The 144,179-nt window shown below is 47.3% G+C and overlaps 3 protein-coding genes across 8 annotated transcripts in view; 2 read left to right on the top strand and 1 right to left on the bottom strand.

Annotated features, from left to right (window-relative positions):
* Positions 1–54,690: 54,690 nt before the first annotated feature.
* On the top strand, positions 54,691–55,413 carry LOC140385083 (ubiquitin-like FUBI-ribosomal protein eS30 fusion protein). Its single transcript, XM_072466893.1, has one exon. It carries the CDS (start codon positions 54,764–54,766, stop codon positions 55,163–55,165), a length of 402 nt encoding a protein of 133 aa, XP_072322994.1. The 5' UTR covers positions 54,691–54,763; the 3' UTR covers positions 55,166–55,413.
* Positions 55,414–57,970: 2,557 nt separating this feature from the next.
* Positions 57,971–136,101, top strand: LOC140385081 (protein TOPAZ1-like). Of its 5 annotated transcripts, none has more exons than XM_072466887.1 (21): positions 57,985–58,146; positions 65,889–66,055; positions 68,840–70,908; positions 75,672–75,739; positions 76,691–76,788; positions 77,383–77,450; positions 88,786–88,889; positions 89,936–90,024; positions 93,212–93,325; positions 94,171–94,234; positions 95,768–95,919; positions 98,716–98,808; positions 98,928–99,043; positions 101,888–101,954; positions 120,106–120,277; positions 121,584–121,684; positions 124,479–124,641; positions 127,001–127,165; positions 128,807–129,010; positions 135,514–135,697; positions 135,786–136,101. In XM_072466887.1, exons 1-21 carry the CDS (start codon positions 58,029–58,031, stop codon positions 136,000–136,002), a joined length of 4,593 nt encoding a protein of 1,530 aa, XP_072322988.1. In that variant the 5' UTR covers positions 57,985–58,028; the 3' UTR covers positions 136,003–136,101. The 5 variants fall into 5 exon arrangements, with proteins under 5 accessions (XP_072322991.1, XP_072322990.1, XP_072322988.1 ...); XM_072466886.1 differs by having other exon boundaries at positions 88,783–88,889; XM_072466888.1 differs by lacking the exon at positions 57,985–58,146 and adding an exon at positions 58,705–59,185 and having other exon boundaries at positions 88,783–88,889.
* Positions 136,102–141,101: 5,000 nt separating this feature from the next.
* The window catches only part of tcaim (T cell activation inhibitor, mitochondrial), a 54,766-nt gene continuing 51,688 nt past the window's right edge, over positions 141,102–144,179 (bottom strand). For both annotated transcript variants that reach the window (XM_072466892.1, XM_072466891.1), the window contains one exon: positions 141,102–143,110. In XM_072466892.1, the coding sequence (XP_072322993.1) occupies positions 142,885–143,110 (226 nt within the window). In that variant the 3' untranslated portion in view covers positions 141,102–142,884. The remainder of the gene's footprint in view (positions 143,111–144,179) is intronic.

Here is a 144,179-nt window from a genome sequence, read left to right as displayed (position 1 = left end):
TAGCCCACCCGTAACAAACCTGTGTTATTATAAATCGGGGTCCAAATCGATGCTCCCTCCACTCTCTTATATCTCCTCCACTGCCCCCAGATCCTCAGAGCCGCCACTGCCACCGGACTTGTGGAGTATCGGGCCGGCGACAACGGCAGAGGTGCCGTTACCAATGCTCCCAGACTGGTGCCTTTACATGACGCCGCCTCCATCCGCTCCCATGCCGACCCCTCCCCCACTACCCACTTCCTGATCATGGCTATATTAGCCGCCCAGCAGTAATTGCAGATGTTCGGCAGCGCCAGCCCACCCTCCCTCCGACTGCGCTCCAGCAACACTTTCTTCACTCGCGGGGTTTTACTCGCCCACACAAAGCCCAAAATAATCTTATCCACCCGCTTGAAACAGGCCTTAGGAATGAAGATGGGGAGGCACCGAAAGACAAACAGAAATCTGGGGAGGACCGACATTTTCACGGTCTGTACCCTCCCCGCCAGTGATAGCGGGAGCATGTCCCATCTCTTAAAGTCCCCTCCCATTTGTTCCACCAACTGGGATAGGTGTAACTTGTATAGTACCTCCCATTTCCGGGCCACCTGGATTCCCAGATATCGAAAGCTCTTCCTTACCATTCTAAGCGGCAGCTCTCCCAATCTCTTCTCCTGTCCTCTTGCCTGGATCGCAAACATCTCGCATTTCCCCATGTTCAATTTATACCCCGAAAAATTGCCAAATTCCCCCAAGATTCGCATTACTTCCCCCATCTCCTTCAACGGGTCCAAAATGTACAAGAGCAGGTCATCTGCACAGAGTGAGGCCCGGTGCGCCCCCCCCCCCCCCCCCCCCCCCGAACCAGCCCTTTCAAGTTCCTAGAGGCTCTTAAAGCTATGGCCAATGGCTCCATGGCCAGAGCAAACAGTAACGTCCCTCGGTGTAATTCAAAATACCCCGACCTCAGCCGGTTCGTACGCACACTCGCTAATGGTGCCTGATAGAGCAACCGCACCAAGTCAATAAAGCCCTCACCAAACCCAAACCTTCCCAGCGCCTCCCACAGGTAATTCCACTCCACCCAATCAAAAGCCTTCTCCGCCTCCCCTCTTTCTGAGGGCATCATAATAACATTTAGAAGCCATCGAACATTAGCCTTGAGTTGCCTGCCCTTAACAAATCTCGTCTGGTCTTCCCCTATCACCCCCGGGACACAGTCCTCTATCCTTGTGGCCAGTATCTTAGCCAGCAGTTTGGCATCCACATTCAGTAGAGAAATCGGCCTGTATGACCCGCATTGCTCCGAATCCTTCTCCCGTTTCAGGGTCAATGAAATCGAGGCCTGCGACATTGTTGGGGGGAGGACCCCCTTCTCTCTTGCTTCGTTAAATGTCCTCACCAACAGTGGGCTCAATATCTCTGAAAACTTCTTAAAGAATTCCACCGGGTAGCTGTCAGGCCCCGGGGCCTTGCCCGACTGCATGCCCTCCAGCCCCTTGATTATTTCCTCAACCTCAATTGGGGCTCCCAGCCCCTCCACCAGGTCCTCCTCCACCCTCGGGAACCTCAACTGATCCAGAAATTGCCTCATCCCCTCCACCCCAGCCGGGGGTTCCGACTCTCATAATTTACTATAAAAGTCCTGAAACACCTCGTTCACCCCCGCTGGGTCCAGGACAGTATTACCGTCTCTACTCTTTACTTTACCTATCTCCCTGGCCGCCTCTCTTTTCCTGAGCTGGTGCGCCAACATTCTGCTTGCCTTTTCCCTGTACTCATAGACCGCCCCCCTTGCCTTCCTCAACTGTTCCACTGCTTTCCCTGTGGTCTTCAGCCCAAACCCCGCATGTAACCTCCGTCGCTCCCTCAGTAGCCCCGCGTCCGGGGCCTCCGGGTATCTCCTGTCCACCTGGAGTATCTCCTCCACTAATCTATCCCTCTCAGCCTGTTCCGCCTTTTCCCTGTGGGCCCCTATTGAGATTAATTCCCCTCTGACTACTGCCTTCAAAGCTTCCCAGACTGTCGCTGCAGAGACCTCCCCCGTATCATTTGTTTCCAGGTAGTTCTGGATGGACTTGTTAACCCGCCCACAGACCGCCTCGTCCGCTAGCAATCCCACATCCAGTCTTCACAGCAGGCGTTGCCCTCTCTCCACACTAACCCGTAGATCCACCCAGTGCGGGGCATGATCCGACACTGCGATTGCCGAGTACTCCGTATCCACCACCTCCGGTATTAGCGCCCTGCTCAGAACAAAAAAGTCGATGCGAGAGTATACCTTGTGGACATGTGAGAAAAAGGAAAACTTCTTCACCCTCGGCCGAGCAAGCCTCCATGGGTCTACTCCCCCCATCTGTTCCATAAAACCCTTCAATTCCTTTGCCGCAGCCGGCCTCCTCCCTGTCCTGGATTTTGACCGGTCCAATTCCGGATCAATGACTGTATTGAAGTCCCCTCCTATGATCAGGTTATGTGACTCTAAGTCTGGGATCTTACCTAACACCCGCCTCATAAATTCCACGTCGTCCCAATTCGGAGCATATATGTTCACAAGTACCACTCGCACCCCCTCCTGCTTCCCACTCACCATTATGTACCTACCCCCCTTGTCTGACACGATTCTCCCTGCCTCGAATGCCACTCGTTTCCTGATCAAGATCGCTACCCCCCTGGTCTTTGAGTCCAGTCCTGAGTGGAACACTTGGCGAACCCACCCCTTCCCCAATCTCGTCTGGTCTGTAACCTTTAGGTGTGTCTCTTGTAGCATTGCCACGTCCGCCTCCAGTTCCCTCAAATACGCGAACACACGAGCCCTCTTGACCGGCCTTTTCAGTCCTCTCACATTCCATGTGATAAGCCTGGATGGGGGGGTTCCAACCCCCCACACCCCCTGCCGACTAGCCATCACCCTTTTTAGGCCAGCCCCGAGCTCGCGCCCTCCGTTTCCTCGAGTCCCCACTCAGGCTGTCACCGTTCCCGACCTCCCATTTATCCCCTAGTAACAGTTCCTCCCCTGTCAGCAAAGCAGCTCCCACCCCCCCCACCCCCCCCACTCCCTCCCCCCTAGCAACAACACTAGAAACCCAACCCCCAAGCTCCAGCTTAACGCCTGCTCACCCCCTACTGCGCTTCTGAGAGTCAGCTGACCCATGCTGACTCGATAGCTCCCGCCCCGGCACCAAGCAGTCCGTTTCCCTATTGTACTCTCCTCCCCCCCCCACATGAATAACCATTTTAAAAGCATCACATTCCCCAGTAAACAAACAACAGAAAAAAACAGTGAAGAAACAATCACTTTAGAAAAATAGTCACCCAAAAAGCAGAACTAAATTCAAAGCCCATCCCCCCCAACAAGGTCCCTGCAAGACAGATCAACCTTTAACCACCCACACAGCCCATTATTCCACATAGAGCTACTTAAATTTATACAATCCAGCACCACAAATCGCTGCCACAGTACTTCTCCAAGGCTTAAGTGTCTTTTAATTCGCCTCCAGCTTCATTTCTTTAATAAAGGTCCATACTTCGTCTGTAGGAGTCCCGTTCCTCATGTGTGACCCACAGATGGGCTGGGTACAACACCCCGAACTTCACCCCCTTCTTAAAGAGGGTCGTTTTTGCCTGATTGAACCCAGCTCGCCTCTTGGCCAAATCCGCTCCCAGGTCCTGATAGTTGTGCAACTCCCAGTTCTCCCACTTGCTGCTCCGTTCTTTCTTGGCCCACTGCAAAAATGCTCCTTTCCATGAAACGGTGAAAACATACCACCATGGCCCTCGGCGGCTCGTTCGCTCGGGCTTCCTCGCGAGGGCTCTGTGCGCTCTGTCCAATTCCAGGGGCCGAGGGAACGCCCCAGCCCCCATCAACTTCTCCAACATGTCCGCCACATAGGCCCTCGCATCCGATCCCTCGCTGCCTTCAGGGAGGCCAACAATCCTGAGATTCTGCCTCCTGGACCTATTCTCCAGGTCCTCCAGCTTCTCCTGCATTCTTTTCTGGCCGTCGTTCATCGTCCCCACCTTGCTTTCCAGCACGGTTATATACTCCTCGTGCTCGGACAACTTTTGTTCGACCTCCTGGATCGCTCTCCCGTGGGTTTCCTGATTCTGAACCACCTGATCAATCGAAGCCTTAATCAGGTCCAGCGTGTCCTTCTCAGCTTGGCGAAGCAATCCTCGAAAAACTTCACCAGCTGCTCCGTCGGCCACTGTGCCGTCTCCCCGGGGCCCTTGCCCTCCGCCATGCTGTCCCGTGTCCCGTGTCTCCCTTATAGGACTTTGTCTTCTCACCCGGCCACTTCTGGTCCAAATCTCCATACACTAGAGGGGGCTTTCTCCTTACTGTCTCACTCTTGATATCGTCTTTAACCTGCATGACTGTGTTGCTGATTGGAAGTCCCTGCTCATAAGTTGGCCCATTTCGATTACCACATATTGAGACCCTGTGTAAAAAAAATGTTTTAAAGGGGCCACGCACTTAATCAAATTGCCCTGCGTGTTCCCAAAAAATTGCGAGGGCAAATTGCTGTCAACTTTACACCAACCCTCGATATATTGGGGTCGTTTTTTCCACCCCTTGAACTGGCCTTAACATGGTGATGTATAGACTCAAACCGGCAATCAGGGAGCGTCATCATCCCCTTAATGCGCGCATTCCCGTCAGTGCCATTTTCTTAAAGGGCTCCGGGACATTATAAGGCTGTGGAAGGTGCTATAGAAATGCAATTTCATTATTTTGCGGCCCACGTACCTTACACCTAGTGGCTCTGGGTAATGGTTGCAAATTGCCTGCTGCCCATTTAGCACTCCTCAAAATGCAACGCGGAGCACTTTTTCAGTTCCAAGATAATCCTTCACGTAAGTGACAGGCCAAGAGGCTGTCTAGGGAGATCTGGCTCTTTGTTTAAAATCAATCAGACATCTGCATCTAATGCAGCTGGGAGTCTCTTCAGGAAGTATTAGGTTATTAGCCTGTTCTGGCAGGGAGACTAAAATATACTTTATGGGATGGAACACACGAAGATTATTGCTCGACAGAGCAAAACTGAAACCAGACTACCTGTGCTTCAGTTGTAGCAAGTGACTATTTACTAAGGAACGAAGACATCGGAGCAGGGGTGGGCCATTCGGCCCCTCTGACCTTCTCCACCGTTCAATCAGAGAGCTACCTCCACTCCACTTATCTCACATTCCCCTTGATCCCCTTAATGTCCGACAATCCATCTATCTTTGTCTTGCATTTACTCATTGATGGAGCACCCCACAGTTCCCTGGGGTAGACAATTCCGAGGTTCACAAACCGTCTTGAGCACCAATGTTCCAGTAAAAACAAAATACTGCAGATGCTGGAAATCTGAAATAAAAACCGAAAGTGCTGGAAAGACACAGCAGGTCTGGCAGCATCGGTGGAGAGAGAAACAGGGCGGAGTTTACCGCTGTTCCAGTCCCACCGACAGCGCACGGATTTCCCGTCGGCAGTGGCGGGACCAAGAAATCCCGCTGGGGGGCCGCATCATCCGCCAAAAAACACACGGCAGGTTGGTCGCTAAATCCTGCCCACAGAGTTAACGTTTCTTCCGAACACCTACATTGCAATTTTGTTTTCTTTATTCTTTGATGGTCTGTGGGTGTTGGGGGCAGAACGAACATTTCTTACCCATCCCTAATTGCCCTTTAACTGTGTAACTTGCTGGACCATTTCGGAGAGCAGTTAAGAGTCAACCACATTATATAGAAACATATATACATAGAAAATAGAAGCAGGAGGAGGCCATTCGGCCCTTCGAGCCTGCTCCGCCATTCATTATGATCATGGCTGATCATCAAGTTCAATACCCTGATCCCGCCCTCCCCCCATATCCCTTGATCCCTTTAGCCCCAAGAGCTATATTTAATTCCTTCTTGAAATTACACAACGTTTTGGCCTCAACTACTTTCTGTGGGAGTGAATTCCACAGATTCACCACTCTCTGGGTGAAGAAATGTCTCCTCACCTCAGTCCTTATCCTCAAACTATGACCCCTAGTTCTGGACTCCCCCACCATTGGGAACATTCTTTCTGAATCTACCCTGTCTAATCCTGTTAGAATTTTGTAAGTTTCTATGAGATCCCCTCTCACTCTTCTATAAGCCAATAAATATAATCCAAACAGACTTCGTCTCTCCTCATGACAGCCCCACCATCCCAGGAATCAGCCGGGTAAACCTTCGGTGCACTCCCCCCATAGCAAGAACATCCTTCCTCAGATACGGACACCAAAACTGCCCACAATACTCCAGGTGTGGCCTCACCAACGCCCTGTACAATTGCAGTAAAACATCTCTATTCCTATACTCAAATCCTCTCGCTATGGAGGCCAACATACCATTTGCCTTCTTTACTGCCTGCTGTACCCGCGCACTTACTTTCAGCGACTGATGCACGGGGACACCAAGGTCTCGCTGAGTATCCGCCTCTCTCAATTTACACCCATTCAAATAATAATCTGCCTTCCTATTTGCTACCGAAGTGGATAACCTCACATTTATCCACATTGTACTGCATCTGCCTTGCATGTGCCCACTCACTCAGCCTGTCCAAATCCCGCTGAAGCATCTCTGCATCCCCCTCACCCTCCCATCTAACTTTGTATCATCTGCAAATTCGGGGATAATGGGCTGGATTGTTCCGCACCGCCCACCACAAGATTGGCAAGGGCGGGACGTGGACGAATGTAAAGGTCCATTGACCTCAGGCAGGAATTTCTGGGGTCTCCCGGTGGGCACGGCCGGAGAATCCGCCCAATACATTTAATTCTGCGGCAGGGTCAGCAGGAGGGCGAGGCGACAGTGGAGGATCACGTGGTGAGCGTGGAACGAGACGAAGGGCACGTTGTTTGCGGCGCAGAATAAAGCCACCCGGTAGACGAACCAGGAACGAGCGGGGGGCCACCTGCCAAAGAACAACAGCGGTTGCAGACCCGCCACCATCCGGAAGATGGACGCGGACGTTGTCATCTGGAGCCAGAGCAGGGAGATCAGCTGCACGGGAGTCATGAGCCGCCTTGTGCTGTGCACGAGACAGCTGCATCCGGCGAAGGACCGGAACGTGGTCGAGGTCTGGGACATGGATGGACGTCGTCCTCAGGGTACGACCCATGAGTAACTGGCAACAGGCCAGTGGATAGCGGGGCGGAGCGATAGGCCAGCAATGCAAGGTGGAAATCGGACCCAGCATCGGCAGCCTTGCATAGGAGCCGTTTGACTATCTGTACTCCCTTCTCCGCTTTGCCGTTGGATTGGGGGTACAGGGGACTGGATGTCACATGGGCAAAATTGTACCGCCTGGCAAAGTTGGACCATTCCTGGCTGGCGAAGCAGAGGCCATTGTCCGACAGAACCGTGAGCGGGTTGCCGTGTCGAGCAAAGGTTTCTTTAAATGCACGAACGACGACAGACGAGGTGATGTCGTGCAACCGTATCACCTCCGGGTAATTCAAAAAGTAGTCCACGATCAGGACATAGTCTCTACCCAGCACGTTGAACAGGTCGTGCCCAGCTTGGCCCATAGTGACGTGACCAACTCATGGGGCTGCAGGGTCTCACGTGGTTGGGCCGGCTGGAACCGCTGACAAGTGGGGCAGTTGAGCACTGTGTTGGCTTTGTCCTCATTAATGCCGGGCCAGTACACTGCCTCTCGGGCCCGTCGGCGGCACTTTTCCACGCCAAGGAAAATAAATGATATATGGTGAGAATGTTCCTAACTACGTGTGGGTGCGAAGACATATTTACAGGACTGCGTACATGAGAACTAAGCTATTTACATGGGAAGGTGCCTGGTGCAGAGAAGCAGTATGCAACAAGAATAGCGAGATCAACACTATATACAAACCAGGGAAACGATCAAACAAAGCAACAAAACAATTCAGAGAGTCCCTGTTTTCTCCCTCCCTCCATTTTTGAATAGCGGGGTTACATTCGCTACCCTCCAATCTGTAGGAACCATTCCAGAGCCCTTGGCCTGAGCCTTTCAGGTCCGAGGTCAGCCACGACCGTATCGAATGGCAGAGCAGGCTCGATGGGCTGAGTGGTCTGCTCCTGTGGCTGTTTCTGATGTTCTGAGCAGATGTTGGTGGGATGGGCCCCTCTCTCCACACTGGACCTCAGCGTTCACGAAGCAGGTTGATTGTCATCTTGTCAAAGGGCAGCTTGCTGGCGAACAACAAATATTGGCAGCAAGGTGGCACACTGGTCAGCACTGCTGCCTCACAGCTCCAGGGACCCGTGTTCAATTCCGGCCTTGGGTCACTGTCTGTGCGGAGTGTGGTAGTCTGTATTAAGGGGATTACGGTACCTATGTTGGAGGTACCTCGTATTAGAGGTTCCTTAGTAGAGCTCTGCCTGCTGGTCCCGCCCAGCAGGCCTGAGTATAAAGGTCTGTGCTTTCCCTGGCTGCAGCCATTCTGATACTGCGCTGTGTAGCCACCTGGGTTGGCTAATTCCCGACGTAAAATGGAGAACAGCAAAGGCTGAAGGGAATTTCAGCCAACACAGGCAAAAACTAGCAGGTGCAATTTACTGTGTATTAGACTCTGCAAAAGCCCAAACAGCATCGATACAAGCAACCATCAGCATAATAATGTGGGAGCCACCTGCATAATAATGTAGCAGCCATCTACATACTAATGAGCGATCCCCGGGAACAATCGAAACATTTGAGATAAACAAGGCCAAGCCAGACTTCTCGGCGCCAGCAGGAGCCAACACAAAAGAGGTTAACGGACACCTAAAGACCGCCCATCGATCAGGAAACAGCTCCAGTATTGGGGAAATCGAACCAAGCGATTGGAACGAAGTCCAATCACTCAAAACCAGGTACGGGGTCCGCCCCGAAAGGCAGGAAGCCCCTGGGGACTATAAAGTAAAGCCCCCAAGTTCAAATCGTCCTTCTTGACAGGGTCACTCAGCAACGCGAAGCAACCCTTGACAGTGACCTGTCCAGCTGCCTCCAAAGAACGTAAGTCTCAAGTCAACGCTCGCTACGAGATAGGCGCTCCTCGCTACCAGTCCAGACCAGCTTTTGAATCCCGCAGACTCAGAACCCGAACAAAAGGCCATTTGTTCCCCTGACCTGGTGGGCCAGTCCGAAACTAAGTATAGGCCTGTTAGTGATAGAAATAGTTTAGAAAGTAGAGTTTACGCATGAGTAGCGATTACTGTGTATAATAAATGTGCTTTGATTTGAATCTTACTAATTGGTGTATTGAGTTCTTGATCATTACTTGAACTTGAACCTCATGGCGGTATCATAAAGATATCTGGTGACTCGAGAGCAAAGGTTATAAAACAGAGCCAATTGAACCAACCAAACGTTAGCAACAGCTGCTGGGGAAGCATCTGGTGTAATAAAGCCTTCAATTGCTCGACAATCTCGCTTCATTGATCGTGCATCACGGAGTTTACACATACTCCCCGTGTGTGCGTGGGTTTCCTCTGGGTGCTCCGGTTTCCTCCCACAGTCCAAAGACGTGCAGGTTAGGTGGATTGGCCGTGATAAATTGCCCCTTAGTGTCCATTAGGTTAGGTGGGGTTACTGGGTTGCGGGGATAGGGTGGGGGTGTGGGCTTAAGTAGGGTGCTCTTTCCAAGGGCCGGTGCAGACTCGATGGGCCGAATGGCCTCCTTCTGCACTGTAAGTTCTATGAAAATGTCAGCGCCACCAACATCCAAGGAATGCACTTTAAGAAACTGTATCCATATGAGACATCCACCTGACAAATTGTGTCCGACCATCCCTCCCCCAACATCCAGCTTGATCGGAACTTTAATTCCTTGAGTTCCGCTTCAGCAAAGCCAAACATACAGTTATGCAGCACCTTTCACCACCCCAGGAAACAAGACAGGTTATTTCAGCATCGCAAACTTCCACAAACAGCAATGGGATCATTTCAATTTAATAGGCCCTATAAATCTGTTTTTGTGATATTAATTGAGGGATGAATGTTGTCCAGGACACTGAGGAGAACTCCCCTGCTCTCCCGTGAACTGGTGCCACAGGATCTTTTACAGATGGTTCATTGTCTCATCGAAAAGACAGCACCTCTGACAGTGCAGCACTCCCTCAGCGTGACTCCCAGCTACAGCTGACACCTCATGCTTGAGGCATCTCACTTGCCTTTGGGAATAGGCAGGCAAGGAGATGCGATTCCTGATTTCTACTGCAGGAAAATGCAGAATGTTCCTCTCCCTCTGCTTCCAGAGATGATACTGCAGAACTCGAGCCAAAAAGTGAGTAACAGCAGCCAACCACACAGTTGGATAAGCAATGCTCAGCTGATGAAACCACGGTAATAATCATGGTCATTGCGAACTGCAATGATACCAAGTGCTCAATATTTTCCAGTCACTGTCGATTATTTATTTTGTCTTTCTGTCCATGAAGCTGTGTCTGTTTGGCTGGGTGTTGCTTGGGGCCCCTTAATGGCTTTATCCCACACAGCCTCAATTTTTAAACTGGTGGGATAAAGTGACATTTAACCTTTTCGCATCTCGGACTAGGAAGGTGGTGCCTCACCCTGAAGGTCCCCACAGAATTGGGGTGCACTCCCCGGGATGTTGGTGCTCTGGGACCCCCCCCTCCCCCTCTGGCCTACCCACCAACCCCATGATCGTCCTCCTCCCAACCCCTCCAGGTGACCCCTACCCTTCTGCCCCCAGGACCCCAGGGCAGCTCGGTAGCATAGTGGTTAGCACAGTTGCTTCACAGCTCCAGGGTGCCAGGTTCGATTCCCGGTTTGGGTCACTGTCTGTGCGGAGTCTGCACCTTCTCCCCGTGTCTGCATGGGTTTCCTCCGGGTGGTCCGGTTTCCTCCCACAATTTAAAGATGTGCGGGTTAGGTGGATTGGCCGCTCTAAATTGCCCTTAACATCCTTGTCAATCAAAAATCCATCTAACTCAGTCTTTGATAGATTCAATGACCCCCCCCCCCAACACTGCTCTTTGAGAAAGAGAAATCTGGACTTGAAACGTTAGCTCTTTTCCCTCCCTATAGATGCTGCCAGACCTGCTGAGATTTTCCAGCATCTTCTCTTTCGTCATAGAAGGATATGTTGATGGGGTGAGATGAATAAGGGTGGGAGGAGGCTCGTGTGGCGCATAAACACCAGCATGGACCAGTTGGGCCGAATGGCGTATTTGTGTGATGTGAAGTATGTCATTCTACATAGCATGCACCAAGGTATCAATTATGTGACAAGCCCAGCGATTGGAACATGCAGCACATCCACCACATTCCCTATGGAAAGGATTTGATTCGGGCACAGAGCAGTCATGGGTTCGCAGGTTCCCGCAAGTCAGAAATGAGAGCCAGTCTGGTCAAGGGTGATGTCGGAAAGGACTTCTTCACACAGAGGGGAGCAGAAATCTGGAACTCGCACCCGTAAAAACTGTTGAGGCTGGAGGGTAAACTGAAAATATCGAAGCTGAGATTGATGGAATTTTGTTGGGCAAGAGGGAAGATTACAGTGGCTAAATGAAGTTGATACAGATCGGTCATGAACAGGTATGAGGGGCTGAATGGCCTTCCCCTCTTTCTGTAAAAGAAAGAGTTGCATATAGCACCATTCACAACCTCAGGACATCCGGTAGCACTTTACAGCCAGTGACGCACTTTTGAAGCATTGGCACTGTTGTAATGTAGGAAGTGCAGTAGTCAAGATTACACAATGGAATCGAATGCTTTTTAGTGAGGTTGGTTGAAGGATAATATTTGACTCCAATGTGAATTCCTCCGCTCCCCTTCAAAGAGTGCCGCAGGATGTTTTACATCCACCCGAGTGGGCTTCAGTTTAATATCTCATCCAAAAGACAGCGCCCCCGGTAGTGCAGCACTCCTTCGGTACTGCACTGCGAGTGTCAGCCGGGATTTCGTGCTCACGACTTCGGAGCAAGGCCATGGGATTCTGACGTTGAGGTCAGAGCGATACCCACCACGTCACAGCAGATATTGTAGATGTGGTGGTGGTGGTGGGGAGGGGTTTCTGGTTGGGGGTGGGCTTGTGAGTGCTTCAGGCTGGTGACTTGGCTCTTTGTAAGATTAGCCGCCACTTCCAACTGCAAAAACAGCGTGCCTTCCAGCTTTGGCATCATTAAATTGCACATTCAAAGGTGCAGGTGCATTTAGTGTTTGAAACAGTGTCTCCCAGAGAGTGAGAAAGGCCTCACAAGAAATTATGCATTATTGACAAGTGCACGTGCTCCTGTTACTCTCCTGACACCAGTTAACCTCTTGCTGATTTGCTGAAGAACAAGCTGATTGGAATGATTCAGTCAGCAAACTCCCTCTATGTCACTGGGGCCTGCTCCAGATAGGCCTAAATTCACCCTACTGGCTGCAGGACAGGTAGATCTCCAGCATCAAAGGGAGAGGTGTGTCTACATATTTGCACAGCACCACAGATTAATCACCACTCCAGTCTGGACTTCCTGAGCACACATCCACCATTGCCGACGACAGATCGCAGGCTGGGGAACAAATCACCAGCAAAAATAAATAAAAACAGAAAATGCCGGGAATACTCAGCAGCTCTGACAGCACCTGTAGAGAGAGAGAGAGCGACACAGAGGGCATGTTTGGACATCAATGCTGTGCCCGAGTAGCAGCGCGCCGCAGCGCAATGTGGCCGATAGAAGCCGGGATCTACCCAACTCGCAACTGGAAACACGGGGTTAAACGCGCTCGCTATGGGACTTTGTTTCCATTTCGTTAAATCCCGCCCAGCGTTAATGTTTCGAGTCCAATGTGATTTCTTCAGATCTACCACCAAAAGGGAATTGGATATATACTTGATTTTTCGTTGCAGGTCGCCAATTGTCTGAATCTGTTGAATATTTGACGGCGGCTATAGTTGTCCCTATTGGGCTTCAGGAGATTGAGTGGTCAGAAAGGCACCTGATAGAAATGTGGTAAACAGCATGCTGATTCACACCAAAATAATAATAATAATCTTTATTAGTGTCACAAGTAGGCTTACATTAACACTGCAATGAAGTTACTGTGAAAATCCCCTAGTCGCCACACTCTGGCGCCTGTTCGGGTTCACAGAGGGAGAATTCAGGACGTCCAATTCACCTAACAGCACGTCTTTCGGGACTTGTGGGAGGAAACCGGAGCACCCGGAGGAAACCCACGCAGACACGGGGAGAACGTGCAGACTCCACACAGACAGTGACCCAAGCCGGGAATCGAACACAGGTCCCTGACGCTGTGAAGCAACAGTGCTAACCACTGTGCTACCGTGCTGCCGAAAATACCACCCAGGTCCCCACTGAAGCCCTGGAATGATCTCGAGGTGTAAAGGTTCAGAGCAGCGGTGACGTTAATGGCCACCGGGAGTGGGTGTCCGCCTCCTCCACGTGGTGCCAAGTCCGCAAGAACATGACACAGATGCCGCACCATCTCCTTGTTGAGACGGAGCGTCCTGCGGCACGCACTGTCCATCATCCGTTCAAACAACCAACGGCCCCTGTACACCCTGGGCCGTCGCGGGCCTCCCCCTCTGGGTCCCTCCCTGGCCTGATGGGCAGCGGGACCTCTGGATGTGGGGTGGAGCCTGGCACATTGGCCGCCGCTTCGTGCATCTGCAGACATTGCTGCTGCCGCAGTCTCCGGCGTTTGGCTGCCCAGCCTAGCAGCAGTGCCACTAGGGCAAGTCCTGAGTCCAAAATCCCTGTCATAGTGTCAATATCTGCAAGGCATTGGGAGAGGATGTTAGACTGATAAACAGCGGTGGCTCCCACCCCGGGAGCTCCATTCCCCCATTGATCCCCCTCTCTCCCCTCCCCCCCCCAAGCTGGAAAACCGTGCCCGTGCACTCCTGACTGCAGCGGGCTCCCTTCACCGGACCCCAGACCCTGTACCCCGGACACCCGCTCACAACGTCACCTGGACCTGGCGCTGGTCCCCTCACTGTGGCACTCACCCACCCTCCGGCCATGGACATGTCCCCGGAGCTGTGTCCCATCCCCTGTGTGCTCGGATGTTGGCTGCTGCATGTGTGGTGTTGCCTCCCTCAGTGTCCAGTGTAGCCATCTAAAATGGCCACCTGCAAAGGACCATGGGAATTGTAGGTCAAATTGGACACAGGCAAGTACACAGCCTCTGTGTATTGTGTTAGGAAGCCAGACCTGACCGAAACTTGCTCCCATTAAAAGTCAATCACCATTTCCCCCAGGCCAATAGAATTTGAATCAAGGAACCACAACAGTTGCAGACTAACCGGCGCGACACACCCTTATTTGGAAAGGCCTACATGCCTGGGACAATGACAGCTGGGACCCGCCTAGCTATCGAGGTATCCACCCCTTAATTGGCCAGGATCAATGAGGTTGATCGAAACCCTGTCGATCCATTGGAGCTGGAGTTAGGGCCGCCCAAAAGGGAAGAGAAGAAGGATAAGAAGCGCTGCACACTAGGCATCGGCCTCTTTTGGACCGGCCTGTGTGCGACCAATTGCAGCGTATCAACCAGCCAAGGTCAAGGACCCGCGATCGCTACCTGAAGGACGAGCCCAGCCGAGACGAACCTGACGACTTCCAACCGACCCACGTGGACACAGATAAAGGCCTTATCCACCCGCACAGAGCCGGTCACCCCGAAGTTCAGCAAAGGTCATCTTAGTTAGTAGGTTTAGTTTAGTGCATATCCGCGTGAATCACTGCATATAGAAACAAGTGTGTTTGTTAATAAACTGTCTTTTGGACTAATATACTGGTTGTGTGGTCATTCGGTCAATATAAGAAACAGCTTGTGGTTCACATAGAAATACAGAAGTCAACACCAGGCATTGCGGTCTGATCGGGTTGATAGGCAATGACTCCCACGTGCTACATGACCCGCCCACCCACGGAAATCCACTTGGGTTTTGTGAAGTGCTCACTTAATCATGATTGCCATTTCCCTATTAGCAAAACATCCTTCAGCCGCGCAGTCAGAGGCCTTGACAGTCGGTGGGGGTTACGGGTGGTCGGTGGGGCAGACGGGCAGGGACAAGGATTGCCCCCAGACTTGGTACACAGGATCCAGGGGTTGGCATGGTGGAGTCGCGAGCAGTTGCCCCCCCCCCCCCCCAAACCTAGCCTCTCCCGCTATTCACCAGCCTCATTTCGCTCGAGCGAGAGCCAGAGAATCGCGCCCTAAAGGAGGACAACTGCAGAGATTCCAGGTTGGGCACGTACCTTTGGTGGCCTTGAAACCCACCCTTGTTCTCCAAACCTTCTCTCATAGTCGATTCAGGTCGGGCAGCAGTATTTACCGAAGCACTGACTGCTTCAGCCAAACCTGCAGGAATAACTGATGAATGTCGATAGCCATACGAATCCAGCAATCAGAGTCACTCTCTGATGCACGATCAATCACTACTGAAGCGAGATTGTAGTCCAATTGAAGGCTTTAATGAACAGGTAGTTACCCCAGCAGCTCCGGGACAGAATGACTGCTGTGGGTGAAACACAGACTCTTATGCTCCGCCTGCTGGGCGGAACCAGCAGGCAGGTTCCACCACTCATACTACAGTATAAGGTACATCCCACCTAGGTACCGCAATACCCCTAATATAGCCTACCGCACTCTCGCAGCCACAACTCGGTGCCTGCTGGTGCCAACTCTCTGCCACTTGCTGCCAAGGTGCCTGTTTGCAGCTCATTCTGTTGGTCGTTTGTGCAGACACCTCACTTTTGATCATTGCCAACAAGCGGGCAACCTATCATTTTAAAATAAATTTAAAGTACCCAATAATTTTTTTCCCAATTAAGGGGCAATTTAGCGTGGCCAATCCACCTAGCCTGCACATCTTTGTGTTGTGGGGGGTGAAACCCACGCAGACACGGGGAGAATGTGCAAACTCCACATGGACAGTGACCCGGGGCCGGGATCGAACCTGGGACCTCGGCGCCGTGAGGCAGCAGTGCTAACCACTGTGCCAACATGCCGCTCCACAGATTGATGTTTTCATCTCAGGAATTGCAAAAAGAATTTTTAAAAATCAATGGGGGAAAAAAGGCTTGAAGGATCCAGAATATCAAAACACGAGAAATATAAAGGTCCAGGTGAAAGAGAACTTCCATTGACAATAGGATAAAGATATAATGCCTCACAGTGCCGGGGGTTCCTCTGGGTGCTCCGGTTTCCTCCCACAGTCCAAAGACGTGCAGGTTAGGTTATGGGATTATGGAGATAGGATGGGGTGTGCGGGGCAGTGTGCTTAGTGGGGTACTATTTCTGAGGGTCAGTGCAGATACGATGGGCTGAATGGCTTCTTTCTGCACTTGTAGGGATTGTATGGGATGGCTGACCAATGAATTGCTGCAGGAATAGGGCGGCATGGTGGCACAGTGGTTAGCACCGTTGCCTCACGCTACCGAGGTCCCAGGTGCGATCCCGGCCCTGGGTCACTGTCCGTGTGGAGTTTGCACATTCTCCCCGTGTCTGCGTGGGTTTCACCCCCACAACCCAAAAATGGGCAGGGTAGGTGGATTGGCCACGCTAAATTGCCCCTTAATTGGAAAAAAAATTGAGTACTCTAAATTTATTTTCAAAAATGAATTGAATGAATTAAAAAAGGAGGTTTGCCAGATCTCTTCAGGAGGGTTTAAACTAGTTTGGCTGGGGGGTGGGAACCAGAGCTTTGGATCAGAGGATAGGGTAGCTGTTGAACAGGCAGAAATAGTCTGCAGCGAGTCTGTGAGGAAGGATAGACAGTTGATAGGCAAAGTTGCACTCAGTGGAATGGGTTAAAGTGTGTCTGTTTCAATGCAAGGAGTGTCAGGGATAAGGGAGATGAACTTAGAGCATGGATCAGTACTTGGAATTATGATGTTAGGGTATTACGGAGACATGGATTTCACAGGGGCAGGAATGGTTGTTAGATGTTCCGGGGTTTAAATGTTTTCAGAAGAATTAGGAGGGTGGTAAAAGAGGAGGGGGACTGGCACCGTTAATTAGGGAGCGCACCACAGCTGCAGAAAAGGAGGTAGTTGAGGAGGGTTTGTCTACTGAGTCAGTATGGGTGGAAGTCAGAAACAAGAAAGGAGCAGTCACTTTATTGGGAGTTTTCTACAGACCCCCCAATAGCAGCAGAGAGATAGAGGAACAGATTGGGCGGCAGATCTTGGAAAAGTGCAGAAGTAACAGAGTTGTTGTCATGGGTGACTTCAACTTCCCTAATATTGACAGGAACCTCCTCAGTGCAAATGGTTTGGATGGAGCAGATTTTGTCAGGTGTGTACAGGAAGGATTCCTGATTCAATATGCAGATAGGCCGACTAGGGGGGAGGCCATATTGGACTTGGTGCTCGGCAACGAACCAGGCCAGGTGTCAGATGTCTCTGTGGGAGAGCATTTCGGTGACAGTGACCACAACTCCTTGACCTTTACCATAGTCATGGAGAGGGATAGGAACAGACAGTATGGGAAGGTATTTAATTGGGGGAGGGGAAATTATACTGCTATTAGACAGGAGCTGAGGAACATAAAGTGGGAACAGTTGTTCTTGGGCAAATACACAACAGTAATGTGGGGATTGTTTAAGGAGCACTTGCTGCGAGTGCTGAATAGTTTTGTCCCACTGAGTCAAGGAAGGAATGGTAAGGTGAAGGAGCCTTGGATGACAAGAGAAGTGGTGCTTCTAGTGAAGAGGAAGAAGGAAGCTTACGTAAGGCTGAGGAAGCAAGGATCTGACTCGGCTCTAGAGGGTCACAAGGTAGCCAGGATGGAACTCAAAAATGGACTGAGGAGAGCTGGAAGGGGGTATGGAAAAGCCCTGGCGCGAAGGATTAGGGAAAACCCCAAGGCGTTCTACACTTATGTGAGAAATAAGAGGATGATCAGAGTGAGAGTCGGGCCGATCAGGGATAGTGGATGGAACTTGTGCCCAGAGTCTGAGGAGATGGGAGAGGCCCGAAATGAATATTTTGCTTCAGTATTCACTAGAGAGAGGGACGTTGTTGCCCATGAGAACCGTGTGAACCAGGTTAATAGACTCGAACAGGTTGCTATTAAGAAGGAGGATGTGCTGGAAATTTTGAAAAGCATCAGGATAGATAAGTCCTCTGGGCCTGATGGGATATACCCAAGGTTACTACGGGAAGCGAGGGAGGAGATTGCTGCGCCGTTGGCAATGATCTTTGTGTCCTCACTCTCCTCTGGAGTAGTACCGGATGATTGGAGGGAGGCGAATGTTGTTCCCCTGTTTAAGAAAGGGAATAGGGAAATTCCTGGGAATTACAGACCCATCAGTCTTACGTCTGTGGTGAGCAAAATATTGGAAAGGATTCTGAGAGATAGGATTTATGATTATTTAGAAAAACATAGTTTGATTAAAGATAGTCAGCGTGGCTTTGTGAGGGGCAGGTCATGCCTCACAAGCCTCATTGAATTCTTTGAGAATTTGCCGAGACAAATTGATGAAGGTCGGGCAGTGGATGTGGTGTATATGGATTTCAGTAAGGCATTTGATAAGGTTCCCCATGGTAGGCTCATTCAGAAAGTTAGGGGGCATGGGATACAGGGAAATTTGGCTGTCTGGATACAGAATTGGCTGGCCAAAAGAAGACAGTGAGTGGTAGTGGATTGAAAATATTCCGCAATTTCTAAATGACTTAGATGAGGAAGTGGAAGGGTGGGTTAGTAAGTTTGCCGATGACACGAAGGTTGGGGGAGTTGTAGATAGTGTTGAGGGTTGTTGCAGTTTACAACAGGATATTGACAGGATGCAGAGCTGAGCTGAGAAGTGGCAGATGGAGTTCAACCTTGATAAATGTGAAGTGATTCATTTTGGAAGGTCGAATTTGAATGCTGAATACACGGTTAAAGGCAGGATTCTTAGAAGTGTGGAGGAACAGAGGGATCTTGGGTCCACGTACATAGATCCCTCAAAGTTGCCACCCAGGTTGATAGGATTGTTAAGAAGGCGTATGGTGTGTGGCTTTCATTAACAGGGTGATTGAGTTTAAGAACCGCAAGGTTTTGTTGCAGCTTTATAAAATCCTAGTTAGATCGCACTTGGAATATTGTGTCCAGTTCTGGTCGCCTCATTATAGGAAGGATGTGGATGCTTTGGAGAGGGTACAGAGGAGATTTACCAGGATGCTGCCTGGAATGGAGGGCATGTCTTCTGAAGAAAGGTTGAGGGAGCTAGGGCTTTTCTCACTGGAGCGAAGAAGGCAGAGAGGTGACCTGATCGAGGCGTACAAGGTGATGAGAGGCATGGATAGAGTGGACAGCCAGAGACTTTTCCCCAGGGTAGAAATGGCTGTCACGAGGGGACATAATTTTAAGGTGATTGGAGGAAGGTATAGGGGAGATGTCAGAGGTCGGTTCTTTACACAGAGAGTGGTGGGTGTGTGGAATGTACTGCCAGCAGAGGTGGTGGAGTCAGAGTCATTAGGGACATTTAAGCGACTCTTAGGCACATGGACAGCAGTAAATTGAAGGGGTGTAGGTTAGGTTGATCTTAGATTTGGATAAATGGTCAGCACAACATCGTGGGCTGAAGGGCCTGTACTGTGCTGTACTGTTCTATGTTCTATGATGCAGGAGCCTTGGAATGTTGAGACGGTTCCTGATTTGCTGTTGGTCATGTTCCCCTTTCAGATTAAATGAGTACAATTGAAGGAATTCCACTTATATGAAATTAACCCAGGAACCCTTAATACAGTTGGCAATTATCAGTTGCCTTTTCCACTGTTTTTTTACGTCTTTAACTGTGAGGAAGGGAAGAGTTACAGAGTGTGGTAGTCTGTGTAGAGGTATTACGGTACCTGGTAATGCTGGAAGCTCATTGGTAGATATTGTATGTTCCTATTGGTCAAGCTGTATGGTAGCTCCGCCTTGCTAGGCGGGGTATAAGAGCCCGTGCCACCCCAGCAGCCTTCATTCTGTACCTGAGCTGCTGGGGGAACATCTAGCTTATTAAAGCCTTCAGTTGGACTACAACCTCGCTTTAGTGGTCATTGATTGTGCATCAATTTAATAAGCTAGATTTAAAAGGATGGAGCTCCGAATCAAGCCGGAGTGTCTGCAACTCAGCCCCCACGCGGCGAACTCAGCGGCAATCTTCAAGCACTGGCTGGCGTGTTTTAAAGGGTATCTCGGAACGGCCGAAAACACACCCACGGGAGAACAGAAAATGCAAATCCTGCACTCGAGGGTGAGCACGGAAATTTACACTCTCGTCGAGGACGCGGAAGACTTCGATGCAGCAATAGAGCTACTAAAAGGACATTATATTCGCCAGGTGAACCAGGTCTACGCCCGACATCTGCTAGCAACGAGGCGACAAATCCCTGGGGAATCACTGGAAGAATTCTACCGTGCGCTCCTGGTGTTGGGGAGAAACTGCAGCTACCCGCAAGTTTTGGCGAGCAATGACACAGAACTCTTGATCCGGGACGCTTTTGTGGCAGGTATGCTGTCCTCCCAAATCTGCCAGCAATTGCTGGAAAAAGACACCCTAGGCCTCAAGGAGGCATGGGCCCTTGCAGGCCCCTGGATGTGGCCTCCAGAAACGCCCACGCTTACGTTCCCGACCGCGCAGCAGCCCCCTGGGCAGCGTGGAACCCCTCCGCAGATGACCCCGAGACATCCCCCATCACCCCACAAGCTTGCGCTGCATGGCGGCCTGGCAACCCCGGGGGGCCCCGCTGCTACTTTTGCGGGCAGGCCAAGCACCCCCGGCAGCGCTGCCCGGCCCGCGCATCCACCTGCAAGGGATACGGTAAAAAGGGCCACTTCGTGGTGGTATGCCAGTCCCGTGTGGTCGCCGCGGTCTCCGGCGGCGAATACGGACCGCCACCACAAACCTCGCCACGGTCCCCGTGCAGCCAGCGGGCACCACCATCTTCCTACTCCAGGGTCATGTGCGGCCCCCGGGCGCCGCCATCTTGTCCCGCAGACGCCACGTTCGACGGATGGGCGCCGCCATTTTGTGCACCCCCAGCCATGTGCGACCAATGAGAGCCGCCATCTTGGATGGACTCCCATGACCCCAGCTCGGCTGACCACACACCACCTGAAGAGAACATTCAACTGCTGAGATTAGCCTCGGTGACCCTGGATCAGTCCCGGCCTTGAACACTCTCAACTGCTACAACAACTGTACTAATCAACGGGCACGAGACGTCCTGCTTCATCGACTCTGGGAGCACGGAGAACTTCATACACCCCGACACAGTAAGGTGCTGTTCTCTCCCCGTCCACCCCGTTAATCAAAAAATCTCTCTGGCCTCCGGTTCCCACTCAGTAGAGATAAAGGGGTTTTGTGTAGCAAACCTCACAGTCCAGGGAAGGGAGTTTAAAAATTACCGGCTCTACGTCCTTCCCCATCTCTGCGCGGCCACACTCCTAGGTTTAGACTTCCAGTGTAATCTTCAAAGTCTAACTTTCAAATTCGGCGGCCCTATACCCCCCCTCACTGTCTGCGGCCTCGTGACCCTCAAGGTCGATCCGCCTTCCCTGTTTGCGAACCTCATCCCGGATTGCAAACCTGTTGCCACCAGGAGCAGACGGTACAGTGCCCAGGATCGGATCTTTATTAGGTCAGAGGTCCAAAGGCTACTGAGGGAAGGGGTCATTGAAGCTAGCAACAGTCCCTGGAGAGCTCAAGTAGTGGTGGTAAAGACCGGGGAGAAGCATAGGATGGTCATCGACTACAGTCAGACCATCAACAGGTTCACGCAGCTGGACGCGTACCCTCACCCCCGCATATCCGACCTGGTAAACAGGATCGCGCATTACAAGGTCTTCCCCACGGTGGATCTTAAGTCCGCCTACCACCAGCTCCCCATCGCACTAGTGACCGCAAATACACTGCCTTCGAGGCGGCTCTACCACTTCTTAAGGGTTCCTTTCGGTGTCACCAACAGGGTCTCGGTCTTCCAACGCGAGATGGACCGAATGGTTGACCGGTACGGTTTACGGGCAACATTTCCGTATCTCGATAATGTCACCATCTGCGGCCACGATCAGCAGGAACACGCCACCAACCTCCGAAAATTCCTCCAGACCGCAAAGATCCTTAACCTTACATACAACAAGGATAAATGCGTGTTTAGCACCGACCGCCTAGCCATCTTCGGCTACGTAGTGCGAAGTGGAGTTATAGGCCCCGACCCTGAACGCATGTGCCCCCTTATGGAGATCTCCCTCCCTCACTGCTCCAAGGCCCTGAAGCGCTGCCTAGGGTTTTTCTCTTACTATGCCCAGTGGGTCCCCAACTATGCGGACAAGGCCCGTCCCCTGATCCAATCCACAGCTTTTTCCCAGTCGATAGAGGCCCGCCAGGCCTTCAGCTGCATCAAAGCAGACATTGCAAAGGCCACGATGCACGCCATTGACGAGTCCCTCCCCTTCCAGGTCGAGAGCGACTCGTCTGACGTAGCTCTGGCGGCCACCCTCAACCAAGCGGGCAGACCCGAGGCCTTCTTCTCACGTACCCTCCATGCTTCCGAAATCTGCCACTCCTCAGTCGAAAAGAAGGCCCAGGCCATAGTAGAAGCTGTACGACATTACCTGGCTGACAGGAGATTCACTCTCCTCACTGACCAATGGTCGGTTGCTTTCATGTTCGATAATGCACAGCGAGGCAAGATAAAAAACGATAAGATCTTGCGGTGGAGGATCGAACTCTCCACCTACAACTACGAGATCTTGTATCGTCCCGGGAAGTTAAATGAGCCCCCTGATGCCCTGTCCCACGGCACATGTGCCACCGCACAAGTGGACCGCCTCCGAGCCCTCCACGAGGACCTCTGCCACCCGGGGGTCACTCGCTTTTTCCACTTTATCAAGAGCCGCAACCTGCCCTACTCCATCGAGGAGGTCAGGACAGCCACCAGGGACTGCCAAATCTGCGCGGAGTGCAAACCGCACTTCTACCGGCCAGAGAAAGCACACTTGATAAAGGCTTCCTGTCCCTTTGAACGCCTCAGCATGGACTTCAAAGGCCCCCTCCCCTCCACTGACCGCAACACGTATTTCCTGAACGTGATTGACGAGTACTCCCGGTTCCCATTCGCCATCCCCTGCCCCGACATGACTGCAACCACCGTCATCAAGGCCCTCCATAGCATCTTTGCACTGTTCGGGTTTCCCGCTTACATACACAGTGATAGGGGGTCCTCCTTTATGAGCGATGAACTGCGTCAATTCATGCTCAGCAAGGGCATCGCCTCGAGCAGGACGACCAGTTACGACTCCCGGGGTCACAGGACAGGTAGAGAGGGAGAACGGAACGGTCTGGAAGACCGTCCTACCGGCCCTACGGTCCAGGAATCTCCCAGTCTCCCGCTGGCAGGAAGCTCTCCCGGATGCCCTCCACTCCATCCAGTCACTGCTTTGTACCACAACCAACCAAACACCTCACGAACGTCTCCTTGTCTTCCCCAGGAAGTCCTCCTCTGGGACCTCGCTCCCGACCTGGCTGGCAGTACCCGGACCCATCCTGCTCCGAAAACACGTGCGGGCGCACAAGTCGGACCCGTTGGTCAAGAGGGTCCATCTTCTCCACGCTAGCCCCCAGTACGCCTACGTGGCGTACCCCGACAGCCGACAAGATACGGTCTCCCTACGACACCTGCTGCCCGCCGGAGCCCCGCGCACACCTCAGCCACCAGTCCCCCCCTCCCTCCCACCAGTGCACCTTACAGGAGGATCGGTCCTTCCGCCGGCCCCGTCTAGGCCCCCCCACCCACCGACACACCCCGCAGACGCTCCCTTCCCAGGTCAACTGTTTTCCCCACCAGCGTCGTCTAGGGGTGCCAAAGCTGCCATGGAGATCGAAGCCATGCTCCCGGAGTCACAGACGCCTGAGCCTCCACCGGAGTCACCACCGAAGCTTCGACGATCACAGAGGACGACCAGGGCCCCCGATCGACTGATTGCTTCATTTTAAAGTGTATAGTTAATTCTGAATCATAAATTGTAAATAGTTAATAGAATTGTAAATAGTTACAAAACGCTGTACGGAGGTATTACGGTACCTCCATAACTATAATTTCTACCACGTTACCATGTTGTAGTATCAGGCCACCACCCCCGCCGGACTTTTTGTAACAGTGGGTGAATGTGGTAGCCTGTGTAGAGGTATTACGGTACCTGGTAAAGCTGGAACACCATTGGTAGATATTGTATGTTCCTATTGGTCAAGCTGTATGGTAGCTCCGCCCTGCTAGGCGGGGTATAAGAGCCCGTGCCGCCCCAGCAGCCTTCATTCTGTACCTGAGCTACTGGGGGAAACATCTAGCTTATTAAAGCCTTCAGTTGGACTACAACCTCGCTTTAGTGGTCATTGATCGTGCATCACAGATTAAGTAATGGGAGTGTGCAGAGTGTCGTGGAGACCTCCTGCATTTAGGTGGCAAGTTATAGATGGTGTTTGGCACAGCAAGGACAAGGTGGCAGTAACCAGGAAGCTTGCTTATTGCAATGAACTGCTGCGAGGTGTGGCTGCCTCCTGTTACCCTGGCAGCTCTAGAGGCTTCAGTGAACTTCTTCCAACATTGATTAGGCCAAGTGGAGGTTGCTGGAATCCATGATCATTGGCGATGTCACCTCCTGCCATGGACCTCAGTTTACAGAAATCATAGAATTATACAGCACAGGGGCAGGCCATTCGGTCCATTGTGACTTTTCTAGCTCTTTGCTAGTTATCCAATTAGTCTCACAGCACAGCCCTGCAAATTGTTTGCTTTGAGGTATTGATCCAATTCCTTATTGAAAGCTCTTATTGAATCTGCTTCCAACGGCGTTGCAGGCAGCACCTTCCAGATCGCAGCAACTCGCTACATCTTATTTTTTCCTCGTGTCACAACTGGTTCATTTGCCAATCGTCCTAAATCAGTGTCCCCCTGGCTACTGACTCTTCTGCCAATGAAAACAGTTTCTCCTTATTTACTCTCGCAAGACTCTTCATTATTTTGGACACCGCTATTAAATCTTGTTGTTCTTATTAGCCTTAGTTTTATTAGCTCTAATTCTGTCACCTTTGCTCACGAGTCGCCAGGTATCTTTCTGATACCACCACGTGGTTCAAGCTCAAGTAATGATTAATAATGCAGCACACCGCTTAGTAAATGTTAAATCAACGATCATTTATTATATACAGTAATAAATACTTACACAATAATACTACCTCTAGACTATTACCTACCACTAAAGGCCAATACTTAACTTTGGTGATGGCCCACCAGGTCAGGGAAACGAATGGCTTATCGAATTGGGTCTGGCCTGCGAGATTCAAAAAGGCTGGTACGGGTCGATAGTCTGGAACACCTCTCTGGTAGCGATCGCTGGAGTAAGACGTACTTGTTCTTTCGTCGAAGGGTCTCGAAGGGTGCGAGTAGGAGAAGAAGGGTTGATCTGAACTTGGCCCCTATCTTTATAGTTCCCGGGGGCTTCCCGCCTCTCGGGGCGGACCTTGACCCTGGTCCCAAGTGATTGGACTTGGTCCCAATCACTGGGTTCGATATGCTCCAATAATGGGGCGATTCCTTGATCGGGGGGTGGTCGTTCACCTTTCTTTGTCTCGGCCACTGCTGGCGCCGAGAGGTCTGGCCCGGCATTCAATTGCTAATTTGTTGCAATTGTTCCCGGGGATTGCCGATTAAACTGCAGATGTCTGGGTTGATGTGCTGCTAATGGTCGCAGGTATCGGTCTGGGCCGACTTCCCCAGAGCCGAATACACCGTTCTGTCTACAGCTGTCCGTTTGTGCCCTGTTGGCTGATTTTCCCATCAGCCTTTTCAGTTCGCCATTCTACATCGGGGTTTGGCCAAATTAATCGGGAATCAGCCATTTTAGGTGGCTACAATCTCCCCTTCACTTTCTCTGCCCTTCGGAGCACAATCAGTGATTAGTGGGAGCCAGGAGAGATTGTACAAAGATGTTTCGGGCACAAGGGAAAGGAAGTGTTAATAATAGTGTTAAAATTATAGAGTGGCCTAAAGGTGAGGTAGGAGAATGTGTTAACAGGAGAACAAAGGCCAGTGCTCAGTGAAAACAAAACTAAAGAACAAGTACAAATGGCCCAGTGGGGGAAGGCTAGGGGAGCAGGGTTTGGGACACAAAACATTTTTTGGGGGGTTAAGGAAAGGGGTCAATATGGATGAGAAAGTTCACAGTCTCAAGTTGTTGAACATAATGTTGAGTCCAGAAGGCTCTCATGAGCCTAGTCGGATGATGAGGCGCTGCTCCTCCAGTTTTTGTTTTGGCTTCTCCCGAACATTGCAGCAGGCCAAGGACGGAAATGTGGGCATGAAAGCAAGAAAGGTCAAGCGACAGGGGGGTTGGGGGTCTTGCTTTCAGACAGAGCAAAGGTGTTCCGCAAAATGGTCACCAGTCTGCGTTTTGTCTCTCCAATGTAGAGGGGACGCATTGGGAGCAGCGAATACAGCAGACCAAATTGAAAGAGGTGCAAGTGGGATGTTGCTTCACTTGATAGGAGTATTTGGGGCCTAGGACAGTGAGGATTGAGGAGGTAAAAGGGCAGGTGTTGCAACCTCTACGATTGCAAGGGCAGGTGCCGTGGGAAGGGGAAGATGGGTTGGAGGTGATGGAGGAGTGGACCAGGGTGTCAGGGGGGAGTGGTCCCTGTGGAATGCTGATAGGGGATAGTTGAGGGGACGATGTGTTTGGTGACAGTCCCAGTGAAGAGGAGGCGATTAGGGTCAGGATTAGGATAGATTTAATCTCACGTGACAATAAATTTATGGCTATTTACTGCAACTGGAGATCATGAAATGATTGAATTGTAGGTTTTCAGAGTGCTCTGCGGTTCAATGAGTTAGTATACAATGGAACTGTTTGGCTTCTGGTTAAAGTGTGATTTGTGTCATTTGACATCTTTTGTTACCACATTCTAAAATGAGGCGGCCAAAATCGTCTTGACATAAGAAAATGGGCAGTGGGAGTGAAGATGAACAGTTACATGCTTAATGACAAAGTGGCCATCTGGAACCTTTGCAGCAAATACCACATTTCTGGGTGTGTCAGTCACAAATGTTATTGGGACGTGCTGAATCAGCTCAGACGCTATGTGTGACTAGAGATCTATCTAGAAACCTTTGTGGTGAGGTGATAAAGGCTGCATATCTACCCAAAAGAGATACTTAGTGATTGCATTTATTTCTCTGGATGTTTACTGCTCAGAAACATTGAACGGGTCAAGATGTGATTGAACACAATAATATTAAGTTGCAAACATTATTTGGCATCAGATCTTGATTCGCTTGCACTTCCTAAAGTGTGGCGCCCAGAATTGGATGCAAAAGTTCTGTCTGCGTCCGGCCCCAGTGGTTTATAAGCCATCTCCATTGTGGCCCCGCTCTCCTCGGGGAAAGTTGTACCCTGCTTTGCTGAATTACAGAGATAATGCCTTAACTCAAATGTCTTTAAATGTGTGGGCTCGTGCTCTGAAGAAAAAACAATCTGGGGTGATGCTGTGCACCACTCCATTATTCCAGCTCCAAAATAGCTGCCGCGATCCTTTCATCTTCCAGTACAGCGCTCTGCATAACAGGAGGAGGCCATTCAGCCCATCAAGCCTGTCCAGTCATTCGAGCCGATGGTGGCTGATCTGTATCTTAATTCCATTTTACCGGCCTGTCAACCCTAATATCCTTGCCTAACAAACATCTATCCATCTCAGTTCTGTCGTTTTCTATTGACCCTCAGAATCCACAGCTTTTCAGGAGTCGGGATTCCAGATTTCCACTCCCCTTTGTATGAAGGGGCCATGATCTAATTTGATGGTTCTGCCCCCTTGTTCTGGACTCCCACCCCCACCAGAGAAAATACTTTCTACCCTACTGAATCCTTTAATCATCTTAAACGCACCATTTAGATCAGCCTTTAACCTTGTACACTAAAGGGAACAAGCCCAGACTATACGACCTGTGCTCATAATTTACCTTCTGATTGTTGCACAGTAATAATAGATTCAATACTTCAAACGTGGTCCTTTTGTGTTATCAATGAGTTTTGTCCAGATCGCCAACTCACCTAAAGTGAGTGGATAGTCATGTAGGGTGCTCATAGCACCAGATGTCTGCAATTAATATGCAATGAATCTATACTGAGGAAAATTGAGTTGGTTTTTGGGTAATGAAACTGTGAAAGAAAACCTACCAATCAGAAAAATCTCTCTGTCTTACAATGCTCACACCTTAACTCAATATAATGTACATTGGACAATATGCATAAATCAAAACACAAAACTAGTATGTGCTCCTAAGGCACGTTGAGATGAATTCTAGAAGCCATTTGCCATGGTGATGGCTTTAGGATAAGTATGGCAGTATCAAGGCTTTATTACTGATCCAGTAATCCGGAGGTCTGGATTAATGATCGAGAGACAAATGTTTTAATCTAACCACGGCATCTGGGCAATTTAAATTCAGTCCTTTAAGCAAAGAAGTAATAAGCCAGTATCAGTAATGGTGACCATGGGGAGGCACGGTGGTGCAGTGGTTAGCACTGCTGCCTCACGGCACCGAGGTCCCAGGTTCGATTAGGCCCCGGGTCACTGTCCGTGTGGAGTTTGCACATTCTCCCCGTGTCTGCGTGGGTCTCACCCCCACAACCCAAAGATGTGCAGGGTAGGTGGACTGGCCACCCTAAATTGCCCCTTAATTGGAAAAAAAGAAATTGGGCACTCTAAATTTATTTAAAAAAAAATAATGATGACCAAGTTGTTGTAAAACCCCAGCTACTTCCCTAATGTCCTTTGGGGAAAGAAATCTGTCATTCTTACCTGGTCTGACACACATGTGGTTCCAGACCCACAGCAATGTGGTTGACTCTTAATTGCCCTGCAAAATGGCCCAGCAAGCCACTCAAGACTATTCAAGACTGCAAAGCTCACTACCACCTGGGCAATAAATACTGGCCGTTCCAGCAATGCCCACATCCCACAAAACAATTTTTAAAAATGTTCGGCAAATGACATTATTGGCAAAGACAAAGGCGTACCTTGGACGTAACCTTGCGACATGGGTTGGTAGTTGTTTGGGAGGTCGGAGACAGGAGAATTAGGTACAGTACTCTTGATTGACAAGATGTGAGAAGTGGGGCAACTCAGGGATGTGTACTGGGACCTCAGCCTTCGTCACGTGTATCAAAACGTTGTCCGAAGGAGTTGAAAGTTGTAGATTGAGGTTTGCAGGTGACACTAAGTTAGGAGGCACAAAAAATTGTATAGATGGGAACAGTATATTGAAAAATCTTTTGAAAAGAATCCACACACCACTTAAGCATTTTTGCAAAGCCTCCAGCAGTTCCTTTAAGATCATACTGGTCCTCTCAACACTTAAAGATTTGGGACTGGTATCTGACCTTCACACCCCACCCATTTCTTCATAAGAACTAGGAGCAGGAGTAGGCCATCTGGCCCCTCGAGCCTGCTCCACCATTCAATGAGATCATGGCTGATCTTTTGTGGACTCAGCTCCACTTTCCGGCCCGAACACCATAACCCTTAATCCCTTTATTCTTCAAAAAACTATCTATCTTTATCTTAAAAACATTTAATGAAGGAGCCTCATCTGCTTCACTGGGCAAGGAATTCCATAGATTCACAACCCTTTGGGTGAAGAGGTTCCTCCTAAACTCAGTCCTAAATCTACTTCCCCTTACTTTGAGGCTATGTCCCTTAGTTCTGCTTTCACCCGCCAGTGGAAACAACCTGCCCGCATCTATCCAATCTATTCCCTTCATAATTTTATATGTTTTAAAAAAAAAATTTATGAAAGGTTTTCATAAAATATAAATAACAAAATGCAAAAAAAGAACCCAACAGGGTTAAGTACAAAACACAATCTAGAAAAGCAACCCCCCATACCCCGTCCCCGTACATAAATAATAAATTAACATTAACACCCCGACTTAACACAACAGGTATATACACCCCCTCAGACCCTTCAGTGTAAATAACAAAAACAAAAATAAAGTAACCCCCCGCCGAGCTGCTGCTGCCATTGACCAATGTCTATCGTTCTGCCAGGAAGTCTAAGAACGGTTGCCACCGCCTAAAGAACCCTTGTACAGACCCTCTCAAGGCGAATTTCACCCTCTCCAATTTAATGAACCCTGCCATATCGTTGATCCAGGATTCCACGCTTGGGGGCCTCGCATCCTACCACTGAAGAAGAATCCTTCGCTGGGCTACCAGGGACGCAAAGGCCAGAATACCGGACTCTTTCGCCTCCTGCACTCCCAGCTCCTCTGCCACCCCAAATATTGCGAGCCCCCAGCCCGGTTTGACCCTGGATCCTACCACCCTCAACACCATCCTCGCTACGCCCTTCCAAAATTCCTCCAGCGCTGGGCATGCCCAGAACATATGGGTGTGATTTGCTGGGCTCCCTGAGCACCTAACACACCTGTCCTCACCCCCAAAAAAACGGCTCATCCTTGTCCCGGTCATGTGTGCCCTGTGCAGCACCTTACATAATTTTATGTTTCTATAAGATCCCCCCTCATCCTTCTAAATCCAACGAGTACAGTCCCAGTCTACTCAACCTCTCCTCACAATCCAACCCCTTCAGCTCTGGGATTAACCTAGTGAATCTCCTCTGCACACCCTCCAGCGCCAGTACATCCTTTCTCAGGTAAGGAGACCAAAACTGAACACAATACTCCAGGTGTGGCCTCACTAACACCTTATACAATTGCAGCATAACCTCTCTAGTCTTAAACTCCATCCCTCTAGCAATGAAGAACAAACTTCCATTTGCCTTCTTAATCACCTGTTGCACCTGTAAACCAGCTTTTTGCGACTCATGCACGAGCACACCCAGGTCTCTCTGCACAGCAGCATGTTTTAATATTTTATCATTTAAATAATAATCCCTTTTGCTGTTATTCCTCCCAAAATGGAAAAGCTCACATTTGTCAACATTGTATTCCATCTGCCAGACCTTAGCCCATTCACTTAACCTATCCAAATCCATCTGCAGACTTCCAGTATCCTCTGCACTTTTTGCTTAACCACTTATCTTAGTGTCGTCTGCAAACTTGGACACATTACCCTTGGTCCCCAACTCCAAATCATCTATGTAAATTGTGAACAATTGTGGGGCCAACACTGATCCCTGAGGGACACCACTAGCTACTGATTGCCAACCAGAGAAACACCCATTAATCCCCATTCTTTGCTTTCTACTAATTAACCAATCCTCTATCCATGCTACTACTTTACCCTTAATGCCATGCATCTTAATTTTATGCAGCAACCTTTTGTGTGGCACCTTGTCAAAGGCTTTCTGGAAATCCAGATATACCACATCCATTGGCTCCCCATTATCTACCGCACTGGTAATGTCCTCAAAAAATTCCACTAAATTAGTTAGGCACGACCTGCTCTTTATGAACCCATGCTGCGTCTGCCCATGGGACAATTTCCATCCAGATGCCTCGCTATTTCTACCTTGATGATAGATTCCAGCATCTTCCCTACGACTGAAGTTAAGCTCACTGGCCTATAAATACCCGCTTTCTGCCTACCTCCTTTTTTAAACAGTGGTGTCACGTTTGTTAATTTCCAATCCGCTGGGACCACCCCAGAGTCTAGTGAATTTTGGTAAATTATCACTAGTGCATTTGCAATTTCCCTAGCCATCTCTTTTAGCACTCTGGGATGCATTCCATCAGGGCCAGGAGACTTGTCTATCTTTAGCCCCATTAGCTTGCCCATCACTACCTCCTTAGTGATAACATAGGGTAAGTGTGTGTGGACAAAGTATGGATGAAAATGTTCATGGTGGGACCACGGGGAACGCCTTTCATGTAGAAATGGGTGGAGTGTGAAGGTCAGATACCAGTTCCAATTCTTCAAGTGTTGAGAGGACCAGTATGAACTTAAAGGAACTGCTGGAGGCTTTGCAAAAATGCTTAAGTGGTGTATGGATTCTTTGAAAAAGACTTTTGTGGTGACAGGGGGAACAGGAACACTCATCACACCAACCCTTACACCCCTGTGGTGATATGCCTCTGGGCTATATCATTGATGGATGGTGTGCAACCTCCAACCAGCAGGCCGATCCAGCCACCCCATGCGGTCCCTAGACCAAGGTCATGTGACCTGTGACTCCCATGTAAGGGGAGACACATCCGGCCATCTTCAGAAGAAGGTTGAGAGGCTAATAAGACATACATGTCAATGGTCAGAGTTAGGTGCAGATTTCAGAGGAATAATAAGCAGTCTCCATGACAACGTGATCTGTATCAGATTGCTATCTTGCCACACGAGACTCAATAAAAGTTTCTCGTTTGGACAAGCCAAAGTGTTTGGCGGATTCCTTCGTAAGGTACAAAGGACCAAACACAACAACCCCCATTACCACCACCACAGACATAACAGCTGGCTGTGTTCATGCTTTCACCAGCTGACTTCCCACCGCTGGTGACCTTTTTGGCAATGATGGGCCACCTTGTCTAGTGACTGGGCCGCATGTGTGGTCCTCCTTCATCTCAGTGGGCCACAGGATTGAAATTCACTTGTTCACTCACCATGACCCCATGAATAAGATTAAAGACATTCAATACGCACTGAATATTTCACGACGAGCTATAGAAAATGTTTAATCATTTATATATTAATAGAACTGTCACCAACTTCAAATGGCAAAAACAAAATAAATGTTTACACTTTGGAGGCAGAGAGAGTGCACGGTTCAGTCGATGTTGTGAGCAATCAGCATGCACCTCACTTCACTTGCCCTTGCTTTATATCATTACAGTGGGGAAAAAATCTACACAGATGGAAATCAGCGGAATGTGGCACTCTACGCCTGGTCAATGGTCAAGAAAATGTCTCACTGGCGCACAGGACCCAGATGGGTCACATGTGCCCCCCCCCCCCCCCCCACCATGGCCGCAGGTTACCCACCACTTCTTTTTGGCACCTTCAGCTAGTAGTAGAAGAGTATCTGGCATAGTAAAGGTTAACATGGGACAGGGAAACAGTCCTGCCCACAGTGTGATGTAAAGAGATACATTACCTGAGACTCTGGTCATTTGTGGACTGGACAGAGACCTGTGTAGAAGCAAGCATAGCTCATAGCTTTGACTATACCCTGTATATGTACACAGTTATGTGTTATTAGTAAACACTTAATGTTCAACCATACAATACTCAGAATCTCTTTGTGAGACCTACTGATCAGTCAACATACAACACAGCTTAGACACATAATGAAGTCTAAGTCTGAAAGTTGGCCATGGGCTGCTACCAATATCGCACATGTTTGATGCCCAGACTGAAAGTCTTGTCTATGATCAGGTGCTACATGTATGTTGATGACACCTCACTCTATCCCCCTTGAGCTTTCCACTGCCTCTATGTTATCAGATTACATATCCAATATCCAGCCTATCTGCACTCCTTAATGTTGGAAAATAACGTTCAAGGTGGCATGGTTCCTCAACATAATGTCACCAAGAAGCTTCCTACACTGATTTTCATCCACCATGGTGCAGTGTAAATCAGCGGAAAAGATGTCCATCAAATTTCCTGCTTTGCCACGCTTCACAATCCAAGTTAACCAGAGCAGAACAGAGATATTGGGCTGGATTGTTCTGCCCAGCCTGCCGGCCGCAAGATCTCCACGGGTGGGACGTGGACCATGTAAAGGTCCATCAACCTCGGGTGGGAATTTCCAGTCACCGGGCGTGGCCGGAGCATCCCGCCCATAAAATTCCCTCAGTATTTTAGATGGAATTTACAACTCAGATGATGCACCTCTCTTTGTATCTTTCTTTGAAGTAGAGCTTCCAAGATAAAAATTGTTTTATTCTATTCCGGGATGCGGGTGTCGCTGGTTAGGCCAGCATTTATTGCCCATTCCTGGTTGACAATCAGAAGGTGATGGCGAGCTGCCTTCTTGAACCGCTGCAGTCCCTGAGGTGTAGGTACACCCACCGTGCTGTTAGGGTTGGATTTCCAGGATTTTGCCCCAGCGACAGTGAAGCAATGGTGATATATTTCCAAGTCAGGGTGGTGAGTGACTTGGAGGGGAATCTCCAAGTGGTGGGGTTCCCAGCTAACTGCTGCTCTGGTCCTTCTAGATGGTAGCGGTCGTGGGTTTGGAAGTTGCTGTCTAAGGGACCTTGGTGAGTTACTGCAGTGTATCTTGCAGAGGGTACACACGGCTGCCACTGTGCATCAGTGGTGGAGGGAGTGAACGTTTGTGGAAGGGAGAGCAATCAAGCGGGCTGCTTTGTCTTGGATGGTGTTGAGCTTTTTGAGTGTTGTTGGAGCTGTGCTCATCCAGGCAAGTGGAGTGTATTCCATTACAAAGAGCAAAGAACAGTAAAACACAGTAACAGGCCCTTCGGCCCTCCAAAACTGTGCCGATCATGATGCCCTAGCTAAAAACAAAACCTTCTGCCCTTACTCGGTCTGTATCCCTCTATTTCCTCCCAATTCATGGACCCATCCAGATGCCTCTTAAATGTTGTCAATGTGCCTGCTTCCACATCTTCTGGCAGCACGCTCCAGGCACCCACCACTCTCTGCACAGAAAACCTACCCCGCACATCTCCCTTAAACTTTCCTGCTCTCTCTTTGAACCTGGGCCCCCTTGTAATTGACACTTCCACCATTGTAAATAGCCTCTGACTATCCATCCTGTCTATGCCTCTCATAATTTTTCAGACCACTATCAGGACTCCCCTGAGCCTCTGTCTTTCCAGTGAAAAGTATCCTAGTTTATTCAACCTTTCCTCATAGTCAACACCCTCGAGACCAGGCAACATCCTGGTGAACCTTCTTTGCACTCTCTCTAAAGTTTCCACGTCCTTCTGATAATGTGGTGACCAGAACTGCACGCTATACTCCAAATGCGTCCTAACCAAGAGAATGTGAAGATACCTGTTAAGGTACCAGCTATTTCTCCCCGTGCCTCCCGCAGTGACCTGCGATAGATCCCATCTGGCCCCGGGGACTTGTCTACCTTAATGCAATTTAGGATACTTAGCACTTCCTTCTTTGATATATTGATGTTTTCAAGATTGTTCAGACACCTATTCCTGACCTCAACATCCGTCTTATCCTTCTCCCTGGTGACTACTGATACAAAGTTATTAAGGATTTCACCCACTTCTTGTGGTTCCACGCATTACTTCACTGACTTGTGCCTTGAAGATGATGGACAGGCTTTGGGGGGGGGGGTCAGGAGGCGAGTTACTCTCCTTAGGATTCCTAGCCTTTGACCTGCCCTGGTAGCCACAGTATTAATATGGCTGGTCCAGTTCAGTTTTTGATCAGTGGCAACCCTAGGATGTTTATTGTGATGGATTCAGCGATGGTAATGCCATTGAATGCCAAGGGGCGATGGTTAGATCATCTCTTGTAGGAGATCGCCATTGCCCAGCACTTGTGTGGCGCAAATGTAACTTGCCACTTGTCAGCACAAACCTGGATATTGTCCAGGTCTTGCTGCATTTGGACATGGACTGCTTCATTATCTGAGGAGTCGCGAATGGTGCTGAATATTGTGTAGTCATCAGCGAACATCTCTACTTCTGACCTTACGATGGAAGGGAGGTCATTGATGACGCAGCTGAAGGTGGTTGGGCCTAGATGACCACCATCAAAAGAGAGTTACAGATTACGCAATGTAGAAACAAGCCGTTCGGTCCATCTATTCCATGCCAGCCTCTTCCCACCCCCCTCTTCATCTCACCCCATCAGCAAATCTATATTATTCGCCTCAACCACTCCCAAGTAGGAGTGAGTTCCACATTCTCACCACTCCCGGGTAAAGAGGTTTCTCCAGAATTCCCCATTGGATTTATCAGCGAGTCTTATATTTATGACTCCTAGTTCTGGTCACCCCCTCAAGTGGGGACACTGTCCCAGTGGCTACCCTATCAAACCAATGGTAAGATTCTTGGCAGTGTGGATGAGCAGAGAGATCTCGGTGTCCATGTACATAGATCCCTGAAAGTTGCCACCCAGGTTGAGAGGGTTGTTAAGAAGGCGTATGGTGTGTTAGCTTTTATTGGTAGAGGGATTGCGTTTCGGAGCCATGAGGTCCTGTTGCAGCTGTACAAAACTCTGGTGCGGCCGCATTTGGAGTATTGCATGCAATTCTGGTCGCCGCATTATAGGAAGGGTGTGGAAGCATTGGAAAGGGTGCAGCGGAGATTTACCAGAATGTTGCCTGGTATAGAGGGAAGATCTTATGAGGAAAGGCTGAGAGACTTGAGGCTGTTTTCGTTAGAGAGAAGAAGGTTAAGAGGTGACTTAATTGAGGCATACAAGATGATCAGAGGATTGGATAGGGTGGACAGTGAGAGCCTTTTTCCTCGGATGGTGATGTCTAGCATGAGGGGACATAGCTTTAAATTGAGAGGAGATAGATATAGGACAGATGTCAGAGGTAGGTTCTTTACTCAGAGTAGTAAGGGCGTGGAATGCCCTGCCTGCAACAGTAGTGGACTCGCCAACACTAAGGGCATTTAAATGGTCATTGGATAGACATATGGACGATAAGGGAATAGTGTAGATGGGCTTTAGAGTGGTTTCACAGGTCGGCGCAACAACGAGGGCCGAAGGGCCTGTACTGCGCTGTGATGTTCTATGTTCCTGAAGACATCCATCAGGTCACTACTCAACCTTCCCAAAAAAGAGCCTCAGCTTGTTCAATCTTTCCTGTTAGCTATAACCTCTCAATTCTGGTAGTGCCCTGGTAAATCTTTCTTGCACCTTCTCAAACGTCTCTACCTCCTGTTTTTAATACGGCGACCAGAACTGCGCACACAGTATGTTCAATCTTCCCTTCTGGTTTAAACAGACATTATAGTTGCTAATGGTTTAAATCCTGAGATGACACACACACAACGCCCTCTGACAATGTTATTATTCCCCACATATTAGTCTTCCAAACGTTTTATTAGTGATGGGAAGTGGCATGACTAAAAGGAAAACTAACACTGCATTTCCTGGGAAAGGGAGGGGTTATTTTCTGGAACGTTTTTAAAATCAATTTGCAAAGCCCTCTCTTTTTGCTGTATCATGTTGGGTTTTTTTTAAATGGGGGAGGCGAGCGATTCTAATCAGGTTGCTCATGGAGTGACTTCAGATCAAAACCACTTAGCAGAGAGGGTGATGTACAGCCAGTTAACGTGCATTGACTGTACTCTCAGTCTGCTGACTCCCCCCTGCCACCATTACACATGGTGCAGGCCAGTAGATTATAAAATGCTCCATGTGTCACTCTGATCGCAGTACCAGGGTGTAGCAAACTCACCCAATTCAGCAGACAGAGCTACATATACCACCCTGATATCAGAAGATTCTGGCAAGAAAATGCAGAAGGACACGCAGGTGAGCTTTCATAAAATAAAACTTGCTGTAAGACCGCAAAGAAATTCTGTTCAGTAATTATTTTAAAGAGTTTGGATTAAACTGCAATTTTTCTCTCGTTGATTTTTTGAACAAATAATGTTTTTTTTTTTACTTTTTTCACACACTGCTACCCTCAGTTAATCATCACATTGTGAATCCGTTCTTATTCATATACTGTTGGTATTATTCACACTGTCCAAAGATTTATTAAATTTGATTTATCAAGGACTCTGCTTTCAAAACCAGCCACGTTATGTTTTAATTGATGCTCTGGCAAAATTAAACCTCGCCTCCTTAATTAGTAAGTTGTAGTCGGATGCTAGAAAGGTTGGCCTCAAAAAAAAAATGGATCTGAAATTGTTATACACGCGGATGACAAATGAACGAATTCAGGAATGTTTCCTATGCATCATCAGTTCAAAGTGAGACTGCAGATATTTGTCCTCGTCTGCATGAGAGCAGAAAATGCTGGGAATACACAGTGGGTCAGTCAGCATCTGAAAAGAGAAAAGACAGGTTAATGATTTTGGGTGTGTTCCCTTTCATTAGAGCTCCTTTTCCTATCCTCCCACCCCCCCCCCCCCCCCCCACCTCCGCCCCCTTCCCACCCCCTCCCCCACAATTCAACAAAGCTCCCATCATCTGACGAGGGCAGACGAGAGGTAACAAAAATAATTACGCATTGCAAGTGAAATGGCTGCACCACTTTGATTTCATTTATTGAGACGGGCTGATGATTCTTGCCTGTATCATACATCTTCTGAGTTTCAATCGAGGGATGGGCGTAGCAGGAGGAAGTTGGATCACAGACAGCTGTAGATACCTGTAGGTTTCCCATTCTGCTGTTCTTTATTTTTCTCGAAACTGAAGTGAGCATCAGCTGACAATTTGCGTCAGATAGAACAGCTACTCGTTATTTGCGAATATTTAAAGGCTAGACACTGACAAAGTCTACATGTTATCCCTGACCTTCTATCGGATGACAGCATTTCTGAATGGCACTGCAATTATTTTCATTACTTCCATTCCTGGCGACTGGCTAGTATAGCGGAGTTCCTCCTGGTGTCCAGGCCAATGATTACCCCCGCCCCTCCCCAGCATCGAATACACAGCGTCAATATCTCCTGCTGCTTGTGGGAGCTTGCTGTGCGCTCATAGGCTGCCGCATTTCCTGCATTACAACAGAGACTGCATCGGATGTAAAGCGCTTTGCGACGCTCCGAGGTCAAGAAAGACACAATAGAGATACAGCAACCTTCTTTTCTTCCTACTTTTCCCACATCTGGAACAAGGTAATGCACATCTGCAATATCCTAAAAAGAATATTGAGTCCAAAAGGCAGACTTCAGTTCCAAACCGTTCGGGCTCCGGTTTTCCAATCTGGTTTGGAATTGCTTGCTCACTGACAATCAATTTATTCATTTAGCCAAGGGAACAGGAAACAATGAATGATCATTGATCAATATAAAGGGGACACAAAATAAAAATAATGCAGGTGAACCTCTCAGTTGGCATTGTACCGGCACAGTCAGGCATACATAATGACAATAAATATAGCTACTTCCTGCATTATTGGCAATTAAGTTAAGGTTATTATTAATAATAGTAAGAACAGGATGAATATTAATAGTAGTTAATATTGAACTGCCATTGATAGTGATGGTGTTGGGCTAGTGTTAATGATAGTGAAAATTGGACTTGCATTATTCATGATTAATATAGGATTGGTCCAATGCTAACTAATATAAGATCATTGGTAATGATTTTAAGGCTAGCATTAATTCTAATGACTAAAGGAGTTGTACTATTAATAATTAAAGACGTTGCATAAATTCAAATAACTATAAGGCACACATCAATGGTAATAAACTTAGGGTTAGCATGAATGATAGGAATCTAGGGATTATATTATTGGAACAAATATAGACAACGTTATTAATGATTCATCTTGATCCTGTGTTGTGTTATTGTATATATGGTAAATGTCCATAGTAATGTAATATAGGGTGTGAGTTAATGACAAATGAATATGTCTGCTAGTAATAGGAATGAATATAAAGCCAGTATTAGTGGTAATAAATATTTGACTATAATCATTGCTGGTGAATATGGGGCTGGTGCTTTTGGTAACAATTATAGCATTTGCACTTCTACTAATGGGTACAGGGTAAGTATTAATAGTTTTTATCTAGGACTAACATTAGTGCTAATTAGTGATACTGAATATGGGATTCGATTTAGTTATAGTGAATATGGGGCTAGCATTAATGTTCATGATATAGGGATGGTATTATTCACTGTGAAGATGAGTCCAGCATAATAATAGCAAATATGAGGCTAGTATTATTGGTTTTACACATAGGACTAATGGAGGTCTTGTGTGGCGCAGTGGGTAGCGCCCCTGCCTCTGAGACAGAGGCTCCAGGTTTGAGTCCCAGGAGGTGCCGTACATAACAGGGCTAACAGGTTTGAGTACCAACCTGCAAAACCCTTCCAACATGGCAACGACAGGTGGTAAGACCAGGAGAGACTCTCGGTTTGCCATGCTTGGTGTGGAGCAGCACCCCTCAAACTGGAAGCCTCTGGTGACAGGCTAGAAACCTGTTCAAGGAATCAGATGAAAGTATGCCTTGTGCACCGTGAGGTGCGGGAAGAACAATAACATTGGATTAACATTATTGGTATTAAATATAGATTGGTTAATGGTATAAATTGTGTATATATGGCTAGCATTACATGAGTTGATATAGGGCTAGTGTGAACAGTAATAAAGGGCAACTGTTAATGGTAATACATGTGAACATTAACAATAATAAATAGAGTGCTAGCATTATTGGCTTTGTCTACAGTGCTAGCATTAATAGTATTAATTATAGGACAGTCATCAATGGTAATTAATATATGATTAGTATTAATGGTAACGATATAGGATTAGGATGATTGGTAACAAATATTGAACAAACATTATTGGTCATAAATATAGATTCAGCATTAATACTAGTAAGTATAAAGCAAGTATTATTAGCAATATGTGTAGGTATGAATGGTAGTGAATATTGAGCTAATAATTTTGCTAATTGATATACCACTGCCATTATTGATAATAGTTGTTAGGTTTTAATGATAATAGATATAATGCTAATATTGGTAAAGATAATAATATTGATAATTGGTTAAATAGGGTAGCTTCATGAGCAGTGAATTAAAGGATTAATGGTAATGGAAATAGATGTGCTATTAAACTCCATGAATTCTGCGTCACTAAGAAGCCCATCTCCATGACAATACTTGCCATAGCCATACTTCAGCCCACCAGCTGCTGAAACCCTCGCACAAGCCTTTGTTACCTTGGTTAGCCTCATGCACCCCTGACCAGCCTCGCAGTCTTCTCCGTCATTCTATACAACAGCAACTCATCCGAAACCCTGCTGGCTGCATCCTCTCACAGCAAGTACACCACCAGGTCATCACCTGCATTAAACTCCCAATGCCCCAGAACTGAATTTCTGAATTGGTTTCTAATTCCCTCAGTGGCCTCACCGCTTCCTATCTCTGTAACCTCTCCAGCCCCATAATAGGATACCCAAAGTGTACACAGTACTCTAGCCCCACCACACCCCCTCTCTCCTTTGTTCTTATGGCTCCAGCCTCATCTCTCCCTTTAGTTCATGGCTGTTGGCCATTTGTTCAAATGTCAAGACACCAAGCTCTGGAGTTTGTACGGCAAACTTACATACGAACATACAAATTAGGAGCAGGGATAGATCGTATGGCCCCTCAAGCTTGCTCCTGCCTTTCAATAAGATCATGCCTGATCTGATTGTGGCTCTTCATCACTATCCTACTATCCCCCAAAACCCTTTGATTCCCTTGTTAAGCAAGAATCTATCTACCTCTTCCTTAAAAATATTCACTAACCTGCCTCTACCACTATCTGGGGAAGCGAGTTCCACAGACCTACTTCCCTCTGAGAGAAAGAAATTCTCCTCATCTCTGTCTGAAATGGGAGACCTCGGGGGCAGGATTCTCCGACCCCCTGCCGGGTCGGAGAATCGCCGGGGGGGGGGCGGCGTGAATCCCGCCCCCGCCGGCTGCCGAATTCTCCGGCGCCGGGGTTTTGGCGGGGGCGGGAATCGTGGTCGGCGGCCCCCCCCCCGGCGATTCTCCGGCCCGCGATGGGCCGAGTGGCCGTCCGTTTTTTTTGCCAGTCCTGCTGGCGTAAATTAGAGTAGGTCCTTACCGGCGGGACCTGGTGGCACGGGCGGCCTCCGGGGTTCTCGGGGGGATCTGGCCCCGGGAGGTGCCCCCATGGTGGCCTGGCCCGTGATTGGGGCCCACCGATCCTGTGCCGTGGGGGTACTCTATTCTTACGCACCGGCGGCTGTAGCGGTCCACCATGGCCGATGCGGAGATGAAGCCCTTTGCGCATGCGCTGGGATGACGCCAGCACACGCTGGCGCTCCCGCCCATGCGCCAACTCGCGCCGGCTGCGGAGGTCCTTCGGCGCAAACCACTCCGGGGCCGGTCTAACCCCTGAAGGTGTGGAGGATTCCGCACCATTGGGGCGGCCCGACGCTGGAGTGGTTCACCCCACTCCTTCCCCCCGGAGTTTCCCGCCCTGCCGATTACGGCAGAATCCCGCCCCTGATTTTTAAACAGTAACCCCTAGGTGTGGTCTCTCCTACACAGGGGAAACATCCTTTCAGCGTCCACCCTGTCAAGCCCCCTTAGGATCTTATATCATATGGTTCAATAAGATCATCTCTCAATCCTATAAACTGATACGGATACAAACCCAACCTGTCCAGCCTTTCCGTATGAGATAACCCCCCTCCTCACTCCAGGAATTCGTCAAGTAAAACTTCGTCAAGTAAAACTTCGCTGAACTGCTTCGAATGCAATTATGTACTTTCTTGAATAAGGAGACCCAAACTGTACACAGTTCTCCAGTGTCCACTTTTAAGACATGTTTACAAGCCACTTCTGACTAAATTGTTTTAACCCTTCCAGATGTTCATCAGCCTGGTGCCCATAACCCGTTACTCGTTGATGGAGTGCTTTGAGATGATGCAGTCTGCGAAAGGTATACGGAAATGCAAGCTGTTGTCCTGTATGTCAGTCTTGGCTTTAGTGGGTAGCACACATGCCTCTGAGTCAGGAGATTGTGGGTTCTCTTGAGAGAGGCATGAAAAGAAATATCTAGGCGGATACACCAGTGCAGCCTTTTGGATGTGACCCTAAAGCAAGGCCTCTGTGGGCAGCACAGTAGCATTGTGGTTAGCACAATTGCTTCACAGCTCCAGGGTCCCAGGTTCGGTTCCGGCTTGGGTCACTGTCTGTGCCGGAGTCTGCACATCCTCCCCGTGTGTGCGTGGGTTTCCTCCGGGTGCTCCGGTTTCCTCCCACAGTCCAAAGATGTGCATGTTAGGTGGATTGGCCATGTTAAATTGCCCTTAGTGTCCAAAATTGCCCTTAGTGTTGGGTGGGGTTACTGGGTTATGGGGATAGGGTGGAAGTGTGGACCTTGGGTAGGGTGCTCTTTCCAAGGGCTGGTGCAGACTCGATGGGCCGAATGGCCTCCTTCTGCACTGTAAATTCTATGATCTATGATTTGTGTGCCCTCTGAGGTGGATGTAAAAGATCCCATGGCACTAATTCAAAGGACAGTAGAGGAATTAATCCCCAGTCAATATTTGTTCAAACAATATAGCTATCGGCCCATGTGATCATGATCAGGGAGTCTGGCACTTGCGACGTAAATCTAGGCATCGACGACTGACAAATATTTGCTGATCCACTTGCGCCAGCATGGAATGAGCCCAGAAATAAAGAACGCAATGCAAGAAAACCTTGCACTGCTCCAGGGTGGGCCATTCTTGCTGTGGATTGGTGGCGTCGGTTCACTCTTCGGTCTGGTATAAAGCTTCCTTAAGCCTGTCACTGGTAAAAGTGACGTCCCGAGGACCCATTAGATCCTTGGATACAGGTGACGTCGGGTAGGTGCCCTACTTCTCATGCGTTGCCCATCTTCTGGGAAGTCAAACATTTCCATTCCTTTCTCCTCCTTTGAATGGGCTCGATCCGCGGAGAGATTCGAAAAAGGTGAACTAGCCGGAAAGCCACATTCCACGGGTGCTCCTAGCGTTTAAAGGTGCTCACCTCTAAGTAGGGAATCAAGAGGCAACGACAAAGCTCCATGGGAATGGTCTCTGGGCCAATACCTCAGAAAGACACTGCAGCAACCCTGCCTGCAGAAAGCCAGCTCCCTGTTTCCACAGGGAGCCCTTGTGGCTGCAGCCAGAAGTGACACCTTATCTGAAATGGGAAAATTTCAAGGATGGCGGGGAAAGAGCGGGGTTGGTGGGGGGGAGAGGGGTGGACAGTGGGACTAATTGAATATCTCTTCCGAAGAGCTGACAGGAGTCTGGTGGTTTAAACGGCCTCCATCAGTGTTGTATGATTCCTTTATCATAGAATCCTTAAAGTGCAGGAGGAGGCCATTCAGCCCATCGAGGCCCACACCCCGCCCTATCCCCGTAACCCTACCTAACCTGCGCATTCCTGGACACTGAGGGGCAATTTTTTTATCATGGCCAATCCACCTAACCTGCACATCTTTGGACTGTGGGAGGAAACCGGAGCACCCGGAGGAAACCCACGCAGACACTGGGAGAACGTGTAGACTCCGCGCAGACAGTCAGTCTTCCAAGGCCGGAATTGAACCTGGGTCTCTGATGTTGTGAGGTAGCGGTGCTAACCACTGTGCCGCCCTTGATTGCTACGCAAACAATCCAGGAGAAAATCAATGGGCAATTAAAAAAATATTTATTTTTCAATTTTCTTTAAACACTTTTATTGCTATTGTTAGACAGCCCATTCAATCGAGCATGAAAGCTCTGCCTTTCCAATTGATGTGATCAGGTGACCAGAATTGGTGTGTGTGTGTGTGTGTGTGGGTGGGTGGGGGCAGGAGGTCATGTGGTGAAATCCCCAGAAAAATGTCCAATTAAAGTCACCAACCCCCATGATTATAAATCAGTCTGCCCCCTCCACGGATTCTAAGTGCGTCAGTCGCTGGGTAGCTACTGCCTTCTTGTTTCAATTATACCTTCTTGTAACCCTCGTACCACCTCCATCCCTTGACACTCCCACTGACCACTGCCAAACTCTCAACACCCCTATTCCTCCTATCGACCGAAGAGATTAGCCTCATCTTTACTATGAAACCCCCGTTTTCAAACCCTACCTGTCCCCGCTCCCCCCCCCCCCCATCTCTGTAAGCCTCCTCTAGCCGTATAATCCTCCAAAATCTCTGCACTCCTTCAATTCCAAGCTTTTGCGCATCTCCGATCATCAACACTCCAATGTTGGCAAACATGCCAGCAGCTGCCAATTGTAAGAGCTTGATAATCTACCAATCTTCCCTGGTCAGTTGACCAGACTGGTTAGACAAGGTCTTAAGCCCCAGAATTCCCTCCCTAAATCTCTCCCACCTCTCTCACCTCCTTTAAGAGGCTCCATAAAAACCTACCTCTTTGTCCGAGCCTTTGGTCACCTGTACCAATGGCTCCGTACATATCACATTTGTTTTGATAGTGCCCCAGGGGCAGCACCATGGCGCAGTGGTTAGCCCTGCTGCCTCACGGCGCCAAGGACCCAGGTTCGATCCCGGCTCTGGATCACAGTCCGTGAGCAATTTGCACATTCTCCCCGTGTCTGCGTGGGTTTCGCCCCCACAACCCAAAGATGTGCAGGGTAGGTGGATTGGCCACGCTAAATTGCCCCTTAATTGGAAAAAATGAATTGGGTACTCTAAATTTATTTTAAAATGATAGCGTTCCTTTCATCTGCCTTTGGAGATGTTTTATGACATTAAAGGTGCTATATGAATGCAAATTGTTGTTGTCGAAGCACCACTTATCAGGTTATTGAGGAAGCAGACAGTGCATCAATTCAGCAGCAAGACCAGCAGTGAGGGCACTTTGTGTGATATTTACTGTGTTATTTTTAGTTCCATATTCCATTAATTTAGCTGCACACTGTGGGATCTGCTCCAGATACATTCACTGCATCAGTGGAAATTAAGCAGCACAGTATCCCTTTGGTATTCTGCAAAGCAACTTCGCAGCTATTTCCATGATCATTTCTAAGATATAAGTAGAATGGGATATTCGCTCGGGAGAATTTTGCTTAACCATGTGCGTCACTGCTGAAACTTACAGTAAGGATGAAGAAAGTGGGAGGTATTAATTTGGTCACACTGCCTCGCTCTTTCAGCAGCCGGGTACAGTGCAACGTCGCAGCCTTCTAGCGATTATTCTGGAACAATCTGTCGGTTGATATGCATTTACCCAGGCAATGTGGGGGCTGCGCTGTTGCAGACTAATTGCACTCAGCCACGTTTAAGCTCAATAAAAGCTGATGAATAAATACGGGGTGATTTTGTCCAGTAATTTTTCATAAGCAGTCTCGATAAATACTGAGCAACGGTATTCAGCGATGAATTAGGGATACCTGCCAATAATTTGCTGGCTGGTATTTCATCGCATTTTAACAATTATTTCCCAATGCCGGTGACCAGAGAGCTGTGAATACCAGTTAAATCTTCGACATGAGATTACCAGACGCATGCCCTTGTTGTTTAGCTTTGCAGCAAAAATAGAAACAGACATCTCACTGTGCTTGCCCATCAGGTTAAAGAGACAATCAGTCCGCGTTCAGATTTGAAACGGCCCTGGTACAATTGATGTCGCAACTTTGAGTCATAATGTTAATTACCGTCAGAACAATTGAGTCACAAGTGCAGGTCACTATGGGGAGAGCTTAGCACACGTAACCTTGTCTGTAGTATGACAGCATTTAATACCAGATTAATCAGTCATGCCACTTATGCACTGGTCCTTTGAAACATGTTGCAAATTGCTTGGCCAGCCATTTAAGAAAACGTTCTCTGAATTATTTTCCGTATTGTTTTAACATCTCAAAATTCAGCGTTATGTTGTAGCCACACATTGAACCCACTCAACTCCACGCCCACATGTCATCCCTCCCCAACTCTACCCCAGCCACCACTGGCTCTACCCCAACACCCGCTACCCCATCCACTCACTCTAGGGCAGCGCGGTAGCTCAAGTGGATAGCTCTGCGGCTTCACAGCGCCAGGGTCCCAGGTTCGATTCCCCGCTGGGTCACTGTCTGTGCGGAGTCTGCACGTTCTCCCCGTGTCTGCGTGGGTTTCCTCCGGGTGCTCTGGTTTCCTCCCAGTCCAAAGACGTGCAGGTTAGTCCATGATAAATTGCCCCTAGTATTCAAAAAGGTTAGGAGGGGTTATTGGGTTACGGGGATAGGGTGGAAGTGAGGGCTTAAGTGGGTCGGTGCAGACTCGATGAGCCGGATGGCCTCCTTCTGCACTGTATGGTCTATGTTCACTCACTACCCGCCCACCGACCCACCCAACCACATCCACTCTAGCCACCCACCAACTCTAACTGACTCCACCCACCAACTTCACCCACGACTCTACCCCACACAACACCAATTCTATGAGTGTAAGTATGTCAGGCTGTTGCTTCACGAGTGCGTGGAACAGATCTCTCAGCTGGGGCACTAGATGCAAACCATTACTCAGGTCAGCTGGGCCAAGATCAACTCTTTACTGCCTCCTTGTAATTCCTGCTCCCGAGTTTCATCCCCTCGCCAGTGTCACAAAATCGCATGGTACATCCATCTAGTAGGTATCTCGCTGTGCCAAACACGTTCCTACTCGAGAGCTGCTCCAATCTTCTTGGCTTTTTAAAGGCTGCACTAAAGTTTCCAATCTTTACCCTCCCACCATCACCCTCGGTGCAGCACTCCTGGTCTAAAGAGGTCTCCTGCCGCCGAAATAAAAAGAGAAAATACAGGAAATACTCAGCAAAACAGGCAGCATCTGTGGGGAAATACAGAGTTAATGTTTCGGGCTTCTATCAGAACTGGAAAAAGTCGGAGGCGCAGTGGGTTTTGTGCAAACACAGAGGCAGGGAGAGGCGGGAAGGAAAGAGCAAGGGGAATGTCTGTGATTGGGCTAGGTAAGCGAGAGGGACTGGGAATGGGACAAGTAAAAGAATAAAAGATTGTCCAGGGAGGGGTAAATGTGAAATGCAGAACCGCGCACCTCTCCTTTCCATAGAATTTACAGTGCAGAAGGAGGCCATTCGGCCCATCGAGTCTGCACCGGCCCTTGGAAAGAGCACCCTACCCAAGCCCACACCTCCACCCTATCCCAGTAACCCAGTCTAACCTTTTTGGAAACTAAGGGCAATTTAGCATGGCCAATCCACCTAACCTGCACATCTTTTGACTGTGGGAGGAAACCGGAGCACCCGGAGGAAACCCACGCAGACACGGGGAGAACATCCAGACTCCGCACAGACAGTGACCCAAGCCGGGAATCGAACCTGGGTCCCTGGAGCTGTGAAGCAACTGTGCTAACCACTGTGCTACCATGCTGCCCTGCTCCATCATTCCTTTGACTCTTAATCTGTTCCCTCTTCCCCTGCCTTCGTGCTTGCGGAAAACCGATCGCATCGCTAACTTTTCCCAGGTCTGAGAAAAGATCATCAAACCTGAAGTGTTAACTCTGTTTTTCTCTCTCCACAGACGCTGCCTGACCTGCTGGGTAATTACAACACTTTCTGTTTTCATATCAGATTTCCAACATCTGCAGTATTTTGCTTTTTAGCTTGTGCTACTGGGTGACTAAAGGGTCTTCAAAAGAGTCAATCATGCATTATATAAGGGTTCGTAGGTGATGGGAATCACAGGACTGCTGGTGGGTGTGGGGGGTGCAAGTTTCCAGGACGCCACACCCACATAAATGGTCCCTTGGGATTGTGGAGCTCTTGTTTTCCAGTTGCCTTCAACTGTCTAGGAGCTAAATTCCGGATTTCCATCTCCAATTCTTTCCACTTCATCGGAGTTTAGAAGATTGAGGGGTTATCTGATTGGAACGTGTAAGATTATGAGGGGGCTTGACAGGGTAGATGCTGAGAGCATGTTTCCTCATGTTGGGGAATCTAGAGCCAGGCGACGCAGTTTCAAAGCAAGCGGTCTCCCATTTAAGATGGAGGCGAGGAGGAATTTATTCTCCCAGATGGTTGTCCCTGTTTGGAAGTCCCTTCAGAGAGAGCCGTGGAGGTTGAGTCACTGAGCATAATCAAGGCGGCGTTGGACAGATTTTTGATCGACAAGGGAGTCAAGGGTTACAGGGGACAGGCAGGAAAGTAGAGTTCAGGCCACATCAAATCAGCCATGATCTTATTGATAGGTGGAGGAGGCTCGAGGGGCCAAATGGCCTACAACTGCTCCTTTATGTTACCTCTCTCGCTCCTTAAAACCTACCACATTTTTTTAAAAAACCTACCACATTTGATCAGACTTTCCCACCAATCCTAATATGTTCTTACCCACCTGCCTCGGCGTTTGACAATCCTTCCACGGGACGTTGGACTACGTCAAAGTCACTGAATAAATGCAGGTTGTTGGACACAATCTAGGTCACAGAGAGAACACATAAACTAGGAAGAGAAATTGTCCTGGCTTGTCCCAACGCCACCAGCTCAGAGAATTAATGGAAGATCCAGCATGAGCTGGCTGCATGCCCGCTACTGCTGGTACAGCAGGGCCTGGGGAAAGAGTAAAACATTTATTCAGGATCGCTTTTCAAGAGTTACCAAAGACATTGGGAAAACATGGATTGAGATTGTAAAGTGGGATTGTTGACCCAATTTAAAAGGTCAACGCAGTGGAGTAGCGAGATTTTGCTGTTCGTGTACTGAAATTATCACAAGCCAATACCGTAATAATCACAAGGGCTAATGCAATGCTGGCCTTTACCTCAAACAGGACAAAGAATAAAGGGTTGGCAGTCACTTTACTTATATAAACCACTGGCTACACGCCTATTTCGAGTAATGGTCTTCAGTTCTGGGCACCACATCTCAAGAGAAATGTAAAGAGTCGCCAAACTGATGTCAGGGCTAAAAGGGCGAGATGATGAGGCCAGGTTGCATAGACTTTTTAAACATTCTTTCCTGGGCTGTGGGCATTGCTGGCTAGGCCTGCATTTATTGCCCATCCCTAACTGCCCTTCAGAAGATGGTGGTGAGCCTCCGCAGTCCATGTGCTGTAGGTACACCCACTGTGCTGTTAGGGAGGGAGTTCCAGGATGTTGCCCCAGCGACAGTGAAGGAACGGCCGATATATTTCCAAGTCGGGGTGGTGAGTGGCTTGGCAGGGTACTTACAGGTGGTGGGGTTCCCATGCATCTACTGCCCGTGTCCTTCTACGTGGTGGAGTTCGCTGGTTTGGAAGGTGCTGTTGAAGGGCTGGGAGCGAGGGGGCGGGTTGGGGACCAATTGAAAATTTTCAATAAACATTAGGCAAATGCTGTTCAGGTGTTAAGGGCTCAGGAGCCAAGGTGGGTCAATGAGGTTAAGATACAGATCACCGTGATCCAATTGAATGGTGCAACAGGCTTGAGGGGCTGGATGGTCGGCTCTTGTTGCTATGTTAACATACTAACAGGGCTGTAGATAGTGCTTTAAATAGTGGGGGTGGGGGGTTCAGTTGCATGGAAAACTAAAGTTAATGGAGAAGGAAGGAGTGCAGGTTAATGATGAGGTGGATTGTTACCAGAAAATAAAAGGAAGGGACAGATGTCATATTGCACCAAGGAATCAGACAAGTATAGGGAAATGTGATAACAGAATAAACTTAAAGGCTTTGTATCTGAATGCACGAAGCATTTGGAACAGGAATAATGAGTTAACAACACAAATGGAGACAAAGGGCTATGATCTGGTTGTGATTATTGAGACTTGGTTACAAGGAGACCAATTCTGGGTTTTGAATATCCAAGGGTACTCGGTATTTCAGAAGGACAGATAGAAAGTTATAGGTGATGGTGTAGCTTTGCTGGTAAAGGAAAGGATCAGTACTATAGTGAGAAGTGTTTTTTTTTAATTTAGAGTACCCAATTCTTTTGTTTTCCAATAAGAAATTGACAGAAATCTTTGGATCCTCACTGTCCTCAGGTGATGTCCCGGAGGACTGGAGAATAGCCAATGTTGTTCCTTTATTTAAGAAAGGTAGCAAGGATAATCCATGGAACTACAGACCGATGAGCCTTACGTCAGTGGTAGGGAAATTACTGGAGAGAATTCTTCGAGACAGGATCTACTCCCATTTGGAAGCAAATGGACGTATTAGTGAGAGGCAGCATGGTTTTGTGAAGGGGAGGTCGTGTCTCACTAACTTGATAGAGTTTTTCGAAGAGGTCACAAAGATGATTGATGCAGGTAGGGCAGTGGATGTTGTCTATATGGACTTCAGTAACGCCTTTGACAAGGTCCCTCATGGCTAGTACAAAAGGTGAAGTCACACAGGATCAGGGGTGAGCTGGCAAGGTGGATACAGAACTGGCTAGGTCATAGAAGGCAGAGAGTAGCAATGGAAGGATGCTTTTCTAATTGGAGGGCTGTGACTAGTGGTGTTCCACAGGGATCAGTGCTGGGACCTTTGCTGTTTGTAGTATATATAAATGATTTGGAGGAAAATGTAACTGGTCTGATTAGTAAGGTTGCAGACGATACAGAGGTTGGTGGAATTGCGGATAGCGATGAGGACTGTCAGAGGATACAGAAGGATGTAGATTGTTTGGAGACTTGGGCGGAGAGATGGCAGATGGAGTTTAATCCGGACAAATGTAAGGTAATGCATTTTGGAAGGTCTAATGCAGGTAGGGAATATACAGTAAATGGTAGAACCCTCAAGAGTATTGGAAATCAGAGAGATCTAGGTGTACAAGTCCACAGGTCACTGAAAGGGGCAGCACAGGTGGAGAAGGTAGTCAAGAAGGCATACGGCATGCTTGCCTTCATTGGCCGGGGCATTGAGTATAAGAATTGGCAAGTCATGTTGCAGCTGTATAGAACCTTAGTTAGGCCACACTTGGAGTATAGTGTTCAATTCTGGTCGCCACACTACCAGAAGGATATGGAGGCTTTAGAGAGGGTGCAGAAGAGATTTACCAGAATGTTGCCTGGTATGGAGGACATTAGCTATGAGGAGCGGTTGAATAAACTCGGTTTGTTCTCACTGGAACGACGGAGGTTGAGGGGCGACCTGATAGAGGTCTACAAAATTATGAGGGGCATAGACAGAGTGGATAGTCAGAGGCTTTTCCCCAGGGTAGAGGGGTCAATTACTAGGGGGCATAGGTTTAAGGTGCGAGGGGCAAGGTTTAGAGTAGATGTACGAGGCAAGTTTTTTACGCAGAGGGTAGTGGGTGCCTGGAACTCGCTACCGGAGGAGGTGGTGGAAGCAGGGACGATAGTGACATTTAAGGGGCATCTTGACAAATACATGAATAGGATGGGAATAGAGAGATACGGACCCAGGAAGTGTAGAAGATTGTAGTTTAGTCGGGCAGCATGGTCGGCGCGGGCTTGGAGGGCCGAAGGGCCTGTTCCTGTGCTGTACTTTTCTTTGTTCTTTGTTTGTTCTTAAGGGGCAATTTAGCGTGGCCAATTCATCTAACCTGCACATCTTTGGGTTGTGGGGATGAGACCCACGCAGACACGGGGAGGATGTGCAAACTCCACAAGGACGGTGACCTGGGGCCAGGATCGACCCCAAGTCCTTGACGCCATGAGGCAGCAGTGCTAACCACTGTGCCACGCAGCCCCTATAGTGAGAAATGATATAAGCACTGGAGATCAAGATGTGCAATCAGTCTGGGTAGAAATAAGAAATATCAAAGGAAAAAATTCCCTGGTGGGAGTAATTTATAGATCCCTGAACAGTAGTTGCACAGTGGGGCACAGTATAAGCCAGGAAAGATTGGAGGCTTGCAAGAAAGGTATGACAAGAATGATGGGTGATTTTAATATGCATATAGACTGGATTAATCAAATTGGCAAGGGTAGCTTTGAGGGAGAGTTCATTGAATATGTTAGAGGTTGTTTCAATGTGTTGAAACCACCCAGGAAGCAGGCTATTCTGGATTTGGTAATGTGCAATGAGGAGGGATTAATTCATCACCTCATAGTTAAGTGTCCTCTGGGAAAGAGTGATCATAGTATGATAGAATTTCAAATTCAGTTTGAGGGCGAGAAACTGGAGACCCACACTTACGTTCTGAAGTTAGACAAAGGTAATTATGTTAGCATGAGGACAAATTTGGCCCGCGTGGCCAAAGGCGAAAAGGTAGGAAAGTTGGTGAGCAGTGGCAGTTGTTCAAGGAGATATTCAATTCCTCCCAACTAAAATAGAGGAAGAAAGATTGTAAGAGGGGGGAAAAAAACACCCATGGCTGAGCAAGGAAGTTTAAAGATAACCATAAAGACAAAAACAAAGGCATAGTATTGCACAGGCCCGTGGCAGGCTGGAAGATTGGGAAACTTTTAAAGATCAACAAAGGGTTAAGAAAAAATTAATAAAATGAGCAAAGGTAAATTGTGAAAGAAAACTAGCGCAAAATATAAAAAAGGATAGAAAAAGCTTCTATCAGCAGATAAAAGGAAAGAGAGTCGCTAAAGTGAATGTTGGTTCCTCGGCAGATGAGACTGAGGAGTTAATAGTGGGGAACACAGGAATGGCGGAGATGTTGAATCAATATTTCGCATCAGTTTTCATGGCGGAGGACACTAGTACCATCCCAATAGTGACAGGTATTGCAGAGATAATGGAAAGGGAGGAACTTAGAAAAATCATCATCGATAGGGAAAAAGTACTAAACAAAATATTGGGATTGAAGGCAGACGTGCCTACGGTCTGATGGCAACACCCTTAATGAAAAATGGAGGGAGGCAAATGGTAGGAGGTTAACATCTATCGTTGGGAAATTAGAATCTCTATAGTGCAGAAGGAGGCCAATTGGCCCATCGAGTCTGCACCGTCCCTCTGAAAGAAAGAGGTCCACTCCCGCGCCCTATTTCATAATCCCACTTAACCTGTACGTCCCTGGACACTAAGGGGACAATCCACCTAACCTGCACATCTTTGGACTGAGGGAGGAAACCGGATCACCCGGAGGAAACACACGCAGACACGGGGAGACCAGGCTAGCTGTGATCCACATGTAGAAGGTGCTGTCTGATATGTACACCCTGACTGTCACTACAGTTGTCACCAGTGGAAAGAGGCGGAGTGCTGATACCTCGTGTGTTTTATAGTTGGAAGCCCCCCTCTGGTGTTCTGTCTGGTGATTGGTCGTGTTCTGTATGTTGATTGGCTCACCTGGGTGTCTGTCACTGTCTGTCTTTACCTCATGATGTGCATGGGTGCATATTATGACACTTCTCTCAAAGCGTTGTGAGTCTGTGGAATTCACTAATTCAGAATGCAGTGGATGCCGGGACATTGAGTAAATTTAAAGAGACAGATTTTTAATTAGTGATGGGCTGAAGGGTTATGGAGAACGGGCGGGAAAGTAGAGTTGAGGCCAGGATGGGGTCAGCCGTAATGGTATTGAATGGCGGAGTGGGCTCGAGGGGCTGAATTGCCGATTCCTGCTCCCAGTTCTTATGCCAAATAGCACTAAATAGATAAAGTCTTTATCAAGCCCAAACAGAGAAATGCAACATAGAGGTTTCAATAGCTGATACCAACATTATTTTTTGAAGGAGAAAAGAGATTTCCTGAATTTCTGATTGCTGAGAATTAGGTGGATTTCTTCTTTAAAAGTCAATGGGGTGAATTTCTTAGGACCCTTGCCACCTGAACACTATGCTGCCTGCCATTTTGCGTCCATCATTATCAATATCCATGACTTTTCAAGGTTGTCTATGTGTGGTGAGAGAGAGGGACTTGACCATATATACTTGCCCATTACAACAACCCACCACCTCTTGGAAACACAGCACAGAAATAAACATATTTCAGAATAAATCAAATAATTGGCCAAGCCTTTTATTGCACCAATAACCAATCTTCTTGTATACATTTACTGCGCCCTCCACTTAATGTAGAATATAGGGGACCAGGCGTAATGGTCCTAATATGAACAAATGTATTCTGTTCAATGCATGAAAAATGAGTGTACAAGAGGTGGGTTCTGCCGGATAGGTAGGATACTGGAAGGATGAATTTTGATGGGGGAGAGTGTATAAGGTGGGTGGGCCTCAATGGGTGAGTTAAGGACTGGAGCAATGGGTTTTGATGGGAAGGTTAGAGGATTAGAGGGATGTTCGCGATGCGAGGGTTAAGATTAGAGGGATGGGTTTCAATGGGAGGGTTAAGGATTAGAGGAATTGGAGTTCGATGGGATGGTTAAGAATTAGAGGGATGCTTTTCTCCCTGTTGCGAGGTGGCGGTAGCTCGTTGCCATCTTCACCGGAGCCTGGGCCGCCTTTCCCCGAACCACCATGCAGCTGTTTCTACATGCTCAAAACACCCACACACTTGATGTGACTGGGGAAGAGACTGTTGGAGAAATTAAGGCCCATGTTGAATCCCTGGAAGGAGTCTCTGCTATTGACCAAGTGATCCTATTGGCTGGCACTCCCTTAGCTGATGATGCTATCGTAGGCCAATGTGGTATCAGTGAGCACTGCACTCTAGAAGTGGTTGCTCGATTGTTGGGGGGCAAGGTCCATGGATCCCTTGCTCGAGCTGGCAAAGTAAAAGGTCAAACTCCAAAGGTTGCAAAACAAGAGAAGAGGAAAAAGAAGACTGGCCGGGCAAAGAGACGCATGCAGTACAATCGCCGTTTTGTAAACGTTGTGCCGTACTTTGGCAAGAGGAAGGGGCCAAATTCAAACTCCTAAATTCTGTTTTGCATTTTTCTGTTATCAGAAACTTGTTTTTCTGTTATTGGAAACTGACTTTTATTTGATTCAATAATGAATATAGGTCTATGCTCCACACTCTCATCGGCATGGTTCTCTGTACTGGAACTTCAGAAATCAAGTAATTGGCTTGCATAGTATTAGTCATTTAAATTCTGTAATGTGACTAATAAAAACACTTCACATTTAAAAAAAAAAAAAAAAAAAAAAAAAAAAAAAAAAAAGAATTAGAGGGATGGTCGCAATGCGAGGGTTAACATTAGAGGGATGTTTGCGATGGGAGAATTAAGGATTAAAAGGATGGGTTTTGATGGGAGGGTTAAGGATTAGAGGGATGGAGTTCGATGGGAGGGTTAAGGATTAGAGGGATGGAGTTCGATGGGAGGGTTAAGGATTAGAGGGATGGAGTTCGATGGGAGGGTTAAGGATTAGAGGGATGGAGTTCGATGGGAGGGTTAAGGATTAGAGGGATGGAGTTCAATGGGAGGGTTAAGGATTAGAGGGATGGAGTTCGATGGGAGGGTTAAGGATTAGAGGGATGGAGTTCGATGGGAGGGTTAAGGATTAGAGGGATGGAGTTCGATGGGAGGGTTAAGGATTAGAGGAGGGTTAACATTGGAGGGATGGATCTAGATGGGAGGGTTAATGGTTAGAGGGATGGTCGCGATGGGAGGGTTAAGGATTAGAAGGATGGGCTTCGATGGGAGGGTTAAGGATTAGAGGGATTGGTTTCAATGAGAGGGTTAGAGGACTGGAGGATTTGGTTTCGATGAAGAATTTGAGTACTAGAGTGATGGAAGAGTTTGTATACTATAAATGGTTTCAACGGCAGAGTTCAGGTACTACAGTATCAGTCACCACAAAGATGATAAACATTTAAAGTCCTGTGACAGGATGCAAAATGCAAACATGTTAAATGAAGACATTTTTGTTATTACTGTTCTTATCAATGTTCTTACTTTTATGTTTTATTTTCCTCTTCTTTTTTTGGAAAGGTGACCGCAAGATTGCTGCTTTCCAGGCATCGTGCAGAGTGGAGTGTGCAGTCACTGATCTAATGGTAAGGTGCTGCAGCTGGTGTTGTGAATCAGGCCGTCAGCATTAAGCACCCGGCTACTTCACAACACCAGGGTTGCACCAGGCTACTGGCAACATCTGGCTTCGAACAAGATTTATTTACATCAACTCATCTGGAAGCAAGTAAGCATATTCACCGTTATCATTCTTCATTCACCAAGCTCAAATAAATTAATGAACATTTTTAAATACAGCCTTTTGTGGCTCCCATCTCCTTAAAATGTAATTCCCAAATGAAAGGAGTAACATGGAGTTATTATAGTGAGTGAAACAATTCAGTTTTTAAAGCGATGACCTTGACAATATCTTGAAAGTTAAGGACATTCATTCCACTGATACGATCTCTCATTTTTCTTGTAAGGCTGAATTTGTGTAAAAGCTTCCGTGAACTAATTAGTTTTTTCAAAGATTCTAATGAATTTCCTTTAAAATAAAAATAACCCTCGTAGGTACATGTGTGAGTTGTAGTGCGATCTCAGTGGAATATACAGAATTAGGTTCTAACTCACGGCACCAGAATTACATTGATGACTTCTGTCTTAAACCAAATGTATTTTACAGAGATTAACAGAAACAGATGTTGCAATACCGAAAGTGTTAACATTGTTAATGGTGTCAACCATGGCTCAGTACGTAGCATTGTTGTCCACCAACTTCCAGGAATGGACAATTAATCTCCAGGGCAATGCTGCAAGCAACCTGGGAGAAGGCTGTTTTTGACTGAGTGAAGAATCATTAACTCGGTAGAACGAGTCTTGTTCCCAATTGGGCGTGGGTAGATCGGGTCTCCCCTTTTCTCCATTTACCTCTCTTTATTTCCCAAACTCCCAATCTCTCGTATTCCCCTTACCAGCTTTATCCCTATCCCTATCCCCTTACTCTCTCAATACCGCTCCACTCTCCATATCCCCTTACTCTCTCAATATCTCTCCTCTCTCCAAATCTCCTTACTCTCTCAATATCTCTCTCTATATCTCCTTACTCTCTCAATATCTCTCCTCTCTCCATATCCCCTTACTCTCTCAATATCTCTCTCTATATCTCCTTACTCTCTCAATATCTCTCCTCTCTCCATATCCCCTTACTCTCTCAATATCTCTCCTCTCTCCAAATCTCCTTACTCTCTCAATATCTCTCTCTATATCTCCTTACTCTCTCAATATCTCTCCTCTCTCCATATCTCCTTACTCTCTCAATACCTCTCTCTATATCTCCTTACTCTCTCAATGCCTCTCCTCTTTCCACATCTCTTTACCCTCTCAGCATATCACCTCTTTCCATATCCCTCTATCCCTCTAGCTCCATCCTCTCTGTCTCCTCAGTCTATATCTCTGTCTGTTTCTCCATATCCCACTGATTCAGCTCACTCTCCCGCCCAATTCCAGGAGGAGGCCCGTCCACACTGGCCACACCCAGCCTGACCCCGCCCACGGAAACTCCCCTCCCCGGCCCCGCCCACTCCAGCCCCACCCACTAAAACCCCACCCCTCTCAGGCCCCATTCCACATCATGCCCACTCTAACCCCGCCCCTCTCTTTGGCCCCGCCCACTCCAGCCCCGCCCTTCTCTGGCCCGCCCCCGCAGGCCCCGCCTTCCAGCCCCGCCCCTCTCTGGCCCCGCCCACACGGACCCCGCCCCGGCCCATGCTGACCCCGCCCCCACACTGGCCCCGCCCCCCGCCCATTCTCCCGCCCGTTGCCGCCGCGCGCGGCCTGTCTTGTCCCCTCACGGAGGCTCCGGGCCCCGGCCACCCCGCCCCCGCCCCATGGCCTCCCGCCGGCTCGGCAGCCGCCCCGCTCCGCTCCGGGTGCAGCCGCCGGCGCCGAGTCCTCCCTCAGCCGGCCCCAAACCCGGAGGCTGCCCGCGGCAACTGCGGAGATCAAGTAAGCGGCACCCGGGTCGGGGCAAGGTAACAGGCCCCCCGGGGTGAGGGGCGTGGGGGGGGGCGGGGTGAGGGGCGTGGGGGGGGCGGGGTGAGGGGCGTGGGGGGGGGGGGCGGGGTGAGGGGCGTGGGGGGGGGGGCGGGGTGAGGGGCGTGGGGGGGGGCGGGGTGAGGGGCGTGGGGGGGCGGGGTGAGGGGCGTGGGGGGGGGGCGGGGTGAGGGGCGTGGGGGGGGCGGGGTGAGGGGCGTGGGGGGGGCGGGGTGAGGGGCGTGGGGGGGCGGGGTGAGGGGCGTGGGGGGGGCGGGGTGAGGGGCATGGGGGTGTGTGAGGGGCATGGGGGGTGAGGGGCATGGGGGGGTGTGTGAGGGCATGGGGGGCTGTGAGGGGCATGGGGGGCTGTGAGGGGCATGGGGGGGTGAGGGGCATGGAGGGTGTATGGGGGGTTGAGGGGCATGAGTGGGGTGAGGGGGAGGGGCACGGGTGGTGCAGGGTAACGGGGACCCGGGGTGGGGGATGACCATCGGGGTGGGGGGACGCCCCGGGGCTGAGTCTGGCACCAGGCGGTTTGTGGCTGTGGGATTCCAGCCGAAGCCCTGACCATCTCCCTTGCCGGGTCAGCAGCCGGGGCCTCTTGGCCAATTGCTAAATTCTGGTTAAAATTTCACTTTGATGAAGGGAATAAGTGAGGGGGAAAAGGGGCAATAACCCCCGACCCAAGAGAGAGATTTACCAATGGCATCACCCCTAGGATGGAACTCACTCCTATTAAAAGCAGCAGATAAGTAAAGTAAGGGCATTTAAACATCTGGAGCAGCAGCGGGTATGAAGTATAAACAATAGGAACAGGATAGACCAAAATGCAAAGATATCTTACAGCACTGGGCCAATCTTCCATCTTTCCAGCTGTGTATAAAGGGATTAGAAACTTAATGTCAGAGTGGGGCACAACATATAACAAGGTTTTGGGAGTAAAAACAGAAAATGCTGGGAATATCAGCAGGTCTGTCAGCATCTGCGGCGAGAGAGAAACCGAGTCAAGGTTCGTGTGACAAAGAGGTTTGGTGTCCTGTGATGTGTAAGTCAGAGGTTAAAACACATCAGTGAAAGATGGTCACCCTGTGGGGTACTGTGTGTAGTTCTGGTTACGGCCCCCGCTGCAAAGGTATTGGGTGTGATACAGAAAAAATCCCAACTAAACTGATAACTATCTGAAGAATGGAAGGGAGCCGCGCGAAGAGGCTGAAGACCCCAAGATATTTGCCCTGGAGTGAAGGAGGCTTGTTGGGAGATACTCGAGGCTCTAAAGGCGATCGTTAAATTGAACTGCCTTGACATGTTCAAGATCGTAACAGATCTAGAAGCAGACATTACATTCTCGAGCTGACAAGAGGGAAGGGAGATGCAGAAGTAACTCAGAATTTACATGGATGTGATATGTGTACAGAGCGCTGGAAGAATTTAAATGAGAATTAGATGCACATGGGGGTGGGCATAATGAGAGGTATTGGGGCCAACTAAAGTCCTTTTTTAATCCTGCAAATTTATTTGATATCAACCTTTCACTGCCATCGATCCCCAATTTCCTTGTAACAAGCATTGCTTCTTTACCTGAACATTTTTCTCTGTCCTTTATGGTGGGTGGTTGTTGTGCTTATCCTCGTGTAATGTTCACCCTCACCACATGATGTAGAACCTTGAAAGAATTTTCTAGGCTGATTTACAACGTTCATTGAACTGTTGCCCTCTTGTGAACAAGTTGGAAGTAGGTCTTGAACCTGGCTCCTTCTGATCCATCAGTGGGACAATGTGATAAGTCACCTGAATACAAGAATGGTTCAGATTGTACTGAGATCTGTAACTAGCTTTGCTTTGGTCAGTTGAATGAATATCTAATATGAAAGACAAACCATTGCCATAATATGGCACTTCAAATCACACTTAGTTCATAGAATCCCTACAGTGCAGAAGGAAGCCATGCGGCCCATCGAGTCTTCCCCGACCCTTTGAAAGAGGATCCTACCTAGGCCCAATTCCCGTAACCCCCTCCCAACCCTACCCCCGTAACCCCACCTAGAGGCAATTTATCATGGTCAATCCACCTAACCTGCATATCTTTGGGCTGTGGGAGGAAACCGGAGCCCCCGGAGGAAACCCACACAGACACGGGGCGAAAGTAAACTCAGTCACCCAAGTCCGGAATCAATCCCAGGTACCTGGCACTGTGAAGCAGCAGTGCTAAACACTGTGGCACCGTGCTGCCACTGTAGAAATCCACACAAGGCAATTATTATGATCCCTGACCAGACTCCAACAGTGGCTGGGATACTGGACCGAAACCCCAATATTTTAGTTTATTTTGTAAGACTGCAGAAAGAATGATTCGCCCAGGAGTGATTACACGAAGACATAGAGATTCGGTATTTTTAAAACTAAACTTTATTATGAATACAATATTAAACTCTTTGACTTCGCACCCAAAAAGAACAGCTTACAATTACCCTTTAAACATTACTACTCCATGAAACAACAAGTAAAGAAACTTACCGCTGTCAATCCATCTTAAAATTAGCATGCCATAGAGCAATACTTGCTTTACAGAACAAATTTGGGCTCAGATTAGAACCCCTGAAGACTCTGGCTGGATGTCTTCAAAAAGCTGGTTTACCTGGTGTGTTTCAGCTTCTTCCTTGACCTCAGACAAGACTGCTCTGCTTTAAATATTAGTACTCTTTTTATAACTATCCTACCGGGAGAGAATTGTGGACTCTGTGTCAGACAGATCAGACTTCAATTCCTCTCCAAAGCTTTCTCGAAATCTCTCTGAATCTCTTAGCTCCATCCAGCGGTGACATCATCTCCCCAAGCTGAAAAACAAATCAACTATCCAGGGACACACACCCCCCCCCCCCCCCCCCCCCCCCCCCCAGTGCATTAGCCCTGACTGAAAAACACATTCCTTTGTTCAGTTTCACCTTCTGGCTCCTAAAAGCTCCCAGGCCCTGCAAAACAGGATTATCTTAAAAAACATGACCACTGCAGTCAAACACACTCTAACTTCAGGCTTTCAACCCTTAAATGGGCAAATGTTCAGAATCCAATATTCTTAAAATCCTCCATTCATCACACAAGCTTCTGCTTCAACAGGGGGTCAATGCCAAATTGCCCTAAACACTAGAAATGGTCCAAATTGGCAAGGGCAATGCTGAGCAATTTCCCCAGTGTACAAATGTGCATAGACATATTGCTGAAGCTCAATGCATTAAAACCATGCCATGTACCAGCATAGGATACTGATAAATGTCTCTATTTATTTTGATCGTATTGTTCATCCCATTAAGACATTGACTTGCAGGATAATCTGGAGTTGAAGAGGCACAATTGCATTCGCCAACCACTAGTCTACCCTTCCACACCCAACAATGTGTTTAAGTTAGCTGCTCGACCGTGAGTGGTGCCCTGGATAGTTACCGTTGAGCTTATCATCGTCATATCCTTTCTCTAGAAATGGATAGAAGAGCTGAATGCCAGAACAGAGTTGAGAGCTGCCTCAATGTTACATTGTGGAGTATGGTACCAAGCAAGCCCACCCTGGGGGCAGTTGTACACGTGATGCAATGGTATATAACTCCAGTGACAACAATGAATTTGAGGTGATCTATGCACACCTACAGCAGGATCTGGACAAGATCTACCAAGAGACAGGTATCATTCATGTTCTGCAATGGTCTCTAATAAGGGAATACCTAACCCTCTTCAATAACACTACAATTACCAAGTCTCCCATCCCAGGTTGGGTGAGGGCCTGTGGTGCTGTCACCGTTGATTAGAAATTTAATTCAACCAACTATTAACATAGGCTATGAGAGCGACAGCCTGGGTAATCTCCACACCCGATTCCTTTACTATCCATGATGCCGAAGACAGAAAACGACAGCATTCTCAACTCTACAGCACTGGGGGGGCAGCTGCAGCATCGTGAAGTTCAACACCATCCAGGGCATACAGACTGAACAGGCAGCCGTACCACTGAAATCTCTGTTCATTCCATCCCCCAATGTCACGCTGTCTCTGTACAGGATGCACTGCAGGCAAGCTGCCCAGTCCCACGACCGCTACCATAAAGAAGGATAAGCAGTTAAGTCAGAAGAATACCTCCATCTTTAGGTCACACCATTTAAAAAAAAACTTTATCAGATCTCAGAGTGTGGACAGGGGCAAACCTGTAATCCAGCTTCTCGCCTGCTCCAAAAAACAATTCAAATTGAATCCAATTCATGTTCCCCACAAGAGAGACATACCAGATCCAGGCATTACATCTGTTTAGGGACGTAGTACTGTTTCATTATTGCTATTATGTTAAAATCGAGGAATTCTTCTTCATACCCATCACAAGGACAGCAAGAATCCTTAACGTGGCATCCCCTTTGCAGGGCAGCTAGAGATATGCAGTATATGTGACGTTGCCACCAACCCAAGAGCAAATTGAAAAATGTATGTTGCTTGACATAGATTTGTTAGACCTGGCTGGGCTAGAAGCATGTACCATCAGCAATTCACTATAAAACCTCAGCATATTGCTGCTAATCTGACCACAGCGTGAATGCCTCCTCAAATTCCAGTTGCACTTGTTGGCGTTGCAGCAGGTACTTATCTCTGCAGCCAGTCAAAGTAAGTATTGAGCTATGGATATCAGATTATGTTTGCATTCCTGTCCTGGTAATTATTGTCCTGAGCCAATTCAGACAATTAAGACAGTGCTGAGGTGTGGCAGTATTTGGTAACAGCTGTCCCATGGACCAACTCTGGCCCAGAAGAGTTTTTTTTCCATTTAAACAGAGACTTGGGTTCGACTATAGTTTGTTTAATTGGACATGACTTTGGTCCCTGAACGCAAGAACAAGGGAGAACTGGTAGGTGGCCATCTCTGTGTCCAGCATAGATGTAGCCTGAGGGGGAGATGGCCTTCCTGCCCTGCTTTGTCCTTGTGAATGCTTAGATGACCCTGGAGAAGGTGCACAGGTTGCTGGTTGATTTAAAGCCTTGCATGACCTGCAGGGATTGGAGGTGGAGTTGACTATTAATGATAACCAATTTATTTCCAAAGTGTTTATTGTTTGTGATCTTTATCGACAGAGCACCTTAGCTATTGGGGTTAATTACATGGACAGGGAGCAGTGATGCCTTCATCCAATAAGCAGAGAGAATGGAATAGAGCACTTATTGCTGCTTCACAAGAGTCGCCCACAGCCTTGTTGACTTAGACCAATCAGGAAACAGCTTCTTGCACCAAGTTGACTCAGGAAGTTAAAAAGCCAAGGCTGAGTCCTCAGTGTCCTGTGTAGAGGAGTGAAAGATGGGGGGAGAGAATGGGATGGGGTGAGGAGAGAGGCTGTTATTTGTGCATGATTGCCTTTGTTGTTGGAGGTGTCTGGCTTTCTATGTGTATGGATAGATTTCTATTTTTGTGTTTGATGGAGTATTTTGAACATGGACCACTATGTATCGTGGGTTTAAATGTTTGCAAAAGTGGTGTTTTATTTTAATGAGTATCCCCCCCCCCCCCCCCCCCCAGATTTATCTAGGTTTAACTAATTGGGCTTCACCTTTTACAAGGACAGACTGCGCTGAATACCAGTTACATAAATAATAGCCGTGCAGGACTGCTTGCAGTTTGGAATGAATGTGATGTGCTAATTGGTCCAGTCCCCTAGCTACTTAAATCTAGGTTGCTTGACAGGTTGGTAACTTACTTTCTTTTTCTGCCACATCTGCCTTGGGTTTGCACCCAAACAGAAGGAGAACCTTCCATTTGAACCCACATTGCACCTCTGGCTATGGTGTTTTATCAGTCGCCACAAGATGCAGTGGTCCGTTTTGCTTGTACCTGCCCACTGTGGAAATCCTCATCCTTGCTTTAGTCTCTGTGCTGGATTTCTAAAATGTCCTCCTTCTTGACCTTGTATCTCGCACCCTCATGTCAGCCATGGTGCAGTAGATGCCACTAGTGAGTCAAGATTGTGGGTTTGACTTCCATTCCGCCGACAGGCATACCAAGCTAGAGTGACATTCCAGTGCAGTCGTGCTACACAGCCAGGGAACAATGTTTCAGCTGCGACATTAAACCGAGGCCTCCTCTGCGCATTTGGGCGGATCTTAAAAGACCCTTGGGGCAGTGTTTTGAAGAAGAACTGGGGAAGTTCTCTCCAGTGGGTAGACCTTGACCTTGCACAATCAACATAGGTTATTACATGTTGTTTGAAAACTTGCTGTGGGTAAATTGGTTGCCACATTGCCTGCGTTGCATCAATAACTACATGTCAAAGGTGCTTTAAAATGTACTGAGTTCATGAAAGGTGTTATATAAATGCAACTCTGTCTTTCATTGCATGACTGCCTACACACATGCACCTTCCTGACCCTTATGAGTTGCACGGGGTCTTTGTTTCCCAAAGCATTGAATTTAAACCTCTTGTACTCTTCTTTGTTAACTTCGCCCCACCCTACCTCCTCTTTCTATGCTCCTTTTGGTCTCCCAAGTGTGGGCTTTGTTGCATGACTTTCTTTACTGCTGACCATTGGTGACTGTGTCTTCAATTTGTCTCAACCTTGCTATCGCCAGCTGCTTTCTTCTACTTTCTCCACCTTTTTAAAAGCTTATTTCTTTTCCCACGTGTTGGGTTACAACTCTACCACCAAGGATTGTTGTCCCCTTTCAGAAAGTGCCGTGTGATATTTTTCAATATTAAAGTGCAATATGAGTGCAACTTGTTGCTGCATCAGTACTGTTCATCACTGGCTTTAAAGTACTAATTTGCTGTTAGTTTGGGATTTTGTTGTACTTCACCGCAGCTTGGAAGTCTCCAAAGGAAAAGTGCTTGCTCCATATTTTTAAACTTCGCTCAGTGAGAATAATGCAGTAAAGGGGCAGCTGCTTATAATGGACCAGATAATTCGGGCAAAGTTATTTCCGGTGTCTCTTTTTATAAGACCTGTCTAAATGTTCTGCGTGGTGAAAGCAAATAAAGGCTGATGAAGCTTATCTAAAAATGCATCATAGGATAACCTGTGAAGGCCGAAGATGCAGTTTATTAAAAAAAAACTGCGGGAGGACTTCTATTACTGTATAGTTGAGCGAGACGATTAATACGGATAAATATAGCATTCTTCAGAGGTCAAGTATAGAATAATTGGGAAGGGAAACAAACGTGTGACGAGAGCTCCTCTTTGCATGGGTGCTCTCTAACTTGCTTATTATTTGTAGCATTTTCTGCCTACATTTCAGATTTCCAGCATTTTTTGTGCAGAATGAATGTAGTAAAGTTGGTATATGAGCCTTGTAAAAGGACCTATTAAGTCTGTGGTCATGGCAAACAAAACATTTACCATGGACTTCATGCAAGACAACAAGCATGAACTGTGGAGAATGATTCTTTGAAGCTTTAACTTTACAGCCTAGAAGGAAATGGCTAAAGGGGGTATCTCAGCCAAGTGTCTTGCATTCTTAATGAGCTAAATAAGGTAAATCCGGATGATCGCATTCAAATAAATATTTCCAATTAGAGCGTAGGTAAAATGGATGAAAAGTACATTTAAAATATCTGTTAGGAAGGAGTTATTTGCTCAGTGCTATTATGGCTGAGGTAATCAATCGGTGGAGTGAGCTTTTAAGGTCTCAAAAGTCTCCCCTTTTACCAGAATTTTCTCACGTTCTCGACTCATTTTCCTTTTCTCTCAACTGCTAGCAATTGAACAAAGAATAAAAATTGCTCACAAGAATTTGACCGAGAGAAGTCCTTCAGACTCTGGTGACGTAGTGATGGACCACAGCATTAGAGAGCCCAGTGTAGGTTCTACAAAGCGCTTAAATTGCAGATCAGTTCAACAGGTGCATTTTAAAAGCGAAACTGAGGTAAGGATTTTTACTGTGGAAGACTACTTGTAAATATTATTCTATTTTCAAACTTGGCAGAGAGAGGATGTTTCCACTTGATGCTGGAGACCAAAACTAGGGACCATTAGCCATCAAATAGCCACTAATGGATCAGGAAATGGGTGGTTGGAAAGGAATCCGTATGGGAGCGGATGGAGGCGGCCTCATGTAAAGACACGAGTTTAGGACACTAAACGGCACCTCTGCCACTCTCGCCAGCCAGGTACTCCACAAACCTGGTAGTGGTTGCGGTCCTGAGGGAGTGGGTCAGTGGCTTTCTGTACTTGGAAGAGTTGGAGGAGGAGTTTTGAGTTGCCCGGTGGGAATGGGTTCCGCTACCTGTGAGGGACTTTGGAGGCAGGTGTTGACTTTCCCTACTGCCCCAGGGGCTACAGGATAAGGTAGTGTCAAAAGTGGTAGTGGGGAAGAGAAAGGGAAGGTATCGGTATTCTACAAAGAGCTTATGGATTGGGAGGGAGCCCTGATAGGGGAGGTGAAGTGGGAGGAAGAGTTGGGTAGGGAGCTAGAGGCTGGGTTATGGGAGGACGCCCTGAGGTGAGTCGATGCGTCCTCGTCGTGTGCCAGGATTAATCTTTTGCAATTTATTTATTTTAAAAACTATTTAAGAGTACCCAATTCATTTTTCCAATTAAGGGGTAATTTAGCATGGCCAATCCACCTACTACATCTTTGGGTTGTGGGGGCGAAATCCACACAGACATGGGGAGAATGTGCAAACTCCACACAGACAGTGACCCAGAGCCGGGATTGAACCTGGGACCTTGGTGCCGTGAGGCAGCAGTGCTAACCACTGTGCTGCCGTGCTGCCCAGCCTTATACAATTTAAGGTGGTCCACTGGACACATGACTGTCCCGGATGAGCAGATTCTTTGAAGGGGTGGAGGATAGGTGTGTGCGGTTGGGCCTGTGAGTCATGCCCATATGTTTTAGGAATGTCCAAAGCTTGGATTTTGCAAGGGGCTTGCAGATGTCATGTCGGAAGTACTGAAGGTAATGGTGGTCCCGAGTGCAGAGGTGGCGATTTTTGATGTGTCAGAAGACCCGGGAGTCCAGGGGGTGAGAGGCCGCTGTCTTGGCCTTTGCCTCCCTGGTAGCCCGGAGACAAAGCTTGTTAGCATGGAGGGACTCGGAACCCCCGAAGGTCGGGGCTGTGGGTTAGTGACATGGCTGGGTTTCTCAGACTTGAGAAGATAAAGTTCGCCCGGAGTTTTGCTGGATATGGCAGCTGTTTATAAACACCTCTGGGAAAAATGAAGCTGTCAGCGGAGTGGGGGTGGGGGTTAAAAAGGGGAGGCATGGGGAATTGGGAAGGTTGGGGAATTGTGGTTGAGGTGTTTATGTAAGCCATTTTGGCTGGGTTTTGCTTTTGTTTGGTGCGTAGTTGTGCTGCTGTGCGGGGGCAGCAGAGCAACACAGTGGTTAGCACTATGGCTTCACAGCGCCAGGGTCCCAGGTTTGATTCCCGGCTTGGGCACTCTGTGTGGAGTCTGCACATTCTCCCCATGTCTGCGTAGGTTTCCTCCCGGTGCTCCAGTTCTCTCTCGCTCTCTTCTTCCCCCCCCCCCCCCAAAGTCCCGAAATAAGTGCTGTTAGGTGAATTGGACATTCTGAATTCTCCCTCTAGTGGGCAGCACGGTAGCATAGTGGTTAGCACAATTGCTTCACAGCTCCAGGGTCCCAGGTTCAATTCCTGGCTTGGGTCACTGTCTGTGTGGAGTGCACGTTCTCCCCGTGTGTGGGTGGGTTTCCTCTGGGTGCTCCGGTTTCCTCCCACAGTCCAGATGTGCAGGCTAGGTGGATTGGTCATGCTAAATTGCCCTTAAGTATCCAAAATTGCCCTTGGTGTTGGGTGAGGTTACTGGGTTATGAGGATAGGGTGGAGGTGTGGGCTTGGGTAGGGTGCTCTTACCAAGAGCCGGTGCAGACTTGATGGGCTGAATGGCATCCTTCTGCACTGTAAATTCTATGATCTATGCTTATTCTGTGAAATGTATCATATAAATGCCTCAATAAAATATATTTTTAAAAAAACAACATGGGACTCACTATCCCATGGAGTAGTTGAAGTGAATAACAGATATATTGAAGGAGAAGATAGATATGAACACAAGGAAGAAAGGAATAGCAGTATCTTCTGACAAAGTGATATGTAGAAGGTGGGAGAAGGCTGGTGTGAAACATAACGGCAACACGAGCAGGCTTAATCCTCTCTGCATCAAGACATTTCATGAATTTTCTACTGGATTTGTTGGTGACTATTTCATGTCTCTTTGTTGAATCATCTCTATGTTGTATTTGAGAGAATAATATTTACAAGCAGTTTTTCTGTACTTTTATGTCAAAAGTAATTATATGCAAATACATCATTGGCAGAATGGGTGGTGCACTGGGTAACAATGATGACCTCAATCCAAATTGATGGGATATAAAGTCTCTTTCAGTGTCTCAGCCTGTTGCCCAATAAACTTGAGTGTTTAGTAATGGAGCCAGGTGCTCATTGGCACTGGACATTAATGCTCAGACTGCAAGAGTGGATGGTATGGGGAATGTGTGGTAAATAAATAAGCTTGAGATTCTTAGAGAAATATTACGGTTTCTCTTAAATCAAACATTGCTCATGCTTATCTGGGCATGCTTGCTGCACTGGTAGCAAAGTCTTGCCGACTCGATCCATGATGTAAAACAAAGTTACAGCCTAAAATGTGAGCATTCGGTAAGTGACATTATAATTGTATTTTTCAGCAACGTAGAACTGTTCGTGTACAGCTGTGTGACTACATGATGCCTAATGGGCTCAAACAGTCTTCAATAAATGACCATTATAATCAGCAGTGTAATGACATGTGCAGTACGTCAGGGGAAGGTCTCAGAAGCAAAAGGTGCCAAGCAAGGAAACGGGAAAAGGATCACGGCTGCAGGGATTGTAAAGTGGCTGATGTGATGAAAAACAACCGGAGGGGCACAGAGCTCATTGCAACAATTGAACCTCTCCAGGTTAGCCTAATCCGAAATGGCTGCAGCAAGATAAACCCTTCAGAGGATTTATCAAAATGTATTAAACAGTATCAAAGCAAATCAGCAGGCATGGAGTTTACAACAGAGAACAGCAGTAAAATTCTGCTGGAAACTGGACCATCAGAACTATCCAGAGTAATCCAGAAAGGCATACAGCAGCTTAAATCTCTTGATAAAGACCAATTGGGGACTGATGCTGTAGCTGGCGATATTGAAAAGACTCGAACATCTAAAGTTACCGAAGCTTGTTCTGAAATAGGATTTAAACCAGGGTGTTTAGGATTATCGTGGCATCCCAAAGGTTTGGTTTGGCAAAGTCCATGTCAGGATAGCACAGCTTGGAGCACAGTGAGTTCAACAAATGTAGCAGAGGACTGTTTAGAAGAGGAAATACCTGTGTTGCCTGATGATAGAACACTAGGACTCCCTGCTGGCTTTGAGCCTGTTGACATCAAAGTCAATGAGGCAGTGCGACTTTCTACAAGTTGTAAAAGAAAGGCAAGTGGATATGTACACTCTGAGGCTTCTGTTCCGCCGTTTGGCTGTGCAAGAACAACACCCATCACTCTGGATACATGTGCACGAGCAAGGCCATTCAAAAGAACAAGACAGTGCCCTGAGTTCTGGTTTGGTTCAGAATGGTACTGTAAACCAGAAAAAACAGGTGAACTGCGCAGACACACATCAGTACTTGACCCAAAATCAGGAGCATTGCCTCGTCAAGGATATGTGGAATCAGTTGAGTGTGTTTTATATTTGTTGACCAGGTTGTCCTTGGAAGTGCCTGAAATAAAGGCCGCTAACAAAGATAATTTGAGAAACCAATCACTATTAAAAAATAATTGCAGTTGTGCATCTTTCGCAAGTGACAAAGTAGCAAAAGTGCAGCCATCAATACACCTCTCAAAGTATTCCAGTATTGTAGAATATGGTAAACAGCCAAAAGATGCTCACGATTGTAAAACCTCTGCATCCATCAATGTACTCGACTCCAAAATGGCAAATGGTCTTCCTGCTGAAGAAACAAAATATCAGATCAAGCAAAGTAAATTGAATTTTACAAATTCAGCTGTTCATTGCACTAAAACACTAATGCCAACACAACTACCAGCAATACACGTTCCTTTGTGCAATGATACAGGCAGAAAAGCAGCCATAGGCTACCAAAGACACGAGACCATTCAGGATAAGTTTACTCCAAGGAAAGTGTGCACAAAGGGAAGGAATGACATACAGTCAACAGTGATCCCTGTTCATCAGAAAGCACCTTCAGAGTTGAGGTGCAGCCGAGTGGATGGGCAGTGCCATGTTGAACCTAGTGAACAAACTGAGAGTGAGGGGCTTGTTGAGGATCACTCTTTTGTGGATGTAGAAGAAAATGCAGAGTACCAATCAAAGTCGGTGGAAGTAACTTTGCGGCCAGATGGAAGTGCTGAAAAGACTCCTATATCAGAAAACCAGCCAGTGCTTCCATCTCCAGAGGAGCCTTTTATTGCAATGCAAATTATAGACCGTGAAGTCAAAGAAATGTTGGATAGGAACGCTGAAGAGGAAGGGAGTTCACAGCGAGTGCCTGATGTGATAAGGGCCTATGAAGAGGATGTGCTCGTGCTTGACGTGATTCAAGATGATCCAGAGCTATTTGGCAGTCCCAGTAACGCTGAGGTGGTGCAGACTGAACCGTCAGTGGGCCTGGATGAAGCCACTTGTGGGAAAGCAGAGTTCAAACCTGTGGAGGGTGACGCGGGAAGTGAACTAAACAGCAAGCAGAAAGAGTCAAGTGAAATGATGTCCAGGTGTGTGTATGCTTTCTATTCACCTTTTAATTGGTTATTTGAAAAGGTTTACTTTTAGGTTGAAGAGTTTGCAGAATGTTTCCTTGTATATTTGATTTAGCTATGAAAATCTCTTCAAATCGGAGGGGAAAAGTTGGAAAAAATGAATTGAATTGCATTAACGTGTCATCCTATCATTCTAATAAGTTGGGAACCAATTTTGTGTCTTTATTTTTATACTGATTGACTTAACGTGAAGAATATCGAGCTGTGGATCAGCAGGTAATTGAAGTGGGGATACAGATGAACCATTTTTTTAAAATGGGGAAAGGCTTAGGAAATCAGAAGCACCAAGGGACTTGGGAGTCCTTGGTCATGATTCTCTTAAGGTTAATGTGCAGGTTCAGTCGGCAGTTGAGAAGGCAAATGCAATGCTAGCATTCATAGAACATACAGTGCAGAAGGAGGCCATTCGGCCCATTGAGTCTGCACCGACCCACTTAAGCCCTCACTTCCACCCTATTCCCATAGCCCAATAACCCCTCCTAACCTTTTTGGACACTAAGGGCAATTTACCATGGCCAATCCACCTAACCTGCACGTCTTTGGACTGTGGGAGGAAACCGGAGCACCCGGAGGAAACCCACGCAGACACGGGAAGAACGTGCAGACTCCGCACAGACTGACCCAGCGGGGAATCGAACCTGGGACCCTGGTGCTGTGAAGCCACAGTGCTAGCCACGTGTGCTACCGTGCTGCCCACGCAGCACAGTAGCACATGTCGAGAGGGCTAGAATACAAGAGTAGGGATGTACTTCTGAGGCTCTGTAAGGCTCTGGTCAGACCCTATTTGGAGTATTGTGAGCAGTTTTGGGCCCCGTATCAAAGGAAGGATGTGCTGGCCTTGAAAGGGGTCCAGAGGAGGTTCACCAGAATGATCCCTAGAATAAAGAACTTGTCGTATGAGGAATGGTTGAGGACTCTGGGTCAGTACTCGTTGGAATTTAGAACGATGAGGGGGGATCTTATTGATAGAATACTGCGAGACCTGGATAGAGTGGACATGGAGAGGATGCTTCTACTTGTAGGAAAAACTAGAGGCAGAGGGCACAATTTCAGACTAAAGGGACGATCCTTTAAACAGAGATGAGGAGGAATTTCTTCAGCCAGAGGGTGGTGAATCTGTGGAACTCTTTGCCCCAGAAGGCTATGGAGGCCAAATCACTGAGTGTCTTTAAGACAAGAGATAGATAGGTTCTTGATTAATAACAGGATCAGGGGTTATGGGGAGAAGGCAGGAGAATGGGGATGAGAAAAATATCAGCCATGATTGAATGGCGGAGTAGACTCAATGGGCCGAGTGGCTTAATTCTGCTCCTCTGTCTTATGTTCTTATGGTCTTATCTAATTGAATGGCAGAATAGGCTGAATAACCTATTCCTATGACACAATTGCAACTGATTTCCAATGGTGTTCTTAGTGATGTTAAATGTGAATCAGGACACAGTGAGGGAGGCAGTTTAGCAAGATGTAGGCCCAAGTACAGGTGAAGAGGGTTTCAAAATGAAGACTAGTTCCCTTACCCAGTGGGAATGTGGAGAACAGTTGATGGCAAGTGCTGAGATCCAGTGGGTTTCTTGGATTTCCAGTTGGCAATTGGGGACAAAGTTTGTTTGTTTTTCCCCCCGAGTGAATCGGAGTGCGCCACTCATTTTGTTTTGATTGCAAGATTGCCCAATGGTAACGTAAATCACAGCTTATATTCTAAAAAGAACAGCTGCGATCCTCCGCAAACGGCAGCATCTGTGGAGAGAGAGTTACGTTTCAAGCCGTAACGATCAGGTGGTTCTGATGAAAGGTCATCTCGTCCTGAATCATAGAATTTGCAGTGCAGAAGGAGGCCATTCAGCCCATCGAGTCTGCACCGGCTCTTGGAAAGAGCACCCTACCCAAGCCCACACCTCAACCCTATCCCCATAACCCAGTAACCCAACACTTAAGGGCAATTTTGGACACTAAGGGCAATTTAGCATGGCCAGTCCACCAAACCTGCACATCTCTGGACTGTGGGAGGAAACCGGAGCACCCGGTGGAAACCCACGCACACACGGGGAGGATGTGCAGACTCCGCACAGACAGCGACCCAAGCCGGGAATCGAACCTGGGACTATGCTACCGTGCTGCCCTTTGTAGCATTTGTTGAATTGCTGAGTATTTCCATTTCCCAATATTTTAGATTCCCAGCGGTGTTTTGCTCTTTTATATTCGTTTTTACATCCTGAAGATGTGATATTGCCAGTCACCCACATTTTACTGGTTACCTGAGATGCTTTAATAAGCAATAGTTCCGAAGATTTGTGCTCCAGAACTTGCTGCGCCCCTAGCCAAGCTGTTCCAGTACAGCTACATCTATCAGCATCAGGAAAATAGCACAGCAGGATAAATCCAACCCAGCCAATTACCGCCCCATCAGTCTACTCTAGATCACCAGTAGATATATAGATTTATTGTCATGTGTACCGAGGTACAGTGAAAAGTATTGATCTGCTTTCAGTCCAGGCAGATTGCTCCATGCATGAAAAACATAGGACATATGGTAAATTAGAGATTATATTAATTTACATTTTTTATAATCTTGTCACAAGTAGACGTACTTTAACAGTGCAATGAAGTTACTGTGAAAAGCCCCTAGTCGCCCCATTCCGGCGCCTGTTCAGGTACACTGAGGGAGAATTCAGAATGTCCAATTCACCTAACAACGTGTCTTTCGAGACTTATTGGAGGAAACCAGAGCACCCGGAGGAAACCCACACAGACACGGGGAGAACGTGCAGACTCCACACAGACAGTGGCCCAAGCCGGGAGTCGACCTGGGACCCTGCTGCTGTGAAGCAACAGTGCTATCCACTGTGCTACCGTGCCGCCCCAGTGTATTAGTGTTAGAATTAAGATTTAAAGGTTAGAACGGTTATAAAAGATGTAGGAAGAGGATCTGTGTGGGAGAGCTCGCAGAGAGTCACCACGCTCCGACGCCATCTTGCATCAGCAGTAAAGTGATGGAAGAGATTATCATTAGTGCTATCAAACGGTCTTGCTCAGCAATACTCTGCTTCAGTTTGCTTTCTGCAAGGGTCACTCAGCTCCAGACCTCATTGCAGCCTTAGTTCAAAAACAAAAAAGAACTGACAATCCAGAGGTGAGAGTGTCTGCCCTCAACATCAACGTAGCCTTTGACTGAGTGTGACATCAAAGAGCCCGAGTAAAACGGAATCAATGGGAATCCGGGGAAAACTGCCTGCTGGCTGGAATCATACCTAGCATGCTACTTTAGTAACTTGAGACTGGAAATGGTTAAGAACCAATTTAAATCAGTTAGCTGAAGGAAGATGGTTACGGTTGTTGGGGGGTCAGTCATCCCCGTCCTGGGACATCACTGCAGGAGTTCCTCGGGGTAGTTTCCTAGGTTCAACCAACTTCAGCTGCTTCATCATTGACCTTCCTCTAAGGTCAGAAGTGGGGATGCTTGTTGTTTGCCTGAGGTTCAGCACCATTCATGACTCTTCAGACACACTGAAGCAGTCCATGTGTAAATGCAGCAGGACCTGGACAATAACCAGGCTTGTGCTGACAAGTAACATTCGTGCCATCTTCATAACAAGAGACTTTAACCACAGCTCCATGACATCCAATGGCATTGCCATCGCTGAATCCCCTACTATCGACACCCTGGGGTTGCCATTGACCAAAAGCGGAGCTGGACTAGCCATATAAATACCGTGGCTACAAGAGTAGGTCAGAGGCTAGGAATCCTGCGGCATGTAACTCCCCACCTGACGCCCCAAATCCTGTCCACTATCTACATGGCACAAGTCAGGAGTGTAATGAAATACTTTCCACTTGCCTGGATGAGTGCAGCTCCAACAACACTCTTTGACACCATCCAGGACATAGACGGCTTGATTGGCACCTCATCCACAAACATTTACCCCCTCCACCACTGACGCATAGTAGCAGCCGTATGTACCATCTACAAGATGCACTGCGGGAACTTGCCAATGCTCCTTAAGCAGCACCTTCCAAACCCACAACTGCTGCCATCTCGAAGGACAAAGGCAGCAGTTATGTGGCATCATTACCATCTGGAATTTCCCCATCATCCTGACTTGGAATTTATATCCTCTACTGATGCCGTGTCAAAATCCTACCCCCTCCCTAAGTGCCCTGTGGATGTACCCACACCAGATGGCCTGCAGCAGTTGACCAAGGCAACTGGCCGCCACCTTCTCGAGGACAATGGGAAATAAATGCTGGCCTAACCAGTGACGCTCATATCCCCATGAATGAATAACGGAATAATCATAGAAATTTACAGCATCAAGAGGAGGCCATTTAGCCCCTTTGTACCTGTGCTGGTTCTTTGAAAGAACAGTCATGCTTATTCCCCCACACTTTGTCCATAAGTTCCTCATCTTCAATTACTTGTCCAGCTTCCTTCTTGAAATTATTTATAAAATTACATTCCACCATCCTTTGAGGGAGATTCCACAGCACACCTTGAAATAGTACAAATGTGAGGAACTCCAATTCATTTGTGATTTTTGGATACAGGAAACTATGATCTGTGATGTCTTCGCCTGTCTCAGTGACCATCTTCGGATTTTAATGGCATTTGACAGTCTTCCAAATAAGAACACTGCTACTCTCTTTTGTGAATGCTTTTAACAACTATGTTTCAAAACTGTTTGTGTTCTAAAAATTTGTACAGATGTTTTTTCTATTCACAGCACCTTTCTCTGTGTGTCCAATGATGATGTCTTTGGAAAGCTGCCAAACTGCGCCAATCTGCAAAATGGTAAGTGTGTGTGTGTGTAAGTGCATGAATGGACACTCTGCCCTCGAGCCTACTCGCCATTCGTAGGACTGGCTGTTGACCTCAATTCTCCGATCCCCATATGCCTTGAAGGGAAAGCCGAAAGATCTATTCATCTTGGCCTTCAATGTACTCAATAGCCAAGCGTCCTTGGCTTTCTGGGGATAGAAGATTCACAACCCTCTGAGTGAAGACATTGCTCTTCCATCTCTGTCCTGAATGGCTGACCTTGTATCCAGAGATTTCGCCCTCTAATCTAGTCTCCCCAGGCAGTGGAGCGCAGCCTCTTAATAAGCTGTGTGAACAGCTTAAACAACTGATGTTTAATGTGTGAGTAAGAGTGTTCAAATGTGGCTGCCTGGTTGTTCAGAATCACAGAATTTGTTACAGTACAAAAAGGCCATTCAGCCCATTGTGACTGCACCAGCTGTCTGAATTAGCAATTCCTTCCGCGCCTTCTCCCTGTAACCCTGCACAGTGTTTCTTTTTAGATAATTGTCTAACTCCCTTCTGAATGCTTCAATTGAACCCGCCTGCACCACACACCCGGGCAATGCATTCCAGACATTAACCACTCCCTGCCTGAAAACATTTTTTTCTTCCTCACTTTTCCCAATTGCTTAAAATCTGTGCCTTCATTCTCTATTTTTTCACGGGTGGGAACAGTTTCTCCTTGTCTCTGTCCATACCCCTCATGATTTTGAATACCTCTCTCTTTAAGGAAACAGTCACAACTTCTCCAATCCATCTTCACAACTGAAGTTCTTGGTCAGAAGGTTTTTGTAGAAGAAATAGTCATTTCATTTTGCACTGGGGCATTTTTTCTGCAACTCACTGTGGGAACAAACTCGGTCTTTAGATTTTTTACAGCAAAGAAGGAGTTCATTTAAGATACTTTAATTAATCTTAATGGATTATTTATTTGTGTTTTAGGATTCAAAACATCTGTGAGTGAAGAGAGTTATTTTGATGAGGGCGCTCCATTGGTGAAAGAGAGAGAGAGAACTCAATCTGAATACAATTTGTACCCGGTAGGTTGATAGTTTAATCTATGATTTCCTTTGTGTCGGTTTTATTTCATGCCATTTGCGTCATGAAATTAAAACTCCCATGTTCTTATCCTTGTCTCCAACCTCGCTGCTTCTGACTGCTGCCCGTGAAGAGGGCAGAGTCGTGAACTCACTCTGCATTAAGCTGTTGGTTCTCTTTCCTGTCCCCCCTCCTGGTTTTGTGAGGCGAAAGCAGATCCCTGGAGAGCAATCTAAATGCACTGACCTCCCACCTTGACACGTACAAGCAGAGCTTCTGCAAATCGATAGAATGTCTGCAATGTTTCTAGTTCCAATGAGACATTTCACCAACCTGTGTGTTATGTAACTGACATCATGACCTTGGTAAAGGCTGTTGTTGTGAGGCCAGTAACATGCTAAGGATGTATGCTTCCACCGTTTTGATTGGAAAGGAAGATGTAGTGCTGACTAGGTCAGGGAATATAGGAGCAAGACCAGGCTAAAGAACAACCTGGCAGCATCACCTGTGCGGAGCCAGAACAGTGCCAGTCCCAGCTCATTGTAGTAAGTTCATCTCTATAATTTGCACATTACAATGATGTGTCTTATTTGCAGATTGCTTCAAGTACTGGAATAGTTTCTGAGATGGCTGAGCAACCGATTGACAGAGGGACTGAAATAAGGTTAGCGGATGGAATTATTGCATTTGCTGCAATGCCAAGTCACTGTCTTTTTTTTATTTAAAATTTTTTAAAAATTCTACATTTTCACATTTTCCTTCAAAAATTTACACCCCACCCACAAACAGTAAATGGTAACAAATACAAAATCAATACCCTTAACGATACCAATGATCCATCCTCCCACCACCCCAAATAATGGCCCACCTGTCAATATATGCATCCAATTGTAAAACTCCTCCTCCCAACCTCGGTTCCTTCCCCCCAACGTTCCACCCCGGCTCGACCACTCGGACCCTGTTCTGCCAGGCTCCAATGGCCGCAACCCCTCCCCCTACCTCACTCCCGTTCACTGGCCGGCTTAAATCGGCCGGCGTGGAGGCCCCCGCCCGGGTCCCTTTCCCCCTTGCCCTAGGAAAGCCCAGAGATCCCCTTTTAGCATACACACCCCGCATATCCACCTACACCCCAAAGAGCCCTCATTTAGAGTGAAAGTCCCATCCCTTCCCTTGTCCAAATATATACAACATTGGCTCCTTTAGCCCCTACACCCGCACGCAGTGAAACAAAAAAGAAGAAAATACAGTCATGTGGTTACATCGGCACATGGCCATTTCTCAATTTGTCAGTTCTGCCACAGTCCTTCCGCCTTCGCAAACTCCTCCGCTGCTTCTGCCGTTCCAAAAGAAAAGTCCCTGAGCTTATAAGTCACCCTCAGCTTCGCTGGATATACAATGCCGCACTGCACCTTGCTAATGTACAGTGCCCTCTTCACCCGGTTGAAGTCAGCCCGCCTCCTCGCCAGCTCCACCGTAAAGTCCTGGTATACACATATACCAGCTCCAGCCCACTGTACCACCCGCTTCTGCTTGGCCCAGCTCAGGACCTTCTCCTTCACCCTGTACCTACGGAAGCACAGAGTCACTGCCCTTGGCGGCTCACTCGCCTTTGGTACAGGCCTCCACGACCGATGAGCCCGATCCAGTTCATATCGGGAGGGATCCTCCCCCTCCCACAATAGTTTTGCCAGCATCGCGGCAAAATACTCAGTCGGCTTCGGTCCTTCAACTCCTTCGTGCAGCCCCACAATCCTCAAATTCTGTCGCCTGGATCTGTTTTCCAGGTCTTCCATTTTTCCTCGCAGATCCTTTTTAATGTCCAACACCTTCCGCATCTCCTTCCCCATCGAGGCAAGTTGATCACCGTGCTGCAATAACGTCTCCTCCACTTCCTTCAGCGCCTCCCCTTGCTCTCACACCTCCGCCACTGCGCTCGCCACCGCCGTCATCACCGGGGAAACCGCCTCCTCCACCAGCGCACTCAAAACTGCCCTCATCTCCTTCCTCACCATCTCCATGCATTTTGCAAACTGCCTTTCGAATTCCGCAGCCGTCACCTTAGTTATTTCTTCAGCCGAAAGCAATGCGGCCTACCCTGGTGCTCCAGCCTCCATTTTCTTTACTGACCCCGCGGTGACCTTTCCACTCCCCGACGGACTTTCAGCTGCTTTTTTCACGGCCGTTTTTTTGCTGGTCTTCGACATTCCCCCCCCCTCTGTGCTGTCTCCCGACTTTTACTGCCTTCGCTGGCCCTAGGACCGGGCGTTAACCCCCGACAATGCCGTTCCCGAACAGGAGCCCTCCAACGCGCGGCTGCCTCCCGCCCGTCGTCACCGGAAGTCCCAAGTCACTGTCTTTAAGACCGAGATAGATAGGTTCTTGATTAATAAGGTGATCAGGGGTTACCCAGGAGAATGGAGATGCGAAACATATCAGCCATGATTGGCGGAGCAGACTCGATGGGCCGAATGGTCCAATTCCCTCCTGTGCTAACAATCCCCCAGCTCCACAATTCTCCAAATCCCCAGGAGCCCTCTTTTCACAACAACATGGCAATATACAGTACCAGAGAAAAAAATAGAATGTCTCCCTCTTGCTAAGTTTGAGGCCTTTCCCTCTTGTGGAATCTGTGACTGTTAGACATACCGACATTTTACTTTTTCTGCAGCCTTTTATGATCTTGAATATTTCCGTGAGATCACACAAACCTTTTCTCTCCAGTATTAACATTCCCAACTTCTCTTGCATCTCCTCAGAACAGGTGTCTAATCCCTTTCATCAGTTTAGTTTCCTTCACTGGGTGCTATTAAGTGCCCAGATGCCTTTTTCGGAATGCCATGACCAGAATTGTGCACATTTCAGGTGGGGTTTTGTTGGGACAAGTGCTCTGCAAACTCAGTTGCTTGCTGAGATTTGAGGGACCGGATTCTCCGCTGGTGGGATTCTTTGTTGCACCAGCAGCGCACCCCTTGCCCGGGGATTTCCCGAGGCGTGGGGCTGCCCACAGTGAGGAAACCCCATTGGCCGGCCGGCGGGACGGAGAATGCCGCTGCTGACAGGGGGGTGGTGCTGCACCAGTTGGACAGAGAATCCCACCCTAGCTCTTCCAACTATATGGTGCCCTGCTCTTTTACGCAAATTGGATTTTTAAAAAATGAAGCTTGTTGGGCTCTACTATACCTGAAATTGTGGTCACTGCAAATTTCCGTAATAACTTTTAAGACGGGAAGTAACCATGCACTTGGAGGCAAAGACTTTCAGGGCTATGGGAATATGGGAAAAAGTAAGGAGAGCAGGAGTTGGCATATGCACCAAGAGCTGAATGATTCTCTGCTGTCCTTCTGCTCCAGTCTGTGGAGGCAAACTAGCGAAGAATATAAAAACTGATCATAACTTTGAATATAGAAAAAGGAAGAGAGAGGTCAAAGTGAACATAGGCCCCTTAGAAAATGAATCTGGGGAGATAGTTATGGGGAATAAGGAAATGGCAGCGAAGTTTGCACCAGTCTTTGCGGGGGAAGATACTTTGAACATTCCATTAATATTAAAGAATGTGGGGGAGCAATTAAATACCATCACTAGAGAAATAGTAATGGGGCTAAAAACAGATAAGGCCCCTGGCCCTGAGGGCTTGCAATCTAGAATCCTAAAAGAAGTGGCTACAGATATGGTGGATGCATGGGTTGTAATTTTCCCCAAATCCTTGGTTTGTGGAGGATTGGGAAACTGCCAATGTGACACCCTTATTCTAAAAAGCAGGGGGGAGGCAAAAAGTGGTAACTATAGGCTGATTAGCCTAACATCTGTGTTGCAAAAATGTTGGAATCAATTATTAAGGAAATAATAGCACATTTGGAAAATCATAATCTAATCGAGCAGAGTCGGCTTCGTGAAAGGGAAATAGTGCCTGACTAATCTATTAGAGTTTTTCGAGGAAGTCTCAATCAGAGTGGATAGAGGGGAAGCAGTAGATGTGTTGTATTTGGACTTCCAGAACGTGTTTGACATGGTACCTCACAAAAGGTTAAGTCATAAGATGGTGTTGGAGGTAGTATATTGGCATGGATAGAGAATTGGCTAATGGGCAGGAAACAGTGAGTGGGGATCAGGGGTGCTTTTTCAGGTTGGTGACCTGTAACCAGTGGGGTTCCACAGGGATCGGTGCTGGGACTGCAACTGTTTATATAATAATGATTTGGAGGAAGGAAGCAAATTACTGTAGCCAACTTTGCAGAGGACCCAGAAATAAGTGGAAAGACAAGTTGCGAGAAGGGTACAAACAATTTGCAAAGAGATATTGATAGGTTAAGTAAGTGAGCAAAAAGCTGGCAAATGGAGAATAACGTGGGGAAATGTTTTGGTAGGGAGAACAAAAGAATGGAGATTATTTAAATAGAGAAAAACTGCAGGAAGCTGCAACACAAAGGGACTTGGGGGGACTTGTGCACGAAACACAAAGCTAGCACACAGGTGCAGCAGGTAGTCAGGAAGGCTAATGGAAAGTTTTCCCTTATTCCAAGGGGGTTGGAGTATAAGAGTCGGGAAGTCTTTCTGCAGCTGTACAAGGTGCTGGTGAGACCACATCTGGAGCACTGTGATCAGTTTTGGTCCCCTTATTTAAGGAAAGATACTATTTCATTGGGGGCTATTCAGAGAAGGTTCACTAGGATGATCCCCGGTATGGAGGGATTGTCTTATGGGCAAAGGTTAAACAGGTTGGAAGTCTATTCCTTGGAATTTAGAAGAATGAGAGGCGATCCCATTGAAACATGTCGGATTCTTAAGGGGCTGACAGGGTAAACGCTGAGAGGATGTTTCCCTCATGGGAGAGTCCAGGACCAATGGGCACAGTCTCAGAATAAAGGAGTGCCAATTTAAGACTGAGATGAGGAGGAATTTCTGAGAGTTGTGAGTCTTTGGAACTCCTTGTCATGGAGAACTGTGGGGACAGTGCCCTTGTGTAGATTTAAAATTGAGATAGATCCAGGATTACGGGGAAAGGGCAGGACGTGAGGAATGTTGAATGATGGAGCAGGCTTGACGGGCTGAATGGCCTACTCCTGTTCCTATTTCTTGTGGGTCTTGTGATCTTAGAAAATGAATCTGAGGAGATGGTGATGGGAACAAGGAGGAGTTAAATAAATGTGATAAATGGAAAAAAAATCCTACATCATTATTCAAAGAAAAGCAGGGTTGGCCATCATATCTGCTTTGGTGAACACCAGCAAAAGCATCCCTGGTCATTCAGCACATTTGCAATTTGTGGGATCTTGTTGTACATGAGTTGCTTCATTTGCCTATAAAACGGCAATGGTTGCACTTCAGAAGTAATTTAATTAGGAAGACAGATAGAGGATTGTGTCCCGAGGGTGGTCCATGAGGACCAAACTGGGTTTGTGAAGGGGAGACAGCTGAATACGAATATACGGAGGCTGCTAGGGGTAATGATGATGCCCCCACCAGAGGGGGAAGCGGAGATAGTGGTGGCGATGGATGCCGAGAAAGCATTTGATAGAGTGGAGTGGGATTATTTGTGGGAGGTGCTGAGGAGATTTGGTTTTGGAGATGAATATGTTGGATGGGTGCAGCTGTTGTATAGGGCCCCAGTGGCGAGTGTGGTCACGAATGGACGGGGATCTGCATACTTTCGGCTCCATAGAGGGACAAGGCAGGGATGCCCTCTGTCCCCGTTATTGTTTGCACTGGCGATTGAGCCCCTGGCAATAGCATTGAGGGGTTCCAAGAAGTGGAGGGGAGTACTTAGAGGAGGAGAAGAACACCGGGTATCTCTGTATGCGGATGATTTGTTATATGTAGCGGACCCGGCGGAGGGGATGCCAGAGATAATGCGGACACTTCGGGAGTTTGGAGAATTCTCAGGATATAAACTGAACATGGGGAAAAGTGAGTTGTTTGTGGTGCATCCAGGGGAGCAGAGCAGAGAAATAGAGGACTTTCCGCTGAGGAAGGTAACAAGGGACTTTCGTTACTTGGGGATCCAGATAGCCAAGAATTGGGGTACATTGCATCGGTTAAATTTAACGCGATTGGTGGAACAAATGGAGGAGGACTTCAAGAGATGGGACATGGTATCCCTGTCACTGGCAGGGAGGGTGCAGGCGGTTAAAATGGTAGTCCTCCCGAGATTCCTCTTTGTGTTTCAGTGCCTCCCGGTGGTGATCACGAAGGCTTTTTTCAAAAGGATCGAAAAGAGTATCATGAGTTTTGTGTGGGCCGGGAAGACCCCGAGAGTGAGGAAGGGATTTTTACAGCGTAGTAGGGATAGGGGGGGGCTGGCACTACCGAGCCTAAGTGAGTACTACTGGGCCGCCAATATCTCAATGGTGAGTAAGTGGATGGGAGAAGAGGAGGGAGCGGCGTGGAAGAGATTGGAGAGGGCGTCCTGTAGGGGGACTAGCCTACAAGCTATGGTGACGGCCCCATTGCCGTTCTCACCGAAGAAATACACCACAAGCCCGGTGGTGGTGGCGACTTTGAAAATTTGGGGACAGTGGAGACGGCATAGGGGAAAGACTGGAGCCTTGGTGGGGTCCCCGATAAGAAATAACCATAGGTTTGCCCCGGGGAGAATGGACGGGGGATTTGGAATATGGCAAAGAGCAGGAGTAACGCAACTGAAAGATCTGTTTGTGGATGGGAAGTTCGCAAGTCTGGGAGCGCTGACCGAGAAATATGGGTTGCCCCAAGAGAATGCATTCCGGTATATGCAACTGAGGGCTTTTGCGAGGCAACAGGTGAGGGAATTCCCGCAGCTCCCGACGCATGAGGTGCAGGACAGAGTGATCTCAAAGACATGGGTGGGGGACGGTAAGGTGTCAGATATATATAGGGAAATGAGGGACGAGGGGGAGATTATGGTAGATGAGCTGAAAGGGAAATGGGAAGAAGAGCTGGGGGAGGAGATTGAGGAGGGGCTGTGGGCGGATGCCCTAAGTAGGGTAAACTCATCGTCCTCGTGTGCCAGGCTAAGCCTGATTCAATTTAAGGTGTTACACAGGGCGCATATGACTGGAGCACGGCTCAGTAAGTTTTTGGGGGTAGAGGATAGGTGTGCGAGATGCTCGAGAAGCCCAGCGAATCACACCCACATGTTTTGGTCATGTCCGGCACTACAGGGGTTCTGGGTGGGGGTGACAAAGATGCTTTCGAAAGTAGTGGGGGTCCAGGTCGAACCAAGCTGGGGGTTGGCTATATTTGGGGTTGCACAAGAGCCGGGAGTGCAGGAGGCGAGAGAGGCCGATGTTTTGGCCTTTGCGTCCCTAGTAGCCCGGCGCAGGATACTGTTGATGTGGAAGGAAGCCAAGCCCCCGGGGGTGGAGACCTGGATAAATGACATGGCAGGGTTTATAAAGCTGGAACGGATTAAGTTCGTCCTAAGGGGATCGGCTCAAGGGTTCACCAGGCGGTGGCAACCGTTCGTCGAATACCTCCCAGAAAGATAGAGGGAATGGAAAAGAAGAAGGCAGCAGCAGCAGCCCAGGGGGGGGGGGGGGACCAGAAGGACTCTCAGGGTTGTTAATATATATGTATAATATGTATAGGTCGTTGCTATAAATAATTGTATATTGGACTGTTAAATCATATTTTTGGAGAGTGTTTATCTGAGACAAGGCAGTTGCCATTTAGTTTTAGTTTTCGTTATATATTATTTATTCTTTGTTTATAAAACAGGTCATTGTTATTTATACTGTTATATTATTGTGTAAAGGATACACAATGTACTGTGATGGTTGACCAAAAATTTTCAATAAAATATTTTAAAAAAATAAAAAAAATTAGGAAGACAGAATTAACTGATTTCTTTGGTGCTTTTCAGGGCATGAAGTATTTTTTCAAAGTCTAGTCCCTGTTATAACGTTATTACAATCTTGGACCAGACCTAGTTGCTAGGATAAGGACAGAAGCCCCAATATTTTATTTTAAATTTGTTTTTAAATTAATTACTGCTTATTTATTTAAATTTAGAGTACCCAATTATTTTTTCCCAATTAAGGGGCAATTTAGCGTGGCCAATCCACCTACCCTGCACATCTTTGTGTTATGGGGGTCAGACCCACACAGACACGGGGAGAATGTGCAAACTCCACACGGACAGCGGGCTGGGATCAAACCTGGGTCCTCGGCACTGTGAGGTGGCAGTGCTAACCACTGTGCCACCTGTTGCCCTATTTTTAATTTATTAGACTGAGGAAAGGATACTTTGTCCCAGGAGTGACTCCACACGCAAATAGGTATATTAAAACAAACTTTAAACTAACTTTAACATCATACAATGAATATCTTTCAATTACCAGTTAAAACAATGCTCAACAATAAAATGAATGACTTTAACTCTTAACTGGCATGTTTTTATCTCCAATCAAGCAAACCCATCTCCGTTTTTAAAAAAAACTTTTAATTCGAGGTAGCAAACTCAGGAACACTTGCCAAACATTGGATAGAGATCTCTTGAGACTGCTTGAAGAGAGAGACCTGATGTCCTGTCAGAATAATGCCGGATCTCTGGCTCTATTCTTCAGAAACTGCTTCTCGGCTTGCCTTCCAGCCAAAAACTAAAACTGAAAACTCCATGCCAATTCCGACCTCGGGTGACTTTCTGTTTGTACTTTGCATTTTCTCCCCTTGTCTGCGTGGGTTTCCTCCGGGTGCTTCGGTTTCCTCCCACAGTCCAAACATCATAGATGCAGTTTATCATAGAATTTACAGTGCAGAACGAGGCCATTCGGCCCATCGAGTCAGCACCGGCTCTTTGGAAAGAGCATCCTACCCAAGCCCACACCTCCACCCTATCCCCATAACCCAGTAACTAATAACCCAGTAACTACGGGCAATTTTGGACACTAAGGGCAATTTAGCATGGCCAATCCACCTGACCTGCACATCTTTGGACTGTGGGAGGAAACCGGAGCACCCGGAGAAAACCCACGCACACGGGGAGAATGTGCAGACTTGGGTGACCCAAGCCGGGAATCGAACCTGGGACCTTGGAGCTGTGAAGCAATTGTGCGAACCACTATGCTACCGTGCTGCCCGATGTGTAGGTTAGGTGGACTGGCCATGCTAAATTACCCCTTTGTGTCCGAAAAATGTGAGGTTGGGTTACGGGGATAGTGTGGAGGCGTGGGTTTAAGTAGGGTGCTCTTTCCAAGGGCTGGTACAGACTTGATGGGCTGAATGGCAGCCTCTTGCACTGTAGGGATTCTATTATTCTATGAGTGCTTCAGCCCCTGGCTCCTCCTATTAACTACATCATCTTCATCCCAGTAACTGGGTTATGACCATCTTACTAAGGCTAAACACTGTCTAATTATCTACTCCCCAGGGGACCTTTCTATAAACAAAGTTCCATTTGCTCTATTTGGTCAACAATATACATGTCTCTAATTAATTAGTATCTTTTACAACATCTTAATTGCACGTCCTGCAGCCAAAGTGTCTGTCTTTTAAACCGGACTTTTAAAAACATTATTGCTGCAGTCACATACACACTAACCCAGGCATTTAAAAAAAATATTTTATTAAGGCATTTATGATTTTATAATTTCAAATGTAAACCTAACTCAGTAAATAACCCCCCCCCCCCCCGCCCGCCCCAACCATACCAGCCAACATGACTTACACACACAATTCCCCAGTACCCCCCTCCTCCACTTGCTAATCTCGCCTAAACTAAACTATCTCCCCCTACCCCCCTCGTTCACTAATCCCTCCCTCCTTATTGTATCTGATAATAGTTTAATTTTCCCCGAAGAAGTCGATAAACGGCTGCCACCTCCGGATCAACCCTACCGTTGATCCTGTCGGGACGAACTTAATTTTCTCAAGCCTGAGAAACGCGGCCATGTCACTAACCCATACCCCCGATTTCGGAGGCTCCGAGTCTCTCCACGCCAGTAAGATATGTCTCCGGGCTACCAGGGGGCAAAGGCCAAAACGTCGGCCTCTCTTGCCCCTTGGACACCCGGGTCTTCCGGCACTCAAAAAATCGCCACCTCTGGACTCGCCGCCACCCTTGTTTTAGTACTGTGGATATAACACCTGCAAATACCTGCCAAAATTCCCTGTGCTTCAGATATGCCCAGAACATGTGGATGTGATTTGCAGGCAATCCCACACACCGCCCAAACCTGTCCTCCACCCTTTCAAAAAACCTGCCTAACCCAGGCTTTTAACTATAACTGCACCAGCTACATATAAAACAATATATATCTGAGATTCATGCATTCATCACAATGTAACAACGTACCATGGAAGTGATGAGTTGCTGGTTGCAGGTTGGGGTCTGGCATATGATACCTTCTTTTTGGGCAGCACGGTAGCATAGTGGTTAGTCCTGTAGCTTTACAGCGCCAGGGACCCAGGTTTGATTCCCGTCTTGGGTCACTGTGTGTGCGGAGTCTGCACTTTCTCCCGGTGTCTGTGTGGGTTTCCTCCAGGTGTTCCGGTTTCCTCCCACAGTCCAAAGACGTGCAGGTTATGTGCATTGAACATGCTAAATTGCCGTAGCGTCCAAAAAGATTAGGAGGGGTTATTGGGTTAGGGGGATACGGTAGAAGTGAGGGTTTAAGTGGGTCGGTGCAGACTCGATGTGCCGAATGGCCTCCTTCTGCACTGTATGTTCTATGTTCTTGGGTTTGGGGGTGACGGTCATCCCTGTAAGCTGATTACAAGCCCATCGTATTTATTTAATAATACACATGCTGGATGTCCAAAAATTGTCAAATTATTTTCAGTTATATCACATCCCCAGAGTTCTGTGGTGTGAGCATATAAAGAACAAAGAAAAGTACAGCACAGGAACAGGCCCTTCGGCCCTCCAAGCCTGGGCCGACCATGCTGCCCATCTAAATTACAATCTTCTACACTTCCTGGGTCCGTATCCCTCTATTCCCATCCTATTCATATATTTGTCAAGATGCCCCTTAAATGTCACTATCGTTCCTCCGGCAGCGGGTTCCAGGCACCCACTACCCTCTGTGTAAAAAAAACTTGCCTCGTACATCTCCTCTAAACCTTGCCCCTCGCACCTTAAACCTATGCCCCCTAGTAATTGACCCCTCTACCCTGGGAAAAAGCCTCTGATTATCCACTTTGTCTATGCCCCCCATAATTTTGTAGACCTCTATCAGGTCTCCCCTCAACCTCCGTTGTTCCAGTGAGATCAAACCGAGTTTATTCAACCGCTCCTCATAGCTAATGCCCTCCATACCAGGCAACATCCTGGTAAATCTCTTCTGCACCCTCTCTAAAGCCTCCACATCCTTCTGATAATGTGGCGACCAGAATTGAACACTATACTCCAAGTGTGGCCTAACTAAGGTTCTATACAGCTGCAACATGACTTGCCAATTCTTATACTCAATGCCCCGGCCAATGAAGGAAAGCATGCCGTATGCCTTCTTGACTACCTTCTCCACCTGTGGTGCACCTTTCAGTGAGCTGTACACCTAGATCTCTCTGACTGTCAATACTCTTGAGGGTTCTACCATTCACTGTATATTCCCTACCTGCATTAGACCTTCCAAAATACATTACCTCACATTTGTCCGGATTAAACTCCGTCTGCCATCTCTCCGCCCAAGTCTCCAAACAACCTAAATCCTGCTGTATCCTCTGACAGTCCTCATCGCTATCCGCAATTCTACCAACCTTTGTGTCATCTCCAAACTTACTAATCAGACCAGTTACATTTTCCTCCGAATCATTTCTATATGCTACGAACAGCAAAGGTCCCTGCACTGATCCCTGCGGAACACCACTAGTCACAGCCCTCCAATCAGAATATGCAGAGAAGGAAGACCTCTCAGACTCATTTGATATTAATAGCCACCTGACTTCCATTACAGATACCTGAGCTTGTGCCTTGAATTCAGATCCTGGGGATCTACTAAATTGCCATGTCTGTAACCAGCAAGGCTAAATTATTATAAAATATCTGGATTTATAACTTTTTGTATGTTTTCTTGCACTGTCAGCAGCCTTCAGTACCATTGTTCAGACAGAAGATCTCAATTGGAAAATCAGTTTTCTCCGAAACAACCTTATTCTGAATTTCCATTCCGGAAATTGGCATTGACAAATGGTATGCTTTCAACTATGTAACGGTATATTCCAACATCTCGCCGTTGACCTTGGTAACTTTACAATAAAAATGTGATTGGCAGTGCTATGTCTTTAATGACTTGAGTTTCAAGTGTTTACTGAAGCTCTTGACTGTCCCTGGTTAAATTATAAACAGAAAATGTCTGAAATACTCAGCAGTTCAGGCAAGAGTCAAAACTGTCAGAATTGACCTGAACATCATTCACCTGAAACATTGACTCTCTTTCTCTCTCCACAGTTGCTCCTAGACCTGCTGATTATTTCTGACATTTTTAGTTTTTATTTCAGATGCCCACCTTGTGTAATGTTTTGTACTAATTATGAAGCCCTCCAGGTGGTTGTTTATCAGTCTAATTCTTGACGTATTGGTAAAGTGTACTTCTATTTTTAAAAGGCATTTTGTAAAGTGAATGTGGGTTAAAATGGTTGAGTTGGTATATATAAATGCAGGACGATCTTTAAACTTGGGTCCAATTTTCTCCCAGTCCTTTCCTGAAGGTGCTAGCAGTTCTTGACTACTTGGTGCAAAGTGCCATTCATGCATGAGCTTAGCCAGGGAATGGCTGCAGTCGGTTTTTACTGTGGGGTAATGGAGGCTACCTGGACCGTGGTCTTACCTAATAGCCAAGCACCCATTTGTTCAAGCAGGAGACCACCGAGTTTGCAGGAGGAGTGGACCTGGTAAAGTACCAGGTTGCTCCTTCGCCCTGCCTGCCCATCTCGTACCTTGGGATCCTGAGGCTGTCTATAAATAATCCACTGTAACTAAGCACAGCCCAGGATTAAACTCCTGATCTTCCCAATTTGGTATCCCACCGGCAGTTGAATTTACTTGTTTATTTTGAGAAAATGCCCACTTGGGTTTAGAGAGCAGAGGCTGATGCCAGTCATGGGGATGTATGGAGTGAGCATCGATGTCTTCCGAAGGAGAGAGGGAAGAAGAAGATTTACTAAATGGCAGAAGGATAGAGGGAAAAAAGGACGTATACTAATTGAAAATGACAAAGACCTTTTCTGACTCCTTAGATTTAAGGTTTCCACAAGACCATTTACCACCATCAGCATGTGCTGCTCCTCCGATATTTCCAAATAGTTCAGAGCATTGGACAAGGCCTGTAAGTCTGGAATTCACATATCCCTTTGTGACTCATTAATCTGCTGAATTTACAATGTTTAGATAGATATGGGCCTTTAAATAACATTGAATAAATTGCATCTGCTAGTGAACACTTTCCAGTGTGTCCACACTGGAATACTAAGCCTCACCAATTCCAACTTTTTTTAAGATGAAAGAAAAATATTTTCCCTGTTGGGTAAGCACACTTTGTCCTAGGTGGTAAGAATTATTTTTGTAACATTGCATTGCTTCCCTCCCTTCAAAGTGTGGCAAAACTTTTTTGCTTCTGCATTTTGTCAGTGAATTTTTCAAGTCATCCAGCATGACATTAAAGGGAGCATGGCTCTGCACTTCTCCAGGGCTGCTATCTATGTGCAACGGTAATTAGATGGAAAATATTTTTTATCCAAAGCACTTTTGCAATATTTTTTTGTTTACTGTGGTCATTAGTGGAATGAAGAAAAAGCATTGTTAAATAAGTTAAGAGCCTGTGGTGTTTAAGGGTAAGATCCTGGCACGGACAGAGGATTGGCTGACTGGCAGAAGACAGAGTGGGGATAAAGAGGTCTTTTTCAGGATGGCAGCCGGTGACCAGTGGTATGCCTCAGGGGTCGGTACTGGGACCATACCTTTTCACAATATACATTAATGATCTGCAAGGAGGAACTGAAGGCACTATTGCTAAGTTTGCAGATGATATAAAGATCTGTAGTGGGACAGGTAGTATTGAGGAAGCGGGGGGGCTGCAGAAGGTCTTGGACAGGCTTGGTGAGTCGGCAAAGAAGTAGCAAATGGAAGACAATGTGGAAAAGTGAGGTTATGCACATTGGAAGGAGGAATGGAAGCATAGTCTATTTTCTAAATGGGGAAATGCTTAGAAAATCAGAAGCACAAAGGGACTTGGCAGTCCTTGTTCAAGATTCTCAAGGTTAATGTGCAGGTTTGGTCTGTAGTTAGGAAGGCAAATGCAATGTTAGCATTCATGTCGAGAGGGCTAGAATACAAGAGCAGGGATGTACCTCTGAGGCTGTATAAGGCTCTGGTCAGACCCCATTTGGAGTATTGTGAGCAGCTTTGGGCCCGTATCTAAGGAAGGATGTGCTGGCCTTGGAAAGGGTCCAGAGGAGGTTCACAAGAATGATCCCTGGAATGAACAGCTTGCCGTATGAGGAACGGTTGAGGACTCTGGGTCTGTACTCGTTGGAATTTGGAAGGATGAGGGGGGATCTGATTGAAACTTACAGGATACTGAGGCCTGGATAGAGTGGACGTAGAGAGGATGTTTCCACTTGTAGAAAAAAGTAGAACCAGTGGACATAACCTTGGACTAAAGGGTTGTAGCGCACAAAGACCCCGAGAGACGAATAGAGTGAAGTCGATGAGGCTTTATTAAGCGTGACTGTTTCCCCCGCAGTTCAGTAGTAGACTGCCTGTGGGGGAGGACTCCAGGTACTTATACTCCGCCTTCAGGGCGGAGCTAGAGGTCAACGTCCAACCAGGACCCGGGATCTGTCAGCCAATGACATCATGGCTTCACAGTCCCACATGACCCCTAATGCATACTACCACAAGGGACAATCCTTAAAACAGAGATGAGGAATTTCTTCAGCCAGAGGGTGGTGAATCTGTGGAACTCTTTGCCGCAGAAGGCTGTGTCTTTAAGACCAAGATAGATGGGTTCTTGCTTAATAAGGGGATCAGGGGTTATGGCGAGAAGGCAGGAGAATGGGGATGATAAAAATATCAGCCATGGTGGAGCAGTCTCGATGGGCTGAGTGGCCTAATTCTGCTCCTATGTCTAGTAACGTAAGTGGATTTCCTTGTCCTGTAACAGTCCCTCAAATTTACATTTCTATCCCACCTTAAATGCCTTGAGATGTTTTACTGCATTGCATGGAAGTGCTATCAAACAGAATTTAACACCGAGCCACGAGAGATGTTAGAACAGACGGCCAAATGCTTCACCAAAGACTGATAGTCTTGAGCATTTTAAAGGAGGAGAGAGGTACAGAGGTTTAAGGGGGGAATTCCAGAGCTTGGGTCCGAGGCAGCTGAAGGCAATTCTGGTGGATGCTGCGAATTGGGGGAACACGGAGAACTCTGCGGGAGGGAGGAGGTTACAGAGGCAGGGCATGGAGGGATTAGAACACAAGATGAAAAAACCACCATAATTTCCCGTGATTCAGATAGCATTTGAATTTTGACCAATGTAGATTTTGTACCAATTTTTTGGGGGGTGGAGACCCAATGCTTGGAGCTTTTTTTCTGATGTTTAATAATGATTTGGCCAGTTTGAGCATGAATGTTGCTTTCTCGAAGGCAGTGCTCCTCCAAATGCTTTTGGTTCTCTCCTCCTCTACTCCTGTCCCCTTTAAATGATAATGCTGTGCAAAATTTAACAATGTGTAAATGCTGCACATCGTGTGTTAGTAATGCTTTTTGTGCCGCTTGCAGTGTCATAGAATCATAGAATTTACAGTGCAGAAGGAGGCCATTCGGCCCATCGAGTCTGCACCGGTCCTTGGAAAGAGCACCCCACTTAGACCCAAACCTCCTCCCTATCCCCATAACCCTGTCACCCCACCTAACCTTTTTTTGGACACTAAGGGCAATTTAGCATGGCCAATCCACCTACCTGCACATATTTGGACTGTGGGAGGAAACCGGAGCACCCGGAGGAAACCCACGCAGACATGGGGAGAACGTGCAGACTCCGCACAGACAGTGACCCAAGCCGTGAATTGAACCTGGGACTCTGGAGCTGTGAAGCAACTGTGCTAACTACTGTGCTGCCCCATCTCCTCGTAGGTGAGGTGGCCAGCCCACACTATGCTGCATGTGTGGCGGCTCCACGTGTGGTGGTTGCACTTTAGCTGCTGCCTCTTGGCTTGCATTTACGCATTATTTTGCAGACCTCCTGAAAAGCGTAATTTTGTCTCTCTTGTGCAGTAGCACTACACTGCGTATGCTTCAGCCGATGTCTGTGTCTATGTATTTACATCGTGTGTTTATCGTATGTCCTATATTTTTCATGTATGAACGATCTGCCTGGATTGTACGCAGAACAATACTTTTCACTGTACATGACAAACCTAAATCTTTTCCGCCCCGGACCCCAGTTTGAGAAACTCTGCTTCAATGTGAAACTCTATTTAGAAATTCAATTGTTTTGTCATTTCTTCCAGCTGGAGCTGACTGCGCTACTACCTGGTTACTGTCGATTTTATTTCACCACAGTTAAAGGCTGCAAGAAAAAAAAGTGCAGGTTTGGACATGAAGTTAAAAAAGGAGATGAAAAAGTAAATGCATTACTTCTTGGTACCATTGATTATTTTAATATATTTGCTGAGCGCAGTGGTTAACACTGCTGCCTCAATGCGCTGAGTACCCGGGTTCAATCCGGCCCCTGGTAACTGTCCGAGTGAGTTTGCACATTCTCCCCGTGTCTGCGCGGGTTTCGCCCCCCACAAAATCAAAGATGTGCAGAGTAGGCGGATTGGCCACGCTAAATTGCCCCTTAATTGGGAAAATAAATAACTCGGTACTCTAAATTTATTTTTAAAAAAATCTTTATTAGTGTCACAAGTCGGCTTACATTAACACTGCAATGAAGTTACTGTGAAAATCCCCTAGTCGCCACATTCCAGTGCCTGTTAGGGTACGCAGAGGGAGAATTCAGAATGTCCAATTTGCCTAATGGCACGTTTTTGGGACTTGTGGGAGGAAACCGGAGAAAACCCGTGCAGACTCCGCACAGATAGTGACCCAAGCCAAGAATTGAACCTGGGTCCTTGGCGCTGTGAAGCAGCAGTGATAATCACTGCTACTGTGCCGTATATACTTGCTGAGCTGTTGTACTTTTGTCTTGCATTCTAAGACAAATCATTGATCATTGTGTCTTACAGGGTTCTACACTCTTATCTGCCGCACCGTTTTAGTATTTACTTATTTTGAAAATGTTCACTAATTTGCAGCATTGAGGAAAGAATAACACAATGTGATTGATGAATCTTTTACCCATGTTTAAAAAAAATTTAAACTGCAATATGTTTGCATGTATAAGTATTATTCTTTTAGAGTTGATTATGATTTCAGGATGATCCACTGAAACGTTCTATTGTCTGTTCCTTTTACCTTTTTCCAGTTCTGTATGGAAATTGTTCAGAAGTTTTTGGATACTGGTAAACTGCAACTGTTAATACGTGCAGGTAGGGGCAGGCTTACAAGATGCCATTTTCTGTGATACTTTATTCCTCATTAGTTTTTAACTGTAGCATTACGTGCATTGCCCAAATTAATACTTTTGCAACAATGGTTATGATACTGCACTAGCTGAAGCTTTTAAATTCAGATCATTAAATAAAGCTAGAAACAGTAATGGTGACCATGAAACCACCAGTCCGTGGTTTCGAACCCGGGTCCTTGGCTCTGAGGCGGCAGTGCTAATTACTGTGCCGCCCAACAGATGAGTACATTTTAAAAAATATATATATTTTATTTAAATTTTTCAAACAAAAATGTTTCCGTTTTTACAACTCAACAAGGGATTATACATTAACTGGTAAATAACATTATTTAAAGAATATAGTGAACTAACAACAACAACTAAAAAAAAAAAAAAAAGAAAAAAGAAAAAACAAATAGCAAAAACACAAAATAGTGCTCCCCCCCCTCCCCCCTGGATTGCTGCTGCTGTCATTTCTATCTTTTCATTATCGTTCCCTGAGATAGTCAAGGAACGGTTGCCACCGCATGGAGAACCCCTGAGCCGATCCTCTCAACGCAAATTTTATTCGTTCCAATCTTATGAACCCTGCCATGTCGTTTATCCAGGCCTCCACGCCTGGGGGTTTCGCTTCCTTCCACATGAGTAGAATCCTACGCTGGGCTACTAGGGACGCAAAGGCCAAAATATCGGCCTCTTTCGCCTCCTGCACTCCCGGCTCTTCCGCAACCCCAAATATAGCTAACCCCCAGCCTGGCTTGACCCGGACCTTCACCACCTTTGAAATTACCCTTGCCACGCCCCCCCAGAACTCCTGCAGTGCCGGACACGACCAGAACATGTGTGTGTGGTTCGCCGAGCTTCCCGAGCAACTCCCACACCTGTCCTCCACCCCGAAAAACCTGCTCAGCCTTGTTCCCGTCATATGACAGATGAGTAAATTAAGTGAATCACCAATGAGTTTTATAAATGAGAAATAAATTGGTGTCAAACTGAGTGACTATTTCGGTCATGATATTTGACTGAGATGTCAATGATGAATGTTGAAAAGATAAAATGGGTGCGATGTGAAATGCCTGCACTATGGCCATCTCGGCCTGAAACTACTAGAGTGGGGCAAATAAGGAGTGGTTCCAGAATTAACACTTGAGGGAAGCGCATCAACCAGCTGAAATGTTACTGCTGGGTGAGTGCTTCCAGCCACTCCAGCGTGAGCGTAGGTTGATAAAACTTGCCATGGTAACGGCACCAGAGCAGTCTTTCCTGATCAGGTATGTCAGGATTCAAACCTTAGTGCTGACCAATGTTACTTGAGTTCCCTAGTTTGACCAGGAAGCTGAGGAAGGGTCATTTCGTGATTTGCGGCTCCTGGTGCTTCATCAAGCAGGTGAGGCCGAAAGTTTTGCCTCATCAGTTGAGTGTACTGGAGTGGCTGTGAGCATAGAAACATTAGTGATATCAGAGTAAGTTTCTCAAACTTGCTGATGGTGACTCAGTGTATACTTTTCCTCCCCAGTAAAAACATTTAGAAGTTACTACAGAAACTTTCCACCTGGCATCTACTGTAGTTCCCAAGTGTTGAACAGACTACTTTTCTCACTCTTGAACTTGCGCATGTTGCAAGAGGTTTTTGAACTGCTCAATATGGCTGTAATCATGAAGGTGTTGGTGAGTACTTGTTTTGTTACTAATCAAGACTAAAGTTTATTATCCTACCTCTTGGCAATAGAAAATGTACAAAACACCCAGAATCAAAGAGATGACTGTTTCAATGAACAGGAGTTGGTCCCTCCTCCCCATACATTGATACAACTCAAATCAGTTGGTAGCTGTTAGTTTCAAATATGATAACCCTTAAACTGTTACTGTAATAGTTGCCGAGTTACTCTTTTATTGATGTGGCAACTCATCCCAGATTTACTCTGAATTTTGAATGGCAACACTTGTGTAAGAAACTTTCCAACAAAACATTAGACACTTTCTCGTGAAACGTTTTGATACTCTGCAAGCCTGTTTTTTTTCTCCTTAAAAGATTTCTTCTAAGTTGCCAAAGTGTCACGGAACAGAAGTCTGGGTAAACAGGTTTGCGCTGCCAGTATTGCCCTACTTTGATATTAGGGGCATGATTCAACGGCCTTGTTACGCTCTCGCTCAAGTGAAACGAGATCGATGAATAGCGGGAGAGACCGTAAACGAGAATTGCGGCAGGCGGCAAACAGTTTGCAATGCAACCGGCCCACTCCCATAGGCGAAATTGGGATCTTGGTGTAGTGTGGCGAGAAACCAATTATCACACGTAAGCCCCATTTCCATACAATTAACGAGACCCACCCCGTGTTCAACGGCCTCCCGTCATTCAGCGGCCTCGCCAGAAAGTGGTCACACTGGCACCAATTAGTACTGGCTGCGTGTCGCGGCCTCAGCAGAGGGGTGGAACCTGGGGGAGCTGGTGGCCACTGTCGCCACTCCATGGGACAGGTCCGGGATGGCACCCAGCGACCCCCCCCCTCCTGCTCGGTGCCCGTAGGGCCCTGGGGTTCACCTTGGGACGGATGGGCAGCTGGGTTCGAGCATGGCTACCCCTGCATCATCTGGTTCTGCTGGCCCTGGTGGTTCCCCATGGTTTGCACCATTGTGTCGCGCCCTCAGCGATACTCCTCAGTGACTGGAACGTGCTCTGCAGGGCCTCGGCAATGCCCACCTGCAACTGGGACAAGCTCCGCAGCACCATGGCTATGCCTATCTGAGAGCGGGACATGTCCTGGAGACCCTCATCAAGTTCAACCTGGAACTGGGTCACATCCCCAGAGAGTCGGACATTCTGCTGAGATCCTCAGCCATGGCCATCACCGACTGCGCGAAACCTTGGACACCTTCAATCATGGTGCCAACGTCATGCACCAAACTCCCCACTGCGGTCGCCAACCTAGCAGTGTTGACCGCAGTGTCAGGCATTGCCAGCGACATCTCCTGTGCCCGTAGCCTCTGGGAATCCTCCAAGTGGCTATGATTCTGCTGGGGTTTCGTTGATGTTTCTCTCTGAATGTCCTGGGCGCTTCCTAATGTCTCCAACAGCTTCGGGTAATCCTGTTCCACAGGTTCAGCATCAGGGACTCAGCTGGATCATGGGATCGAGCAACCCTCCGACTGCTGTCTTGCCTAGGAGTTCTTGCAGCCACCTGTTGTACATTAACAGTATGGTGCTCACCACATTGTGCCCCAGAAGCCTGACCACTAACATTTCCACTGAGGTGTGTGTATCTGTGCTGGTGGAGAGTGGGGATGACAGCTGTGCCGCAACTATTATGATGGCATCCTCGGAGTTCTTCTGAGAGGCTGGCGCTGTTGGCTGGAGGACCTGTGGGAGAATGAATATGTGGTCATTAGGAGGGATAGATCAGTCAGTAAGGCAGCTCACGTTTGTCAGGTCCTCCCGGTGGTTCCTCGCCTCTGTGGCATCCGCCAGCCTCCGCGTTGGTGACTGCCCTGTCCTCGGCATGCTCCTCGAAGATGGTGAGGATTCCTCCTGGTCACACTACCGCCGCTCACAGCCATCGCCACCTCATCCCAGGCAGCACTGGCTGCCCTAGGGCTGACTCCAGGACCCTCGGGGGAACAGAACATCCCTCCTGCGTCTCGCAGCTCCCCAGGTCAATGTCCCCGAATCTTGGGGCTGGTCTCCTCGTTGCCATCGTTGCGAGCTGGCTGGGGTTGGCTGAGCAAGCGCTGCTTAAGTGCTGCTCGACCTTGTTAGTGGGGGGGCTGGTGAGCGCGCTCTCGGCGAATCAGCTGGTGAGCCTTAATTTGCGGCGAGAAGCCTGTGAGGCCTCTTTAAGTGGTCCAATTAACATTGAATAGCGTTACCGGCCTCGCTGGGCTGATCACTGGGAAGCTCCCGGCAATTCCCGCTCACTATCCCACTTTCTGGATAATTGGACGCTAGATGTTTGGTTGGCAAATTGTTTCCTTTTAAAAGCTGCATGCATTTTCAGTTCTCTGATATTCCACCTTCTAATCCCGTCGTATTTTCCTGTACCCCCTTGTATGCATGGCTGGGAGATGTACAGAGTATAGCAAGAGAGAATTAGAGAGTCAGGTGACTGCAGCTGGCTGGATAAAGTACACCGGATGCAGAGGGAAAGAGCTGAAGATGTGTTGAGAGAGAATTGAAGACTGGAAAGAATTAGAATGCGATGGTCAGTGGAGACTAATGATTCGAAAGTCAGAAAAACGACCAGCCAAATGTTTATGGAAGGTTCTATCTGAGAGTTTCTTGTTACTTACTTTTATCAAGAACCTTCATAGTTTTGAACACCTCATCAAAACTCTCCTTTAAACCTCTTTTCTAAAGGGAACAATCCCAGATTCTCGCATCGCGGCAGATAACTGTCCCTCATCCTTTTATATCGAAATATGCAGTTAACAGAATGCCACTAAATGTATGAAAAATATTTCCTCTTCCAGCCAGAAGGCGACATTTTACTGAATGTATTTGACCTTGTGGCATCCACCGACTTGAAGGCCATGATTCCCAATCTTATAGAGATAACCTGTAAGGTAGGGTTAACTGCTGGTATTTTATACATGATAAATTGCAGGATTTGCTCCCATTTATGTGCTAAAATTTAAATGTATTTAAGACGTTTTGTATAGGAGTAATTTGTGAACTTTTCCAGCTTGCAGAAGTGGGACTTAAGTTCCAGTTGGATCAGTTTAACTACGTGATACATCTGCTGAATCAACTGCCGGTCTCTCAACAAGAAATACATTTCATCATGGCACTTAAACCCAGGTAAGCAGCTGCCCATTTTGTTCTTCTGTTAGCTTGTACAGTTAAAGTTGCAAGCCTAGTGTTTTTAAGTGACATGTATGATGGCAGGATTGGTACATGGGGGTTTTGTTTGGAAATTTTGAAGGATTACTTTTTAAAAATAAATTTAGAGTACCCAATTCAATGTTTCCAATTAAGGGGCAATTTAGCGTGTTCAATCCACCTACCTTGCTTTGTGTTGTGGGGACAAAACCCACGCAAACACGGGGAGAATGTGCAAACTCCACATGGACAGTGACCCGGGGCCGGGATCGAACCTGGGACTGCAGTGCTAGCCACTGCGCCACCATGCTGCCTAAATTTTGAAGGATTACTAGGTATGTACCATTGGTTCATGGAAAATAAATGGCTCATTTGAATTTCTATTTCAATTCTAAAGGGGGTGCAGGACGAGAGGGTCCTGGGTGTATATATGCAAAAGACATTGACAGTGGCAGAACAGGTTGAGAGCATGGTTAAACCCTACAGTATCCTAGGCCTTATTAATAGGGGCATTGAATACAAGAGCATGGAGGTTATGTTGAACTTGTATAACTAGTTCAACGTCAGCTGGAGGATTGTATCCAGGTCCGTGCACCACACTATAGGAAGGATGTGGAGGAGTGCTGAAAAGAAGCGCAAAAATTATTTCTGGTATGAGGAACTTTAGTCATGAGGATAGATTGGAGAAGTTAACACTGTTTTCCTTGAGAAGAGGTTTGATAGAGGTATTACAAACCATGCAGGGCTTGGACTGAGTAGATGGGGGGAAACTGTTCCTATTCGTGAAAGGAGTGAGATCGGGAGAGGCCACAGATTTAAAGTAATTGGTAAAGGAAGCAAAAGCAACAAGAGGAAAAGCTTTTTCATGCAGCGATTAGTTAAGGTGTGGAATGTACTACCTGAGAGTGGTAGAGGCAGGTTCAATAAGGCATTCAAAAGGGGATTACACTTTTCTGAAAAGGAATAATGTGCCGGGTTAAGGGGACAAGTCTGATGTTATGGCCAGCTGAGAATGTGTGCAAGGATTTCCTCCTCTGTAACAGGGTTTTTTTTTGTTGCAATTTATAAGGGTGAATGTGCCAATTCAATGTATGGACTTGATTGTTTGCGTGTCGATGGCAGAGCACTCAGCCTGGCTTTTGTGAGTTTAAACAAGTAAGGGTTTGGTTTTTGTGCTTAAAAACCCCCTAGGTAAAGATATTAAAATATTTTAAAGATAAACCCACATCCCGATTTCACAACACACACAAGCGCTCAGAAATACAAATTACAAAGTAGAGGAGATGACTCTTTGGCCAAATGTTAAGCAAGAAAGGGCAAACAAGGTGCACTGACCTTTTACGATATTCATGGCTGAGGCAGTTTTTAAAGCTGTAGTGCCGGGGGGCAGGGGGAGAGAGCTCCGATGTTACTTTTTAGACTGCTCCAGAGCAAGTAATGTTTTCTCACAGACATTACAAAATGGTGATCCTGATCATATGACCCCCTCATTCCATTCTGTAATGAGTATTTCACAGAAGGTAAATTGATTAGCTTATGCCTGGACACATCTTGGTTATTGTGTTATGGCCCAGGGGATTAATATTTTAATGTCTAAACCATCACTTCTGAATGACCCATTTTCCCATGTAATGAATGAGGAAATATATATATGAACATCTCTAAGGTGGTCATTGTCATCAGTCTGACAGAAGAGATGTAGCTATTGTAGTGATGCAAATGATGGAAGCCATTTTAAGTTTCCTTCCATCTTTGAAGTACAGTCAACTCCTGTCGTTTATGACCCCCTCTTATCCTGAATTTGTTTATTCATGCGAATGTAGTTGCACATGTAATCCCGGTTTGTGGCCCCAAAACTCATTCAATCTGTGACTTAGAATGTAAATCTCTCACCTTTCCTATGCAGAAAACGCACACTGCGGATCTGCCAACTCTGAGCATGCGCAGGTTCGCCATTCGCGATTTCACACTTTGCAAGAATTCATGTGAAGGGTGCCCCGTGAATGGCGAGAGTTGACTAATCCTTCGCAGGTGTGTTAAGTAATCATAAAGTCGGCAGGTGTGAAATTCAACAGGAAGATTGCTCACCCACGCCTTAACTACAATCCACATTAGAAACGTCCAGATACTTGACCAACTTGCAGTTGCAGACATGTCAGGTGACCTCTGGCAGCCATTTTACGACTGTGCCTTTGAACAGTTGAAACTGCCTTTTTCTTTAGAAAAAAAACGCCATACGCGAGTCCAGCAGAAAAAAATTGAAATTTAATATTTGACATAAACCCAACTCCGGAATGTGAATGAATGGTACTATATGAATTACTCATTCAGAAAGCTGGTGCAGCCGCAATGAGCCGAATGGCCACCTTCTGTTCTGTGAAGTGGAGAGGAGAGATAAATGTATTTTTATTTGTTGCTGTCCATGTCACATCCTGAGAAGGTTGGGGAGGGACAGATGTATCAATATAAATGTATTTATCTATCTGTGATAAGGAAATGCTATTTTCCAGGATCGATCAAAATACTGTCTTGGGGAAATTTGTTACAAACACCACAGTGGCCTTGCTAGCATCTCCGGTTCACTGTGAGCGGCAACACAAGATTTGCCAGTGACTTTCAAAACTGTTCTGACTTAAAACATTGCAGACCTCCGTAGAATATTATAGTACAGAAGGAGGCTATTCAGCAATGCTGCCTGAACTGACTCTTTTGAAAGAGCTATCCAATTAGTCCCACTCCCCCCTGCTCATTTCCATAACACTAATATTACGCTTTAAGTATATATCCAATTCCCTTTTGAAAGTTGTTTTTTTTCTCTTCCAGGTTACTTTCTCATCAAGCAGAAGCAGAAGAGCTGTTTGACTTCAATTTTGCAATAGCTGAAATAGAGGTGTCTAGATTTTTTTTCTGTTTTTAAATCAAAGTGTTCTTGAATCTGCTGCTATTTATTCAAATATTCTGGGCAAGTGTTTTGGGCTTGTGGATATAAAGGTTTCCATCAGAAAATTCCGATATAAATAGACCCTTCAGCTGGAAACCAGTGTTACCAACTCCAGGATTGAGCTGGTGGAGTTAACGGTGAATATCCATGTAATTGATGTGAGCAGAAACCATGGAGAGCAATCATCGGGACACTGATATAACTTCCATTTCTTTTTACAAAATTTTGGGTGAGATAAGGGAAGCAAAAAGGCTATTTGGCTGTGTGAGGGAGTCTGAGATGAGAGGTCATGTGATGAACTCTCCCAAGTGTATGTCCCCCGAGAGTTGGCAACCCTAGCTTGGAACCAACTTGGCGGCCATTCATAAGAACATAAGAACTAGGGGCAGGAGTAGGCCATCTGGCCCCTCGAGCGTGCTCCGCCATTCAATGAGATCATGGCTGATTTTTTGTGGACTCAGCTCCACTTTCCGGCCCGAACACCATAACCTTTAATCCCCTTATTCTTCAAAAAACTATCTATCTTTATCTTAAAAACATTTAATGAAGGAGCCTCTACTGCTTCACTGGGCAAGGAATTCCATAGATTCACAACCCTTTGGGTGAACAAGTTCCTCCTAAACTCAGTCCTAAATCTACTTCCCCTTATTTTGAGGGTATGCCCCCTAGTTCTGCTTTCACCTGCCAGTGGAAACAACCTGCCCGCATCTATCCTATCTATTCCCTTCATAATTTTATATGTTTCTATAAGATCCCCCCACATCCTTCTAAATTCCAACGAGTATAGTCCCAATCTACTCAACCTCTCCTCGTAATCCAACCCCTTCAGCTCTGGGATTACCCTAGTGAATCTCCTCTGCACACCCTTCAGTGCCAGTACGTCTTTTCTCAAGTAAGGAGACCAAAACTGAACACAATACTCCAGGTGTGGCCTCACTAACACCTTATACAATTGCAGCAGAACCTCCCTAGTCTTAAACTCCATCCCTCTAGCAATGAAGGACAAAATTCCATTTGTCTTCTTAATCACCTGTTGCACCTGTAAACCAACTTTTTGCGACTCATGCACTAGCATACCCAGGTCTCTCTGCACAGCAGCATGTTTTAATATTTTATCATTTAAATAATAATCCCTTTTGCTGTTATTCCTACCAAAATGGATAACTTCACATTTGTCAACATTGTATTCCATCTGCCAGACCCTAGCCCATTCACTTAGCCTATCCAAATCCCTCTACAGACTTCCAGTATCCTCTGCACTTTTTGCTTTACCACTCATCTCAGTGTCGTCTGCAAACTTGGACACATTGCCCTTGGCCCCCAACTCCAAATCATCTATGTAAATTGTGAACAATTGTGGGCCAACCAGAGGAACACCCATTAATCCCCACTCTTTGCTTTCTATTAATTAACCAATCCTCTATCCATGCTACTACTTTCCCCTTAATGCCATGCATCTTTATCTTATGCAGCAACTTTTTGTGTGGCACCTTGTCAAAGGCTTTCTGGAAATCCAGATATACCACATCTATTGGCTCCCCGTTATCGACCGCACTGATAATGTCCTCAAAAAATTCCACTAAATTATTTAGGCACGACCTGCCCTTTATGAACCCATGCTGCGTCTGCCCAATGGGACAATTTCCATCCAGATGCTTCACTATTTCTTCCTTGATGATAGATTCCAGCATCTTCCCTACTACCGAAGTTAAGCTCACTGGCCTATAATTACCCGCTTTCTGCCTACCTCCTTTTTTAAACAGTGGTGTCACGTTTGCTAATTTCCAATCAGCCGGGACCACCCCAGAGTCTCGTGAATTTTGGTAAATTATCACTAGTGCATTTGCAATTTCCCTAGCCATCTCTTTTAGCACTCTGGGATGCATTCCATCGGGGCCAGGAGACTTGTCTATCTTTAGCCCCATTAGCTTGCCCATCACTACCTCCTTAGTGATAACAATCCTCTCAAGGTCCTCACCTGTCACAGCCTCATTTCTATCAGTCACTGCCATGTTATTTGTGTCGTCCACTGTGAAGACCGACCCAAAAAACCTGTTCAGTTCCTCAGCCATTTCCTCATCTCCCATTATTATATCTCCCTTCTGATCCTCTAAAGGACCAATATTTACCTTACCCACTCTTTTTTGTTTTATATATATTTGTAGAAACTTTTACTATCTGTTTTTATATTCTGAGCAAGTTTACTCTCATAATCAATCTTACTCTTCTTTATAGCTTTTTTAGTAACTTTCTGTTGCCCCCTAAAGATTTCCCAGTCCTCTAGTCTCCCACTAATCTTTGCCACTTTGTATGCTTTTTCCTTCAATTTGATACTCTCCCCTATTTCCTTAGATATCCATGGTCGAATTTTCCTCTTTCTACCGTCCTTCCTTTTTGTTGGTATAAACCTTTGCTGAGCTCTGTGAAAAATCGCTTGGAAGGTTCTCCACTGTTCCTCAACTGTTTCACCATAGAGTCTTTGTTCCCAATCTACCGTAGCTAGTTCTTCTCTCATCCCATTGTAATCCCCGTTGTTTAAGCACAAAACTCTAGTGTTTGATTTTATCTTCTCACCCTCCATCTGTATTTTAAATTCCACCATATTGTGATCGCTCCTTCCGAGAGGATCCCTAACTATGAGATCATGAATCAATCCTGTCTCATTACATAGGACCAGATCGAGGACCGCTTGTTCCCTCGTAGGCTCCATTACATACTGTTTTAGGAAACTATCGTGGATACATTCTATAAACTCCTCCTCAAGGCTGCCTTGACCGACCTGGTTAAACTAATCGACATGTAGATTAAAATCCCCCATGATAACTGCTGTACCATTTCTACATGCATCCGTTATTTCTTTGTTTATTGCCTGCCCCACCATAATGTTACTATTTGGTGGCCTATAGACTACTCCTATCAGTGACTTTTTCGCCTTACTATTCCTGATTTCCACCCAAATGGATTCAACCTTATCCTCCATAGCACCGATGTCATCCCTTACTATTGCCCGGATGTCATCCTTAAATAACAGAGCTACACCACCTCCCTTATCATCCACTCTGTCCTTCCGAATAGTTTGATACCCTCAGATATTTAACTCCCAGTCGTGACCATCCTTTAACCATGTTTCAGTAATGGCCACTAAATCATAGTCATTCACGATGATTTGCGCCATCAACTCATTTACCTTATTCCGAATACTATGAGCATTCAGGTAAAGTACACTTATGTTGGCTTTTTTTACCCCTGTTTTGAATCTTAACACCTCGACCAGTAACCCCTCCTAAGTTATATTTCCTCTTAACTTTTCTCCTAATTTTCCTTGTTGTTGAACCCATATCTTCATGTAACAACCTGCCGCGTCGCTTACCATAATGTTTTTACTTCCCGTCTTATTCCTTTCAGTATTACTGGGCCTATTCACTGAGCTCCCCTCAGTCACTGTACCTTGTACTGTCGCCCTTTTTGATTTTTGACTATGGCTTCTCTGCCTTACACTTTTCCCCCTTACTGCCTTTTGTTTCTGTCCCTGTTTTACTACCTTCCAACTTCCTGCATCGGTTCCCATCCCCCTGCCACATTAATTTAAACCCTCCGCAACAGCTCTAGCAATCCCCCCCCCCCCCACCAAGGACATTGGTTCCAGTCCTGCCTAGGTGCAGACCGTCCGGTTTGTACTGGTCCCACCTCTCCCAGAACCGGTTCCAATGCCCCAGGAATTTGAATCCCCCCTCTTGCACCATCTCTCGAGCCACGCATTCATCCTATCTATCCTGACATTCCTACTCTGACTAGCTCGTGGCACTGGTAGCAATCCTGAGATTACTACCTTTGGGGTCCTACTTTTTAGTTTAACTCCTAACTCCCTGAATTCAGCTTGTAGGACCTCGTCCCGTTTTTTACCTATATCGTTGGTGCCTATGTGCACCACGACAGCTGGCTATTCCTGCAGCCGCTCCGAGACATCCTTGACCCTTGCACCAGGGAGGCAACATACCATCCTGGAGTCTCGCTTGCATCTTTAATGCATCTTTTGAGTTTTTGGAGAAATAATCTTTAATACTTGTTTCTGTCTTAGAAATGTGCCTGCAATAAGTTGTTTCCCACTAACCATTCGAAAGTGAGGCTTAAAGCTAGTAAGGCAAGCAGGTCTTAAACAAACTCTTAAAGGGCAGTCACATGAACAAAAATGTCCTTGTGTAGAATCAGTCAACCAGGCAGATCTCCAAAGCAGTGGAGCTTTTCTATTCTGATTCCAAATTCTGTTTGAGGGAATGTCAGCACATCCTGGCCGAGGTTGTTAGGAGAGTAAGCTTGGAACAGGGGACATCCGTAATTCTGACATGGGCTCTAGTGACATCACGGTGCATCTCAATAGAATTTAAAATGGGAGATAAATAATTGTTATACTTATGCCAGCAAGTATCCACTAGTGTTGCTCACATTAAGTCTGAGGATGTGATGTTACATAACCGATTGCAGGATGTTGCAATGCTCTGATCACTTCACCTATCAAATCTATGTTAATGATTTCCTCCACATGAACTAAGTCCAATCTCGCGCTCTTTGCCTCCTGTTTAGATTTACCCAACTTTGCAATTTTCTTTTATCTCCCTTTCCTGATTTCTTTCTCGTATTGTGCAGTTTAATCTATTCCAATCATCCTATTCCTTTTTTATTTTCTAGGTCTAAATTTTACTTTCCCTTTTCAGTCTACTGTTATTGCTTGCATGTGCCATTTTAGTTTACTTCTTCCCTCACAGCTCGAAATAATCTCTCCATAAGGATAAAGGTTCCAGTTCTATTCAAGTGCAGGCAGTTATATTGGTACAGCTCATCACGGCTTCGGGAATCTAAGCCCTTCCCCATATACGCGACCGTGTATTTACCTCCCAAAATTGGCTGTTCTTGCCTGGGCTAGTGATGAGTCAGCTAGAGATCCTTCGAATATTGCTGACATCTTCCTCCTTAATCGTTCCTCTAACTTGAGGTTTTTGCAGAAACTGTATCCTACTTTTCTCTGGTCACCGCTTCATTTGCGAGCCGTGTTTTGTGGCTGATTCTTCTCCCTTTTCAAGGATTTCCTTACCCATTTGGGACACCTTTTTACACATTGCACAATTGACTGTCTGCTCCTCGGACTATTGGATTTTCCATTATTACAAACCTTCACTCCGATCTCTCCTTTCGACCACTTACAGTGGAGTTACTGTTTGTCTGTATGGCGGGTACCGAGCATTGTTCATCTATCTACCCCGTGGGAATTTCCTGCACTGTTTCTAATTTCATACCAGTGCTCCAGGAATCTAAACCCTTCCCATCCCATACCATGTCTGTGTATTCACCATTACAACCATTATCAGAGCAGCCATATTAAAAACCTAGCATTGATGAGTAGTACTGAGGTTATCATCTTATTGAAATCCTGCTACTTTCATGGATACTCACCGTCTCCTCCTTTTCCTCTATTGCTCTCTAGCTGTGGGTTGGTGACCTCCTGCTGTGCTGTTTTGGGAAGTCTTCCTCATTGTGTTTGCAATCACTTTCATTTTTGAGTTCACCTGGAAACATTTATTTTAGCTGCGGTGGTTTCAACTTTGATTTCTAGGTTTTCCACCTGTAAAAATGGGCAGTGAAAGAATTAAGAGAGAAAATGGGTGTTTAAAAAAATTAATTTATGGGGATGCGAGTGTCGCTGGCTAGGCCAGCATTTGTTGTCCATCCCAAGTTGCCCTTAAGCTGGTGAGCCACCGCCTTGAGCCGCTATAGTCCGAGGTGTAGCTAGACCCGCAGTTCTGTTAGGGATGGAATTCCAGGATTTTGACCCAGCGACAGTGAAGGAACGGTGTTATATTTCTGTCAGGATGGTGAGGGATTTTGGAGTGGACCTTCCAGGTGGTGGTTGGTTTCCCAGGTATTTGCTGCCCTTGTCCTCCTAGTTGCTGGCGGTTGTGACTTTGGAAAGTGCTGCCTAAGGAGCCTTGGTTTGTTCCCGCAGTGGATCTTTCAGATGGTACACACGGCAGCTACTGAGCATCGGTTATGGCGAGAGTGAATATCTGTGGTTAGAGTGCCATTCAAGCGGGCTGCCTTGTCCTGGATGTTGTCGAGCTTTTTTTAAAAAAAATATATTTTATTGAAATTTTTTTCCCTGAGCAACATTTTTCCCGCTTACAAAACAAGCGAAACGATAACAGTAACAAAACAGAAAATTTTAAACTTTTTAACAATAATAATAATAGTAGTAATATACAAGTAACAAAACCTTATACTCTATTGACCTATACTCAACTGCCCCCCCCCGGGTTGCTGCTGCTGGTCACCCGTCTTCCCTCTAACGTTCCCCTAGGTAGTCGAGAAATGGCTGCCACCGCCTGGTGAACCCTTGAGCCGATCCTCTCAGGGCAAACTTTATCTGCTCCAGTTTAATAAACCCCGCCATATCGTTTACCCAGGCCTCCAGTCCGGGGGGTTTCGCCTCCTTCCACATGAGTAGGATCCTGCGCCGGGCTACGAGGGACGCAAAGGCCACGACATCGGCCTCTTTCGCCTCCTGCACTCCCGGCTCTTCCGCAACTCCAAATAGAGCTAACCCCCAGCCTGGTTTGACCCGGGCCTTCACCACCTGCGAAATCACTCCCGTCACTCCCTTCTAATACCCTTCCAGTGCCGGGCACGCCCAAAACATATGTGCATGGTTTGCCGGGCTTCCGCCACACCTCCCACATTTGTCCTCCACTCCAAAGAACCTGCTCAATCTTGCCCCCGTTATGTGTGCTCTATGTAGCACCTTAAATTGAATCAGGCTAAGCCTGGCGCATGAGGAAGAGGAATTTACCCTGCTTAGGGCATCAGCCCACATACCCTCCTCTATCTCCTCCCCTAATTCTTCTTCCCACTTTCTTTTTAGTTCGCCCACCGACTCCTCCCCCTCTTCCCTCATCTCTCTATAAATCTCTGACACCTTGCCCTCTCCGACCCACACCCCTGAAAGCACCCTGTCCTGTATCCCCTGTGTCGGGAGCCGCGGAAATTCCCTCACCTGTTGTCTAGTAAACGCCCTCACGTGCATATATCTCAAGAAATTCCCCCGGGGTAACTTATACTTTTCCTCCAGTGCTCCCAAGCTCGCAAAAGTTCCATCTATGAATAAATCTCCCACCTTCCTAATTCCCAACTGGTACCAGCTTTGAAATCCTCCATCCATTCTTCCTGGGGCGAACCTATGGTTGTTCCTAATAGGGGACCCCACCAGGGCTCCCCGCACCCCTCTCTGTCGCCTCCACTGTCCCCATATGTTCAGTGTTGCCGCCACCACCGGGTTCGTGGTGTACTTTTTCGGTGAGAACGGTAGCGGCGCCGTCACCAGCGCCTCTAGACTTGTCCCTTTACAGGACCTTCTCTCCAGCCTTTTCCACGCCGCTCCCTCACCCTCCATCATCCATCTACGTATCATTGCCATATTGGCGGCCCAATAATAATCTCCCAAGTTCGGTCGTGCCAGTCCTCCTCTGTCCCTACTGCGCTGAAGGAACCCCCTCCTTACTCTCGGAACTTTCCCTGCCCACACAAAGCTCGTAATGCTCCTATCTATTTTATTAAAAAAGGTCCTGGTGATTAAAATAGGGAGACATTGAAATACAAATATGAACCTCGGGAGGACCATCATCTTAATTGCTTGCACCCTGCCCGCCAGCGATAAAGGTTGCATGTACCACCTCTTAAAGTCCTCCTCCATTTGTTCTACCAGCCGTGTCAGATTAAGTCTGTACAAGGTTCCCCAGCTCCTAGCGATCTGAATCCACAAGTATCGGAAGTTTCTTTCCACTTTCCTTAGCGGTAAGCCTTCTATCTCTCTACTCTGGTCCCCTGGATGTATCACATATAATTCACTCTTCCCCATGTTTAACCTATACCCCGAAAATTCCCCGAACCGCCTCAAGATTCGCATAACCTCTATCATCCCCCCCGCTGGGTCCGACACGTATAGCAATAGGTCACCCGCGTATAACGAAACTCGGTGTTCTTCTCCCCCTCTAGTCACCCCTCTCCATTTCCTGGAGTCTCTCAGCGCCATGGCCAGAGGTTCAATTGCCAGCGCAAACAACAATGGAGACAGCGGGCATCCCTGTCTTGTTCCCCTATATAATCGGAAATACTCCGATCTATGTCGACCTGTAACTACGCTTGCCGTCGGTGCCCCATAAAGTAGTCTTAACCCAGCGAATAAATCCGTTCCCAAACCCAAACCTCCTTAACACTTCCCATAAATACTCCCACTCCACCCTATCAAATGCATTCTCTGCGTCCATTGCCGCCACTATCTCTGCCTCCCCCTCCACTGAGGGCATCATTATCACCCCTAATAGCCGTCGCACGTTAACATTCAATTGTCTCCCTTTTACGAACCCTGTCTGGTCTTCGTGCACCACCCCTGGGACACAGTCCTCTATCCTCGATGCCAGCACCTTTGCTAGCAGTTTGGCGTCCACGTTCAAGAGTGAAATAGGTCTATAGGACCCACATTGCATCGGATCTTTATCCATCTTCAAAATTAGCGATATCGTCGCCTCCGACATTGTCGGGGGTAGTGTCCCCCCTTCCCTGGCCTCATTGAACGTCCTCGCCAACAACGGGGCCAACAAGTCCACATATTTTCTGTAGAATTCCACCGGGAACCCGTCTGGCCCCGGGGCCTTCCCTGCTTGCATGCTTCCCAGTCCCTTAATAACCTCGTCCACCTCAATCGGCGCCCCCAGGCCTGCCACCGCCTGCTCCTCCACTTTCGGGAACCTCAACTGGTCCAGGAACTGCCGCATCCCCTCCTCTCCCTCTGGGGGCTGAGACCTATACAGTTCTTCATAAAAGGTCTTAAACACCTCATTTATCTTTCCTGTCCTTCGCACGGTGTCTCCCCTTTCATCCCTAATTCCTCCTATCTCCCTCGCTGCTGCCCTCTTTCGCAGTTGGTGCGCCAACAGGCGACTAGCCTTTTCCCCATATTCATACCTCCTCCCCTGTGCCTTCCTCCACAGTACCTCCGCGTTTCTGGTGGTCAGAAGGTCAAACTCGGTCTGGAGTCGTCTCCTCTCCCTGTACAGCTCCTCCTCCGGGGTCTCTGCAAATTCCCTGTCCACCCTTAAAATCTCCCCCAGTAATCTATCCCTTTCCTTGGCCTCTGTTCTCCTTTTGTGGGCCCCAATAGAAATCAGCTCTCCTCTGACCACCGCTTTTAGTGCTTCCCAGACCACTCCCACAGGGACCTCGCCGTCATCATTGACCTCCAGGTATCTCTCGATACACCCCCTCACTCTTGCACACACTCCCTCATCCGCCATCAGTCCCACATCTAATCGCCAGAGTGTTCTCTGCTCCCTGTCCTCTCCTACTTCCAGGTCCACCCAATGTGGGGCATGATCCGAAACCGCTATGGCTGAGTATTCAGCTTCTTCCACCCTAGAGATCAACGACCTTCCTAGAACAAAAAATCTATCCGGGAGTACACTTTATGGACGTGGGAGAAGAAGGAATACTCCCTAGCCCTGGGTCTAAGAAATCGCCATGGATCCACTCCCCCCCATTTGGTCCATAAACCCCCTAAGTACCTTGGCCACTGCCGGCCTTCTTCCAGTCCTTGAGCTGGATCTATCTGGCCCCGGGTCCAGCACCGTATTGAAGTCCCCTCCTAAAATCAAATTTCCTGCCTCCAGGTCCGGAATACGCCCCAGCATCCGTCTCATGAACCCCGCATCATCCCAATTTGGGGCATACACATTAACCAACACGACCTCCATTCCCTCCAGCCTACCACTCACCATTACATATCTACCTCCACTATCTGCTACGATGTTCTTTGCTTCAAATGCTACCCGTTTCCCCACCAAAATGGCCACCCCTCTGTTCTTTGCGTCCAGTCCTGAGTGGAACACCTGTCCCACCCATCCTTTCCTTAGCCTAACTTGGTCCGCCACCTTTAGGTGCGTCTCTTGGAGCATAACCACGTCTGCCCTTAGTCCTTTCAAATGCGCGAGCGCTCGGGCCCTTTTTATCGGCCCATTCAGGCCTCTCACGTTCCGCGTGATCAGCCTCACTGGGGGGCTACCTGCCCCCCTCCCGTGTCGACTAGCCATTACCTTCTCTAGGCCAGTCCCGTATCCCGCCTCCGCGCTCCCGCTCGCTCCCCCAGCGTCGCATTCCGCCCCCGACCACCTTCTCTTTAGCCATTTCTTTTTGGATTTCCGCAGCAGCAACCCAGTTGTCCCCCCCGCTAGATCCCTATCTAGCTTGATTGCTCCCCCCATATCACTTCCGTAAGTCAGCTGACTTCAACTGACCCCGGCTACTCCTGCTCGCTCCTCGGCCCCCCCGGTGTGAGGGAACTCCCATCCGCCTTGCGCCTGTTTTCCCGCCTTATTCTTTCTGGCGCGGGAACATCCCTTTACCTGTCCCGCCTCTTATGGCGCAGCTCCCTTTCCCCTCCCCCTCTCCTTCCCCATTCTCTGACTATGTCCCGCCTCTCCCCCCTCACCGGCGCCCACATTTCCCCAGTGTCCCCCACCCTTCCCTGTTTACTTCTCGCTTAACTTTCACCATCCCATTAACAAAAACAATAATAACAACAATAACAGTTCCCTGCAGCATCAGTCCCTCAGTTCCGGTCCAGTTTCTCTTCATTGATGAAGGACCATGCTTCCTCCGCCATCTCGAAATAATAGTGTCTCTCCTGATGCGTGACCCGTAGTCTTGCCGGCTGCAGCATCCCAAACTTCACCTTCCTTTTGTGCAAAACCTCTTTGGCTCGGTTGAAGCTCGCCCTCCTTCTCGCCACCTCCGCACTCCAATCCTGGTAGATCCTTACCACCGCATTCTCCCATCTGCTACTCCGCACCTTTTTGGCCCATCTCAGGACCTCTTCTCTGTCCTTAAGGCGGTAGAATCGCACGATTATCGCCCTCAGTGGTTCTCCCGCTTTTGGTCTTCTCGCCGGGATCCGATTTGCCCACTCCATCTCCATGGGGCCCGCAGGGGCCTCAGCACCCATCAGTGAGCTGTTGTCGAGCTTCTTGAGTGTTGTTGGAGCTGCACCCATCCAGGCAAGTAGAGAGTATCCCATCACACTCCTGACTTCTGCCATGTGGATTATGGACAGGCTTTGGGGAGTGGGGTGGTGAGTTAATTACCACAGGATTCCTAGCCTCTGACCTGCTCTTGTAGCTACAATATTTATATGTCTGGGTCCAGTTCAGTTTCTGGTCAATGGATGTTGAGGGGATTCAGTGATGGGAATGTGAAAGGATGATGGTTCGATTCTCTCTTATTGGAGATGGTCATTGCCTGCCACTTGTGTTGTCTGAATGTTACTTGCCACTTCGCAGCCTGGATATTGTCCAGGTCTTGCCGATTTGTGCATGGACTGTAGTCATCAGTGAACATCCCCAATTCTGACCTTATGATAGAAAGAAGGTCATTGATTTAGCAGCTGAAGATGGTTAAGCCTACAACACTACCCTAAGGAACTCCAGTGGTGGTTTCCCAGGACTGAGATGATAGACTTACAACCACCACAGCCATCTTCCTTTGTGCCAAGTATGACTCCAACCAACGGGTGGGTTTCCCCTTGATTCCCATTGCCTCCAGTTTTGTTGGGGCTCCTTGATGCTACACTCAATCAAATGCTGCCTTTATGTCAATGGCAGTCGCACCCACCTCACCTCTGGAGTTCAGCTCTTTTTTGTCCATGTTTGAACCAAGGCTGTGATAAGGTCGGCACAGTGGTTAGCACTGCTGCCTCACAGCTCCAGGGTCCCAGATTTAATTACAGCCTCGGGAGACTGTGCGGAGTCTGCACATTCTCCCCGTGTCTGCATGGGTTTCCTCTGGGTGCTCTGGTTTCCTCCCACTGTCCAAAGAAGTGCAGGTTAGGTGGATTGGCCATGCTAAATTGCCTTTAGTGTCCAAAAGGTTAGGTGTTACGGGGAAAGGGTGGAGGAATGGGCTTGGGTAGGGTGCCCTTTCCAAGGGCCGGTGCAGACTCGATGAGCCTAATGGCCTCCTTCAGCATTGTAAATTCTATGATTCAGGAGTGGAGTGACCCTGGCAGAACCCAAACTGAGTGTCCGTGAGCCGGTAATGACTCAGTAAGTGCTGCTTGATAGTTAGTGCTGTTGATGACTCCTTCCATCACATTACTGATGATCGAGAGTACACTGATGAGGCAGTAATTGGCCAGGTTGGATTTGTCCTGTTTCTTGTGTACAGGACATAGCTGGGTAATTTTCCAAATTGCTGGTAGGTGCCGGTGCTGTAGCTGTACTGGAACAGCTTGGCTAGGGGTGCAGCAGGCTGTGGAGCACAAGTCTTCAGTATTGTTGTGGGATATTGTCAGGCCTGTGACCTTTGCAGTACCCAATGTTTTCAGCCGTTTCTTGGTATGAGGAGCTGAAGACTGGCATCTGTGATGCTGGGGACCTCCGGAGGAGGCAGAGTTGGTCATCCACTCACCACTTCTGGCTGAAGATTGTTGCAAATGCTTCAGCTTTATCTTTTGCACAGGTGTGCTGTGCTACCCACCATTGAGGATCGGGGTATTTGTGGTGCCTCCTCTTCCTCCAAGTGAGTTGTTTTAATTGTCCACTATCACGGCTGGCCGTGGCAGGTCTTCAGAGCTTAGATCTGATTCTTTGGTTGTGGGATCGCTTAACTCTATCGCATGCAGCTTTCCTGTTTGACACACTGGTCCTGTATTGTGGCTTTACCAGGTTGACACCTCAACTAGGTATGCCTTTTGCTGCTTCTGGCATGTCCTCCTGAACTCAGGATTAATCTTGTGGCTTGGTGGTAATGATAGACTGGGGGATATGAGGTTACAGATTGTGGTTGAGTACATCTCTGCTGCTGATGGCCCACAGCGTCTTATGGATGCCCAATCTTAAGTTGCTAGATCTGTTCAAAGTATGTCCCATTTAGTATGGTGATGGTGCCACACCCGTACCGGCTGAAGTTGTTCATGAAGGCCCTGCCTTCTCAACCTTGCCCCTCACCTGAGGTGTGGCGATCCTCGGGTTATATCGCCACTAGTTAGCTCTCCCTGTGAAAGGAGAAAGCAGCCTCTGGTCATCTGGGACTATGGAGACTTTTTTTAGTGCCAAACAACATGATGGAGGATATCCTCAATATGAAGACGGGACTTTGTCTCCACAAGGACTGTGCGGTGGTCGCTACTATGATACTGTCAAGGGCAGGTTGGTGAGGATGAGGTCAAGTATGTTTTCCCTCTTGTTGGTTCCCTCACTACCTGCCGCAGACCCAGTCCAGCAGCCATGTCCTTTTGGGCTCGGGCAGCACTGGTGCTACCAAACTACTCTTTGTGATGGACCACAAAGTTCCCCACCCAGAGGGCAGTCTGCGTTCTAGCCACCCTCAGTGCTGTGGGATCATAGTGTGTAATTAACTTGCAAATGGCATATGCTTACGGTTTTCTGCTTTCTGCAATTGCTGCATGCAGCCAACATTACCTGCACTAGTTTGTCAGCTCCAACCACCAGTAAGGGCCCAATTGGTGGTGTGAGAAGACAGCACACACCTCCTATCAAAGGTCTGAGTGCTGCAGCTGAAGCTCAGACTGCTGCCTCCAGAAGAACTTCCAGAGCATTATAGCAGTATGTTAATCTTCTCTTCAACAGGGTACTAGGATTGCCGAGGTGCTGCCCGAGGAGAGTGACCCTGCCTCTATGGAGCAGAGTGACACTGGCTCTGTGGAGCACGGACCTGCTGTCCTCTCGAGATGGCAGCATTCCTAATCCCATTCCTGCCACTCTGACGGTGCCCTTGCTGGTGCCCTTGCTGTTACCTATCAGCCAGACAGTTGCAGGCCAGTCGGAAATGGAGCAGTTTGAAGCCTGGCTTTCTCAGCTGAGATCAACAGAGGTCTCCCTCCGAGGCCACCTGTAGTCTCCTCAGTTATTAATTTAAATTCTACCTGCCGTCATGGTGGGATTTGAACCCATATCCCCAGAGCATTAGCCTGGACCTCCGGACTACTAGTATAGTGGCACTACCCCAAGGCCACCGTTTTCTCTCTCTTCTCCCCCCCCCCCTTCGATTTTGACGCTGACATCATCCACCCCCATCAACACTGTTCACTGCATCAACCCTCTCTACCAGTCACCCCCCTCCCGATGCTTTACTATCCTTAATCTTGCGTTAATACTGCTAAGCATCTTTAAAACATAATCATGTTTTAAAACACTTAAACTGGTTATTGTATTGTACAAATGCCTGGTATTAACTGGTTAAGTGCCTGTGAAAAATAATTTAAGGTGAAAGTGGCGCTTACTTTTCTCTTTAACTCATCTTTACAGTTGGCAATTGTATGATAATCGGTCATAACGTTTTGAAAAGTAATCTGCCGGTGAAACCGGCTCAAGTCGCTTAGCGGCAGGAAGCAGCAGCGGCAAAGGTAGGAAAGGAGTATTAATGCACAAGTGCCTGCTGCATTTAATTTGTGAATGTATTGCTGTCCCTGCTGAATATTATTTTACTGGTGCTCCTCTAGTTTGATTACTGGCTGTGCCAGCTTCCCCCCCAACATTAATTTATTAATGTGTGTCCACTGCCATTGTTGTGCCACGGGTCTCAGGATCCTTAATTGACTGCTCCATTTGGTAATTAATTGGTTGCTGTGTCTGCCACTCAATTGATTTATTGGTGCGTTGCAGTGTCCCGTGGTCTTCTGAATTGATTCTTGCCCAATTTGACCCACTTAATTTGTTAGTGCCTGGAGCTGTTAATGCTGTTCATTCACTGTGTCTGCTTGGCTGTGTGGCAGCGTTTATTGGTGTGTTCTTGTTGTTGGCCAGTGGTGTCGATCATGTGAGCTGCATTGCTTCCTCCGCTTCAGCTTCCCTACTACAATTGCACGGTGACAAAAAGAGAGAGAATCTTATTCTCATTTGAGTTCTCCAGTTTGCTTTATTTTAATCTTGCATGCGCACGCTATTACTGTAGCCTCTTATGTTGTGCACTGTGGGGAATCTGGCATCACGTTCTTTGGGAGAATTGAGATGAAGCTTTATGGTACTTTAAAAGAAAAATGACACGCACAAATCCTGTTATCAATTTAAAATTCTTTCCTTTCTCAGCACTACGAGAACTGGATTTGCCTGTGTGGAGGCCATGTCACTAAATATATTTAAAGAAATAGATAGTTTTCTAGATTCTGAGGGTGTTGAGGGATTTGGGGAGAGCACGGGAGTATGTTGTTGTGACAGAGGCTCAGCCATGATCATATTGAATGGTGGGGCAGGCTCGAAGGGCCAAATGGCTTACTGCTATTTTTTTATTTAAAGCACCCATTTTTTCCAATTAAGGGGCAATTTAGCGCGGCCAATCCACCTAAACTGCACATCTTTAGGTTGTGGGGGTGAGACCCATGCAGACACGGGGAGAATGTGCAAACTCCACACGGACAGTGACCCCGGGCCAGGATCGAACCAGGGTCCTCCGTGATGTGAGGCAGCAGTGCTAACCACCGCGCCACCATGCCGCCCTTTGCTGCTCCTATTTTCAACGTTTCTATGATCTATCACTTGCAAGTTCTAAGGAAGCTCTTTTCAATTTAAGCAGCTCAGCTTGCTTAACAGCTGCTGCGTAACTAATTATTCAGTGGGCTGAAAGCAAAATACTGCGGATATTGGAGATCTGAAAGAAATAAAATGAAATGCTGGAAACATTCTGCAGGTCCAGCAGCGTTTGTGGAGAGAAACCAGAATTAACGTTTGAGTCCAGTATCACTCTGTTGGAAATTACTGAGGTTGTCCTCGTGTATTCAATTTGAAAGAGTTTCATGTCATACCCCTCACTGGAGTAACGCAGAACCGTTTGTTTGAATTACACGGGGCACAGAAACAGCCCATTCGACTGTACCAGTTCATTCTTCATCTTGAACCTCCTTCCATCTCTCCTCACCTAAATCTATCAATGTAATCCTCTTTGCCTCCTGTGCTCATCTAGCTGGCCCTTAAATATAGTCATACTATTTGCTTCTTTCTTTGATGGTGAGTAAATTCCCTGTGGATTCCTTAGTGACTATCTTGTATTGATGGCTTCCAGTTCTGCTCTTCCCCACAAGAGGAAGCATTCTGTCTTATCAAAACCTTTCAGAATTTTAAATGCCTCTTATTAGGTATCCATCAGCTGCCTTAGTGAGACCCAGCCTGTCGATCCTTTCCTGATATGTAAACCCACGCATTTCTAATATCATCCGTGTAAATATTCTTAGCATACTTTCCAGTGCCTCTACATCCTTTTTATAATATAATAATGACCAGAACTACAGGCAGTACTCCAGGTGTGGTCTAACCAAGGTTCAATACAGGTTTGGCATAACTTGCTTATTTTTCAGTTGTCTCTCCCTTACCTGGTTTTCTTTTTAATGACCATGCTGATCTGTGGTGCAGCATTCAATGATTGATGTATTTTACTCTCGGTTCCTTATGTTCCTCCACCCTCTCCCAGACTTGCACCTTCAATTAATACGTGCTGTTCTTCCCACCAAACCGAACTACCTTACCTTTATCTCTGTTAAATTTCATTTGCAAATTCTGCAATTTTATTCATGTCCTTCTGTAATTTGTTGTTGGTTTATTTGCAGAATGCTAATATACTACCCCAGCGTCCCAGCAGTTTCCAACTCAGTACAATTTCAAATAGACCAATTAACAAATTAAATTGAAGTGATAGTCCTTTAGAGATGCACAGTAACAAAAGACAAGGAAAATTATCTAATGTTGTTTTGGGGGATGGTGATGCTCTCTAATCCCTTGTGGTGCCCACCGCTACTGGAAGCCCAGCGGTTTCTGTGTCCTATAACGGTGTATCTAAACTTTATAACTTGCATACCATAAACACTAATACCTACTTCTGTTACTTGTAATGGATGAGGCTGTCCAACCCCACCTGCTACCAGGGCTGTATGCTGCCCAGCTTTGCCCATGAAACAGTCATCACATTTTACAGCACCAAGGAAACCTGCACAGCCCATTCTGCCAGCTTTCATTTCCCCTTGTCCTCTCAAACTGCTGCCATTTCAGTAAAATCTCTCTCATCGTCTCCGTGTTCTTTGGGCTTTGCGCTAAATTAAAGATACCAAAACTGGAGATCATATAAACTTGCAGGCTGACTGTTTCAAAATGGTAGGTTTCCTGTGAAAGATTATATAAATCTTCCAGGACAGCATTAGTATTTTGAATTGAAAATACTCCCATATACCTTTCTTTGTGTTTAATTAATAATTATAACTGGGAACACTGGTTTGGAAATCTTAGCTTTAGCAGCACAAATCATTCTGGAGAGATTTCTATCGAGCTAAGGGTTTGTATGTTTCAGATCTTGACATTTGCTTTTCCAATGCTGCTGAATCCTGGTGGCTTTACACTCATTTCAATGCTGGTTTATTCTGTGCTGTGGTTCCAAGTTCAATGTATAAATGTGCACCAAGACCATGACAGCAGACTGTTAATCTATTCCCCGTTCCTTCCCTGGTGGTGTCAGCCTTGGCCCCCTCTTCCCTTGTGAGTAAGAAAGACTGTGAACTGAGCCCCACTCCGAACAATTGTCTACAGAACCTAGACTGACACTCCAATGCAGTACTGAGGGAGTGTTGCACTGTCAGAGGTGCCATCTTTGATCTTGAGACATTAAACTGAGGCTCTCTCTCTGCCCTTCTTTGGGTGTAGAAGATCCCGTCTCAGGAAGAGCAGGGGCGTCCTCCCCAATGAGCTGGCCAATATTTATCCCTCCTTCACAAAAACAAACCGGATTACCTAGTTATGATTGAATTGCTGTTTGTGGGATCTTGCTGTGCTCAAATTTGTGCTCCGTTTCCCACATTACTTCATAAAGCTCTTTGGAATGTCCTGATGTCATGGACTATACCACATGATGCAAGTCTTTTCTTAACTGAAGCCCACTGTAATACCACCCCAGCAAAAACCATCCTGTTCAGCACAGTTCTTCGTGGCCTACCCCATGCACGTTTGTGTCTTAGATAAGGGAAAGGTGTCTTGATCATTCTGGTTTTTGATCTTACTTTACTTTGCAGCAATATAAAGAAAAAGGAGAATGGAACAAGATGGGAGCTTTCTTTCAGAGCTTACACTGGAATGACGATACTAAAAGCGAACTCCACAGAATTGCCAAGTGCATTGCTATTACTCTTGTGAAAAGCGAGGATCACGGAGCTACGGTGCCCTTCTGCGAATTTGCAAAAGCAGGTGTGGTTCATTTGACAAATATTAGTGCAAAGTTATCGGATGCTCTTGGTTACTGGCTTATAACTACGGAATGCTGACATCACATATAATGCCATTATAATGCAGTTTAGAATTTTTGCATGGTGCTCTCATGCTTATTATGTGTGTGTCTCCAAATTCATTCTCCTCTCTCTCCCCCATTTGTCCCTCTGTGCCTCCTGTATCATTGCCACTGTCTTTTTCTCTCCTTATGTCACTCGATGTGTTACACTCATCATTGTTTCCACCATTTCGCTGTCTGCCCATTTTGTGTCCCTGCATTTCAGTCTCGTGTGTCCTTGTGCCTCGTGCCAGGGAAAGTTATGGGGAACATAGAGTGGAGTCAGGGAGGTGTTAAATTGGGAAAGGAAATGTCTGAAATGATTGGGCTGGGGAACAATAGCGATGAAATGTATTGTGGCTGTTGATGAACTGCAGGGTTTAGGGAATGGCAATGCTTCAGGGCTATAAACTGAATGGTGCTGGTTGGAGAAGCTTGGGGAAACAGAATAAACTACAAAGCGGGTTGATGGTGCAGAAGCAGGATTTGCTTACTGGCTCCCTGTTAACTTTAATAAAAGCCTTTAAATAGCGCTTTTGTTTTTCTTGCAAGGGGGACTGCAATTGGCAGACAATATATCCCATACTTTGGTTCAATTAAGGTCAATTACAGGTCTCCCAGGCCCAGGTAGGAGTGGAAGGCTCATATCCTTGAAGGGTAGTTGGGGATTCATGATGATCTGCTGGATTTCATGGTTGTTTGCTGTGTTGGATCACCACAAATGACCAGATTTATTGAATTCCGTTTCAGAAGTTGCCTTGGTGGAATTTGCACTCGTAACCTCTGGATTGCTAGTCCAGTGCCTGAACTGCAAAGCTACCCATAAACTAACCAAGGTATCAAATAACCGTGTCTTTCTCAATGTCTAGGGAAGCCTTGAAGGGAATCCTACCCTTGCATTTCAAGAGCAGTTTTCCAGTTAAGAATGGAAAGTGATTTTCTGATATATGGTTTGCAATAGGTAGAAGGCGAATGAAAAGTGCCGGTGATGGATAGCTGGTTAATGAGATTGATGAAATGCCCGCCACTAGAAGTGGGAAACCTACAACTGCCCTGTGACAAGCAAATATTTACATTGAAAGTTTCAATTATTGAATGTTGACATAAAATCATTACTACAGATGATGACACCAGGAAGCTGGGTGGGTAGTAGTAAAATGAGTGCAGACTGAATTATTGGAACACAAAATGTAATTCAAACTTTGTCCATCGTGCTTTGTTTTTCAGTTTGGCAAAAGCCACACACAAATGGTCTGGCCAAGAAATTGCTCGTTAGGATTGGAACCTCTGTGATGGTTGCATACTATAAAAGTGAGCAGTGGAGAAAGGTAATTTTGAGGCCTGTCCATTTCTATGGAAAATAGTGAATCCCATTTATTTTCAGAATTTGCCTATCTATTTTCTTTGCATCTTCACTCTCTCTTGTTTTTGTCCTGTCATTTTCAACACCAAAGAACATTCAAAACAAAGTTTATTGACAGTCTTTTTAAAATGAATTTAGATGTACCCAATTCATTTTTTCCAATTAAGGGGCAATTTAGCGTGGCCAATTCACCTACCCTGCACATCTTTGGGTTGTGGGGGCGAAACCCATACAAACACAGGAAGAATGTGCAAACTCCACGCGGACAGTTACCCAGAGCCGGGATCGAAACTGGAACCTCGGTGCCATGAGACAGCAATGCTAACCACTGCTCCACCGTGCTGCCCCGCTTGTTGACATTCTTGTTCACTGCCCTCCGAGAGAACTTTTCTTATTCCCACACTTTGCATTGGTTGATGGTTATTGTCAAATGGCTTTGTGTATTATTTTAATAAAATTGTTTACCCATTGTCTAACTTGCATTATCACTGGAACAGTCACTATTCTAATTGACTTAATTTGCAATGATTACTTGTTGAATAAACAACTTTAGCCATTGTCTTGTTTATTTTTTTTTTAAATCGAGTGAGAAACTGAGGCAAGCAAAGGTTTGACCATCTAATAAAGACTTGTTCTGCGGTCTGGCAAGATGCGTCATCCTATACATGAGCTGTATTCAGCAGTCTGGTAGCAGGGATTTGATTTGATTTATTGTCACATGTACCGAAGTACAGTGAAAAGTATTTTTCTGCGGCCGAGGAATGTACACAGTACGTACATAGTAGACACAAGAATGATCAACAGAGAATATTGACAAATGGTACATCGACAAAACAGCGATTGGTTACAGTGCAGAACAAGGGGCCAAACAAAGCAAATACATGAGCAAGAGCAGCATAGGGCGTCGTGAATAGTGTTCTTACAGGGAACAGATCAGTCCAAGGGGGAGTCGTTGAGTCTTGTAGCTGTGGGGAAGAAGCTGTTCCTATGTCTGGATGTGCGAGTCTTCAGACGTCTGTACCTTCTGCCTGATGGAAGGGTCTGGAAGAAGGTGGGAGGGGTCTCTGATGATGCTGCCTGCCTCCCTGAGGCAGCGGGAGGTGAAAAGAGAATCAATGTGGGGGTGGCAAGCTTGTGTGATGCGTTGGGCTGAGTTCACAACAGTCTACAGTTTCTTGCGATCTTGGACCGAGCAGTTGCCATACCAGGTTGTGATGCAGCCGGATAGGATGCTCACTATTGCACATCTGTAGAAGTTTGTGAGAGTCTATGCAGACATGCCAAATTTCTTTAGCTTCCGTAGGAAGTAAAGACATTGCGCTTTCCTGACTGATATAAACATCTCTGGAATTTAAGAGAAAAGGAAGCTTAAAGCTATGTCAATGAACAAAATATGAGATCTCCATTTGAAATCCAAATTGATGGTGAGGTGAAGTCAGGAATTCCAATAGGTAAAGAAGGACTAAAATTGGATTTGTCAAAGTTGGGATGATTTGATTCACTATTAAGGATGGAAAGAAACTGGATTTTCAATTCCCTGATGAAGGATGTGGAGGAGAGTTAGATGTAATGTTCAGTCTTTGCACAAGAGGATTAATGAATGGATGTTAAGAGTTTGAATATTTATATTTTATATGGCACCGTTTCATGATCTCTGTCCCACGGTATGTGTAGCAACTGTTGTGCTGTAGCAGTCAATTGTGCTGCAAAGGGAGTGTAATATACAACAACCTGTTGTAGTCATAGTTATTTTGTTCTCGTTGCCATTTCACACCTCACCAAAAGCCTTTTTCCTGACTCTGCACTTGTATAAAAGCTGTTCCCCTCCTGACTGGACAATAGTTCATCGATTTAAAATGTTGAGCAGAATTCTCCCTTGGGACTAAATCCCCTGGCAGGCAGCAATGTGGAATGTATTCCACTGATGGGAAAACACGGCAAATCTTCCAGCTAAGATCTTGTTAATTATGCAACCGGGTGTCGTACGCCATATTCCGTGGTGGGGCAGGCCTGATGGAGCATAGTCCGCGATCCTGTTCGGGCATCATCTTGACCAGGCACCCAACATCACTGACCCACTACTGAAGAAAGAAGATGGACCTCCTGAAACTGAAGATGGCTCTCCGGGAACACTCTTGAGGCTGGAAGATGGACTCACTCCAGGACACCAAATCTGGAAGATCCATCTGAAGATGCTCCTCTGACCCACTGCCGTGGTGTTCCAGGGTTGCCTGTGGCCTCTGTCCTGTACTCCAGAGGCAGTCCCGAGCATCGTTCAGGAGGATTGCGATGTCTGAATGCCAAGCTGTTTCAGATGTGTTTTACACTGTTTTCCTGCTGGTGCTGCAGAGAATCGGGTGTGGGTGGCCAGGCCTTCACCAGCATCTTAAGTCACAGAGATGCAAATGAGTTTTATCTGGCCTCCCAACAGAATTCTCGATTCAGAATGGTGGGCACCAGCGCTGTAAATATATGCTGGCTGAAAGTGACTTTTGGGCCTTCCGCTGAACTCACCCCCCCCCCCCGGCGCCATCGAACCTGTTGGCGGGGGCTTGGGAGGATCCGCACTTGATCTGTTTCTCTCTTCACTGGTGTTGCCTGAACTGCTGAGTATTTCCAGCATTTTCTGTTTTTATTTTCAATTTCCAGCATCTGCAGTATTTTGCTTTCTGCTTGTTTAGATTTGGAAGTGTTTTGGATTTCAATTTAAGTGTGTCGAACCATAACTGAATTGTGTGAAAATTTTGTGTATTGAGCAGGCGAGAAAAGTGCTGGACACGTTGCAGGAACCTTCGGTGAATTTCACAGTGTTGAAGGGTCTTGTGAGTGAATTTGCTGTATCAAGATGTCAGATCATTAATGTTGCTGGAGAAATCTTTCTCAAAGTGGGATGTGTGAGCAAAGCACTTTGGCTATTGAGAGGTATTTCATAATTTAATCAAACGCCTAAGACATTTAGTAAAGCTGTTGCTTATCACTGTCAAACTCTGAAACATTTACTTGTAACGATTATTTTCTGTAACACTTGTAATATGAACATGGGAATTTCAAGGAATTTTCAGTTCTGCACAAATCCCAGGAATTGCTGTAATTTTGTGGGGAAAATGAGAATTTCTGTAATCTCCATGGCCATCGGGTGTTGTTTCTGAGAAAATGTGTACTTTAAGCAGTCGGGTAACCTCGACAATCTGGAAAAAAACTAAGAAGAATGTCTAATGTTTCACTGAGTTTTAATATTTCTGTTCTTAATAATAGACCATGGGGAAAATAGCTAGCTCACGATTTAGCTGGTACCAGCTTCGATCACTGAAGCATGACATTTACAACAATCGAAACCACTCGGGTCAGTGTGCTGGAGCAGTCCAAACCAATCCTGTTGCAATTTATTTACCTCTGCTGTGTGTATTTATCTAATTTTCCCATATACACTCCTGCCTTTGAACTCCTCTTTCTGCACAATCATAGGGATAGGAGGAGGCCATTCAGCCCCTCGAGCCTTCTCCATCATTAGTTCATGATGTGGAGATGCCGCCGTTGGACTGGGGTGAGCACAGTAAGAAGTCTTACAACACCAGGTTAAAGCCCAACAGGTTTGTTTCAAACACTAGCTTTCGGAGCACTGCTCCTTCCTCAGGTCGCCTGGTGTTGTAAGACTTCTTCCTGTCCATTAGTTTAGTTAGTGATCTGTACCTTAAACTCCATCTTCCATCCTGGTTCTGTAACCCTCAATCTCCTTGCCCATCAATAATCTGCAACCCCGTTTAGTAAATTGTCAGGTCAACAATGCTTTTGAAGAGAGTTCCCGGCATAACCCTTGAATGATCTAAACCTCCCCCACCCCAAATCCTCTAACCATCACAAACCTCTCGATTAGATCATTTCGTAATCTTCTATACCCCAGTAAAGCCTTAAGCCTTTTAACCCTGTTGAGGACACGGATTTAATATTACTAAAAAGGGCACTCGGAGCGTGTACCTCCTCCACAAACGTTATTAATAATAATATAATCTTTATTGTCACAAGTAGGCTTACATTAACACTGCAATGACGTTATTGTGAAAAGCCCCTAGTCGCCACATTCCGGCGCCTGTTCGGATACACGGAGGGAGAATTCAGAATGTCCAATTCACCTAACAGCACGTCTTTCGGGGCTTGTGGGAGGAAACCGGAGCACCCGGAGGAAACCCACGCAGACACGGGGAGAACATGCAGACCCGCACAGACAGTGGCCCAATCCGGGAATCGAACCTGGGACCCTGGCGCTGTGAAGCAACAGTGCTAACCACTGTGCTACCGTGCCGTCCCAATTATGCAGCTGTTCCATGAGGCTTTTCCCTACCTGGTTGATGCTCTAGCTACAAAGCTGGTAAAAATTAAGAGCTTCCATTTTACCAAGGACATGCAGGCCAATCCATATCCAACAACCTACTTGGAAAACTCTGCTCCCATTTTGACAGCTGTGATAATTCCCATTTCAACAAAATTTCATTAAAAGCTGTTTGTTAACGTTTGAGATACATTATTTACAGATACGCAGGCAAAAACATTACCTGTGTTCACCTTCACTGGTGGAAGTAATAATTGACAAAAGTACCAGAAGGAGAGTAAATGAGTATTTTTATACAGAAAGTTATGATGATCTTGAGGGTGGCAGAAACAGATTTGACAGTGACTTTCAGAAGAGGTGTGAATGGCAGGAACCCGAGGGCTGCCATCTGACAGGAAGTCCAGGAAATAAGAGAGAAATGAGAACCGTGACCTACTTAGTTGGGGAAAAAAAAAACCCGGACTGCCTGTCCGCTTTGCTTAACACTTGGAAAAAGTCATCTGGTTTAATGGGAACTTGTAGAAAGTATAAAATTCCGCTGCTTTTTCTCTACTAAATTTAATAAACTGATGTGCTTTTTGGTTTTGTTGTTAATTTACATAATTCATGCCAGAATCAAAAGTGTAGACATTTTCACATTTATACAAGACATGGGTCATACTTATGATGACCCATGTTGCACATGTGGGAACCGATCTCGCTGTGTGGCTCCAGGTAAGTGGTGAGGATGAGGGTTCTGCCTTGTCTCGTGTCTTTGGCTAAGGCGTTTTGCACCCGCATGTGTACCACCATGAGAACCCTCGCAGATCACTGATGGACTTCAAGAGCCACTGCTGCAACTTTTAATGGGTCTTTGTAAAAATGAAATCAGCTATCGCGACTTTGCTTCTGCTGAAATGATCCAGACACAACCTCCTCTTTTTTGTTTCACTCTGAATTATTTTTAACTCTCAGAATCTGGCTGGATAATCAGTAGCCCAGAATGGCCCTGTGACAAACTAGATGTTCTCAATCGACACAATTTTCTGTTCAGCCTCGCTGATGCAGCTCTGAAGAGTAGCATGTATTGTGAAACACTGGAAGTTCTGCAGCATTTGCCTAGATTCCAGAGCATAAATGGTAAGTGCTGTAGAAGCAACCTGGCATTGCACTGATTTTGGGAACAGTACAGTACAATAATAATATCTATAGTTAGTTTGTCTCTGAATTTTGTATTGGTGTAGAAAAAGGTGATCTTTCTGGAAGAATATATTTTATTCGCACTTGTTTCATTCGGCATTGAACATATTTAATTCACAAATGGCTAGAGTTTCCGACTCTAATTGGATATATTTTCCTGGAGGTTTTGTCACACCATCTCCAACCTCTAACCTCGCCTGTCCAGTCAAACATCCTTTTTCATCCCCATCTGCAATGTTCTTATAATGAACGTGCAGAAGTGTTTAAGAAATATATTGAAAACAAAAGTGGACAAACGCTTTTGTTAGTCAATGTATCCGATTCTGGTCAGGCCAGGCCATAGCCCTGTTTAAGAGCAGTATCTGCCAAGTTACAGCCTGGCTAGTCAAGACACCCAAGGAAAAGGCAGAGATATAACACGTCAGAGAAAGGCCATGGTCTGTGGATATTATATTTAACAGTCCCTGCAGCTGGATCAAATCCAGCACTGTGAGTCAGACTGCAGCGGTTCAAGAAGATGGCCCACCCACCGTCTTGGTTGATGATTCCTAATCTTACCAGGATCAAATAATTAATAAACAGGGTTCACAGTCATGATTGGAGTGTCACCTGTTGTGAAATTTGTGGATGTCCAGTGCCGATGAGATGAAGCTCAGTTGTTATGTTCCCCCTTGGGTGTGAAGTCTGCCTGTAATATTTTTCATTAAGAATAACTTACCATGGACGGGTAGCACTAGTCAAATACAGCCCTTTTAAAAAAATGTGTTCATGGGAAGTGGGTGTTGCAGGCTGTGCCAGCATTTATTGTCCATCCCTAATTGCCCCTTGAGGGGAAAGTGAGTCAACCACATTGCTGTGGGTTTGGAGTAACATGTAGGCCAGACAAGGTAAGGACGGCAGATTTCCTTCCCTAACAGACATTAGTGAACCAGATGGGTTTTTATGACAATCGACAATGGTTTCATGGTTCTCATTAATTCAAATTTCACCAGCTTCCATGGTGGGATTCGAACCTGGGTCCCCAGAGCAATACTCTGGGTCTCTGGTTTACTAGTCCAGAGACAATACACTACGCCACCGCCTCCCTCATTGTGAGGAAACAGGTTGCACAAGCGTGGGGAGAAACACTGGGTGTAGAAACTGAATACCAAGTGAGATAGCAATCATGGGATCATTCCTTGCAGTCACCAAAGAACTTATCAGGAAGCCTCCTGGCTGACTGGTATCAGTTCTATTTCACTAGATGGAATCACTGGCACCTGGGAGGAGGGATACATCAAAATTGGAATGTTGCATAACAAAAGATCACCCAATACTCCACTGGAATGCTTCCTTGCAACCAAATAAAAGTAATCTTGAACTTGATGGGTCAGAGATGAAGATTGGCTGGAAGTCCAGGGATTGGATGTGCTGCTGGTAATTCTCCACACTATTGTTTGGTGTATTTTCTTTTCAAGCGTGCTGTAGTTGAATTATTTTGAGAAAAGAAAACCATTAACTTACTAAGAAGTGTAAAGTTAAACATTTTATTTTCAGTTCTCCTGTAGCAGAAGTTAATTGATTTATTTTTGGTGTTCGCAGGCACCATGGATCTCTCCCCGTATGTCACGATTTTCAACAATCTGCTGCTCGAGTGCATCCAGAATAATTGTCTTGGGGTATCGACTGACACAGTGGAGTTTATGAGGTCGGCCAGCATTCCTGTAAACTCTTTGGCTGTAAGAAACTTAATTACAGCTTTGGGCAGGTCTTGTTTGTGGTCGAAAGCAAGGAAACAGTACAAGAGTAAGTTCTGCCTTTCCACTTGTGCAAACTTCCATATCTGTGTCAGAAAGTAGATCGAAATTTGCTCGTTGGCCAGGACCATTCAGTTTTGATTGTCCGTAATGGTTTTTTAAAAAATGTTTTCATTGGATTTTCATATTTTTATATTCAACAATTTGTTTTGTTTTTTAAAAAATATATTTATTCAAGTTTTTCAACAAATTTTCAACCCCCCCCCCCCCCAAACAAATCGAAAGCAACAAGAACACAAGTAGAAATTATACATTGGATTTCCCCCATATAACAGTAAAAAGCACAAATAGGGGGAAAAAAAACCACCTTAACCCAAGAGAAACCCCCCCCGCCCCTGGGCTGCTGCTGACCTCCTCCTAACGCTCCGCGAGATAGTCTAGGAACGGTTGCCACCGCCTGAGGAACCCCTGCACAGACCCTCGCAAGGCAAACGTTATCCTCCAGCTTGATGAACCCTGCCATGTCATTGATCCAAGCTTCCACACTAGGGGGCTTCGCATCTTTCCACAGTAACAAAATCCTCCGCCGGGCTACCAGGGACGCAAAGGCCAGAATACCGGCCTCTTTCGTCTCCTGCACTCCCGGCTCGTCCGATACCCCAAATAATGCTAATCCCCAGCTCGGCTTGACCCGGGCATTCACCACCTTGGACATAGTCCTCGCAAAACCCCTCCAAATCCCATCCAGTGCCGGGCACGACCAGAACATATGGATGTGATTTGCCGGGCTGCCCGAGCACCTCCCACATCTGTCCTCCACCCCAAAGAACCTACTCAACCTCGCCCCTGTCATATGCGCTCTGTGAGTAACCTTGAACCGTATTAGGCTGAGCCTGGCGCAAGAGGAGGAAGAATTAACCCTACTCAGGGCATTAGCCCACAGACCCTCCTCTATCTCCTCCCCAAGCTCCTCCTCCCACTTGCCCTTTAACTCCTCCACTGAGGCCTCCTTCACTTCCCGCAGCTCCTGATAAATCGCTGAAACCTTGCCTTCTCCAACCCACACACCCGAAATCACCCTGTCCTGAATCCCACGTGCCGGAAGCAGCGGGAATTCCCTCACCTGCCGCCTCACAAACACCCTCACTTGCGTGTACCTAAAAGTGTTTCCTGGGGGTAGCCCAAACTTCTTCTCCAACGCCCCTAGGCTCGCAAACGTCCCATCGATAAACAGGTCCCCCATTCTTCTAATCACTGCCCGATACCAGCTCCGCAACCCCCCATCAATCCTTCCCGGGACGCACCGATGGTTCTCCCGAATCGGGGACCACACTAAGGCCCCCACCTCGCCCCTGTGTCGCCTCCACTGCCCCCAGATCTTCAGCGTCGCCGCCACCACCGGACTCGTGGTGTACCTTGTCGGCGAGAGCGGCAGCGGTGCCGTCACCAGCGTCCTCCGGCTTGTGCCCACACAGGACGCCATCTCTAACCTCTTCCACGCCGCCCCCTCTCCCTCCATTACCCACTTACGGATCATCGCCACATTGGCTGTCCAATAATAGCCACACAGATTCGGCAGTGCCAACCCCCCCCTATCGCTGCTACGCTCCAGAAACACCCTCTTCACCCTCGGGGTCTTATTCGCCCACACGAATCCCATGATGCTCCTGCTTACCCGTTTGAAAAAGGCCTTGGGGGATCAAAATGGGAAGGCACTGGAACACACAGAGAAACCTCGGAAGGACTGTCATTTTTACCGACTGCACCCTACCCGCCAGTGAGAGTGGCAGCATATCCCATCTTTTAAAATCCTCCTCCATCTGCTCCACCAACCGTGTCAAATTAAGCTTGTGCAGGGCCTCCCAACTCCTAGCTACTTGGATCCCCAGGTACCGAAAGCTCCTTTCCACCCTCTTCAACGGTAACTCGTCTATCCCCCTTACCTGGTCCCCTGAGTGCACCACAAAGAGCTCACTCTTCCCTACGTTGAGTTTATACCCCGAAAAGTCCCCAATCTCCCTAAGGATCCGCATGACCTCCGCCATCCCCTCCACTGGATCCGCAACATACAACAATAGGCCATGCATACAACGGCACCCGGTGTTCCTCTTCACCCCCCCCCCCCCCCCCCCCCCCCCGGAACCAATCCCATCCATTTCCTGGACTCCCTCAGTGCCATGGCCAGCAGCTCAATTGCCAGTGCAAACAACAAGGGGGATACCCCTGTCTCGTCCCGCGGTACAGCCGAAAGTACTCCGACCTCCGCCGGTTCATAGCCACACTCGCCACCGGTGCTCTATATAGCAGTCTGACCCAACTGATGAACCCCTCCCCTAACCCAAACCTCCGCAATACTTCCCAAAGATACTCCCACTCCACCCGATCAAAGGCCTTCTCCGCGTCCATAGCTGCCACTACCTCCACTTCCCCCTCTACCGAGGGCATCATAATCACATTGAGGAGCCTCCGCACATTTGTATTTAGCTGCCTACCCTTCACGAATCCCGTCTGGTCCTCATGAATCACCCCCAGGACACAGTCCTCCATTCTCGTAGCCAGCACCTTCGCCAGCAACTTAGCGTCAATATTGAGGAGTGAGATCGGTCTATACGACCCACGTTGCAATGGATCCTTGTCCCGCTTCAAGATCAAAGAAATCAGCACCCTGGACATTGTTGGGGGCATGGTCCCCTCCTCCCTCGCCTTATTAAAAGTCCTCACTAGCAACGGGTCCAGCAGGTCCACGTATTTCCTATAACATTCAACCGGGAACCAATCCGGCCCCGGGGCCTTCCCCGCCTGCATGTTCCCCAATCCTTTAACCAGCTCCTCCAGCCCAATCGGCGCACCCAAACCTGTCACCTGGTCCTCCTCCACCCTCGGGAACCTCAGCTGATCTAGGAATCGTCGCATCCCCATCTCCCCTGCTGGGGGCTCAGACCTGTACAGATCCCCATAGAAGTCCTTAAATACCTGGTTTATTCTCACCGCACTCTGCACCGTATTCCCCCCTCTATCCCTAACTCCACCAATCTCCCTCGCTGCCTCCCTCTTATGAAGCTGATGTGCCAGCATCCGACTCGCCTTCTCCCATACTCATAAACCGCCCCCTTGCGCTTTCCTCCGTTGTGCCTCTGCTTTCCCCGTAGTCATCGGGTCGAATTCCGTCTAGAGGTTCCGTCGCTCCCTAAGTAGCTCCTCCTCGGGGGCATAACTCCTGCCCACCCTTAAAATCTCCCTCACCAACCTCTCCCTCACCAACCTCTCCCTCTCCCTCCTCTCTCTCTTCTCCCTGTGGGCCCTAATGGAGATTAGCTCTCCCCTGACCACCGCCTTCAACGCCTCCCAGACTACCCCCACCTGCACCTCCCCATTGTCGTTGACCTCCAAGTATCTTTCAATACACCCCCGCCCGCACACCCCCTCATCCGCCAACAGTCCCACATCAAGGCGCCACAGCGGGCGCTGGTCCCTCTCCTCCCCCAACTCCGGCTCCATCCAATGCGGGGCGTGGTCCGAGATGGCTATGGCCGAGTATTTCGTTCCCTCCACTTTCAGGTTTAGCGCCCTACTCGAAATGAAAAAATTTATCCGGGAGTAGGCTCTATGGACGTGGGAAAAGAAGGAAAATTCCCTGGCCTGTGGCCTGGCAAACCTCCATGGATCCACTCCCCCCATCTGATCCATAAACCCCTGAGCACCTTGGCCCCAACTGGCCTCTTACCCGTCCTGGACCTAGAACGGTCCAGTGCTGGGTCCAGCACCGTGTTAAAGTCCCCCCCCCCCATTATCAAGCTTCCTACCTCCAGATCCGGAATCCGACCCAACATGCGTTTCATAAATCCGGCATCATCCCAATTCGGGGCATATACGTTCACCAGTACCACCCGCACCCCGTGCAACCTACCGCTCACCATCACATATCGACCTCCATTATCCACTAAAATATTCAGAGCCTCGAACGACACCCGTTTCCCCACCAGTATTGCAACCCCTCTGTTTTTCGCATCCAGCCCTGAATGAAAGACCTGCCCTACCCATCCCTTTCTCAGCCTAACCTGATCTGCCACCTTCAGATGTGTCTCTGGAGCATAACCACGTCTGCCTTCAGTCCCTTTAAGAGCGAACACCTGGGCCCTCTTGACCGGCCCGTTCAGGCCCCTCACATTCCAAGTTCTCAGCCGGATCAGGTGGCTACTCGCCCCCCCCCCCCCCCCCCCCCACCCTCCCACCGACTAGCCATCTCCTTTTCTAGGCCAGCCACGTGCCCACACCTCCCGCACCCACCAGTCCCCCAGGCGGCGGACCCCCACCCCGACCACCTCTCCTACTTCCAGCTCCCCTTTGGCCAATGCAGCAGCAACCCAGTTCCTCCCCCCCCCCCCCCCGCTAGATCCTCATCTAGCCATTTTGCTCCCCCCATGACACTCCCGTAATTCAGCTGACTCCTGCTGATCCCAGCCTCCCGCCATTCCATCGACCCCTCCCAGTGTGAGAATCCCCCCATTCCTTGGCAGTCAATGTGCGCTCCTCTCCAGCACCGCCCTTCTCCCCCCTGACCCCGCCCCCATCCTTCCCTAACACGGGAAAAAGCCCACGCTCTCCTGAGCCGGCCCCGCCCCCTCTGGCGCAGCTCCTTTTTGCGGCCTTACCCCAACTCCCCATCCCCGGGCCTCCACCCTCCCTCTTCCTCTGCGGGGCCCTGCCCCTCCAACACCAACGCCCACACTCTCCCACAGCCCCCACATCAAATCCATTCACCCATGCCCACCCAGCACTGAAACAAAAAGAACATTCCCCAAACGCAGTAAACACAGTAAACATCCCCCCCATGACTAACCCTCAGTTTGAGTCCAACTTTTCAGCCTGGATAAAGCTCCATGCCTCATCAGACGTTTCAAAATAGTGGTGCCGATCTTGGAACGTGACCCGATCTTGGAACGTGACCCGATCTATGGAACGATCTAGGAACATGGCTGCAGCATCCCGAACTTCACCCCCTTCCGATGGAGAACCGCCTTAGCCCGGTTAAAACCAGCTCTCTTCTTTGCCACCTCCGCACTCCAGTCCTGGTAAATACGGATCTCCGTGTTCTCCCACCTGCTGCTCCGCTCTTTTTTGGCCCATCTCAGGACACACTCCCTGACCATAAAGCGGTGGAACCTCACCACTACAGCCCTTGGCGGCACGTTGGCTTTGGGTCTCCTTGCCAAGACCCGATGAGCCCCATCCAGCTCCAGGGACCTCGGGAAAGCTCCCGCGCCCATCAGCGAATTGAGCATTGTGCTCCTATATGCCCCGGCATTGGGTCCCTCCACTCCTTCAGGGAGACCCAGAATCCGAAGATTCTTCCTCCTCAACCTATTCTCCAGGTCCTCAAATTTTTCCTGCCACCTCTTGTGCAGCGTCTCGTGCGCCTCCACCTTCACCGCCAGGCCCAAGATCTCGTCCTCGTTCTCCAAGGCTTTTTGCCTCACCTCCCGGATCGCCGCCCCTTGGGCTTTCTGGGTCTCCACAAGCTTCTCAATCGCCGCCTTCATTGGCGCCAGCATTTCTGTCTTCAGCTCCGCAAAGCAGCGTTTAATCTATCCGGGAGTAGGCTCTATGGACGCTCTAATGTGACCACTGTGCCCACGCTGCTTGGTCTCCATCCGCCGCCATCATTCTTTTCCTCCCTCGCACTTTCCGCTGCACCAGGATCACTTTTTTTAACCGCTCCACTCCTGGTCCAATCCATATAATGTCAGGGGAACCTTGCTGTCACCATCCCACACTGGGAGCTGTCGAACAATTGCCGTTGGGGCCCCTCTGAAGAGCCCAAAAGTCCGTTCCCGGCGGGAGCTGCCGAACGTGCGACCTACCTAGGCATAGCCTCAACCGGAAGTCCGTATTCAACAATTTGTAAGTTACAAAACCGCGGCAAAAGAAAAATGGAAACCAACACATATATTTACAAGCAAGTGGCGTCCCTCTCATTGTGGCCATGCCGTACCCCCCCCGCCGCACACAAACGTTACAAACACCACTATGGCCCGAGCACGTATTTACAATTGTCTATTTAGTTTTGTTAGGGCTTCAGCTTGATTGCTCATAATGTTAGAATGAAATATTTACTCCACCTTGTATTTCTCATTTCCCTGTGAAATGATTACCCAGTTGTATTTTCTTTTTATTCTTCCATGGGATGTGGCTGACTCTTGACTGAAATGACCGAGCAAGTCACGCAGTTCAAGGGGCAATTGGGGATGGGCAATAAATGCTTGGCCCAGCCTGCGATGCCCACATCCCATGAATGAACAGAAAATAAAAGTCTACTCCTTCCTTTACTGTGTGAATCCTTTCTGACCGGGATATACTTCAGGATAGTGAGTATGAATGGTTTAGGTTATGGAGTATGAACTGTAAGTACAAAGGAAGGCATCACTGGACATCTCCATGCTTTACAGAGAATTTGGTGCACAGCAAGCTTGTGATGTTGGTTGTGGGATAAAATTTGGCCCCCGGTCAAGAGTGGGAAAAAATAAATACTCGAATTCTGATTTCTTTTTGCAGAAGCCTTGTCCAGTGGGTGTTATCCGGCAGTTGAGGAAAACCTGTACCGCAAATTGCTCCCAGTCCCGTCCTTCCTGTCGGAAGTGGAAATGTTGTTGGCGACTGAAATGTTCCTGGTTACGAATGCAAGCAACATTCAGAGTCCCAGTGTCTCCAAGCAGTCGCTGCAGATTGTACTCAGAAGGTTCAAGTCCACTCCGTTTCAATCATGTTTCCGCGATTCACTAATCTGCTGGGGTTTTTTTTCTGATACCCTTTTAATTTTTTTAAAGGTATGACGATGACAGGAGTCAGCCAGCCAATGACGATTACCCGGCAGCGGTGGACAGATTGCTGGCAGCTGCCCGAAAATCAGAACCCAAGCTTCAGATAAAACACACGACGGTCAACATCGCGAAAGAAGAGGTTTTCAGTTTGGAATATTCCTCTGCCCTAAAGTGGCTTGAACAGAACATGAAATGGGCAGGCAAGGTTTGGCTGTTTGACTGATTGCGGCAGAGGGATCGCTCTGGCCTGAATATTAAAAAAATATTTTTTTGAGTTAATGTTCAATTGCTAATCACTGTACAATAAAACTATTTGATGAAAGCTTGGGTTTTTTCCCCCTGGTAAAATCCAAGGGACTGACTTCCCAAAGAAATGATTTGAGATGGTGGAGGCTCGGGGGACACACTTTGCACCTGTCCTATCTTGGTGAGGTAAACAAAACAACAGGTATAAGTCCAGGAGTTTCTATTAAACTCTTTATTTAAAAAAAAAAACTGATTCTGAAACTGGAAACAAGAATTTCAGTTGAGCAGATTTATTTTGAAATGACCTGGATTAAAATAGATTGCAGTATTTGAATGTACACATTGCCGTGTGGTGATGCAGATAACTTGCACTCTCCTCTTCCGGCTGCATTCATCTTATCACTTCTCGCTCCCGTGTCTCCCTACACTGTGCCCTTTACCATTCCTTCCAGCATCTTTCTGTACCATAAGTATTTTGACTTCCACCTGCACACCACTGATAATCTTGTGTAGTAAAGTCCTATGTGCTTATAATATCCACGTGTGTGTACATCTGTCAGTCCATTTCACCCTGAGCATTCTTTGGGAAACAAGAACTGATCTTTTTTCTGCTGTCTTTATGGCCCAACATTTTGCACCATCAGCGGCAAAGGGGAAATGCTGATACTTTCAAAAAATATTTATCTATTCTCGGGATGTGAGCCTCCCTGTTCAGACCAGCATTTATTGCCCATCCCCAAATGCTTTAAGAAGCTTAAAATTAGTTGTTTTGTGATTTGTCACTCCAAATGTTAGTTCCTGCAATCATTGGTCAGACCAATTCCATGCTGTTATTCAATTGATTTGTTCAAATCATTTCCCAGGTAGGTAAAATCCTCCTGGTCAGTTATTTTTTCATTATTCTGTTCATTTTATCAGCCCTGTACTTAACACCGTTTCTAAGAGGGGAGCAGGAGGTTAGCAGCTGGACACTTGCGTTAAAGACTGACTAAATGAAAGTCTCAATGCAATTCTCCACTGGCGACTGACCCATTTTGAATTTAGTGAGTCTCTAAATTGGAAATTATTAAGGACTGGTGAGAGTGGGGCTGACACAGGCAAGGGGTGCAAAAGACAAATAACCCACAGATGTGAAATGAAACTGAAAATGCTGGCAACATTCAATAACAACTTGCAATTATAGATGTCTTTAATCTATTAAAACATCCCAAGGAGTTTTGACACTTTGCCACAGAATGAGATGCTAGAGCGGATGAACAACTATTTGGTCAATGATGTTGGTTTATAATAATCTTTAACAGGTAGGCTTACATTAACATTGCAATGAATGTGGGCAGCATGGTAGCATTGTGGATAGCACAATTGCTTCACAGCTCCAGGGTCCCAGGTTCGATTCCGGCTTGGGTCACTGTCTGTGCGGAGTCTGCACATCCTCCCCGTGTGTGCGTGGGTTTCCTCCGGGTGCTCCGGTTTCCTCCCACAGTCCAAAGTTGTGCAGGTTAGGTGGATTGGCCTTGATAAATTGACCTTAGTGTCCAAAATTGTCCTTAGTGTTGGGTGGGGTTACCAGGTTACGGGGATAGGGTGGAGGTGTTGACCTTGGGTAGGGTGCTCTTTCCAAGAGCCGGTGCAGACTCGATGGGCCGAATGGTCACCTTCTGCACTGTAAATTCTATGAATGAAGTTACTGTGAAAATCCCCTAGTTGCCACACTCTGTTCGAGTCCATGGAGGTAGAATTCAGAACGTCCAATTCACCTAACAGCACTGTGAAAATGTGCCTAAAGAGCAGCTTAAAGGAGAGTGGCAAAGGGATTTGGGTAGGGATCCCAGAATTTAGAACCTTGGCAATTGAAGACAAAGTTGTAAATAGTTGGGGGGATTAAAATCGGGAGGGTACAGAGGGTGGTAGGGCTGGAATCAATGGTGGGATTTGAGAAGGCAGATGTGATGGAGAGATTTAAAAGCAAGGATGAGAATTTTGAAGCTGAGGTATTGCTGAACTGGGGCCAGTGTAGGTCAGTGAGCACAGAGGCGATGGGCAAAGGGACTAAGGTTTGAAAGCAAGAGTTTTGGGTGGGCTCAGGTTTATGGAAGATGGGAGGGCGGACAGGACAGATATGTGGCTGGAAGTTCACACTGTCGTTGATTGAACAGGTTTCGTGAAAACATGGCTGGGGCACGGCTGAACTAGGAACTGTGACCCCCAGGAAACAACAGAAGCCTTAGCCGAGCTGGTTTAGGATGGTTTTGTTCACTCCAGTGACTAATGTTAGAGGATATCAGGTGGATAGGAGCTGGTTTTGCACAGTGGGCTAAACAGCTGGCTTGTAATGCAGAACAAGGCAGCAGCGTGGGTTCAATTCCTGTACCAGCCTCCCCGAACAGGCGCCGGAATGTGGTGACTAGGGGATTTTCACTAACTTCATTGAAGCCTACTCGTGACAATAAGTGATTATTAATTTCTGATACACCCTATCAGCACTCGAATAGCAATAGCCTTTTGCTTGGATACTTGGAAAGACAGAACAAACCTACGTTTACACACCTGAGGAATATCTGAGAGAACTTCTCAACCAATGAAATACTTTTTGAAGTGTAGTTACTGCTGTAAAGTAGGAAATGCAGCAGCCAATTTATACACAGCAAGCTCCCAAAGCAATAAATAATCAGAGGACAGATATTGGTTGAGGGATAATTGTTGGCCAGAACCCTCCTGCTGTACTTCACATTGGTCTGGGATATTTTACATCCACTTGAGAGGATCCAGGTGCCCAAATAAATGGGAATCAGGGAAAACCTGTGCACAGGTTGGAGTCCTGCCTGGCACAAAGGAAGATGGTTGTAGTTGTTGGAGGTCAATAACATCAGCCCCGGGACATCATGCAGGAGTTCCTTAGGGTAGTGGCCTAGGACCCAACCATCATCAGTTGCTTCATCAATGGCCTTTATCCATCGTAAGGTCAGAAGTGGAGATGCTCACTCATGACTACACAATGTTCAGCACATTCGCAATCCCTCAGATACTGAAGCGGACTGTCCAACATCTCGCCAACATCCAGGCTCGAGCTAAATAGCAAATAACATTTTTGCCACACAACTGTTTGAAAAACCAGCTGTCCCTACCAGCAAAATAGCTTAATAGTAACTTGTGCCTGGCAATGACCATCTCCGACGAGAGAACCTAACTATCTCCCCGTGATATTGCCATCACTGAATCCTTGAGTATCAATATCCTGGGGGTTACCATTGACCAGAAACTGAACTGGACAAGCCACATAAATACTGTGGCTAAAAGAGCAGGTCAGACGCCGAGGATTCTGCAGTGAGTAAATCACCTCCTGACTTCCCAAAGCTTGTCCAACATCTACAAGGCAGAAGTCAGGAGTGTAATTCTCTCCACTTGCCTGGTTGACTGCAGCTCCAAAAACACAAGAGACTCAACTATCCAGGATAAAGCAGCCCCGCTTGATTGGCACCGCATCCATCACCTTTAATATTCATTCCCTCCACCACCGACACACAGTAACAGCCGTGTGTATCATCTACAAGATGCACTGTAGCAACTCATCACGGCTCCTTCGACACCTTCCAAACGCACAACCTCTACCATCTAGGACGAGCTTAGCAGATGCATGGGAACACCACCACCTGCAAGTTCACATCTAAACCACTCACCACCCTGACTTGGAAATATATTGCGGTTCCTTCACTGTCACTAGGTCAAAATCCTGGAACTCCCTCACAGCACCATGAATGTACCTACATACACATTGACTGCAGCCATTCAAGAAGGCGGCTCATCACCACCTTCTCAAGGGCAATTAGGGATGGGCAACAAATGCTGGACTAACCAGCGATGCCTGCGTGATGTCCCGGGGCTTCCCATGAACGAATAAAGATATTTTAAAACTGGTCAGTCTAGACTATGTGCTTGAGCTTCTGGAATGGGGTTTGAACACACGAACTGCTGACTCAAAGTGAAAAGCGTGACCCACTGAGCCAGTACTGACAAGGTGACATGAAGGATACCTCAAACCCATACTGATATTGGCCAGCAATACAGGACACTCTAGGCCCATAGCAAGAAAATTCCTTCAGGAGTGGGAGAATAATAATAATCTTTATTATTGACACAAGTAGGCTTACATTAACACTGCAATGAAGTTACTGTGAAAAGCCCCTAGTCACCACACTCCGGTGCCTGTACAGGTACACAGAGGGAGAATTCAGAATGTCCAATTGACCTAACAGCATGTCTTTCGGGACTTGTGGGAGTAAACCTGAGCGCTTGGAGGAAATCCACGCAGACACGGGGAGAATGTGCAGACTCCGCACAGTGACCCGAGCCGGGAATGGAACCCGGGTCCCTGTCGCTGTGAAGCAACAGTGCTAACCACTGTGCTACCCTGCCACCCATAAAACTGGCACAAAACAGGGCATGCCTGAAACATTATCCTTTCAGGGGTAATGATGGCGGTGGTAATGTCACTGGTCTAGTAATCCAGAGACCCAGACCATCACTCCACGGAAACCGGAGGTATTTAAATCCAATTAATAAATGAATATAAATCTAGTCTCAGTAATGACGATCATGAAACTATCATTGATTGCTGTAAAAACCCATCTGGTTCACTAATGTCCTTTAGGGGAGGAAATCTGCGTCCTTACGCGGTCTGGCCTACATGTGACACCAGACCCTGCTGACTCTGAGATGGCCTAGAAAGACACCCCAGTTTAAGGTGAGTTAGGGATGGGTTACAAATGTTGGCCCAGCCAGAGATACCAACATCCAGAACAAAGAAAAATAAATTGGTCAACCCACTTTAGCACATGACATTTCTAAAGCATCTTCCACGGGCCAACAAAGTACTGTATGGATGTGTAGAAACTGTTGTGATCTGACAAACAGCTGTGTGATAATGACCAGATAATTGGTTTTTAATATTAACATTGGGAAGAATGCTGTTCCCACATTGGACCTGGGATCTTTGGAGGTCCATCTGAGAGGGCAGATGGGGCATTGGTTCAAAGGCACATTTGTCAGGGACATATTCAGACACAATCCATGCACATATTAAATTACAGTTCACATTTATTTCGATCTGAAGCAATTTCTAAAAGTGCGCTTCCCATTTTGAGGTTATTCCAGAAAGGCTGGCATCAGACCTGGCTCAGGGGTCAACACTCTCTACTATCAGAATGTTGCGGGTTCACGTCCCACTCCGGGGCCTCAGCACAAATGTCAAGGCTGATGCTCCAGTGCCGCGCCAAGGGAGTGCTGCACTGTCACACATCTTTCAGATGAGAGCTTGAATCAAGACCCAGTCTACCCACTGAGGTGGGTGTAAGTCAAAGAGCCAACATTTATCTTTTAAATCAGCATCGAATTAACACGTTGCTGTTTGTGGGAGCTTATTTCGGACCAATTGGCTGCCTCACCTTTCACATTAGACCAGTTAGCGCCATCCAATAACCGGCTGTAAAGTGGGGTCTTGCGGACATCTTGAGGGGGTGTTAGCTGCTCTTGAAATTCAAGCCTTTTTCGGGTTTGGAATTAGCACCATTGACAGACGTTTCCAAGACGATCTATCTGAGTGACTGGTCTCTGTGCCTCCCTTCCGCCATTGCCCTTGGCACCAAGCTCAACACAGCCGGCGATCAAACATGGTTGTTCACTGAATCAGCAGTCGAATAAAGTTGGCATTGGTATGGGTGCTCTTTCCAATCCAACTCCTCCATGTTCTGGGTTTAAAAAAAAAAAATTCTATGTCCGAGTGTGCTGCAGGTTCTAGACCCATTGCTCTCAATATTCCTGAAACCTTCCAGCTTGGGTGGGCAGTGGTGAAGGTAGGAATTAAAAGATAACTCATTATCAAAATTAGTTGCAGTCATCAAAGTGATTAGCTGTAGCGTTACAAATTATTTCTAAGATTGCTTTATGGCGAAGTGGATATCTCTCTGCCTTCCAGCCAGAAAATCCATATTTAATTCCCACCCCTGGATGGCACAGAGGCTAGCACTGCTGCCTCACAGCACCAGAGACCAGGGTCCGATTCTGACCTTGGGTGACTGTGGAGTCTGCACTTTCTCCCCGTGTCTGCGTGGGTTTCCTCCGGGTGCTCCGGTTTCCTCCCACGGTCCAAAGATGTGCAGGTGATGTGGATTGATTGTGATAAAATTGCCCCTTAGTGTCCAGTGATGTGCAGGTTAGGTGGGGTTATAGCAATAGGGCAGGGCAGTTTGCCTAGGTAGGATGCTCTTTCAAAGGGTCGATGCAGACATGATGGTTCAAATGCAGTGCAGGAGCACTGTTGGAATTCTATCCTATGCCCAAGGAAGATGCGTTCCTAATGAGTGTTAGCCTGTAAATCCATCAACACATGCAGGTTATAAGAGAGAGAGATTCCTGGTCAGCTATGGAAAGAAAATTGAAGCCTCTGCTCTGACAATCCAAGGCTACAACATGCAGGTAAAGTGGACGTTGCTGTAGCACCTTGGCCTGTGTGGCGTATACACTGAGCGTGGGCCTGTGGGCCAAGTGATCTGTTCCTGTGTAAATAAATGTAGTCGAGTAACAGGACAATGATGAACCAGATAGAAAGGAGAGATCGCAAGAGTAAATGGGCTGCTCACATCTCGCATTGGCAAATTTATATGTATATATCACTTTAATTCACGCAGGTTGCTTTACAGTTCCCTGCTGGTAATTCAGGATTCCCCAGACCTGGCGTGAGCTACAGTTCGAGAAACTCGCAGACCCAAAACCCCCAGATCCACGCACGGTGTCAGTTCACATCGATCCAGCTGTGACTCCGGAGATCAGCAACAATCAAGTCTCCTTTTCCCGTTGTCCACGGTTATTGTTTCCAGTCCCAGGGCACAAACAAGTCACCATCCTGCAGCACTGAATAGAAATGAGAAATACACAGGTGCATCCCTCGCAACTCACAGACCTGTCCTTCCAGCAGTCTCTGACAACACCGCACCATTTGTTGACTGGACACACTGGGCTCCTTATACAATCTCTCAAGTCCATATCTTTCTGTGCAGTCACTGATCAGTTTCTTCTGTTCCACTTCGAATCTAATTGGATAAAAAAACAAACATCCATTCAATTCAATCTCGCTGGAAAATCGCTGAAATGTTAACAATGTCTGCTGTTATCAATCAGCCAGAAAGCACAGGTGATAACGAGATACGCTCGGAGCTGTGGAACTGCAGATCCTGTTGGGTCGATTTATCCCACTTCACAGTAATGATCTCTCGCCCTCAGCCTCCCTGTTATTTTGGAGAACGTGCTGGATTTACACATTATTTGCCCATCAAACCCGACACAGAAATTTAGGGCTGATGATTAACAGCGCAGGTGTCCCATTAACAATGAGACCATGAATAAAACGGCAAGCAACCTCCCTGGCTCGGAAAAGGAACAATTTAAACTATAATACGAAAGTAAAGTAAAGTAGGGACAGCACAGTAGCATAATGGTTAGCACAGCTGCTTCACAGCTCCAGGGTCCCAGGTTTGATTCCCCGCTGGGTCACTGTGCGGAGTCTGCACGTTCTCCCCGTGTCTGCGTGGGTTTCCTCCGGGTGCTCCGGTTTCCTCCCACAGGCCAACGAGAGGCGAGGCCATATTGGATTTGGTACTGGGTAATGAACCAGGACAGGTGTTAGATTTGGAGGTAGGTGAGCACTTTGGTGATAGTGACCACAATTCGATTAAGTTTACTTTAGTGATGGAAAGGGATAGGTATATACTGCAGGGCAAGAGTTATATCTGGGGGAAAGGCAATTATGATGCGATGAGGCAAGACTTAGGATGCATCAGATGAAGAGGAAAACTGCAGGGGATGGGCACAATGGAAATGTGGAGCTTGTTCAAGGAACAGCTACTGCGTGTCCTTGATAAGTATGTACCTGTCAGGCAGGGAGGAAGTGGTCGAGCAAGGGAACCGTGGTTTACTAAAGCAGTCGAAACACTTGTCAAGAGGAAGAAGGAGGCTTATGTAAAGATGAGACATGAAGGTTCAGTTAGGGCGCTCGAGAGTTACAAGTTAGCTAGGAAGGACCTAAAGAGAGAGCTAAGAAGAGCCAGGGGGGGACATGAGGAGTCTTTGGCAGGTAGGATCAAGGATAACCCTAAAGCTTTC

This window comes from Scyliorhinus torazame, chromosome 11, assembly GCF_047496885.1.
Source record: "Scyliorhinus torazame isolate Kashiwa2021f chromosome 11, sScyTor2.1, whole genome shotgun sequence".
Taxonomy (NCBI): Eukaryota; Metazoa; Chordata; class Chondrichthyes; order Carcharhiniformes; family Scyliorhinidae; genus Scyliorhinus; species Scyliorhinus torazame.
Note: the sequence above shows the minus strand (reverse complement) of the source record. Positions and strands in the feature narration are given on the sequence as shown.

Excerpts from the sequence above, each read along its gene's own strand:
- LOC140385083 (XM_072466893.1), top strand. The coding sequence starts at position 54,764 with ATGCAGCTGTTTCTACATGCTCAAAACACCCACACACTTGATGTGACT.
- LOC140385081 (XM_072466886.1), top strand. The coding sequence starts at position 58,029 with ATGGCCTCCCGCCGGCTCGGCAGCCGCCCCGCTCCGCTCCGGGTGCAG. Across the intron at positions 75,740-76,690 it reads CTGCGCCAATCTGCAAAATG|GATTCAAAACATCTGTGAGT; the intron begins GTAAGTGTGTGT and ends TTTGTGTTTTAG. Across the intron at positions 99,044-101,887 it reads ATCATGGCACTTAAACCCAG|GTTACTTTCTCATCAAGCAG; the intron begins GTAAGCAGCTGC and ends TTTCTCTTCCAG.